This window comes from Bos taurus, chromosome 5 (genome assembly GCF_002263795.3).
Source record: "Bos taurus isolate L1 Dominette 01449 registration number 42190680 breed Hereford chromosome 5, ARS-UCD2.0, whole genome shotgun sequence".
Taxonomy (NCBI): Eukaryota; Metazoa; Chordata; class Mammalia; order Artiodactyla; family Bovidae; genus Bos; species Bos taurus.
Genome location: NC_037332.1, coordinates 99,779,212 through 99,917,587, shown reverse-complemented (window position 1 = coordinate 99,917,587; position 138,376 = coordinate 99,779,212). Strand labels below are relative to the sequence as shown.

At 38.6% G+C, this 138,376-nt stretch overlaps 6 protein-coding genes across 17 annotated transcripts; 3 read left to right on the top strand and 3 right to left on the bottom strand.

Moving 5' to 3' along the window:
* The first annotated feature begins 3,068 nt into the window (after positions 1-3,068).
* On the top strand, positions 3,069-12,333 carry CLEC1B (C-type lectin domain family 1 member B). 2 transcript variants are annotated; one of them, XM_059886789.1, is made up of 6 exons: positions 3,069-3,237; positions 4,066-4,164; positions 5,232-5,345; positions 5,512-5,663; positions 9,216-9,268; positions 12,109-12,333. In XM_059886789.1, exons 1-6 carry the CDS (start codon positions 3,174-3,176, stop codon positions 12,251-12,253), a joined length of 627 nt encoding a protein of 208 aa, XP_059742772.1. In that variant the 5' UTR covers positions 3,069-3,173; the 3' UTR covers positions 12,254-12,333. The 2 variants fall into 2 exon arrangements, with proteins under 2 accessions (XP_059742772.1, NP_001268843.1); NM_001281914.1 differs by having other exon boundaries at positions 3,174-3,237; positions 9,162-9,268; positions 12,109-12,253.
* A 5,914-nt stretch (positions 12,334-18,247) lies between these two features.
* On the top strand, positions 18,248-30,480 carry CLEC9A (C-type lectin domain containing 9A). Of its 2 annotated transcripts, XM_002687806.6 has the most exons (6): positions 18,248-18,373; positions 20,722-20,802; positions 24,716-24,862; positions 27,906-28,057; positions 29,161-29,282; positions 29,898-30,480. In XM_002687806.6, exons 1-6 carry the CDS (start codon positions 18,283-18,285, stop codon positions 30,028-30,030), a joined length of 726 nt encoding a protein of 241 aa, XP_002687852.3. In that variant the 5' UTR covers positions 18,248-18,282; the 3' UTR covers positions 30,031-30,480. The 2 variants fall into 2 exon arrangements, with proteins under 2 accessions (XP_002687852.3, XP_010803850.3); XM_010805548.4 differs by lacking the exon at positions 24,716-24,862.
* A 6,357-nt stretch (positions 30,481-36,837) lies between these two features.
* CLEC1A (C-type lectin domain family 1 member A) lies at positions 36,838-57,276 on the bottom strand. The gene is given in 6 exon segments (NM_001076081.1): positions 36,838-38,722; positions 40,731-40,849; positions 43,223-43,374; positions 44,562-44,738; positions 46,347-46,445; positions 56,969-57,276. Coding segments are annotated over 6 exon segments (837 nt in total). The 5' UTR covers positions 57,084-57,276; the 3' UTR covers positions 36,838-38,547.
* Positions 57,277-57,282: 6 nt separating this feature from the next.
* Positions 57,283-77,259, bottom strand: CLEC7A (C-type lectin domain containing 7A). 7 transcript variants are annotated; one of them, XM_059886520.1, is made up of 7 exons: positions 76,950-77,242; positions 74,742-74,840; positions 73,390-73,527; positions 72,026-72,177; positions 67,688-67,806; positions 63,266-63,400; positions 57,283-57,401 (listed from the first exon to the last, which is right to left on the bottom strand). In XM_059886520.1, exons 1-6 carry the CDS (start codon positions 77,050-77,052, stop codon positions 63,268-63,270), a joined length of 744 nt encoding a protein of 247 aa, XP_059742503.1. In that variant the 5' UTR covers positions 77,053-77,242; the 3' UTR covers positions 57,283-57,401; positions 63,266-63,267.
* A 23,745-nt stretch (positions 77,260-101,004) lies between these two features.
* Positions 101,005-113,826, bottom strand: OLR1 (oxidized low density lipoprotein receptor 1). 4 transcript variants are annotated; one of them, XM_005207046.5, is made up of 6 exons: positions 113,657-113,826; positions 111,753-111,848; positions 110,000-110,245; positions 104,682-104,821; positions 104,246-104,361; positions 101,005-103,640 (listed from the first exon to the last, which is right to left on the bottom strand). In XM_005207046.5, the coding sequence occupies exons 1-6, from the start codon at positions 113,733-113,735 to the stop codon at positions 103,496-103,498; spliced, it is 822 nt and encodes a 273-aa protein (XP_005207103.1). In that variant the 5' UTR covers positions 113,736-113,826; the 3' UTR covers positions 101,005-103,495.
* An 11,583-nt stretch (positions 113,827-125,409) lies between these two features.
* TMEM52B (transmembrane protein 52B) lies at positions 125,410-135,373 on the top strand. Its single transcript, NM_001102525.3, has 5 exons — positions 125,410-125,919; positions 128,180-128,223; positions 130,618-130,656; positions 131,212-131,378; positions 133,147-135,373. Exons 1-5 carry the CDS (start codon positions 125,866-125,868, stop codon positions 133,389-133,391), a joined length of 549 nt encoding a protein of 182 aa, NP_001095995.2. The 5' UTR covers positions 125,410-125,865; the 3' UTR covers positions 133,392-135,373.
* Positions 135,374-138,376: the final 3,003 nt, after the last annotated feature.

The following is a 138,376-nucleotide window of genomic DNA, read 5'->3' as shown; positions in this document are numbered from 1 at the left end:
CATAAGACTTTTTTCATAGTCCTCATGATATCTGAAATAGTCTAGCTCTTTCCTTTCTTTGCTTCTTTGCTATCTGCATTCACCACCCTCCCCTAGAACATAACCTGAATAAGAGCACAACTTTCGTATGTTTCTTTCACCATTTGATCCCCCAGAAAATAGAACAGTGCTTAAGACATACACACAGTGATCAGTGGATACACATTCAACTGACTGGTTAACTTTCCATGAAGTGTAAGTTTTGCAGTGATTTTAATAAGATGTCTTGTATCCCAGTATACCATGACATGAATTCTCATGCAAATAAGCTTAATCAGTTCACATCCCTCAATCACAGAACACAGCATACTCCTTCAAACTTAACTAGCTTTGTTTCAGGTGTGTGCCCCCTTGGATAAACTTTCCCCTTTCCTTCTCTTTTCTTATGCAATCTGTGCCTTTTCTTCAAATCTTGTCTATTCCATTTGATAAGATGTGGAGGAGGGCATGCCAACCCACTCCAGTATTCTTGCCTGGTGAAACCACAGACAGAGGAGCCGGATGAGCTACAGTCCATGGGGTCACAAAGAGTCGGACATGACTGAAGCGACTTAGCATGAACATTCCATTATCTAAACTTTTTACTTACAGGGATTTTGCACACACGTGCGTGATGAACATATCAGTCAGCGTTGTGAAGGTGATCTAATACATTTTCCCCCTTTCATTTTCTCTCTTGTGTGTTACCAAAAGCTCTGTTACAGTTGTCATCTGATAATTATGCATTACTTAGCTTACTCACTTCAGTTCAGTTCAGTCTCTCAGTCGTGTTCAACTCTTTGCGACCCCATGAATCACAGCACGCCAGGCCTCCCTGTCCATCACCAACTCCTGGAGTTCACTCAGACTCATGTCCATCGAGTCAGTGATGCCATCAATGCAATCTCATCCTCTGTCGTCCCCTTCTCCTCTTGCCCCCAATCCCTCCCAGCATCAGAGTATTTTCCAATGAGTCAACTCTTCACATGAGGTGGCCAAAGTACTGTAGTTTCAGCTTTAGCATCATTCCTTCCAAAGAACACCCAGGGCTGATCTCCTTTAGAATGGACTGATTGGCTCTCCTTGCAGTCCAAGGGACTCTCAAGAGTCTTCTCCAGCACCACAGTTCAAAAGCATCAATTCTTCGGTACTCAGCTTTCTTCACAGTCCCACTCTCACATCCATACATGACCACAGGAAAAACCATAGCCTTGACTAGACGCACCTTTGTTGGCAAAGTAATGTCTCTGCTTTTGAATATGCTATATAGGTTGGTCATAACTTTCCTTCCAAGGAGTAAGCGTCTTTTAATTTCATGGCTGCAGTCACCATCTGCAGTGATTTTGGAGCCCAAAAAAGTGAAGTCTGACACTGTTTCCACTGTTTCCCCATCTATTTTCCCATGAAGTGATGGGACCAGATGCCATGATCTTCGTTTTCTGAATGTTGAGCTTTAAGCCAACTTTTTCACTTTCCACTTTCACTTTCATGAAGAGGCTTTTTAGTACCTCTTCACTTTCTGCCATAAGGGATAATGCGTATTCCACTTTTCTGACTCCCTCTTCTCCTTCTGGCTTCTCTTTCTTTTTTACACATCCTCTATCCATCATTACCAAAACAAACCAGAAGCAATATTGTAACAAATTCAATAAAGGCTTTTTAAAAAGAGGTAATTTATGTAACAATCCATCTCTAAAATATTAAACAAAGGTTTTTATTCCAAATGAAAACTCATCAGGCTATTTGGAATAAAAACTTCAGCTGTGCTTTCCTAAGCCAAGAGAAGAAGGAACATTATTCAAGTAGAAAAGAATTTTAAAAAGATATGAAAAAGTTATGGAACATATATACACTACTATCATAAAATAGGTAAACAAGAGCCTACTGAAAAAAATATGCAAGTAGAAATAAAATGTCAGTGGCAGGCTTTGTGGGGTGACTGAGAAACATCTGCAAACCTCTGGATTTTGGAGAAGGGAAAAGAAAAGCATTTATCTACCACTTTTTCCTGCAGTTCTCTGCTTAATTTTTGCTGAGTAATTCAGCTTGCATTTATGGGGTATGTAGAGAGAGGAAGTAGAATTAAGACTAATGTTATCAGGCCTCCTTTGACCCTGAGAGTCTGTACTCACCCAGCATACTTCTAACACCACAAAACCACACTTGATAGATACAAATAAAGGCAAATATATTCTCATGGAACATAGATCCAAGCAAGAGACACTCAACCTGTGGTTAAAGTTATCATTACTGGCAATTTAAAGTGAAAGTGTGATAGTCTCTCAGTCGTGTCCGACTCTTTGAGACCCCATGGTCTGTCAGTGGGATTCTCTAGGCAGGAATACTGGAGTGGGCTGCCATTCCCTTCTCCCAGTATCTTCCCAACCCAGGGAATCAAACCTGGGTCTCCAGCATTGCAGGCAGATTTTTTTTTTCCCCCACCATCTGAGCTACCAGGGAATCCTGGTTTAAAGTGAAAACATTACTAAAAGACAATATATCAATTTTGTTTTATTTCACTGTATTAGATTTTTTTCCTTTGATGCATAAACCTAACCCATATAAATCCTGCCTCATGTGAATTTCCTGATTTTTTAAAAACTTTGACATGAAAAAGATGCAATAATTCAGAAGAATTCTAGGCCATAATTAGAAATTCTAACACAAGACCATGGAACATCGAATATAGCTCTTCTTAGATCAAATTATATCAGACTCATTTATCACAGAGAGATAAACTCTTTATCTGATGATATTTTATTTATGAATTTTCATCAGAAGCCAGTCTGCTTAAACAACATGATTTGCACTCTGCTGAGGTTAAGATGACACATGAACTTTTGTTCTTGGAAAGGATATACATGATGGAAGATTCAGAATGGAAGCTAAGGAAACAGGAAACAAATGCCATATCTACTCCTTTACCACAAGTTATTATTTTAGTGTTTTTGTGTTCAAGGTCCATGTATCTCTGAGAAGCTATCAAAGGGCTTCCTGGAAAGAAACAAAAAACAAAAAAACATGTGCCCCAACTCATGTGGCTCCAACTTAGCAAACAGAGGAGAATCACAGGCGGGTAGACATTGAAATGATCAGAGTGGACAAATTTTGTGAAGCCACTGAACACTGAACTCACTTGCAGCCCAAGGAAAGCCATGCAGGATGAAGATGGATATGTTACCTTAAATATTAAAACTCAAAAACCAGCTCTGACTTCAGGTAAGAACACCCAGAGCCAGCAACTTGCAAATGAACTATTGAAATTGTTCTACCCTAGAGTCCTTTTTTCTACTAGTGATAGCATGTATAGTTTTGTTTTCTTTTCCTGAATGACCTTTTTTTCCCAACAGCATTTAAGTGGTATCTGCATAAACTCAGATAGATTTACTTAGAATATAAACCACATAGGTCTTGCCTTGACTCAGTTGGTCAAGTCTGCCTTTAATGTGGGAGATCCAGGTTCAGTCCCTGGGTTGGGAAGATCCCCTGGAGGAGGGCCTGACAACCCACTCCAGTATTCTTGCCTGGAGAATTCCATGGACAGAAGAGCCTGGTGGGCTACCATCCTTAAAGTTGGACACAACTGAGTGACTAACACTACACACTTCACATAAACAACAAAGGATACAAGTAGGGCACATTATATTAAGGTTTACAGAGTTAAATGTGGAGGGAATAGAAATCTAGGGGATAAGAGAAGAGAACATTCAGAAATTCCATTTTATAAGATGTCAGCAAATGAGTGTGATTCTATAGTTGCTCCTTATCACCACAATTGTTTATACGGCTGGGCACAAAACAAAGACAAATACAAACACACAAGACCTTAACAACTAGTTACATTCTGACTCAGAGAGAAGCCCAGTGGGAGTGGGAATGGAGTGGGTTGTGTTTACCGTTGGTGATCACCATGGGAGCAAAGGCAAGATGGACGGAAGAAGCAGTTTATATCACTTGGAGAATCCTGACAGGGCAGGGATGGGGTGATGCTGTCCCATAGCTATGCCATGCTGCCCGCCCTCTGACATCTTTATTGTATGCCCACAGTGGAACCTGCTCCCTCCCCTTTGTGGCGTGTGATGGCTTTGACTCTGCTGGTCTTATGCGTGGGGATGGTTGTTGGGCTGGTGGCTCTGGGGCTTATGTGTAAGTATTGACTTTTTCCTAATGATGTGACATAACTAAGTGTCCTGGTGTATGTCACTAAGCCTAATTGTCATGATTTGTATATTTGTCACCACACCAGTCATCCTATGCTTAGGGGCCAGGATGCTCTCAGTAAGGGAGAATTCTGACCTTTACCTTCTGACTAAAATTAAATTTTAGATTAAATTAATTGGGCTTCTCTGATGGCTCAGATGGTAAAGAATCTGCCTACAATGTGGAAGACTCAGATTCAATCCTTGGGTCCGGAAGATCCCCTGGAGAAGAAAATAATAACCTGCTCCAGTATCCTTGCCTGGGAAATTCCATGGATAGAGGGGCCCAGTGGGCTGCCATCCATGATATCTCAAAAGAGTCGGACATAACTGAGCTAATAAACCATAACAAATCTGTATAAAATTGTTCATATACTGTTTATTTTTCCATAAGATATTTTAGAATGTTTCATTCACCACCTTTGATTGATTTCAATGTCACTGTATTTTGAGCAAAACAAGAATGAATATTCTGGTATTACATGGAAGCATAATAATAGAGGTCATTCACCTCTGTGAAACGCGCTTAGAAGTTTGTGTTCAAGGAAAAGTCAAAGCAGCCGCTTTGGGCATATGATTTGATCACGGCATGTTCTTACTTGTGATTATCTCCTTCAAGTATTGACAGTTCTCTTATTATTATTATTATTTTTTTGGAGAACCCTCAGCTGCCATTCTGCACAGTACTTAATGTGTTCTTTATACCCATTTTACCCTGATCCCTCTTCAGCACTCATCTACTCATATATCTCCTGGAGGAGGAAATGACAACCCACTCCAGTATTCTTGCCTAGAAAATTCTGTGGACAGAGGAACTGAGTGGGCTACCGTCCATTAGTTTGCAAAGAGTTGGACACAACTGAGTGACTGAGCACACACACACACTACTCATATGTATCTAGTAAATACTTCATAGATTGACAACTCTACTGAATTTAAAGTTCATAGAGAGGACATTTTTTGCAGCACCTTTTTAATCCTAATTACAAATGATTATCTAATGTTTCCATCTAGCTGTCATGCAGCAAAACTACCTACAAGCTGAGAATGAAAATCTCTCAGGAACTATGAAACTGTTAGTAAAGAAGGTCTGCCAAGATTTAATACAACTATCAGGACAAAAGCAAAGTAAGTATGGTTTGGTAACCTCTTCATCTCCCCTAATTCTGGAGTATTTTTTTTTTTTTTGATGCTATATGTAAAGAATCTTGAGATATGCAGGAAACAAGGAAGATGAGGAAAAAGTACACTAAATTCAGAATGAAAGGGATCCTATGCTTGGTTTCTCGTCAAGGCCATAAGTGTAACCCATGTGACACACACTGGCGATACTATGGAGACAGTTGCTATGGATTCTTCAGGCACAACCTGACATGGGAAGAGAGTAAGAAGTACTGTATTGACGTAAATGCTACTCTTGTGAAGATCTCCAGCAAGAGCATCCTGGTAAGGATATTTCTATGTCAAATATCTTGGGAGTCATAAGGAGATAAATTTCAAAGGAGACAAATCTTCAGCATTTTCCTTTTTTTCACATGTCTATGTTGTCCAGTTTTTTCTCATCTGAGAAGTTTATCAAGCTAGGTAAAAATTACAACCTTTGAGAGTAGAAAGTACTGAAATAGAACTAACGAAACTTTGAGTTCTGGTATTATAACAAAAGTTAAGATAATTTCTTAGTTTCCTTAACTCAATTCATGAATTCAAAAAAGAATCTGAAAGTATAAAGAAACTCAATATGATTGTGAAATATAAATATCAGTGTTATCCCAACATAACATGCCTTCTCAGTTTTTGCTAAGTTGTTGACTCTGAATGAACCATGGTGCAAACTCTCTTTTCACAGATTCTTCCAGACATAGTTTTATTAACTTAAATTAATAGTTTAAATTATTTTTATTGGAGTAGAGTTGGTTTACTTTACAATAGTGTGTTAGTTTCTACTGCACAGCAAAATGAATCAGCTCTATGTATACATGTATTCCCTCGCTTTTGGATTTCTTTCCCATTCAGGTCATTACAGTGCATTGAGTAGAGTTCCCTGTGCTATGTGGAATTTAGAAAAATGGTATAGCTGATCTTATCTGAAAAGTAGAAATAGAGACACAGATGTAACGTATGGATACCAAGTCTGGAAAGGAGGTGTTTTGGGAGGAATTGGGAGTTTGAGACTGACACAGTTGAAAACATTTTAAAACGTTTCTCCTCTTCTACATTTCCCTCTTTGACAGCTTTTAACAAAAGCTCTTTCCAAGCAAAACACATTCACATCCACTACTGCATTCTCCCTTTTTTTATTGAATGTAGCTTCTCTTTTTGTAAATCTTGGAAGCAAGCCAGGAGCCAAGAACTGAAGTTTCCCTTCTACCCAATAACAGTTTGTCAAAACATTGTTGTTCAATCACTCGGACAGTCCAACTCTTTGCGACCCCATGGACTGCAGCACGCCAGGCTTCCCTATCCTTCACCATCTCCCAGAGCTTTCTCAAATTCATGTCCATTGAGTCAGTGATAACATCCAACCATCTCATCCTCTATTGTACACCTTCTCTTCCTGCCTTCAATCTTTCCCAGCATCAGGGTCTTTTCCAATGAGTCAGCTCCTGGCATCAGGTGGCCAAAGTATTGGAGTTTCAGCTTCAGCATCAGTCCTTCCAATGAATATGCAGGGTTGATTTCCTTTAGGATTGACTAGTTTGATATCCTTGTAGAACGAACCCAAGAGTCTTCTCCAACACCACAGTTCAAAAGTGTCAGTTCTTCGGTACTCAGTTTTCTTTATGGTCCAACTCTCACAGCCATACACGACTACTGGAAAAACCATAGCTTTGACTAAATGGACCTTTGTCAGCAAATTAATGTTTGCTTACTAGCAAGCTGTCTAGGTTTGTCATAGCTTTCCTTCCAAGGAGCAAGTGTCTTTTAATTTCATGGCTGCAGTCACCATCCACAGTGATTTTAGAGCCCAAGAAAATAGTCTTTCACTGTTTCTATCATTTCCCCATCTTTATGCCATGAAGTGATGAGACTGGATGCCATGATATTCATTTTTTGAATGATGAGTTTTAAACCAGCTTTTTCACTCTCCTCTTTCACCTTAATCAAGAGACTCTTGCATATATATATATATATATGCATATTTTTAAACTTTTAATTTTGTATTGCGATATAACCCATAAACAATGTTGTGTAGTTTTAGATGAACAGTGAAGGGACTCAGCCATACATATACATGAAAGCACATATTCTTTAAAAGGAATAAATTGTTTATTGTATTTATCCCACAATTTGAATATAGTATTCATTCACATTTTTGCGTATTAAAATTAAATCAAATGTAAATTGGAATAGATCAGGATTTGGGTTCTATGCAGACAGAGATTCAATAGAATTCAAAGATTTAGGCAAGTCATTTTCTATAGAACTGCTATGACTAATCAGCAAAATTGACTTGTACCTTATTGAGAGCTGAAATAACCAGTAACTGACCAGAAAAGAGGAAATTAACCCAGTGACATTCATGCTCATTTGTATGTCCTGTTATTCTAACTTGCTGTACCACATATTTGCTCTTCTTGTGGGCTCAGGCTCATAGAGAAGATATTCAGATAAATTAATTTCTTTCAAATCAGACAAAATAAGAGAGTGCCTTAAAATCTCAATTCTATTACAAGGAGGTTAATTAGAGACTAAACATGTCTTCTCAAGTCTTATTACTATAGGCCAATATCATGTTGAAGATCTACAATTAAAAGAAGTAATGTGATTTTGGAGGAATATAGTTGAATTTTGGGCAGAATTTCAGGTAGAATCTATCTGTCAATTCTATAGTGAAGTATATAATGCGGATGTATTTTAAAGAAACAAAAGTTAATAGAAACATGACAAGTAGCTCACATTTAAGAAATAAGGGACTCTCACGAAATCCCCCTGATGGAATGCCATCTTGTGTTTCACGTTCCTGCCAAGATGCTCAGGCCATTTTTATTTGCCAAGAACATGTTCTCATCTATTTTTTTCTGGGAGGTATGCGAGCATGTGAACATTTGACTTTTTTCTAATTTTGCTACCCATAGATAGATTGATTGATTGACTGATCCTCCATTAATTCAACAAATTCCAGGACCTGAACCTGTGTGTTAATAAAACCTACAAAAATTCTTAGCTTCATGGAACTTTATTCCGGTTGGAGCAACAGGCAATGAACAAAATAAATAATTATTACTGTGTTTAGTCACTAAGTCATGTCCAACTCTTTGAGACCCCATGGACTGTAGCCTGCCAGGCTCCTGTCTATGGGATTTCCCAGGCAAGAACACTGGAGTGGGTTGTTGTTTCCTTCTCCAGGGGATCTTCCCAACCCAGGGATCAAACCCCTGTCTCCTGCATTACTGGTGGATTGTTTACTGCTGTGCCACCAGGGAAGCCCATATAGTATAGTAAATAGAGATAATTTCAAAGTAAAAAATTGTAGATGTATGTCTTTGTAAATCCTTTTGAGAAAGACATCTCTTTTATCCAGTCAACTAAAAGAAATTGATATTTCTATATGAAGATTTTGTAGACAAGCTAAGCAATGAAACCAAAGCAAGCAGAGCTTAATTCTAGGGAATATAAAATCTCATCAACAATGTATTTTTCATTTTCCTTCTCATATGTGGTACTTTATTTGGGATTCTAACCTTCAACTGATGGAAGATAAATATATAGGATTATTAGAATATTGTCTATCTTGTTTACAGTTTTTCCTGGTATCCTACAACTATTTTTATGCTAAAACAAGTAAACTTGGTATAATTCTAAATATCAAATATAATCAGTTAGCATTAATATAGACATATAATCCATTGTTTTTCCAGAGTCATATTATGAAGTTTTTCCTTTATGCCATTATAAGAACTGTAGAAACACTCTGACCATTATAATTATTTGCATTTGCAATAGCAATATTTCAATAGCAGGACTGGATTAATTCGTTGGATTGGATTGTCCCGCCAGAAATCCAGTGACGTCTGGAGATGGGAAGACGGCTCAGTTCTTTCCAAAACTATGTAAGTCATAGAACACTCAGAACACAAGGCACAACTAGGAATTTTCATTCCTGAGATCTTCTCTGCTCTTGAGTACAAGTTACTTAAAAGTTGGGAAGTGGCTCTATGTTGTACTGTGTGTTACAAAGGTGATGACTGAGTTACTTACTCCCTAATCCTAACAAGAGAGTGCTTGCAATTAGAATCTATTTTCCGACTCTCCCATTCTCTGCTCTTTATCTAAGTTGTAATCCACCCTTACTCCTGATACTTTTTTCCCACTTGTTTCTACCCTTAACTTTACCATTGAACATTTTAAACGTGTGTTTGGTTTGGTTTTGGTTTTTTAGTAGCATGATCTGATTCTCTTCACTTATTTTGAGAACAAAATTTTCATCCTTATAATTTATGGTTGGAACATCTTACTTTTAGTCTTTTTTTGACTTTTCAGTATCATTTTCCCTTGTCTTCTACCTTAGGGGGGCTTCCCTGATAGCTCAGTTGGTAAAGAATCCACCTGCAATGCAGGAGACCCTGGTTTGATTCTTGGGTTGGGAAGATCCTCTGGAGAAGGGATAGGCTACCCACTCCAGTATTCTTGGGCTTCCCTTGTGGCTCAGCTGGTAAAGAATCCACCTGTAATGTGGGAAACCTGGGTTCAATCCTTGGGTTGGGAAGACCCCCTGAAGAAGGGAAAGGCTACCCACTCCAGTATTCTGGCCTAAAGAATTCATGGACTATAGAGTCCATGAGGTCGCAAAGAGCCGGACATGACTGAACGACTTTCACTTTTTACCTCAGAGGTCTCCAAGAATCAGGCACATTATCAATTACAAGAGGATTCTAAAGTCCATGTCAAAAGGCTCTAACCTTCTACAGACAATCCAGGGAAAAGGATCAATTATGCTGAGTTACTCAAAATGATTTTCTAATCTCCAGTCACCTTTTGTTCACGTTGTGCAATGTCTCTACATTTAAAATGTAAATTGACAACCCAAACTTGCATAATTTGATCATTACTTAATTTTTAATTAATTCATTCAACAGATACTTATTAATTTTTATTATGGACAGAACTCAAGAGTACTAGGAGTACAAGCAAGCTTCTTCATAGATCTGGACCTTACATTTATCACTTGCTGACTTTTCACGGTAGTTCAGGTACACTGGTGACCCCTCTGTTCCTTCAATAAATTAAACATGCTTTGTGGTCTTAGGGTGGAGAAGGCAATGGCACCCCACTCCGGTACTCTTGCCTGGAAAATCCCATGGACAGAGAAGCCTGGAAGGCTGCAGTCCACGGGGTTGCTGAGGGTCAGACACGACTGAGTGACTTCACTTTCACTTTTCACTTGCATGCATTGGAAAAGAAAATGGCAACCCACTCCAGTGTTCTTGCCTGGAGAATCCCAGGGACGGGGGAGCCTGGTGACCTGCCATCTATGGGGTCGCACAGAGTCGGACACGACTAAAGCGACTTAGCAGCAGCAGTGGTCTTAGGGCTTTGTACTTGCTGTTTCCTTCTAGAATGCCCTCCTCCATGGCAGGCTCCCTCTTGTCACTCAAGTCCATTTAAACATCATTTTCTCAATGAAACCATCTTTAATTACCCAAACTAAACTAGCCTCCCTCCACCGCGTCCACTCAAGTCTATCACATCACACTGTTCCATTATTACTTTTACCAGTCTCTGAGATTTTCTATTTATTTGCTGGCTTCTTACCAACTCCCTCACTACAATGTAAGTTCCCCAGTGGAAAAGACCTTGTGTTTTGTTTATCGCTCTATTAGCAGCACACGAACAACTTTGGCAGGTAGTAGGTATCCCATGCTCGTGCTTGTGCTTGTACTAACTTAGTCATGTCCAACTCTTTGCGAACTTATGGACTGTAGCCCACTAGGCTCCTCTGTCCTTGGGATTCTCCAGGCAAGAATACTGGAGTGGATTGTTATTTCCTCCTGCCAGGGATCTTCCTGACCAAGGGATTGAACCTGAGTCTCCTGAGTCTTCTGCATTGGAAGGGGGGATTATTACCACTGAGCTACCTAGGTATCCCATAGATATTGGCAAATGAATTAATAAATATCCATTTTTTTCCTCTTGTTATAGTAGTGTAGCAGGAAATATAGACAAGTGAACAAGCAATTATAATGCAGTCTTATATCTGTTACCCTGTAACATAAATCCTCATTTCAGAAATAACTAATCGATTTAATTTTCCTTGAGCTCACTTCCACCCTGTGTAGGTACTTGTCTGACAGGGCTTCTCTCTATCTAAATCCTGCCCTTCTTTCAAAACAGAACTAAAGCATGATCTTCCATGAAAAGGTGAAAAAGTAAAGCCTTTCTCATCATTTCAGATCCCCATCCATCTTTTCCTCTGGATTCTTATTGTACCTATTGTTCACTTCTACTTAATCCTAAAGTATATTAAATTGCTATTGTGTTATTCACATGTACATACTTTATACTCCAAAGCAGGCTGGAAGTTCCTCAAAGATCTGAATGTTGCTTTTTATTTTTTTCTCTCATACTTCTTATCTTCACTTTGTTCAACAGACTACTTCACACAGAGTTTGACTGAGTGTTAGTCTCTCAGTTGTGTCTGACTCTTTGTGACCCCAAGAACCATAGTCTGCCAGGCTCCTCTGTTCATGGAATTCTCCAGGCAAGAATACTGGAATGGGTTGCCATTTCCTTCTCCGGGACATCTTCCCAACCCAGAGATCAAACCAGGGTCTCCTGCATTGCAAGCAGGTTCTTTACCATCTGAGCCATCCAAGAAGCCCAGACCCAGAGTTTGATTGCTGATTGTTTATTTAGCTTTCAAAGGAGCTCATTCTATCTTTTCCATTCACAGGTTGAAGCTTTCTGGAACTGGAACAGAAAATATGAACTGTGCTTATTTTCATAACGGAAACATTCACCCTACCTTCTGTGAGAATAGACATTACTTAATGTGTGAAAGGAAAGCAGGCGTAGTAAAGGTGGAACATCTACTTTAATGCAAAGACAGGGGCAGAATGTCACGGATAAGCGCTTGATTGGACAATAAAAGATCTGGGCGAAGGAACCACTAGCCACAGAATTGCCTGTTTTTCCCTTTTTTTCTGCTTGGAGTCATTATCCATGACTTTGCATTATCTATCCTACCAACAACACGTAGTTCCTTCTTTATATAGTCCTTTATACTGAGGAACAGGTTAGTGCCTTCTTTAAACATCCAGAAGCCAGTGTGTGAACCCATCATTTGTTTCCCACTTGTTCTGTTTCCATTAACTTTCATTCTCCTTGTCTTCCATTCCTAATTATCACAAGATATTAATACTATGATTCACTGCATCTTTAGACATAAATACATACATTTTACATTGAAACAAAAAAGTTAGGGCTTCAGTGACTTAAGCTATGCAAAATGTCTAAGTTTGAAGGACAATATAAGGTAAGAGAAAGTATACTAAACTTGGAATCAGTAGAATTATTTATTTTTATATTAATTTTTAATGGAGTATAGTTGCTTTACAATGTTGTGTTAGTTTCTGCTGTACAGCAAAGTGAGTCAGCTCTACATATAAATATATTCCCTCTTTTTTGGATTTCCTTCCCATTTAGGTAGCCACAGAGCACTGAGTAGAGTTCCCTGTGCTATACAGTAGGTTCTCATTAGTTATCTATTTTATACGTAATATCAATAGTGAAAATACATCAATTCCAATCTTCCAATTCATCCCACCCCCCATTTCCCCAATTAGTGTCCATATGTTTGTTCTCTACGTCTGTGTCTCTGCTTTGCAAATAACATCATCTATACTTTTTTTTTCTAGATTCCACATATGTGCATTAATATACAATATTTGTTTTTCTCTTTCTGACTTACTTTGATCTGTATGATAGTCTCTAGAGACATGGATGGAATCAGAATAATTTAGATGGCGTGATCACCCAAGTACAACCATGGACCAGTCATGTGGCCTCTTAACTTTCATTTTCTCACATTTAAAAATAAGATAACACCCATCATATACCTCACAGTCCTACAACCTAAAATAAAACCTCAGAGCATTAATTATATCAGAGATTCCATGAAAGCAAACGCAATGTTGCTCCTAATTTTTATTCTATGCCTTTAAGCACAGCTCCTGGCTCATAAAAAACAAAAATATTTGCTTCTCATTGTTTGAGACAGTTCCTAAAAGCACAGCAATCAGTAAAACACTATACAAATATATAATTTCTATTCAAAGTCTACCTCTGGTCAGACTCAATAGCAGTAATTTTCTGTCCAAGAGAAGAAAAAGTTTACAAGAAAACAAATGGGGCTTGAAAATGAGTAAATGCAAGGTTCACAGGCTAGTTGAGCAGCAAGCACAAATGCTTTATCTAGTTCTTTTCCTGACAGTCCTATGTTTGGTTTTTGCTGAATAACTCATGCAATATTTATAGATATGTGGAGACAGAGGCACCCTTTAACAGGATAACAGGCAAAATTTTCATTTCTTTTCACAGCTTCCCTAAAGGTACTCTTTCTTCTTAAATTTGTGGTATTAAAATTTATGAACATGATTCTCAAAATCCCAGCTAAGGTGCTTGTTAAAACATGCAGAAGTTCAAACACAAATAGTTATGGTACTCAGTGGGAAGGCCGAGAAGGAAAAGTCCTGTTTCTTGTTTTGTTTTATTGGAGTATAATTGCTTTACAATGTGGTATTAGTTTCTGCTGTACAATGAAGTGAATTAGCTATATATTGGGGGCAGTAGGAGACGGGGACGACAGAGGATGAGATGGCTGGATGGCATCACTGACTCGATGGACGTGAGTCTGAGTGAACTCCGGGAGTTGGTGATGGACAGGGAGGCCTGGCGTGCTGCGATTCATGGGGTTGCAAAGAGTCGGACATGACTGAGCGACTGAACTGAACTGATTCCCTCCCTTTTGAGCCTCCCTCCCATCCAGTTTCATTCATCTGTTATATGGAACAGAAAAGTCAGCTTGGTGCTTTGTGATAACCCAGAGTCCTATGTTTTTAGTAAGTGTTCCAACTTGATTCTGACACAAATATCCTTTAATACATCTTGAGAAACACTACTTTATAGCTTATTCCCTATCTGCCTTTTGATAAATTGGTTAGTCTTTTTAAAACTCAGTTTATTCATCTATGAAATGAGTTTAATATTATTACCCTACTTATAAAGTAATGTGAGGATCATTTAATACAGTGTGTAAAGCATTGAGCAGAGTACCAAGCATATAATTAATACTCAACACATACGTGTAACTTTTATAGCTCTGGACTCTGACATCCAAAGACACTTGATTGTTTTGCTGTAAACAATCAATAAACAAGCAGATTTGGCAGGGGGAGGGACACTGAGGAAAAACAGAAATACTAAGGATTCTGCTGCTACTTTAAATATCTTGAGATTTGGCTTTGGAGCATAATGTCATTATTTTCCTATTTTCACTTGTCCATTTAGAAAGTACAAATTGGAACTAATAACTGAGAAAACCAAATTATTAGTTCCAAAGATCAGCCATGTCTCTGCAATTTAGTGTTTTATCTCTCCCCAACGGAAAAGCACAGATTTTATATCACTATATATGACTGAATTGTAAAGAAAAATATTTTAGTGGATGGAAAAATTATAATTAAAAAATGTAAACCAATCAAGCCATACCTACAAAGATTCTTTTTATCTGATACTCATACCAAAAGTATCTTGTACAAGATGTCAGAATAGCTTGGATTTTAGTAGCACAGTTTCTGTGATCAGCTCACCTAGTTTACATACTAACTCTTCCACTTAATACATGAATGAATTTGGGTAAATACTTTAACTTGTCTATGCCTCTATTTGCAGTTTAGTTACAACATACTAATAATAGTAACTATTTCACAGAGCTGCTGTGAGTCAAAGTAATGCATGTAAAAGACCTTCAAAACAGTACTTGGAACAATAAATAAGACAGTATGATTAAAAACATTAAAAGTAATACAAGTAACATATTAATCTTTGGTTAAGAGGTCCCAGTGTTTTTCCCAAAGAGATTTATCAGAGAATATACCATATTGGGAAAAAACTAGATCTTTCTGAGCCTGATATTTAGTGAGGATAAAATTTGAGAGCCCCTGGAAATTAATGTCTGTCACTGAAGTTCCATTTCTTCATTCTTGACATGACTCTTAATGCATATTTTTATGTATATTGTTTCTTCCTCTTTGTCACCTCAAGATAGAAACTGCCCTATTGAAAAGATTGAAGGGAGTTAAGTCACATTATTTTTTATGTCAGAATCTCAGGTCACATAAATATCATATGAAATATTTGGAGAATTTTCTGAATATTCTTTGCTTCTGGAGATGCTCTTGGTCCCATCATACACCTTGGGAAGCAGAACTCAAATATACAGCAATATCTGGGCAAACTTGGCCTCTGATTTCCAGTTAATTCAGCTTTTGGGAGGTATTAGCAATGTTCATGGGGTGGAAGGGGAGAATGGTCCTGGTGTTTATTCCACTGGCTTTCTCCTATCATGCTGTGGTCTGGCAAAGGCTGCACATTCTATACCTTAGGCCATGACCTTATCAGATAGGTCACAAAGTTCCAACAAACACCCTTTTCTTAACCTTTCAGGCCCAGGGGTGATAATAACTCACCAATGCATATTTCACCACCCCTTTTTGGTTCCCTTGTTGCTGTGGTTTTTCAGCCACTAAATTGTGTCTGACTCTTTGTGACCCATGAACTGCAGCACTCCAGGCTTCCCTATCCTTCACTATCTCCCTGAGTTTGCTCAAACTCATGTCCATTGAGTCAGTGATGCCATCCAAGCATCTCATCCTCTGTTGCCCTCTTCTCTTCTTGCCCTCAATCTTTTCCAAGATCAGGGTCTTTTCCAATGAGTCCCTTAATCCTTGCCAAAACTGTATAAAAGTGTCCTTGTTAAATGCCCTCAGATGACCCCTGGAGTGTGCCCTTTGATTTCTTCTGTTACAGAGATCAATGATTGATCCAGTGAGACACTGAAACAAAAGAGACTTTTGCAGCTAGTTGGGATTTGCAGACTGTAAATTACTAAGATATGACTTTTGGCCACGAGGACAAATGGCCAATATACGAATGAGGATTAAAGTATCAAGTTTCTCAATACCAATACTGTAGTCACAGGATGTGGCAGAAACAACCCTCCATCCATTAAATAATTCATGCTTCCCTTCTACAGTGAAATTACTACCAGCCAGGCAAAAAATATTTTGATCTGGCCCAACCTTTAGAACCAAACACAGACATTATTAGTGGATGTGAATGTGATACCCAGTATTTCAAGGTCATGGCTTTTAAGAAATGGTTGTAGATTTTCCAGCTTCTCCTTTTCTATCCAATGGCTAGAAGTAGGACAGTTTAATCACTCACAAGACGGAAGGAGCAAGGCTACATTCAGAAGACAACTACCCATTAACTAGGATTTGTTGTTGTTCAATCACTAAGTCGTGTCCAACTCTTTGTGACCCCATGGACTATAGTAACCAGGCTCCTCTGTCCATTGGGTTTTTCAGGTAAGAATACTGGAGTAGGTTGCCATTTACTTCTGCAGGGGATCTTTCAGGATGAGGGATCAAATCCGCATTGGCAAGTGGGTTCTTTACCACTAAGTCACCTGGGAAGCCCATTAAATCAGGATTACTGGAGCTAAAATTGTTACAGGGGAGAATTTACTCCATGCGGATCTGTTATCTTTTACTTTAACCTTTGCTTCCTGTTGCTTTGTTCACTAAAAGGATACCTTTTTTTTTTTTTTTTTCAAGGATAATGTATTCTCTTTCTTTTTTTTTCCTTTGTTGAATTTTTTTTAATATTTTAAAAAATTTTACAATGTTGTGTTGGTTTCTGCCATACAACAATGCCAATCAGCCATAATTATACATACATCCCCTCCTTCCCTAGCCTCCCCCGCCTCTACAGGGAAACAACAGAAATAACACAATAATAAATGCATATGTTAGCATTATTGAGTCTAAGATTAAAATAGCAATGATCGAAGACAGTAACAACAAAAAAAAGGATACTGTTCACACATAATAACCTGCCTTGGGGAACCCTGCCCCTGTGCCTTAATGTTAAACAAAAATACCTTTGTTCGGGACCCTGTCCACCTGTGGATGGCTACAGAAAGGAAAAAATTAACACATCCCCCATGCTCATTCCACAGAGACTGGCCATTCCAGGAAATATTTGTGAGATTAATGGCCTTTTTTATTTTACCTCCTCATCCCCATCCCATCTGTTCTATAAAAGAATCTGGTATTACGTCCCCATAAGATGGTTATTTTGAGACATTTGTCTGCCATCTTCTCCTGTTCATTGCCTCAATACTTCATCTCTCATTTAATTGGCCTATTGAGTGGTGAGCAGAGTGAGCTTGGACTAGGTAACAAAATGTTACCTAGTAAGTGAGAAATAAACTCTGTGTTAAACAATAATTATTTTGAGGTTTATGTGTCACAACAACTGCATCACCAACTAATATATAATGTGTATATTTATTTTAGGGATTAAATCCCTTTCCAGCTTCCTTGTTTAAAGATATACAGTAATGTACAACTCTTTCCATACTGGTTTGCCCAATGTGAGTTATCCTCATTCTTTGCTATCAAGGTCATTCTCATCTTCATATTCTATCCAAAATATAAGCTCATTCTCTGTCCTTTTCATCTTGACAGTAATCCAGTACTATCACCTTCAACATCCGCTACATTGTAAAAACCAGAGCAATCATCTATTCTGTAACTGGCCATATTGGTTCAGTTTCTTTCTCATTTCCTTCTTTACCAAGTTATGCTTTGGCTAAAACCTCATAAACTTCTACTTTCTGGATGAAGGTGTATGTATCCTATTCCTTAAACTCAACATGTTTTCCCAGGGGTGTGAAAAGTTAACTAATTTCAGTTCTTGCATTAATCTGCTCCTGACTACAAAAGGAGAATTTGTCTCAGCCTTTCATGTGGACTGCCTTATCCATCAAAGCATCCCAGACATGCAAGAGGATGAAATATACACCTCTCTTCAGTGGGATACTCCAACATCAAACCCTTATCAGAAACATCTGTCTTCTACCAAAAATTCAGGTAACCAGTTCTAACTATTTACACTTAGACTTTGTGGTTTATGGGTTTTCTTTTCTCCTGTTCTATGATGAGCCCAAGGTGATATTTATAATCTGAGGTAACCCACTTAAAAGTATAATAATATGCATAGTATGCTAATATTAAAAATGAAATAAAGTGGAGGAGGAGTAAGTAGAGGTGAAAAAGGAAAAGAGAAATGGACTTGACATATGTAGTACATTGGGTTTCTCTCTCTCTCTCTCTTGCTGGAAAGACAATTCCTGGATTTGGAAAATAAGTGAAAGAACTCACATAGTTTGTGTAATTTTAGCTTCCACATAAAAAACATCCTGTAAATTATCTGATAAATACTAAGAAATAAAAGAGAAAACATAGGTTGAGAAAAGTGGCAAACACTCATCAGCCTGGGTCAGTTCTGTCTTTAATGTAAAATATTTATATCAGTTTCCTTTTGTTTAGGTAATAAATTACCACAGACTTAGGGGCATAATACAACATAGTTTTATTTTCTTTTAGTCCTAGAGATCAGAAGTCCAAAATGGATTCTGCTGGATTGAAACCAAGGTGTCGTGGGGTTACCTTCCATAAAGAGGCTCTAGGGGAGGAGTCCCCAAGTTCTAGGAACTAATGACTGGTGATTTGAACTGGGGCTGATACAATAATAATAGAAATAAAGTACACAACAAACTAATGCACTTGAATCATCCCCAAACCATCCCCACCTTCCTAATCCATGGAAAAACAATTTTCCATGAAACCACCCCCTGGTGCCAAAAGATTGGGGAACACTTCTCTAGGGGACAAACCATTCCCTGTCTTCTCCAGTTTCTAGAGTTGCATCCTTGCTTTCCTTAACCTGTGGCTCCTGTTCCATCTTCAACTACAGTGGCACATCTTCAGATGTGTCTTGGCTTCCTTTATTATATGGCAGTCTGTTCCTCTGATCTATGTCTCACTTATAAGGGCCAGATAAAACAGGATGATATCCCCATTCAAAGATCTTTTACCTAATTACACATTTAAAGTCTCCTTCTCCTCATAAGGAAATATTTATTGGTTCCAGAGATTAGAACATAGGCATTTTGGGAAGAGTCATTATTCAGTCTTCATCATTATCCAGAGATAAATTGTATGCTTTTTTCTCTCACTAGCATTAAGAATATAACAAATCACTCACTCATTTTTGCTCCCTGAATTGTTGCAAAATTGTCTTTAAAAATGTTCCTTACCCAAAATCATACGTTCAAAGGGAAATACCTTTGAATCAATCGTGCTCAAATGACACTGACCAGAGATGAGGAGATTGGAGACAGCTTTTTAAAATTAATTAATTTATTATTTAATTTGGGGGACTGCACTGGGTCTTCCTTGCTGCACGTGGACTTTGTCTAGTCATGACAAGTGGTAGCTACTTTCTACTTGCGGTGTGTGGGCTTCTCATTGCAGTGGTTTCTCTTGTTGTGGAGCATGGGCTATGGAGCACAAGCTCAGTAGTTGAGGTACAGGAGTTTAGTTGCTCCATGTTATTTGGGATCTTTCCAGACCAGGGATCGAACCTGTGTCCCCTTTATTGGCAAGAGGATTCTTAACCACTGAAAGTGAAAGTGTTAGTAGTTCAGTCATGTTTGACTCTTTGAAACCCCATAGATTGTAGCCCACCAGGCTCCTCTGTCCATGGAATTCTCCAGGAAAGAATACTGGAGGGTTTGCCCTTCCCTTCTCCAAGGGATCTTCCTGACCCAGCGATCGAACCTGGGCCTCCCACATTTCAGGCAGATTCTTTGTCTCTGAACCACCAGGGAAGACCTCTGAACCACTAGACTCCCAAGAAGTCCTGGAAACAGCCCTTTTGCTCTCAAAAATCAAAACTTACTGCCTAGTTTGCCATCATCTCTAAAAGACTGTTGGAAGAGAATACATCTAACAAGTTACTGAGCTGGTGGTGTCATACAAGGATAAAGGAAGTATATTGTGAAAGCTGTCCAAGCTGGCATTTTTCCAAGTTATATTATGTCTTGCATTTCAAAGAGTTTGAGTTCACCTTTTCCTGTTATACACAGTTACAACATTACCTCCTCATTTTACTCGGTTTAGTCTTTTCCTATAGATTGAGGGCAGGAAGAGAAGGGGACGACAGAGGATGAGATGGTTGGATGGCATCACCGACTCGATGGACATGGGTTTGGGTCGACTCTGGGAGTTGGTGATGAACAGGGAGGCCTGGCATGCTGCGGTTCATGGGGTCGCAAAGAGTCAGACATGACTGAGCAAGTGAACAGAACTGAACTGACCCACTTCTTTCCCCTACTTTCTCTAAATCAATTTCATTGCCTCTATTTCTTGTTTAGGAGTATGGTGTCTTGTGATGGTGATCTTATGTATTTTCTGCATTGGCTCATTAGCAACCTCTATTTTCTTGGGCATCAAATGTAAGTATAAAAAGATATCTTCAAAATAATCTATATAGATAGATAGGTTGCATACTACATGTAGCATTACATAGAAGTATGCATATCATTTTAACTGGAACTTCATAATTTATAAATTGATAAATAAATAAATTAGAAACACCTAAATGAATATAATTATATAAAATAATGACTTCCTTATTTAAGTTATGGGACATCCATTAGCTATAACTCTCTAAAGCACTCAGATGCCACTGATAACTTTTAATATTCAATGGTAAGCTGTTTAACTCAAATCTAATACCATAGGTCTCTTTGGGAAAAATGATGCAAATAATTGCTTATATTATGATCCAATTTATGAATTATGTTAATATGCCAAAGCATGAAATTTGAAGGTTTTCAGTAATATGCTCTTCCTTTTCTAATATACATTTATTCTAAATTATACATATTTTATGAACTTTTCAGTTTATATTAGACAAGGTACAATTTAGTATGTTTAAGGCAAATGTGAGGATTTTATTTGGGCCAATATTTTGCCATATTTCTTTTTTTCTTTCAGTTCAAAGTGAAGACATGCTTTTATATATAGCAAATGAATTTTTTATAAAGTGTAACAATTACAGAAGCACAGGTTCCAGAAAAAAGACCAAGAACCTTTATTGCCACTTATGCTAGCACAAAGAAATACGCTTAGAAAGACAGTGATGAAGAGTAATTACCTAGATAATTCTTATGTCTTGTATGCCTTGGCAAATCATTTCTCCATCTAGGAGGAATTAGCTGTTGTAGCAAATGAATAGAACCCAGGAGGAAGTCATGGAAACTTCTAATTTGTAGGCAAATCAAAAAGAAGTCATGCTAACCTGGGAATCTACTACTTGCATTGGCATCTGAGGTGGGGAGCAGTCTTTGGGGCTGAGCTCTTAACCTTTGGAAACTGACACTATTTCCAGGAAGATAGTGTCAGATTAAATTAAATTATAGGACACCCAATTGGTGTTGTAGAGCAGGGCAAGGGGGTGGGGTGGAATGGGGACAATACATTTGGTGAACAGAAGTGTCAGAAGTGTGAGTGTGGTAGTAGTGTAAAAGTCAAGGAGATTCAAACCTATGCAGTTTGCATCAGGATACATGGAAGGTAATTTGGAAATATCTAATGCAATGTAAATGCACAAAACTTTGACCTATTATGTGTGAAACTATGTATAACTATGGTTCCTCATGATAGTATTTCTTTCTACAATAAAAAAAGATTACAAATAGTGTAAAAGTCAATGAAGCATTATTAAAATAAATCATGATATATTCATACAATAGACTCCAATATAAAAAAGAATGAGAAAGCTCTTTATGTACTAACAGTATTATGTCAAAAATACATTTTAAGTGATCAAATGAAAAGTGAAAAACCATGTAAAAAGATTGTTATCATTTGTGTAAAGAAGATTGAGGGAAGTTTATATTCATTTGCATGTAAATTTCAAAACACCTCTGAAAGAATAAAAAATAAATTGATAAATCTGAGTGCATCAAAGAGCTGGAATTAAGTGGGTAAGGAATCAGGGATGGCAAAGGGCTTTTTTGCTGTACATCCTTTGCAGCTTTTTAAAAAAATTAATTGGAATATAGTTGCTTTACAATATTGTATTAGTGTCTGCTGTACTGTGAAGTGAATCAATTATATGTATCCATATTTCCCCCCTTTTTTAGATTTCCTTCCCTTTTAGGCCACCACAGAGCACTGAGTAGAGATCCCTGTGTTATACAACAGGTTCTAATTAGTTATTTATTTTATACATTGTAGTATATGTATGTCAAGCCTAATCTCCCAATCCATCCCACTTCCCCTTCCCCTTTAGTATCCATAAATTTGTTCTCTGTATCTGTGTCTCTATTTCCACTTTGTACATAAGTTCATCTGTATCATTTTTCTAGATTCCACATATAAGTAATATGATATGATACTTGTTTTTCTCTTTCTGACTTATTTCACTTTGTATGACAGTCTCTAGGTCTATCTATGTCTCTGCAAATGACACTATTTCATTCCTTTTTTTGGCTGAATAATATTCCATTGTATGTATCTTCTTGATCCATTCCTCTGTTGATGGAAATTTAGATTGCTTCCACATCCTGGCTATTGTAAATAGGGCTGCAATGAACATTTGGGTGCATGTGTCTTTTGGAATTGTGGTTTTCCCTGAGTATGTGCCAAGTAGTGGGATTGCTAGGTCATACTCTTTCTTCCCCCTTCTGATGCCTATGTCAGAAGCTTTCTCTATCTCCTTTATATTTTAATAAAACTTTATTACACAAAAGCTCTGAGTGATTAAGCCTCGTGTCTGGCCCCAGATTGAATTCTTCTCCTATGGGGGCCAAGAATCCCGGTGTCTTTGTGTGATTCAACAACAACCTTTCATCTTGGGGGCTCGTCCGGGATCCTTCAGGACAAGATGGGAGCTAACAATTCCAGCCTCACTCCTTTGAACTGTATCCTGAAAAACTGGGATAAATTTGATCCCCAGGGCTTAAAGAAGACACACCTGGTCTTCCTATGTGATACTGCATGGCCATGGTATCCATTGGAGGACGGCGAACGGTGGCCCTTTGGAGGGTCTCTTACGTATAATTCTGTTCTACAATTAGACTGGTTCTGTGAGGAACAAGGGAAATGGGTAGAAGTAGCATATGTGTTGGAGAAGGAAATGGCAACCCACTCCAGTGTTCTTGCCTGGAGAATCCCAGGGACGGGGGAGCCTGGTGGGCTGCTGTCTATGGGGTCGCACAGAGTTGGACATGACTGAAGCGACTTAGCAGTAGCAGTATGATACTTCTATTTTTAGTTTTTTAAGGAACGTCCACACTGTTCTCCATAGAAACTGTATCAATTTACATTTCCACAAACACTATAGGAGGGTTCCCATTTCTCCACATCTTCTCCAGCATTTATTGTTCGTAGATTTTTTAGTGATGGCAAAACTATAGAATACTGATGAAAGAAAGAAATCAAAGATGACACCAAGAGATAGAGAGATATACCATGTTCTTAGATTGGAAAAATCAATATTGTGAAATACTATTCAAAATAATTTACAGATTCAATGCAATTCTTATCAAATTAGCAAGGGCATTTTTCACATGATTAGAAAAAATTACAATTTGTATGGAAATACAAAAGACCCTAGGTAGCCAAAGCAAGCTTGAGAAAGTAAAACGGAGCTGGAGGAATCAGACTCCCTGACTTCAGACTATACTGCAAAGCTTCAGTCATCAATACAGTATGGTATGGGCACAAAAACAGAAATATAGGTCAATGGATAGAAAGCCCAGAGATAAACCCATGAACCTATGGTCAAAAATATACATTAGAAAAAAGACAGCCTCTTCAAAAAGTGGCACTGGGAAAACCAGACAACTATATGTAAAAGAATGAAATAAGAGCATTCTCTAACACCATACACAAAAATAAACTCAAAATGGATTAAAGACATAAATGTAAGGCTGGACAATGTAAAACTTAAAGGAAGACATAGGCAAGAACACTCTTTGACATAAATCACAAGATCTTTTTTAACCCACCTTCTAGAGTAATGAAAAAAAAAAATAAACAGAGGAGACTTAAAAGATTTTGCAAAGCAAAGAAATACATAAATGAGACTAAAAGACAACCCTAAGGATGGGAGAAAATATTTTCAAATCAAGCAACCAATAAGAGGATTGATCTTCAAAATATACTAATAGCTCATGTAGCTCAATATAAAAAAGCGAACAACACAATAAAAAAAAAGGGCAGAACACCTAGATAGATATCCTTTGTAGCTTTTAATCACAAATATAATGAGTAATATGTAGTTCTCTTCAGTCTAGATTGAAGGCTTATTTTGTTATGTGTCAGTATTTTATCAGGAATGGTTGTTATTGTTTGAAGTGTTTCAGATGTCCACTACTATAATGAAGCAGCAAGAAAAACTCATCCAACAGGAGAGAGCACTGCTCAACTTCACACAGTGGAAGAGAAACCCCAACCTACAGATGACATATTGCCAAACCTTAATGCAGAAGTCTCTCAGTTCAGGTAATTGATATAAAATCAATTTTCACTGTACAGATAACAATGTATACACCAGTTCCTCAAAACAACAACAGCAAAACAAAAAACCCACAGCAACGCATATTTCTCTGTAAATTATAGTCAGGATTTCATAAAAAATAGGATAGAGATACTCTTGATCTGCTCTTTAGTTCAATGTCATTTATACATACATCAATGCTAAGTCACTTTAGTGGTGTCCAACTCTTTGTGACTGTATGGACTGTAGCCCGCCAGACTCCTCTGTCCATGGGATTCTCCAGGCAAGAATACTGGAGTGGGTTGCCAATCCCTCCTCCAGGGGAATCTTCCTGATTCAGCGATGGAACTCACTTCTTCTGCATCTCTTGCATTGTAGGCTGATTCTTTACCACTAATGCCACCTGGTAAGCCCACATTACATTAATAGTATGTGGAAAATACTGAGGTTCCAAGAAATAGAAAAAAAGGAAAATATACAGTCAAATGTCAAAATGTAATGAGTGAGATGAGTAGGTAAGATTAAACAAAAAATGCGTTTTATGTTTTATCCAGTCATTCAAATTTTTGTGTGTCTCCAGTATTCTTGCCTGGAGAATTCTACAGACAGAGGAGCCTGGTGAGCTGCATGCAGTCCATGGGTTCACAAAGAGTCGGGTACAACTGAACACACACTCGTACACTTACACATAAAATTTAGAAAATTAACTTCTCTGTAGTGGCTATCATTTTAGTAATCGTCAATAAGTCAGGTAGTTAGTTCCTTCTAACTGAGATTTAGTCAAGTAAATATTTAAAAAAATAACGTTTTATGATCTGCTGAAAGCATGGCTTAGGCCTACCTCTGAATCATCAACCTTACTTAATCAGCGTTGTTGTTTAGTTGCTCAGTCACGTGATCACTTAAATCAGTGACAAAATCCATTTTGGAGATTAATTCAAATCCCGCATGTTCTCAGCCTTTCAACTGCCACTGTCAACACTGCTTATGCTATAACTTTAATAATATTCAGGATACTGATTAGAGTTGTTCTCAAAGGATATTGAAGAAGAGCCCTAAATAATTTGACATCTGAGCCACGGAAACTGATAATGAACTATCTGTGACCCTAAGTAGAAGGTTTTTCCCTGGAGACTACGGTTCTGGAAGTATCAGAGTCTTTTCTTCTATAAAATTGTGCTAGAAACACTTGGTCAAAGTCTTGATCTTTGGTTCCCCTTTTACACATCTGAGCATCCTTCTTTCATGAATACATTTTTTCTTAAGATAAGTTCTATAAAACTGGTGAAACATTAAGACTTACTTCTTAGTTATATCAAAGTCCTAAATTAAACATATTGGTCACTTGTTCAATTTTCCTCACCTACATATTTTATTTTATTTTTTTCTAATTTTATTTTATTTTTAAACTTTACATAATTGTATTAGTTTTGCCAAATATCAAAATGAATCCGCCACAGGTATACATGCGTTCCCCATCCCGAACCCCCCTCCCTCCTCCCTCCCCACACCATCCCCCTGGGCCGTCCCAGTGCACCAGCCCCAAGCATCCAGCATCGTGCATCGAACCTGGACTGGCAACTCGTTTCCTACATGATATTTTACATGTTTCAATGCCACTCTCCCAAATCTTCCCACCCTCTCCCTCTCCCACAGAGTCCATAAGACTGTTCTATACATCAGTGTCTCTTTTGCTGTCTCGTACACCGGGTTATTGTTACCATCTTTCTAAATTCCATATATATGCATTAGTATACTGTATTTATGTTTTTCCTTCTGGCTTACTTCACTCTGTATAATAGGCTCCAGTTTCATCCACCTCATTAGAACTGATTCAAATGTATTCTTTTTAATGGCTGAGTAATACTCCATTGTGTATATGTACCACTGCTTTCTTATCCAGTCATCTGCTGATGGACATCTAGGTTGCTTCCATGTCTTGGCTATTATAAACAGTGCTGCAATGAACATTGGGGTACACGTGTCTCTTTCCCTTCTGGTTTCCTCAGTGTGTATGCCCAGCAGTGGGATTGCTGGATCATAAGGCAGTTCTATTTCCAGTTTTTTAAGGAATCTCCACACTGTTCTCCATAGTGGCTGTACTAGTTTGCATTCCCACCAACAGTGTAAGAGGGTTCCCTTTTCTCCACACCCTCTCCAGCATTTATTATTTGTAGACTTTTGGATTGCAGCCATTCTGACTGGTGTGAAATGGTACCTCATAGTGGTTTTGATTTGCATTTCTCTGATAATGAGTGATGTTGAGCATCTTTTCATGTGTTTGTTAGCCATCTGTATGTCTTCTTTGGAGAAATGTCTATTTAGTTCTTTGGCCCATTTTTTTAATCACTCCTCAAGGTGCTCTGTTTGTTCTCTCCACTATATGAGAAACATTTTCATGCTTGACTCTCAGAATTTAAAAATCAACTTGAGGCTTACTACTCTACTCACCTAATGGCTCATTACATTCTCAATTAAATTGGGCCAATAATATTAATGGACACAAAACAATAAGCAAACAAGTGAAGATTATAAATGATGTAAAATTAAAAGGTGGAAAGATATCTAAAAATAGAATAATCAGATCAATTATTGTAGAAGAGAAACAATCTGGGGAAAATATTCCCAAATTAATTTTATCTTAAACTCTTAGAGACCTATTGCATTTGGAAGTAATTGTACAAACCTTACTGTATTCAGCTTCAAAGGAGCTTAAATTGCTGAGAACTGCATCATATGAGCCACTGGGTTAAAGCAGGGGTCCCCAACCTATGGGATCTAATGTCTGATGATCTGAGCTGCAGCTGATGTAATAATAATAAAAATAAAGTGCATAATAAATGTAATGTGCTTGAATCACCCTAAAACCACACCCCGCTCCCAGGTCCATGGAAAAATTGCCTTCCACAAAACTGACCCCTGGTGCAAAAAAAGTTGGGGATCATTGGAGAGAATTCAGCTTCCCTGGGAATAATACAAGGGGTTCTTTTGCAGAGGTGTGCTACCAATATTTTTACAATAACTTTAATGAAATGTTTATATTTGAAGCCTATAACTGCAGCCCTTGTCCAGACAACTGGATTCAGAATGGAGAAAGTTGTTATCATGTCTTTGAAAGCTGGACATTCTGGCACACTAGTAGAAAGGATTGTTGGAAGAAGGGCTCTGATCTTCTGCAAATAGAGAGCAAAGAAGAAATGGTAAACACTGCTTTATGATTTCATATCATTCTGAAAATACCTACGAAATGAAAAGACTGATTCTCATAGAATTCCTTAATACTCTGTAACAATGGTATATTTGTTGGGAAAAAAATGTTTTAATATTCAAAGTAGGAATTGGCATGGCTTGTTTTCCTTTTAATTGGAGAAACAAAATACAGGATGGTTATTCAGAAATCACGGAGAAAATGTTAGTTCTATGTTCTTTGTTACTCAAAAAAGGAGGGAGCAAGAGAAATTCCATTTTGTAACACGCTAATCCACTCCCAGATATGCACACATTATGATTGTATATATGTTTAATTTGTTTTAAATTTGAAGTTTCAACACTTTAGGGCGGTATACTAAACTATAACAATTATATAATTATCAAGAAAAGTAGGAGTACAAAAAGTGAGGTGACATCATGAAATGGAGAGATCTGTGAAAATAAACATTTGCTAAATGAACTGTTTAATTGACATTATACCTAGTTTACTAATATTTTAATGAGTAAGATGTTTCCTTGAAATAGTTATACCCATAAATTATGTGTGAAGTGGAAAGCACAGTTACACATTTCTGAATTTATTAAAAATGTACATATACCATATTCAGTAATTAGTCAAAGCTCATTTTTATAAGAATAATAGAACAATTTGTTAAGGATATGTAATAAACCAAAGCAAATTGGACTAGCTAATGACAGTTATGGGTTTGCACTATTTTTTCTGTGCAAATTAAGTGATAAAAGTTAGAAGTATTTATTCCTACAAAATATGCCTGCAGTTAATTGCTTCTGGAGTCTTCTAAACTATTTCTCACACTGACGTATCCTGGAAAAGACATATATATACTATCTGCCAAATTCTGAATCCATTAAAATTACTTTGACATCAGATGCCTATTTTTTTCATAGTTTTTAACACCACCTTGATCATTTAGCAATAAGGGGGAAAGTATACTTTCTTTAAGGTTTCTCTCTTTCCAGCCTTCAAGTTCCAATTGCATTTGTAGAGGCAAAATATCACACTTCTATTTCATGGTAGTTTATTAGCTTTTTGTTTGTTTTGGAGTACCTGTTCAAGTCTTGTTTCTTATAGGACTTTATCACGGGCAGCCTGAAGAAGATCAAGAGAAACTATGATTACTGGGTAGGACTGTCACAGAATGGGTCCAACCAACCTTGGCTTTGGCAGGATGGCTCCTCTCCTTCTGCTGACCTGTAAGTCTCTAAGGGAAATGTTCCAAGAATTAGACACAGGTGGGAAATCAGCCATTCATTTTATCTTATACTTTATATTTCCTCCAGGAGATATAATGAGCATGATAACTTCATAGGCTTGATTGGAATCCAAGCCAAGATAAAGAGTAGCTATGTGGCTTCTAAATCTTTCTCCTTCTCAGCCCCACGCGAGCACATTCACATCAAAATCTGAAAGTCTGAATGAATGATATTATGTAATTATTAAGTACATTTCCTTTGTATCATTGAATGGAGAGAGTGCTAAGTAAGTGAGTCCCATAGTAAGATTTCAGAAAGAACTGGAGAGACTGGTCAGCAGTGCCTTCATATTTTGAAAATTAAGAGTAAGAAAAGAGATTTGAAATTAGAGCCTACCTTTGTGTATTCAAGCATTTTTAAAAATATGCTGCCCATTGAAATAATATTTGCACATTTTATTTTGAGAAAATAGCTCTGTTATTGAAGAAGAAGGGAAAAACCACCACAAGAGGGGGACAGATTAAAACAAAAAGCTGTGCCTCTCTCATTTTATTGCCCAAAGAACATCTCCGTAAGCCCACACCTAACCTCAGATGCACTGACTTGCCGCTCCAGGTTGCCAAGACAGGGACCCCAGTCAACAAATCAGGTCTGTGGATACCTCAGAGACAACGACCTTTCTTCTGCTAACTGCAGCGTTTGGAAATATTTCATCTGTGAGAAGTACGCACTAAGATCTTCTACCTGAAAGAAATTTTGCTTAAAGTGATGACTCCATTATGACCATATTTGCAATAGATCCTTCAAAACCCTGTAATAATGAGCCTAAGAGCCAGCGCAAAACTAAACCAGTGCAAGAGCTGTAAAACCAGCTACCTGGAACACAAAACCTATCTTGCCTTTACACTTGGTAATATTCCTCAATGCTTTCCAGATGTTTCTTTGACACTGTTCAAATTAATTACCAAGAATAAAATTGGTTTAGAGCAACAGAGGACAAATCGGTAAAGAATGGAGAACAAGCTGAAGAAAAACCGTTTTCATTTGTCTTTTTTTTTTCTTTCTCTCTCTTTCTATTTTTTTTTAAATTTAGAGTGACTATAAACTCTACAGAAAAATCAATAAATCACTGATGAGATGATGCAATTTTAGCTAACTGATACCCTTTTTAATAAATGAATAAATGTGATCTTTCAAACTCTGTTTGCAAAATCTTTCTATGCATTTGCTAGGCTTGCCAGGCGTTATGTTATCAGACTGGTAGGATGGGGAGACAGTGACATGGATTTTCAAACTGGAAGGAAGATAGGCTGCTATCTGCTGCCTATAAGACAAAATCATTTTTAGGACTGTAGAATTTTACTGGAGAGAAGAACCAGAGCTACATGTATGTGGAAGGAATAGTCAGGCTGGCACAGCAGCGTGTATCCAGTAAAGAAGAGCTGTGACCCATATGTAAAATAGGCAGCTAGTGGTGGGAAGTTGCTGTATAACAGGGAGCTCAACCCGGTGCTTGGTGAAAACCTAGAGAGGCAGGATAGGATGAGGGGGTTGGGAAGAAGGTTCAGGTTCACGTATGCTTATGGCTGATTCACATTGTTGTTTGGCAGAAATTAACACAGCACTGTAAAACAATTATCCTTCAATTCAAAATAAATTTTAAAAAAAACTACAAAAATAGAAGAACTATGGTCTTCCTTTCTACCTCTTACTGACCATCCCCACTGCTCACATATCAAAAGACTCAAGACCTGTATGACAGACTCCAGGTTCACCCACACCACTACAAATGACTCAATTTCATTCCTTTTTATGGCTAAATAATATTCCTTGGTATGTATGTACCACATCTTTATCCATTCATCTGTTGATGGACATCTAGTTTGCTTCCTTGTCCTGGCTAAAATAGTTGCTGCAATGAACTGTTATACACAGTGAAGTAAGTCAGAAAGAGAAAATCAAATATCAGATATTAATGCATATATATGGAATCTAGAAAAATGGTACTGCTGAACCTATTTGCAGAGTAAGAAGGAATAGAGACACAGGTGTAGAAAACAAACTTGTGGACACAGGGTTGAAAAGGAGAGGGTGGGACGAACTGAGAGTGTAGCTACCATGTGTCGAATGGCATCTGGTGGGAAGCTACTGTATAACACAAGGAGCTCGGCTTGGTGCTCTGTAATGACCTAGTTGGGTGGAATGGAGGGTGGGGGTGGGAGGGAGGCTCAAGAGGGAGAGGATATATGTATACATATGGCTGATTCACCTCATTGTACAGCAGAAACTAACACAACATTGTAAAGCTATTACATTCCAATTTTAAGAGAGAAAAAAAAAAGACTCATGACCTGGATCCCTGAGACTAACACTCCAGCACTTTTAACTACATCTCTCAATGCCTCAATTTCCTCTTTGAAAATAAATATAGACTTTGCTTCAAATATTGTTTGAGGATGAGATTATCCATATATGTAAATTTGCTGAGAAGAGCATCTTACATGGAATTTTACACTCTACTTGTGCTTGCTGCTGTTGTCTGGGTAAATCCCCAGTCATCTCTAGACATCAACCGCTTTGTGTACTCCAGATTAAAATGATCCCTTTACTGCTCATGTTATAAGGATATCAAGAAGATAAAGTTTACAGGTAAATTGTCACCAAGTTTCCGGAGAGGATACCTGTCTTAAACCTAATGAATCTATAGACAATCTTTGTCCTAGGTCTGCAGGCTCCCCTAAGCATGGACTAGCTTGTTCCCTAGAGACAGTGGATGTGAAAGTGTCTTGAGACTTACAGGAAGGAAATTTCCACTAATTATTATTATTATACTAGTAATATTTCACTAATTATTGTTATTAGTATACTATTATATATAATTATTATATATTATATAATATATATAATATAATATATATAATATATATAAAATATATATAATAGTATACTATGATGCTTTTGAACTGTGGTGTTAGAGAAATATATATATATTATATATATTTATTATATATATAAAAAATATAATAATTTCCACTAATTATTATTATTATACTAGTAATATTTCACTAATTATTGTTATTAGTATACTATTATATATAATATAATTATTATATATTATATAATATATATAATATATATATACAATATATTATATATAATATAATAGTATACTATGATGCTTTTGAACTGTGGTGTTAGAGAAGACTCTTGAGAATCCCTTGGACTGCAAGGAGATCCAACCAGTCCACTCTGAAGGAGATCAGCCCTGGGCTTTCTTTGGAAGGAATGATGCTAAAGCTGAAACTCCAGTACTTTGGCCACCTCATGCGAAGAGTTGACTCATTGGAAAAGACTCTGATGCTGGGAGGGATTGGGGGCAGGAGGAGAAGGGGATGACAGAGGATGATATGGCTGGATGGCATCACTGACTTGATGAACTTGAGTGTGAGTGAACTTAGGGAGTTGGTGATGGACAGGGAGGCCTGGCGTGCTGCGATTCATGGGGTTGCTAAGAGTCAGACAAGACTGAGCGACTGAACTGAACTGAACTGATTATACTATTACTTTTCTACCACTTATCTACCATCCCTAGAACAACACCTTACCATAAAGCAGACTTTCATCAAATACATGCTAAATTAAAAATACTTTTACTTAATCTCTCATTTCTCACCAAAAGTAGCTGAGATATGTAAGATTCTTATCATTCTCTCCTTATAATAAAGACACCACTTAGAGTAAAATGAAATCTAATTTACTGCAGCAGTAGAAATCATTGGCCTCCTATACAATGTCAGGAACCTTTGTTCTTAGCTCTTCAGGCACTCTGTCTATCAGATCTAATCCCTTGAATCTATTTCTTTCTTCCACTGCATGAAAAAAGGCAAAATGGTTGTCTGAGGAGGCCTTACAAATAGCTGTGAAAAGAAGAGAAGCCAAAAGCAAGGGAGAAAAGGGAAGATATACCCATTTGAATGCAGAGTTCCAAAGAATAGCAAGGAGAGGTAAGAAAGCCTTCCTCAGTGATCAATGCAAAGAAATAGAGGAAAACAATAGAATGGGAAAGGCTAGAGATCTCTTCAAGAAAATTAGAGATACCAAGGGAATATTTTATGCAACGATGGGCACAATAAAGGTATGGACCTAACAGAAGCAGAAGATTTTAAGAAGAGGTGGCAAGAGTACACAGAAGAACTGTACAAAAAAGATCTTCATGACCCAGATAATCAAGATGATGTGATTACTCACCTAGAGCCAGACATCCTGGAATGCGAAGTTAAGCGGGCCTTAGAAAGGCCCTACAGACAAAGCTTGTGGAGGTGATGGAATTCCAGTGGAGCTATTTCAAATCCTAAAAGATGATGCTGTGTAAGTGTTTCACTCAACATGCCAGCAAATTTGGAAAACTCAGCAGTGGCCACAGGACTAGAAAAGACCAGTTTTCATTCCAATCCCAAAGAAAGGCAATGCCAAAGAATGCTCAAACTACTGCACAATTGCACTCATCTCACACGCTAGTAAAGTAATGCTCAAAATTCTCTAAGCCAAGCTTCAATTTTACATGAACCATGAACTTCTAGGTACTCAAGCTGGTTTTAGAAAAGGCAGAGGAACCAGAGATCAAATTGTCAACATTCTCTGGATCATGGAAAAATCAAGAGAGTTCCAGAAAAAGATTTATTTCTGCTTTACTGACTATGCCAAAGCCTTTGACTGTGTGGATCACAATATACTGAGGAAAATTCTGAAACAGATGGGAATACCAGACCACTTGACCTACCTTTTGAGAAACCTATATGCAGGTCAGGAAGCAACAGTTAGAACGGGACATGGAACAACAGACTGGTTCCTAATAGGGAAAGGAGTACATCAAGGCTGTATATTGTCACCCTGCTTATTTAACTTCTATGCAGAGTACATCATGAGAAACACTGGGCTAGATGAAGCACAAGCTAGAATCAAGACTGCCAGGAGAAATACCAATAACCTCAGATATTCAGATAATATCACCTTTATGCAGAAAGCAAAGAAGAACTAAAGAGCCTCTTAATGAAAGTGAAACAGGAGAGTGTTAAAACTCAGCATTCAGAAAACTAAGATCATGGCGTCTGGTCCCATCACTTCATGGCAAATAGATGGAGAAACAGTGGAAACAGTGAAAGACTTTATTTTCTTGGGCTCCAAAATCACTGCAGATAGTGACTGCAGCCATGAAATTAAAAGATGCTTGCTTCTTGGAACAAAAGTTGTAAACAACCTCAGTTCAGTTCAGTCACTCAGTCATGTCCAACTCTTTGTGACCCCATGAATTGCAACATGCCAGGCCTCCCTGTCCATCACCAATTCCTGGAGTTCACTCAAACTCATGTCCATCCAGTCAGTGATGCCATCCAGCCATCTCATCCTCTGGTGTCCCCTTCTCCTCCTGCCCCCAATCCCTCCCAGCATCAGAGTCTTTTCCAATGAGTCAACTGTTCGCATGAGGTGACCAAAGTATTGGAGTTTCAGCTTTAGCATCAGTCCTTCCAATGAACACCCAGGGCTGATCTCCTTTAGGATGGACTGGTTGGGTCTCCTTGCAGTCCAAGGGACTCTCAAGAGTCTTTTCCAACACCATAGTTCAAAAGCATCAATTCTTTGGCACTCAGCTTTCTTCACAGGCCAACTCTCACATCCATACATGACTACTGGAAAAACCATAGCCTTAACTAGACGGACCTTTGTTGGCAAAGTAATGTCTCTGCTTTTAAATATGCTATTTAGGTTGGTCATAACTTTCCTTCCAAGGAGTAAGCATCTTTTAATGGTGAACAACCTAGACAGCATATTAAAAAGCAGAGACATTACTTTGCCAACAAAGGTCCGTCTAGTCAAAGCTATTGTTTTTCTAGTAGTCATGTATGGATGTGAGAGTTGGACTATAAATAAAACTGAGTGCTGAAGAATTGATGCTTTTGAAGTGTGGTGTTGGAGAAGACACTTGAGACTCCCTTGTATTTGCAAGGAGATCAAACCAGTCCATCCTAAAGGAAATCAGTTCTGAATATTCATTGGAATGGTTGATGCTGAAGCTGAAACTCCAATACTTTGGCCACCTGATATAAAGAGCTGACTCATTTGAAAAGACCCTGATGCTGGGAAAGATTAAAGGTGGGAGGAGAAGGGGATGACAGAGGATGAGTTGGTTGGATGGCATCACCAACTCAATGGACATGAGTTTGAGAAAACTCTGGGAGTTGGTGATGGACAGGGAGGCCTGGCATGCTGCGGTTCATGGGGGTCACAAAGAGTTGGACACGACTGAGAGATGAACTGAACTGAGATATCATTTAAATGAATCTGGAAGTCTCTTGTAAAAGATGACCTCAGAAGGAGAAGTTCCTTTAAGAATGAGATGAGTGTGTTTTTGTATTTGTTTCTTTATTTACCCTTGACTTGGAGTTTAAATGGGAATTTCAATAAAAGGGATTTTTCTCTAGTTTTCTGCTGAACCCATAAAAGGAGAATAGCAAAGAAAACATAAGCTGTCTCTTCTGGTTTGCACAGCTGGCAGCTGGCAGTTCAATATAATAACCTGGAATAAAGGAGAAACAATGGCAAATTTTAGTAGGAAAGACTGTTTGTCTTCGAGACTCTTCAAAGTATTGTCATGGAGTTGTGTTTAGAGAAAGGATAGGAAGCATTTAATAACTCTTTTGAGAAGAAGTACAATGAAGCCAGAGGCAAACATCCTTCGGCTGACATCATCCGTCAGCATGTGATGCAGTATTTACAAGTCTGAGTTTTATCTACAGAGCAGCTGGCATAAACCTCTACAGATTTCCTCAGTAGCAATATTGCTTTCCACACAGATCGCAAGGGTGGAAGATTTTTCCTTGCATTTTTCTTTTGGCCCAGAACAACAAGGCTTTTTCAACACAATGGTAAGATACTGGACCTTAGCACCGGGATAATCAAGTTAATACCCTCAGTTCAGTTCAGTCGCTCAGTTGTGTCCGGCTCTTTGCGACCCCATGGACTGCAGCACGTCAGGCTTCCCTGTCCATCACCAACTCCTGGAGCCTTCTCAAAATCATGTCCATTGCGTCGCTGATGCCCAGCAAATAATGAACTGGGTATCTGATCCATCTCATTGAGTTTCAGACTAGTTTTTAGATTTATTTTTAATTAGAGGATTACTTTACAGTGTTAAGTTTCTGCTGTACAACAACATGAATCAGCTATAAGTATACATATATCCCCTCCCTTTTTAGTCTCCCTCCCACAATCCGCATCCCACTCTGCTGGGTCATCCCAGAGCACTGAGCTGAGCTTCCCGTGTTATACAGCAGCTTCCCACTAGCTATCTGTTTTACACACGGCAGTGTAGATATGTCAATGCTGCTGTCTCAGTTCATCTCACCCTCTTCTTCCCCAGCTATGCCCACAAGTCCGCCCTCTACATGTGCGTCTCTATGCCTGCCCTGCAAATATGTTCATCAGTACCATTTTTCAGATTAGTTTTTAAAAAGTAAAAGGATAGGAAAAATAAAACCCTATCCTGCAAATGTAAAGATGCTTTTTTTTAACATGCTTTATTCAAACGCCATTAAATGTATGAAAAGAAAAACTTTAGTAACATTGAAAGAATAATAATACATTAGATTCCAAAAATGTATTCATACAATGAAACTTGTACCAAAAGTTACATATATCTTAAATCAGATTATGCTGCTTTTTGTATTCTTCGAAAACTAGAAGAATTCCATTAGAAAGTATCTGACTTCCAAATATTGAGGCTAACTCTGAGACAGTCTTCTAGACCTTCCTACATATTTCACAATCAGCTACTATCTCTAAAGCAAAAGTTCCCAGCAGACTTCTCACATTTCCTGCTGCTACAGGGCTCCTGACCTGTTTCCTGTTGATAAGTTTTTAAGAGCGGTTCAATATCCTCAGGAAAAGAAATAGCTCACTGCGTACCCTGGGGAACTCAGATCTACCAGGAAAGGTCATGTTCCTCATTTGACTTTTCCCTGCAATTTCTTCAGAATTACCTAAAAGCACAAGAATCTAGAAAATAAAAAGTCTTCCCGTTTTAGAAAACCCATTCACAGGGAGCTATCCTCTCTGATTTTTGACAGAAAATTGTTCTCACAAGTCATATTTTCAAAGTCATGTTATGATGATTTCCTATTCTTAAAATTTAAAAAAAGAGCAAAGGGATTTGTCTGATAATAAATTACAATAAGGGGTCTTTAACTTTCATTTTATGGCCACAAATGTAGTTCTTTCTGCATGACACAATAAATTAATGCAAAATTTGTTCAACAATGAAGAAATTTCCTAGCTAATCAATGGAAAACTGAAGGGAAAATTCATAAGAAGGAAATCTACAAGCAACGATTGATAAGTGGCACAGTATGATGGGAGTAAATACAACCATCTTCTTTTATTGTGTATTTGCCAATTTTATGTCATTTCACCACGAGATGGATGTTTACGAAAAATAAAAGTGAAGAATCCCAGCTTCCACTGTTGAAAAACAAAGAATGATAACAGATTATCCCTTCTAGTGTTAAACTCCTAAAATTGACTTCTCTCTAAGCCAATGAAGTCAGTGTGTCGTGATGGTGTTATTTGGAATTTCTGCTAGGTGTGTGTATATTGTTATTCTGAGCAGGGGACACTGCGCAAGAAGCCAGCTGTGTCTGATGTCACAGTGTCCCTTTCATTTGCCACAATCTGATTAGATAACTTACCCTATCACAATTCAGTTGACTCATCCTTAGCCATATTCTGAAAACATACACATAACTAAAAAGATTTAAAATTTAGAATGTTAAAACTATCCTCCTGAAGAAAGCATGCCTCTCCCAGACCTCTTAGTTTCCTCGAATAATGAAATAATCAGTACTATTGCAAAAGCATCTACAAACTCTCAATAAGACACGTATAACCACAACACTGACTGCTATCATATTTTGTGGAAGAGCACCTTGAAGTTGAGTTTTTCCTTAAATCATAAGTCCATTCTAAAATCGCCAACACTTTCCATTATTTATATTTGTTATTATTAAATCTTCAGTACCTGGGGGAGTATACAATTTAGTGACTAAACCACAGCAACACCTGGAAGGTATAACAGGGACTAAATGGACAGAAATAGGAACTGGACCCACATTAGGCCAGGTGCACATAAAGAGTCAAGAGTTGTGATCTGCAGAGCAGAAGCTTCCAGCTCTCTGAAGGGGGCCTGCTGTTGCGGTTGTAGCTGGAGAACCGTTCACCTCCACCTCCGACTGAGAGGCTCATGGAGACTCTGCACCTTCACCATGGCTGCAGCTTTTTCACAGGCACATCGTCTCAGCTCTCTGCAGTCTTTGGAAAAAGCCTTCCCATTGAGGATGGTCACACAGTCCCTGCTTCTCAGGCTGGTCAAATCTATCATAACATCAAACCTCAAAAAAGAAAGAAAAAAGTTATTTTATCATAGTTTATTTCTAAAATAAGGAAAGTACATAGGGAGGGTCCTAAGCTAGATAAACTTATAGAATAGACACCCAGAATGAGTTTACTGAAAAGATGGGGTCACCAGCCTCTCTTCTCAGCCCCTCAACTTCCACATACATTCCAGGGGCATCAGGTCACTGAAAACAACAAAAGCTATTTATGACTAAAATTAAAATACACATTGTCATCCAGCTTATCATATGATTTTACTGCCATCCGAAAAATTATCTATCTTCTCTGTGACTCAGTTTATTTAACTATAGAATAAAAAATAATCACATTGAATATATACTTTCTCCTGGAAAAATAAATCTTATATACTTCTATAGGGGTTTTCCTGGCAGCTCAGATGGTAAGGAATCTGCATGCCATGCAGGGAACCCGGGTTTGATACCTAGGTTGGGAAGATCCCCTAAAGAAGGGAATAGCAGCCCACCCCAGTATTCCTGCCTGAAGAATTCCATGGACAGAGGAGCCTGGGGGGCTACAGTCCATGGGGTTGCAAAGAGTCAGATATGACTGAGCGACTAACACTTTTCACTATAGTTATACAGAAAGATGTCTGCTCAAACATGGCTTTAAATTGTTATATATTTTTAAATTAATTTTTATTGGAGTAAAGTTGCTTTACAATGTTGTGTTAGTTTCTACTGTACAACAAAGTGAATCAGCTATGCACGTGTGCATGCTAAGTCGCTTCAATCATGTCCGACTCATTGCAACCCCATGGACTGTGGCCTGCCAGGCTCTGCTGTCCATGGGGATTCTCTAGGCAAGAATACTGGAGTGGGTTGCCACGCCCTCCTCTAGGGGATCTTCCCAGCCCAGGGATCAAACCCACATGTCTTACATCTCCTGCATTGGCAGGCATGTTCTTTACCCACTGAGCCACCTGGGAAGCCCAAATCAGCTATATGCATGCATATATCCTTTTTTTTTTTTTTGGATTTCCTTCCCATTTAAGTCATCACAGAGCACTGAACAGAGTTCCCTGTACTATACAGTAGGTTCTCGTTAGTTATCTATTTTACACATTAGTATCAATAGTGTATATATGTCAATCTTAATCTCCCAATTCATCCCAATTCACCCCTCCCATTCCCCCTTGATATCCATATATTTGTTTTCTATGTCTGTGTTCTATTTCTGCTTTGCAAATAAAATCATCTATACCATTTTTTTAGATTCCACATATACGCATTAACATATGATATTTGTAATATATTTTGATGATATAGATATTACATTTACCAATCTCGAAGAATATACCATACTTATTCCTATCTAAATGCACATATAAGTTAAACTAATTTTTGATAATATAATTGTTTATATTGTAAATCCTCAGAGACTGTATTTTGAAAAACGTGCTCCCCATTTCATTGCACAGAAAACCAAGAGATCTAAGGTTTTACTTTATCTCTAGGTATTAACAAGTTGTAGAGTTGTGTGACCTTACACAGGTCACCATTACAACCTGGGCTTCAGTTTATTCTTCTATAGCAGAGCTTCCTCTCTCCCTCTCTCTTTTTTGCTCTCTGTCAATGAATCCCATTTAGTCTCTCTCACTGATTTACGAGCCAACCCACTCCAGTACTCTTTCCTGGAAAATCCCATGGACAGAGGAGCCTGGTGGGCTACAGTCCATGGGGTCGCTAAGAGTCAGACATGACTGAGCAATTTCACTTTCACTTTTCCTTTCATGCATTGGAGAAGGAAATGGCAACCCACTCCAGTGTTCTTGGTTGGAGAATCCCAGGGATGGGGAAGCCTGGTGGGCTGCCGTCTATGGGGTCGCACAGAGTCGGACACAACTGAAGCGACTTAGCAGCAGCAGCAGCAGCTGAGAGTAAGGACTATATTCTGTATATATCTTTGATGTCCTCCTACACAGTATCTTGTCACTCAAGAAAAATCTATTAAATGCTTTTCCCATGTAACATGCTAAAGGCTTACAGTTCGGAGGAGTAAGGGGTTCCATCCATCCACAGCCAGGCCTTGCCGCTGCTGTTGCGGGATAGCCCTGTCCAATAAGAGTAGAAAAACTCAGAGTAGCTCTGAGGCATGGCAAACTCCTGTGAAAGGCACACAAGAAAACCTTTAGCTTTAGAGATGTTATAATATATACATGGAAATGCGTATATATTGGCTGGCTTGCATTTTAATACAAGAACAACACGAGTCCTGCCCATGTAACTAATAGGACATTTACAAAAAATAGTGTCCATCCTGAAGTCAGCTAATTTGCCCAAGTTAAAGAATTATTTTGTCTTAGTAAGTATGGACTGAATACTGATGTGCTAAAACCAAGAAACACATCAGCCAAGATTTAGAAATGATCCACTATTTTCAAGTCACAGGATTAAATAAGATTGATATAAAAAAATGTGGGAGACAGATTTGGAGACATTTGGGAAATGGAAGAATCTGGAAGGAAAAGTACAGGAATGTGAAGAATCTTCACAAATATATGTGACAGGGACCAACCAGGAAGGAGAAAAGAATAATGCAAAAAAAAAAAAAAAAAAGGTAAAAGAGGAATTTATAAGGATGATTCATGTCTCAGATGAAGAAGGAAAATGTTTCATATATTTGTATATATAGAACTCCTTTTCTACTGTCCATATTGAAAAATGTTTGATTATTTCCCTCTATCTATTCTCATTCTTTAACGTGAAATTTATCTAAATCTGTTATACATTTTTATGTCTTTCTTTTCCACAATACTATGAATTCCTTAAGGACATACATTTCATTTTATTTATTTTCACATTCTTAACCCCTCAGATAATTAATGGCACATAATGGTTCAATAAAAGTTTATCGCAAATATAAATGAAGCTATTGCTAAGCAACAGTCATAAACAGGCATATCAAAGGAACTGTAGCTGAAAATATTATCACCAAATAAATCATGATCCCTTCATGTTAAAAGTTCTATAAATAAATCATATGAAAGTGATTTAAATATATATAAATATACAAAGTACATGAGAGAAAATTACTATATAACTTTCATAATAATATTTCCAACCACTGAATATAGTGTTCTTCAGTGGTATATCTGAATCCTCAGTATATGCTGGAGGTGGAGGAAAAGAAGAGAATAAGAAAAATTAACAGAGTTTATGCCAGGTTACACTGGCTTGGCCAAATAAATTACCTCATTTTCTGCCTAAACTAAGCCATCAAGAAAGGATGAAAAAGATTATTTTAGTAGATGAGAGAGACTGCAGAGTTTCATTCATCATAATCATAGATTTCAGGAAGTGGAAAGGAATTAAGATGCAACTAGAAAGATGTTCTTCCCCAGTGGCTCAGCGGGTAAAGAATCCACCTGCAATGCAGGAGGAGACCCGAGTTCAATCCCCGGGTCTGGAAGATCCCCTAGAGAAGGATATGGCAACCCACTCCAGTCTTCTTGCCTAGAAAATCCCATGGACAGAGGAGCCTGGCAGTCTAAAGTCCTTGGGGTCGCAAAGAGTCGGACACGACTGAGCATGATGCATAGAGACAAGTTTACAGAAAGATGTTAAGAGTTTGCAGACTTAGTTGAGTATTAATTTTAATTAAATAACTCTGTTGATAAACTACTCTGTGCCATGATCCCTGCTGAAACAATGATAGGTAAACAATGGTCATACTGCTTGAGGAATTTAATTCAAAGTCAATAACAAATGTAAGAGAAAAGGGAACAACCACAGCATTTTAATAGTGAATTTGAATTGTATGTACCTATCAATAAATGCCAATTTTATTTTCATATTTTTCTTGACCACTCTATGTTAGGGTTATAAACTTCCAGAAGGCAAGATATTTATTTGCAGATTATGGAAATGATTTAATTGCATGGTTTTCAATCAAAAGTTTTGTCACTTTCACAGAAAGGCAGGAAGTGCAATTTTCGTTCCTCTGGTATGGCACCAATATTGCTCCCTTCTTACATAAGCCAAAAGAGGTTAGGAAATTGAGACATTCTTTATTTGAGTCCTGACTGATGGTGAATTTGAAAGGCTTTCTTTCATGTTTCTAAGGAGTGGATATTTGTGGAGATCGTTCCACAAATGATGACCACAGGGGATCACTCAGAGCAATAAAAATAAGATTAAGCCTTGATTACAATAAATGAGAGAGTCTGTGGACCTTGATTGCTTAGAATCTTTTTATTAAATTAATTTTTATTGGAGTATAGTTGATTTACAATATTGCGTTAGTTTCAGGTATACAGCAAAGTGAATCAGTTATACATATACCCATTTTTTTTTTTAGATTCTTTTCCCATATAGGTCATTACAGAGTACTGAATAGAGTTCCCTGTGCTATAGAGGGATTTTTATATATAACACTGTGTATATGTCATTTATTTTATATATAACGGTATATATATGTCAATCCCAATACCTCTTTCTGAGAATACTTCAAACACTCACCAAGCCTCAGGACCTTACCAGCACTTCCTGTGTGTTTATCTTCAGCATAGTCGAGTTCTCAGCAATGCAGAAATATTCACAGCCCTGCCAACTCTTACTTTCTTTATAGAATTGGTAGCATTTGTCCCCATGCCATTTCCATTTTTCTGGGCAAGGGCTACATCTGTGTTCTTGAAAAGAAACCAAATTTAGTAAGTTATTTTCTACCCTGTCTTCCTTCTCTTAAAATCACATAATATTGATGACCCAAGAAACAATTGATTCTTTCTCTCTCTTAGATATTTAATTGCCCAGGCAATGATAATTACAAATGTTTACTGAATACCCACTGTACGCCAGGAATTATAGTTGGGTTTACAGCAGGAACAAAAACAACACAGTGGGAGTTAAAACAGACATGATCTGCTTTCATGGGCAATGGACTGTAGTTGTAAGTGGTTAGAACTTCAAATTTCTTGCCCTGTGTAATTCAGCACAAAAAAAGTATATTCAATTTCATAAAGAACCTTTTTACCTGTTCAGAAACTCAATATGCATTGGATTTGAGAAACCATTGAAGTTTCTATAATTTTCTTCCTCAATATCCTCTTATACAGTAGTACAAGGATTTTTTAATGAAATATATAGCAATAGGATATGGATTATTTTCTCACTCAAATAAGTGAAATTTTAGAAAAAGACCACATAAATACTAAGCCATGCATGAATTAAACCAGCAAATCTCCATGAGTCAGAAGTTAAGATGGACATCAAAGTCAGAGAAGTAAGTGCACAGACCAAGGGTGAGATGGACTGAGTGGGGAGTGACTATAAATATAAGAACTAGGCTCTCAGAGCCATGGTCTAACACCTATGTGGGCACATGGTCCTGGGCCTTTAAGAGTTGGGTATCTGAAACTAAGTCCCTTGTGGGTATGCAGTGAGATGAAAATCCCATCATTCCACAAAAATATCTTTACTTTAAAAGCAATACAGTGTCAAAATGTTGACATCTTAAAATCTGAGGTCAACACGCAAATGGTTATTATATTCTTGTTTGTATTTTTCTATTTGAAATATTTCATAAGGTAATCCTGTATTTTATTTACTTGTAGTGTTATTTTGGTTATTCAAAGTTAATTGTACTTATTATTTAAAAATGTCTGAACTTGATGAATCCCATCCTATACTGTAAAACAGACACAGTTGCACTACATGATCTCGATAACTGGGGATGACCTGGCTGTTCAAACCCTTTATTAAGTTTGCCAGATGACTTGCTGAATAATACATGGTTCCCAGGTACTCTGATGGGACAATCAGCTCTGTATGGACAGATGTGCTGAGAACAGAGAGAAGCTCAGTGATCAGCACTCACCTCCAGTTTTGTTATAGAGCTCACGACAGAGTTTCTCAGCCACGTGATGCAGAGTTTCTGCAAGTTTCCTGTTTTGGGTTCGGAGAGATTGCAGCTGTCGGGAGAGATTCCCCAGTTTTTCCTCCTTTTGCAAAATGCTGTCTTGCTGAGTGTTGGAGAGCTGGTAGAACTGAAAAACTAAATCAAATTACCAAGTGAGGCTGGACAGAGTATTTCTTCACTTTTATTTCTATTGTCTACACCTGGGGAAAACAAAACAGTATGCTGTTTGAGATCCCAGGCTCTGAGATCTCATATTGCCTACATTCAAGTTTGGACTCTAGCTATAATAAATTGTATTGCCCTGGGCAAATGAATTTCTCTATTTCCTTATCTGAAAATGTAGAGTTATAATAACTGTTCCCAGCTTCAGGGATAAACTCCTTAAATATATTTACTGTTCAATAAATCTTTCTGTGTATACTGTCAAACCATTACTCAACCTAAAAGTATACATCATTTATCTATTAATCATTATATTGAGTATTGACAATGTACCATATATTTTTATCACATTCATAGTAATATTATCATTTCTATATTTTATAGCTTTGTAAACTGGGCTCAGCGAGAACAAGTAATTTTCTCAATGTGACTAGGCTAGAAAATTTCAACTTAGCTTTAAATTCCAAGTTTCTAAATCTAAGTAGAAACATCCTCCATGAATCATGAGAGTCACTTTCTATCACTGAAAAGAATATTGCCTGCAAAACAACAGTTATATCAAAGTTGGGGAGCCAGGGTAGAAACATTAAGATACATTTTTAAAAAAAAATTTAATTTAAGATTACAAACAAGGTCTAAAATTTCCTATAAAAATGAAATTTTTGACATTAAAACCTGCTTTTACTGTTAACAACTTTCTTCAACTGTTCAGGACATATTGTTAAAGGGTCCCATCTGTTGAAATAAATTTATCCCCTTTTGTTTTTGAGTTTTAAACTTTATTCTTACTAGTTTGAAAATTAAAGACTTTTATACATGAATTCTTCTTTATTTGATTTCCACAAGTCTCTGCAAAATGATTATATAACTTCTTGGACTTCTTTATTACAATAGTTGTGTGTGAGTGTGAGTGTGTATTAGTCGCTCAGTCGTGTCTGACTCTTTGCAACTCCATGGACTGTAGCCCGCCAGGCTCCTCTGCCCATGGACTTTTTCAGGAAAGAATACTGAAATATTCTCGGAAATAGATTGCCATTCCCTTCTCCAGAGGATCTTCCAGACCCAGGGATCAAACCCAGGTCTCTGGCATTGCAGGCAGATTTTTTACCATCTGAGCCACAGGGAAGCCCCCCTTTTAAAAATAATATTTAATATTAGATATTATAGTGATTAAAGACTTGGTCTATTCTCTGTACCTTGAAGAGATTGGATATAAATTAAATCTTTCCCTCTGCATGGCCCACTGAGCCATAAATGACAGAAACAAAAATCACTGCAGCTGTAGTCTTTTGTGAAATGGAAAAGGGCTGATGTGTACATTCATTAAAAATTGCTGATGTTAAATATTGATATATTAACAGGCAAAAACCTTCTTATCGCAAACAGAATGTAAATGTTTAGCTGGAAAGTGATTGTTGTATTTTAATGCTTCTTCCACTATATTCATCATTTACAGGGTTTCATCCGAATAAGGACTTATTCACAGGCTCCAGAATCAAAGTTAAAAAAAATAATGAGTGTTTCTTATCCTAGACAAACCTTGAAACCAGGATCCTCCCCCAAGTCAGAGTGCGGACTTACACACAAGCCCCAGAGCTGCCAGGCCAATCAGCAGCACCAAACAGAGAGTCAGCAGGATCAGGGCCACTGGACGCCAAGCAGAAGAGGGACGCTGGTGCTCTGCGGGGAACAGAAGCAAAGACAGGGTTTCACTTTTTCTTCCTCTTGGATCTACATCAGTAGCAAGGAAGTAAGAGGAGTTCGTTCTAACAGGTTTCAGGGTCTAGTTACCATTCCCTTGGTCCTGGGAAATAGTAACAAAGCTCCAGGCCAGGCCTGACTTAATCTCTGCTAGATTCTTTCATAAACCCTGCTCACTTCTACCTTCCTCCTCTACTCAGTCCTACTTTGCATTGAATCAATTTATGCATTACTGTTAACCTTCTTTTTGTCAAAATTAAAGTTGCAGAAGACTCTCACGAAAATGCCTTAACAAAGAACAATTTTTCACATCATCAGAAAAGAAGTAATGTGTTGTTACTTTTTGCAAAACACTCCCTTTCCCAGTTTGAAAAAGCAAATTGCCTGTCAGTAATGAGGCACTATTGGTAAAGAACCTTCCTGCCAATGCAAGAAAAGTGGAAATGGCATCCTACTCCAATATTCTTGCTTGGAAAATGCCATGGGCTGAGAAGCCTGGCGGGCTACAGTCTGGGGCAGCAAAGAGTCAGACACAACTGAGCTACTGAACACGGGCACACACAATAAGAAGTTCTTGTTTTACTGTTTCGTTTTGGAATTTCTTTGTTGAAAGTCATTCTTATTTTGCTTGTTCATTCATTTGATTTTATAGCTCCAAAAATAGATGATAAATGCAACATGACCATCAGTTTTTCAATGACGGATTTAAGTAATCTCAACCTTGTACCCATTAAGGAATGGGAAAAACAAAACAAAACAAAACTCTAGCCAGCATCTTTTGCTTGCCCACAGCCCACAAGCTTGCCTTCTGGTGATTGCATAGATTCTGCTGAGTCAGAGATAAGCTCATCACCTTGTGAGGTCAGCTATCAATCTGAATAACTAGCAATATCTGACCAGGAAAACCCACAGTCAGATGCAAGTATCCTCTAGCATTCTGATAAAAATTAAAGGGCTGTTAAACTCTCAAACCCTGGTCTCTTCATGACCTATGAGTTTCACTTCATTGGGAATTCAAATTAAGTTCAAAAGCAGAAAGATTAAAGACATATAAATTCATTTCCTCCTTAGCAAAGTCCCCTGCATGATAAATTTCAGATACAGAGATTTGTACTATGCATTATTTCTAAATGGGGAATGGTAACTATTAATAGTAAAGATAATACAGAAGTAGAAAATATGATCAATATCCTCTGAAACTTACCACCAAAGAGGGAAAATAAGTAAAAATCAGGATCCAGATATTGATATATTTTAAAATGTGAATCTTATTTTAATTTTATGATCATATCTTTTCACAAAAACTTTCAATGGTGTGCATTATTTTTAGGATAAAATCCATTATCAGTTTTCCTAAAGATAGATGCCTCTTTTTAAAAAGTGGGCATTTTATTATTGTACTTCTCAACTTAAAAACTGCCAATAGGGGGAATTCCCTGGTGGTCCAGTGGTTGAGAATCTGTCTGCCAATGCAGAGGACACAGGTTTGATCCCTGGTCCAGGAAGATCCCACGTAAGTGGGACATCTAGGCCTGAGAGTGTGGCAACTACTGAAGCCTGGCATGCCCTGCCCTAGGGAGCCTGTGCTCTGCAACAAGAGAGGCTATCACAGTGGAAAGCCTATGCACCACAATTAGAGAGTAGCCCCTGTTCAGTTCAATCAGAGAAAGCCAACACCCAGCAATGAAGACCCAGCACAGCCAAAATAAATAAAAATTAAAAAAAAAAAAAAACACCTGCCAATAGCTTTATTGCACTTAGAATAAAATTCTACAAGCATCTTTTTCATCTGGAGCCTATCGAGGTCTCTCATCCATTTCTGAGCTATCCTCTTCTCACTCAAACAGTCTAGTCACAGTGACCTTCCGTTTATCCTTGATCCAAACCGCTGTGTCCCTGTCTTGAAAGTGAAAGTGAAGTCACTCAGTCGTGTCCGACTCTTTGAGACCCCATGGACTGTGGCCTATCAGGCTCCTCTGTCCATGGGTTTTTCCAGGCAAGAGTACTGAAGTGGGTTGCCATTTCCTTCTCCAGGGGATCTTCCGGACCCAGGGATCGAACCAGGGTCTCCCGCATTAGAGGCAGACGCTTTAACCTCTGAGCCACCAGGGAAGCCACAAGTGTCCCTGTCTTAGTACCTTTGTATTAGCTCTGTTTATACTCCTGCATTAATCAATCCTCAGGTGGGTTACTAGTAGCCTACTTGCAATCGAGGTTCCCATTTAAATGGTGCATCCTTGTAAGATGTCACTGGGAGTTCATCTCTAGCACATCATCCCATTATGTATGTATGTCAAAAAAAAAAGATTACTAAGTGATATTCCATCACCTTTCTGTGATTTTGTCTATTTCCTCTGCTTGAATGTACATTGCATTAAAACAGTGATCTTGTCAGAACTCCCCTGGTGGTCCAATGGTTAGGAATCCACCTTGCAGTACAGGACACACAGGTTTGATCCCTGGTCAGGGAACTAGGATCCCCCATGCTGCAGAGCAACTAAGCCTGGGGGCTGCACCTCCTGAGTCCGCATGCCACAACCGGATGGTCGGTGCACTGCAGTGTAAGATCCTACATGAGGCCTGGGTGCCACAGCGAATACTTGAAGCATCCAAATAAATAAGATAATACAAATAATAAAAACAATGATCTTGTCTATCTTGTTCACCAGTGTATTTCCACCACTGAAAATAGTGCCTGGCCACATAAAGGCTGAATACATATTTGAGGGCTTCCCTCACAGCTCAGTCTGTAGAGAATCTGCCTGCAGTACAGGAGATCCAGGTTCAATCTCTGGGTCAGAAAGATCCCCTGGAGAAGGAAATGGTAACCCACTCCAGTATTCTTGCCTGGAGAATCCCCTGGATAGAGGAGCCTAGCACGCTACAGTCCATGAGGTCACAAGAGTTGGATACGACTTAGCGATGAAACCATCACCACCACATATTTGAAGGAGCAAATGCATGAAGGATGAAATTATGAAAAACTAATATTATCTAAAATTATGTAATTTTTACAGAGGCACAGAGCATTGTCTAACATTAAGCTTTACAGGTTGATTTTTTATTTTTTCAATCTATTGACTTTTCAACAAGATTTCTGTCAGCAGAGGGCAGACTCAGCTAAATTCATCTCCTGGCCAAACTGGTTTCTAGACACTGACTTAAGTGACATTCTGAAGCATAAGCAGATATAGCAGAGACTTGCTTTCTTCTCTGTTTCTTTCAAGTGGCTGGTCTATCCGGTTTGGTCTAAATTTTTCTGGAAATTGCTAGCTACTCATGACAGCATCCTTAAGCATATCTCAAATCAGCAGAACATGAAAGAGTAAGATCAGAGATACAGCTTAAGCTAAACATCCTCCTGCAAACTCTATGTCTCTTTAAAGTTCTATAAGCCTATGTAGCTCAAGAAAATTAACTGGATGCATGTTTCTAGATTCCAGAGGAAAGTGTATATGTAGACCCACCACCATGGTAACTTTATTTTTCTCTCTTATCTATTCAGTTTAGTCATGTCCAACTTTTTGTGACCCCATGGTCTGCAGCACGCCAGGCTTTCCTACCATCAAATATATTATATATCCTATTTACTTGGGGTAGCGGGGAAGAACTGTGGGAGAACTGACCCAGCACTAGGAAACCAGACTTCCATGATGGTGAGACTATAGTATTGAAAGTTTTACTTATTCCTTTTCTTTGAAGTTATTTTTCCTCTAGGTATGTTTTTTTCTAACTGTGAATTTAATTTTCCCGAGTTTTGTTCCAAGTACCCTGATCATAATTAAGTCTCTCTCTGGGGACCACTCCCACCTTAAAATAAGAAAAATAAGCTGCCTGGAGGTGCTTCGGTTTAGCTTGGCTTTATTTTTTGGAAGACAACGCCGATGCTGTCTCCTGAGGCTTGTTTAGAAAAAGGTGTGGTCAGGCCAAGGAATGATACCAAACATCCCTAGGAATAATAAGATATATATAGAAAAAAACACCTCTTTCCTGTAACCTCTCACTATAATATGCCATAAAAGGCTGTAGTGCTAAGGTCAAGTTTTGAATAAAAATCCCTTTGTAGTTACAAGAAATGTCATTGGTGAAAACAGTTGTCTTACTTGAACAACTGCCCTTCATCAGCCACCAAGGAAGAGTTTGTACACCTCCTCTCCCAGGGCCTCCAAGAAATAAAACAGCATTGCTGAATGTAGACTTTTTAAATGCCTCTGAAATAAGAAGGGTCCTAAAAGCTTGAAAAGACACAAAGAATTTAAATAATTTGCATAAAATCACATTGCAAACTGGGCTTCCCAGGTAAACTGGGCTCAGTGTGAAAGAACCCGCCTGACAATGCACAAGATGCAGGTTCGATCCCTGGGTCGGGAAGATCCCCTGGAGAAGGAAATGTCAACCCATTCCAGTATTCTTGCCTGGGAAATGCCATGGACAGAGGAGCTTGATGGGCTACAGTCCACAGGGTCCCAAAAGTCAGACATGACTTAAACACTAAACAACAATTTATATGTCCAATCGAGTTTGGTTTCTGAAATATATTTCAAAAATAACATTACTATTAATGATAATTGCTAACATTTCTTGAGTTACTGAGGTAAATACTGTATAGGAATTAATATCATCCATCCTTACAACTACTTTATGAGGTAGATACTATTATCATCTCAGTGTTACAGATAAGCAGCTGAGTCCTAGAGAAGTTAGTAAGGCAATTAATTAGTTAGAGGTTAGTAAGGCAAGGATACACAGCTACTGATAATAGTACTTATTGTGTTATATATGTTTTAGCATTTCATTTGAATCTCCCAATAATTATTCAAGAGGGCACTACTTTAAACTTTTATTTGGATAAGAAATCTGCAGTGCCCAAGAGCTGCTTAATTTTCTTATGGTTGCACAGCTAGTAAATGATGGAACCAGATATGCTATCCAAGCATTCATTCTAGAGCTGAATATTTTTAAGGGTGATTTTATTTTGTTATTTATTTATTGGCTGAGCAGCATGTGCGATCCTAGTTCCCTGATCAGGGGTTGAACCTGTGTCCCCTAAAACTGGAAGCACAGAGTCCTAACCACTGGATCACCAGGGAAGTCCTGGACCTGAATATTTTAAATCATTTCCCAATCCTCTCAACAAATCCCACATTAATATTTGCCTATATAAGGGAGCTCCATATGGAATTACAGAAACACTAGCATTTCACCACTTGCAACTTTTCACATCTGTGTTGTGAATATCTTAATAAGAGTCACCTTAAATTCATATATTCTCTACTCTACCAGCAAGGTGAGCTTACTAAATTTAAGTCTCCCTTAAGGTTAAGATGGGCTTCCCTGGTGGCTCAGAGGTTAAAGTGTCAGCCTGCAATGCAGGAGACCTGGGTTCGATCCCTGGGTCAGGAAGATCCTCTGGCGAAGGAAATGGCAACCCACTCCAGTATTCTTGCCTGGAGAATCCCATGGATGGAGGAGCTTGGTGGGCTATAGTCCACAGGTCGCAAAGAGTCGGACACGACTGAGCGACTTCACTTTCACTTTCACTAATGTTAAAATGTTCCTCCAGCTATAAAAGGTCCTGCATAGAAGCATCCCCTCCTACTCTTCAGCCTCAGTTGCCCCAACCTCTACCCCATCACTCCTTCCCTTTGAGGACCACACATTCTTCAGACCAACAGTCTACCTTGCCATCCTGTTTGACTTTGCTGATGATTCCCAAAATTGTCTGGATCTAAATCCCAATCTGACATCAACACCTCATCTCCTCTCTTTGTAGTTTTGTCTTCCTTCTTTTATCCATGAATATACCGCACCAAGCCAGCTCTTATCTCTGTGCTTTTGTCTTTCCACATGTGGTCGTCACTCTGGAAAGGCCACCCAGGGCCAGAGTTGCTCTTCCTGGAAAACCTGAACTTAGACTTACAGACTAGATCAAATGTCACCTCGTTCAAAGATACCCACATGTGTAAACACTGTCAGTAACTTATGCATTCCTCTTCGCTTCTGTGACTTCCTACATATGTTCAATAGCAGTACATGACATGCTCTTCTAATCAGCAATTAAGATCACTCCTTCCACTTCTCCAAGCACCTAAAAATAGAGCCTCCCCTGTGCCTACCATAATGTTTGACTTTTAGTAGGCATGAATTAAAGATGTGTTGGAACAATTAGAAATGGTTTATGCCATGACTCTTTTTCTATACAGTTTTTTCTTTTATTTACTTCGTCATGGAGCCCTTTGCTTTTTGCGGGGGAGGGAGGCTGCAGAGCATATGGGATCTTAGTTCCTCAACCAGGGACAGAACCCAAGCACCCTGCATTGGAAGAGCGGAGTCTTAACCACTGGACTGCCAGAGAGGTGCCTCTGCCATGTCTCTTGAATGAAGGGTTTGTGCTGTGGTTCAGGAAATGAAGCTAAAAATCTTGGAAAAATTCAAAAATATTATAATTAATATGAGTAAGGAAAAAATGGAACTTGAATTTAATAAAGGTTCTCTTCTTACTATTATTTTCCCCTTAAACACAAATACGTTTTCATATTTTTTGATAAGGCTATATTTAGACAGGAAATCTGACCCATAATTATTTCATTCTCTCTCTCTGATACATTATTACTGGGAAGTGCTGTAATTGCACCTCTTTCCAATCTACAATTGAGTTAGAATCTCCTACACTGTAAAAACTAATTTTAGACAGCACTCATACAAACGCACAACACATTAGCTCTAACTTTTTACCTTTCCTCTTTACAGCCAGGCTCCTCAAAAAAGAAGACAGAAAGGGGGAAAAAAAGGAATGAAGACAAAATTACTTAAATTATGTATTTTCCTTCTTAACTACTAGTTCCTTTCAAACCCCTGCTATGAAAAATGACCAATAATCCATTTTGCTTCCTATTTCTAATAAATTGTTTTTAACCTTCTTCTTGCTTGGAACTCTCTGCCATATTGTTTATTGTTTTTAAAATTTGCTATTTATTACCACTGGCTTGTCTGTTTCTCTCAAAGTCAGTGTCTCTTGGCTCTCTAGAAGCCTCTCTCTCCTGCTCCACATCCATTACTGTCTGTCACTCATGTTAGTGGGTCCTACTGGGTCCCTGTCTCAGCCTGCCCTCCAGTTATATTCCCCAAGATTCTCTCTCCTTGGCACTCTTCTCCTGTGTTTTGTCTTACTTTGTTTTCATTTTACATTCCTCAGTGATCTCACTCAGAAAGTTTAATCCCTACCTAAAAGCCATCAATTCTCACGTGTGTTGGGTTGGCCAAAATGTTTGAGTTTTTCTGTAACATCTTATGGAAGAACTCAAATGAACTTTTTGGCCAAGCCTATGGGCTTCCCTTGTGGCTCAGCTGGGAAAGAATCCAAAAGCCCCTGGAGAAGGGAAAGGCTACCCACTCCAGTGTTCTGGCCTGGAGAATTCCATGGACTGTATAGCCCATGGGGTCACAAAGAGTCAGATATGACTGAGCGACTTTCACTTCACTTCATACGTTTAGCTCAGACCCACATGCGATACACACAAGTGCCTTTAGGCAACTCCAACTCCTTGTGCCTTCTCTTACAAGCATGTCACATTCACACTGAATCCATCCTCTTTCTTAGTCCTCCTGTAGCTTTCTTAGTTGATGGAAGCGTCATCTACATAACGTCAGATGAAACCCAGTCAACCTACGCTCTGCTCCTCCTTGCCTTCCCCCTTTGTAACCAGTCACCAATACTTTAAACTCTCACTTCTCAGTATCCTTCATATCTAATTCCTCCTCCTCATTCCCACACTACTTTAGCTCAGGTTCTTCTCACCTCATGCTCAGACTAAAGAAAAAGCTGGGTATTAGCTTATCCAGCTTCATATTCCTTCAAAACATCCCCCTCCAACTCTACCCTTCAGCCATAATATATTTCGTTCTCTGTAATACAGTTACATAAGACTGCCATGGCTTTCCTCTTATGTGTATGGCTGCCTGTAGTAACCTCAGCCCCTTAAACCTTCCCATTTCTGTTCCCATATCACAAGAAACACCTTAAAGTTAAGTCCACTCAATGGTCATCCCTCTTTCAAATCTTTCCTGATCTCTACCCTTACCAGACAGAAATGACCAATTCCTCTAGGAGAGCATGCTCCATCACAGCACTGCATCACACATGCTGTTCACTTAAAAACTTTCTTATTCTTTAAATTTCCTCATAAGCAGGGATCATATCATATTTGAAATTATATCCTCAGTACTTTGCAACATGCCTGGCATGACACAGACCTCAAGCATAAGTTTAGGGAAAGGAGGTCTGAGAGTGTTGTCTTTCATTTTTATTTTGTATCCTTTGAATTATTTCACATGTTTTAAACACAAATGTGAATTTTATATCAAAAATTGAAAACTAGAAAATAAAGTGAATATGTAGACTTTATTTTATTCATTCTATAGAAAATATTAAATTTTCCCAGGCATAATTGTGTCACAATCTTAAATTGAATCTGAATCTTCTGCATTGCTGAAAAACTTCCAAAGTAGTAGTTGTTATTATTTTTAGCAGCAAAATGATATCAGGTCTATTTTAATAAATAATGAGGCTTCTATTGTGACATTCCTCTAAATACTTGCATTATCATGAGATGGAAACAAAATATCAGACATGTAGGGTAAGACAACTATTATCAGATGTTTGCCTTCAAGACACTTTGACCTCCACTCCTCCTGCTTCAATTGCCATTCTTACAAAAAGGTTGTCAGATGTTTCAGCTGGTGTTTTATCCTGCTCCACCCCTCTCTCCACCCTCTAACCTCAGCAGAACTTACTGGTACACCCTGTTCCTGATCATGCTGATGACCAAGCCTTGTGCTAGTTCCCAGCTCTAGTCAAAGGTTAAACTGAAGCTGTATACAAGCTACTTGAAACCACAGTCCTAAGAGCTGACTCTTCACAGGATTTGTTGGAGGAACATACAATATCCTATTACACATATCCAGTGGCTACAGAAACTGACATCTCAAAGTTATCGGTTTGTTTCATATCAAGGAGGCTGAAAATTTCCAAGATCTAGTACCAGAAACTAGATACATTAGTATAAATAAATCAATGAATAAAATCTAAAAAGCTGCCACAAGAATCCCAGGTGGCACAGGGGTAAAGAAACCACCTACCAAGGCAGGAGACATGGGTTCAAACCCTCAGTCAGGAAGATCCCCTGGAGAAGGAAATGGCAAACCACTCCAGTATTCCTGCCTGGAAAATCCCATAGTCAGAGGATCCTCGCAGGCTAGAGTCCAAGGGGATGGCAAAGGAGTCGGATTCAACTGAGCGACTGAATAACACCTTGTGGTTTTAGAACCTAGTCCCGTCTCTACTACAGTTTTGAGATCTTTTTACCAGAACGTAGGTTGCATTTCTGCCTTGGGTTGTCTGAGTTTTCTAGGAAATAGAATCCTTCTTCTCTGGACTGAGAAAAATACATATGTATAAATGTGTGCCTGCTAAGCCGCTTCAGTTGTGTCTGACTTTGTGTAACTGCATGGACTGTAGCCTGCCAGGCTCCTCTGTCCATGGGAATCTCCAGGCAAGGACCCTGGAGTGGGTTGCCATTTCCTTCTCCAAGTGATCTTCCTGACCCAGGGGATCAAACCCACATCTTATGTCTCCTGCTTTGGTAGGCAGGTTCTTTACCACTAGATCCACTTGGGAAGCCCGTATGTATATATAGTTACGTATAAATGCAAATATAAATATATATATATATTATGCAAAAAGGTGAACTATCGGAAATAGCATAAGATAGGACAAAAATTACTTTCACAATTTAATCCAATCATTTCAATAACATTCTAGGAGTCAAGAGAATAAAAGGGAACGAGATGGGATGTCATTGCAACTGCAGCCATTATTTATACCACCAAATCATGGAATTTCAGAGGTGAAGGGATGTTAGAAAGCATTTGTTTTGATCCCCTCTCATTTCACAGATAATAAAACCAAACCCCTGATGTTGGCATGACTGTCCCTAGGCCTCACAACTTCAAGAAGCAGAATTACTACAACAAATTATCAGGGTTGGCGTATCTGCTTGGAAACGCCTCTCTAAAGCCATGAGTTCAAAACTAGCAGAAAGGTAGCCTTTATCAATCTAAATTTCCAGATCAGATCACAGATGGTAACTAAAACAGCATTGGATCTGAACACAGGAAGGAGAAAAGACATTGCTCTAACTGTCCATTCAGTCTCATGTTTGCCTGTGTGCTACACAAAACGGTAAAAGTAACACACTTTCAAATGCAAACCACTCTGCCAGAGACAGACTCTTAGAAAAACCTCTGTGCATATACTGAGTTTAATTTTCTCACGTGTTCATATATGTGGCATACAAGTTGTAGTTAAGTGCACAGATATGCGTCATTGTAAATCACAGAAACATTTTCTCTCTTTCCTCCACTTCGTACCCTCCTAGGCTAGGAAGCTGGTACCCTAGCTCATTTCATTTCTCAAGGGTCTGACCAACTTGGACTACGGGTACCTGTATGGCCAAGCTCTGGCCGTTGGGATGTAGCAGAGGCTTGAGAATGCAGGCTCATCGTGGTGTCTCCATCAGCATCCAGCATGTCCCGCGTGCTGCTGTATTTGGCCAGCATCTGGATTCCTGCACGGATGACCGTGGTCTGTGGCTGGATTTCCCCAAGTGAGACGGTTCAGAGACCGAGGCACTGAAAGGCATGCCTGAGGTTCTCCTCCCTGAGCAAGTAGTAGGGGAAGCCTCCGACTCCAGTTCCTGCCACCAGAGGTCCGGCCCCTGTCCTGTGAACTTGAGCTCTGATTGCCAAATCTGTCAGGCCAAGGGGAAACAGCGTGTGTTTTCTATTTGGGCGGTCTCCGTCTGAACAATCATCCGAGGGGTTGCCCTTCTCGGTTCTCTTTTGTTTATTTGTTAGTACTTCCTGTGCAACTACAACCTAAAAAAATGGCAAGAATTTACAATCGCCAGAAGGAAGGTTCCCAGCAATAATCGCAGAAGGACCTCACAGGGCTCTTATCCACCACACACTCCCTGAGTTACTCAGATCTAGTTTAGTCTGCCTGTGCCTTTGTGAAAAGAAATTATTGGACTGGCCTCTTCCTTTCTCCGAGGGCATAAGGTAAAGCAGGGTCCCCAACCTGTGGGCATGGACTGGTACCTGCTGTCAGATCAGCCTTGGCATTAGGTTAGAAATAAAGTACACACCTGGTCTTAGATCTCTGGATATGTTCCAGTATCTCCCAGTTTATTGTCTATGGGAACTTGAATAGAATTTGTATCCTACCGTTGTGTAAAAATTATATAAATCTTAATTATGCTGAATTGGTTCATAGTGTTTTTCAGGTTTATTGTATCCTTCTACTTCTCTGTATATTCATGCTATTAATTTTTGAGAGTTTGATATTGAAACTCCAACTAAAAATCTTAATTTATCTACTTAAAAATAATTGCGATATATGACCTTGTTTTATATTTTCCAAGTCTCCTGTAAATCTGTTATCATATTTTCACAATTTAGAAAAGAAAAAAGAAAGAAAATAGTAAAATGATTAAAAAAAATAAATAAAGTGTACAATAAATGTAATGCACTTGAATCATGCTAAAACTACTCCTTGCACCCCTGGTTCATGGAAAAATTATCTTCCACAAAATCGGTCTCTGGTGTCAAAAAGGTTAGTGTGGGAACCAGTGTGTACATGGAAAGTGGGGAGACTTCACCCTATAGGCTTTACATGGTAAAGCATCAAGTACAACAAATGTCAGCCTAGGAGGGTCCTTTCATTGTTGCTGTTTTAGTCACTGTTGCAACCCCATGGACTGTAGCCCACCAGCTCCTCTGTCCATGGGATTTCCCAGGGAAGAATACTGGAGTAGGTTGCCATTTCCTTCTCCAGAGGATCTTCTTGGCTCAGAGATCAAATGTGTGTCTCGCGCATTGGCAGGCAGATTCTTTACCATCTGAGCCACCAGAGAAGTCCTATGAATTTAATGTGGCACTAATCTCAAAACTCCTCCTTCCAATTCTGCTTTGCAGGGTTAGCGTTAGAGAAAAAAGATGGAGATTGACTTCCACTTAAATTGGGAAGTGGAAGTCTTCCACTTTCATTTTACAAAAAGGGAGATTTGAGTCCAGTCAGATGAAGCGATTACTCTAAAGACACATCGCTGGTGAGCTTTAAAAATACTCTGTTGTAGTAGTTAATTCAATGATCTTTCTTCATAGCATACAATGAAAGTGAAAGTTGCTCAGTCCTGTCCGACTCTTTGCAACCCAATGGACTATACAGTCCGTGAAATTCTCTAGGTCATAATACTGAAGTGGGTAGCCTTTCCCTTCTCCAAGGGATCTTCCCAACCCAGGGATCAAACCCAGGTGGATTCTTTACCAGCTGAGCCACAAGGGAAGCCCTTATGTACAGTATATGGACTCAATTAAAGATTTTATTATATAATTACACATTTGGTACCTGATGATCTTGAACATTCACATATTATACTGCAAGTCAGAAATTTTAGGTCTATTACTACCTATGACTTTAGAAAGCCAGGTAACCTTTTTTTTTGGGGGCCTAAATTTACTAAGCTGAGAAGGAAACAAGAAGATTGGTTTAGATAATATCCAAATTGTTTTCCCAAATAAGTACAATAGAATTACATTACTCTACCAATGCTTTTCTGTATTTGGGGGAAATAACTTGGTTAAATCAAACATACTAAATGCAGAGGAGAGTGGAAGACAATTGGGCTGGGGCAGCCAGGAAACATATCTCCTGAATTCATTATGTGTCTCCAGCTGTGTATTATTCATCAAGTTATTTTAAATTAAACAAATATGAAGAGACCTTTCCCTTGCATAATGCCCTGTAAGAAGCAGAAGATCAAAAAGTATTTGGCCATTTGCATTGGACTGATGTAAATATTAGAAAATGTTACAAGAGAAAAGACAGTAAAAAAAAAAAAAATGGAAGGGAGAGGTAAGTGAAGCTACATATGAAAATGAAGCAAGACGACAGAATATCAGAAATAGTCACAGTTGAGATGTTACAATTTAGGAGATGCTGATAATTATGATTCTAATGAAATAGTCATTCGAATTATTTCTCGAACTTCAGTTATTCAAGGGCTTCACTGGTGACTCAGACAGTAAAGAATCTGCCTGCAATGCAGGAGGCCCAGGTTCAGTTCTTGGGCCAGGAAGATCCCCCTGAAGAAGGGAATGGCAATCCACTCCAGTAGTCTTGCCTGGAGAATTCTGTTGACAGAGGAGCCTAGTGGGCTACAGTCCACGGGGTTGCAAAGAGTCAGATATGACTGAGCGACTAACACGAATTAGTTATTCAAGGAGATCCTTAATAATTTTTACCAAAGAATCTACATTAAGATTTTTACTATTTGTCCTTAAATGCTTAATTTTTTTCAACCATGACAAAGATTCTTACTTCATTGTAGGTTCTATTCTCAGATTCTGAGGCACATCAGTGGAAAACAAAACTCTCTGTACTTGTACAGCCTACATGATATGGAGGAAGTCAGATGCTATACAAGAAAGATAGTAAGTAAGTAAACTGTAGAATATATTACACTATGATTAGAGTTACGGAAAAATACAGAAAATGAGGAAGATGAAGAACATACAGGGACTTCCCTGGTGTTCCAGTGGCTGAAACCCTGTGCTTCCAATGCAGGGGATCTGGATCCCATTCCTGGTCAGTTTCCCACATGCCTCAATGAAGACCTGAGAGCCACCACTAACACCCAGCGTAGCCAAAATAAACAAATGTTAAAAAGAATATAGAATGTACCGGAAAGGAGTTGGACATTTTCAATAAGGTAGTGAGAGTCAGCTTCATTAAGGACTTGCACACGGACTTGAAAGAGTCTGCAGAAATCTAGGGTAAGAATACTTCAGGTAAAGGGACCAGGAATCTCAAAGGCCCCGAGAGGCAAGCATGCTGGCTGTGACGGAGAAACTGCAAGGAAACCATTGTCATAAATCTAATGAGTGATGAGAAGAGACCCTCAGCTTGAAAGAGTAAAAATTTTTAGAGTAATACTCGGTTATTTTTATTTAATATTTCTGATGCATTAAATATTCAGTTTCTGGGCAAAAATAAAATCTATATATAAGACAAAAGACATAAGAAGACATGGCCACCTAAGCTCACTAAAGATTTAATAGCAAAGAACATCAGATTATTCTTGCCAGGAGAATTCCATGGACAGAGGAGTCTGTCAGACTACAGCCCATGGGGTTGCAAAAAATCAGATATTACTGGGAGACTAACACCCTTCTTTCAATCAAGACTATGGCATGCTATACTGGCCAGCAATTGTCTTGGTCAATATATAATTGTAAAGGTCTTTAGTTTTTTGGTTAGATTTTTTTTTTTTTTTTTTTAACTCAGATACATGGGAAGTCAAGGAGAGTTTTAGTAGAAGGCTGGTATGACTTGTTTAAACTGAAACTCCAATACTTTGGCCACCTGATGCGAAAAGCCCACTCATTAGAAAACACCCTTGCCGGGAAAGATTGTAGGCAGAAGACGATGACTGGATGGCATCACTAACTCAATGGACATGAGTTTGAGCAAATTCTGGGAGATGGGGAAGGACAGGGAGGCCAGGCGTGCTGCAGTCTATGGGATCGTGAAGAGTCAGACATGACTTAGCGACTGGACAGCTGCTTTGTAGGTGCTAGAAGACTCCTTTGAAATTACTGCAATAACTCAAGCAAGAGGAGATGGTGATCCTTGAAGACGCAAGTGTTTTCCGTAACATGATCATTCCTGATCTTGAATTACCCTTGAGACATAAGGTCTACTAGCTGCTCTTTTCATTTTTCTGTCACTTGGAAAAGCGTGGATGTTTTCTGTTCATTATCAGGCACGATTCCACATTGGCTGTAATAGTAACAAAGAATGTATGGCATATTTTAGACAGCCTAGCTCTTGTTAAAATCATGCTTTCAATTTTCACTTATAGGTTATTGTTGCCTAGCCCATCTGTTCTAGATAAGTACAGCTGAACATTCAGCATCCAGAACTATTTTCTTTGATTATCATGATTTCTTCAACTCATGCATTCCATTTTAAGGATACAGGAGAAAAAAATTAAACCAAAAACAAAATTAAAAATACATGGCATCTTTTCAAAATCCCACCTTATGCCTTAATTTAACTCAGCTTTAATAACATTTTCATTTTCACATGTCTTTCCAGATAGTGACAACCCCAGTTAGTGTATTAGAAAAGTCATAGTCACTTCACGAAAATTTTTTCTCCTTCTCTTAGATTTTTAAATATTTAAAATCTACAATTTGTTCTTCAGCACAAAACTACCTACTATACTACTTTGTCTCCAGTGCCAAATTTATCGTCATTTTGGGGGAAAAGGCAAACAGTAATAGTGTTAATTACACATGGCACATAATTTAAATGCCAAAGATTCTTTAATTAACATTTTTATTAAAGTGAAATCGCATAACAGTAACGATTTTAAAGTGAAAAATTCAGTGAACTTGACACAGTTTCTGTTCACATATTAATAAACACTAGAATATCTCTCCAGTAATTATGGAAATCCCCACTGGAAATATAAATAACACCAATGGGAAAGTTTAAAAAAAAATAAGAAAGAGACAAATCATCATACAAGGAAACTTATTTATGTTCCAATAATACATTTTATAGTAATTTCTGAAAAATTGCTGAAAACTGCAAAACAGTCATCATAAAAATAATAAAACGTTTTGCATTACAAAGGAGAAGGCAATGGCACCCCACTCCAGTACTGTTGCCTGGAAAATCCCATGGATGGAAGAGCCTGGAAGGCTGCAGTCCATGGGGTCACTAAGAGTCGGACACGACTGAGCGACTTCACTTTCACTTTCTACTTTCATGCATTGGAGAAGGAAATGGCAACCCACTCCAGTGTTCTTGCCTGGAAAATCCCATGGATGGGGGAGCCTGGTAGGCTGCAGTCCATGGGGTCACACAGAGTCACAACTGAAGCGACTTAGCAACAGCAGCAGCAGCAGCATTACAAAATGTTAATACCTTAGTCAATAGGACAGGTTACTTTTTTATATTTATTAATCAGATCTTTTTTTTGATTGATAGTATTTAAAAAGATAAATCTTTCTTACCAAAGCAGATTCCCTACAATTTCACATTATACAAGATTCTCTTAGAGATATGGCAGACATATTATCTCGGTTATTTAATTAAGGAAAAAAAGATGCAACTAATGGTTTTTATGATGCTTTTGATCATAATCATGATGTTTAAAATAATAAAATGGCTCTGATTTTAGTAAAGCATGTTTTTTTCTTTTTTTCATTTAGCTATTCAAAATATATTTCTATCTGTGTCTGATTCATTGCTAAAAGTGCAAGAATAAGTAGTGGAAACACAGCACATGTACTCCAGTGGCACTTTTTAGGACAAAATACAACTCTGGTATAGTCAGAAATTAAGATCTCCTGAAACACCAAGAATCCACAGCTAATCCAGGTAAATAGAATGGCAGAATGAAAATTCTACCATTGATAGAATGAAAATTCAAGGTCAGGTGTTCTGACTCCATTTCTAGGACTCTAATAATTAGAACACAATACTGATTACCGGATAGACTTGGGGAGTATGGAAATCGAAGTCTTCCATCCTGTTTCTCAGTTAAGATTGAAGTTGGCTGAGCTCTCTTGATATTTTTTTCAGCAATTATTTTGACCTCAAATATGTCTCTTTTCTGTTTGGGTTTATACCCTCCTTAGTATCTTACATACATCTCTCTGCTCCTCACCATTATACTGACAACTTCTTCTCACAAATACTGTATGAATGCACACTACAAAGTTGGTCGTAAATGTCTGACACATGGATCCATGCACAGTTGTGAGATGAGTCTTTTTCGGTAACTGTACTTCTGATTTGGAACCTGTTAAAATAAAATGCAATATGATAATTAGTACAAGCATAGGGAATACTGTTAATATCTACTGTCTCCACAATACTGGCATAGTTGGTAAAGATATGGGTTAAAAAGAGTTTCCGAAGTGCATATTATTGAAAAAAAACCTTGAGTTTAAATTCAAATTTTCCAAATAGTAGCATAACAACTTTCACTATTAAGGCATAAAAAGGACTCAAAAATTTTTTAAGAAATACTACTAGTTGAAAATAAAATTAAATACTACTACTCTGACAAAAAAGAAAAATCATTTAATACTTTATAATATTAAATTATAATACATACTAATTCTTTACTTATCTTTAAACCTTTTACCTAGAGGTATACTTATGACTTACTCCTTGGAAGGAAAGTTATCACCAACCTAGATAGCATATTCAAAAGCAGAGACATTACTTTGCCAACAAGGTCTGTCTAGACAAGGCTATGGTTTTTTCAATAGTCATGTATGGATGTGAGAGTTGGACTGTGAAGAAGGCTGAGCGCCAAAGAATTGATTCTTTTGAACTGTGGTGTTGGAGAAGACTCTTGAGAGTCCCTTGGACTGCAAGGAGATCCAACCAGTCCATTCTGAAGATCAGTCCCAGGTGTTCTTTGGAAGGAATGATGCTAAAGTTGAAACTCCAGTACTTTGGCCACCTCATGCGAAGAGTTGACTCATTGGAAAAGACTCTGATGCTGGGAGGGATTGGGGGCAGGAGGAGAAGGGGACGACAGAGGATGAGATGGCTGGATGGCATCACCGACTCGATGGACGTGAGTTTGAGTGAACTCCGGGAGTTGGTGATGGACAGGGAGGCCTGGTGTGCTGCGATTCATGGGGTTGCAAAGAGTCAGACAGGACTGAGCGACTGAACTGAACTGATACTTATTAAATAAAGTAGCAGTTTAGTAAAATTATTATTGGGTATATTTAGTGAGTAGACCAAGTAGAAGAGTTCTTGCTCATGGTGACTGAGAATTAAGTGAAGAATCACAGATATCAAGACCATTGAAAAGCAATTCAAACAACTTTCTATATTAAAAAAAAAATACTTATTATTTTATTTATTTGGCTTCTCTGAGTCTTAGTTGTGGCATACAGTATTTTTGGTTGCAAGATGTGAAGTCTTAGTTGAGACATATCTAGTTCTCTGACCCGGAATTGAACCCGGGCCTCCTGCACTGGGAATGTAGAGTCTTAGCTACTGGACCACCAGAGAAGTCCCAAACAACCCTATATTTTTTAATACATCCTGAAGGTTGTATTGTTTTGCAATATAATGATAGACAATGAGAATTGGCCTTCCCCGGTGGCTGAGAGGGTAAGGTGTCTGCCCACAATGCAGGAGACCAGGGTTTGATCCCTGGGTTGGGAAGATCCCTTGGAGATGGAAATGTCAACCCACTTCCGTACTCTAGCCTGGAAAATGCCATGGACGGAGGAACCTGGTAGGCTACAGTTCATGGGATTGCAGAGTCCTGAACGACTGAGCAACTTCACTTATGAGAATTACCATGAGTAAATAGAAGCATGGCTCTGTTCTATTTGCCCTTAGTTTCATAAGGGAGAAGTGTTAGTTATTTAGTCAAGCTCAAAGGGCATTACTGAGCCTCAGTGTAAAAGCTAAGGTCTGTACATCTTCATCCTGTACATCTTGTACATTCTGTACATCCTGTACATATATCTCTTCTTGGTACTGAGGATGGAGGATTGAGAGAATTCTTCTGTTGAAATAATTAGGCCAAGGTCATGAAACAACTTTGATCCAGCCTCAGGGAGAATTCTGGCCAGTGTTCTTCTCCAAAATATCTTTTTGACATCTAAGAGATTTTGGAGAATGTACAGAGCCAGATTAAAATGACTGTCACTGATGAATAGTTACACATCAAGATGTTAATTTGGACCTACTCTTACGACTTTAGGGAGTCCACTAGTCAGTTTTTAAAATAACAAACGAAAACTCAACACAAACAAGTGCTATAGAAAAATAAGACATATATTTTGTCAAGGTCGTTCGTTAATAAATTCAATGTGCTTGGCCAAAGCGAGATAGTTCAGTGGTATAAAATCAAAGTGTGATCATACTCAACAGTTTGTACTATTCACACCCAATAGTGCTTGCCAGAAGCAAATGAAAAGCCACTCTGTAAAATTCAAATTAATTCTACAAAAGTTTAACGTATGTTAAGTGCATTAAAAACAACAACAACAACAAAAACAATTCAGGCATAGACGAAAACAAATAAATAAATGAATAAAAATAAGAAGAAAAATGCGACTTCCCCAGTGGTCCACTGGCTAAGCCTCCACGCTCTCAATACAAGGAGCCCAGGTTCGATTCCTGTTTGAGAAACTAGACTCCACATGCTGCAACTAAGTGTTCGCATGCATACTGTAACCAAAAAGAACCCGCATGTTACAACGAAGACCCCACCCAATCAGATAAATACATGTTTTTAATTAGAAGAAAAAGATAACAGAAATAGATACACATGAGTAAAAAACACTAGGTTATCAAACACAAATAGTAAAGCAACTATACAGTGTATTCTGGGAGTGAAAAGACAATATTGAGAATGTTTTGGAAAAGCTAAGAATTATAAATTGCAACTGGATAGATTTGAGAAATTATAAAACTTAAAAATTCATTAAACAAAGTTAAAAGCTTAATCAAGGCTTTTAACAGCAGTTTAACTGAAGAAGAGGAAAAATAACGAAACTGAAAGATGTACGACAGGTAAATAGGTTAAAGAAAAAAGACAAAACTATAGGAAAACGTAAATGAGACATATAGGATATTGTGAATGGGTCTATAATACATTTAATTGGAATTATGGAAGGGTAGAAAGTCAGGAAAGAGCAACATTTGAAGCAAGTATGGCTGAAAACGTCAAAACTGAAAAAAGACATAAAACTTATATTGCTTTCAAATAATTGACCTTTCAAAAACAACAATAAAAATAGAATACATTATAATAATATCTTTGAATGCCTAAGAGAAAAAAGCTACAGATTTCTAATTTTATACTCAAAATATTTTTTAGAAAAGTTGAAATAAAGAGTTTTAGACAAGCACAGAGAATTCAACCATAAAACTTCAACTCTAAAGGAAATACAAATGTATTCTTCAGATTTTAAAAATGATTCAAAATGGAAGGTAGGAGAGGCAGAGAGGAATAAGAAGCAGTGAAAACCATGAATCTGTGGGGAAAATCTAATAAACCGCATAGATCTCTATTGTTTTCTAGGGCTATATTTTTATTGACTCCGAGATGACATCAATTGTTGGTTGGTTCCCATTTATTTAATTTAATACTGTGAAATAAATGCATCCGAAATGAGAATGTAGCAGAAAACCCAGCAGAAGCTGGAAAACAAATGACTATTTTGGTGCAGGGGTAAATGAAAAAAAAAAAACCTGCCCAACAGAAAAGACTAACAAAAAATGTGCATTTCTCAATCTTGCCACCAGGTGGAGTGTTATTGCCAGTGTTAGTCACTCAGTCGTGTCTAACTGCCACACCATGGACTGTAGCCCACTAGGATCCTCTGTCCGTGGAATTTCCCAAGCAAGAATACTGGAGTGAGTTGCCACTTCCTTCTGCAGGGGATCTTCCACACCCAGGGATCTAAACCGGGTCTCCTGCACTGCAGGTAGATTCTTTACCATCTGAGCCACCAGGCAAGGTGGAAGGTGGGAGGAAAAAATTATATCCCCAGGATGATGAGCCCCAAGCTGCTTACTCATACAATTTCTCTATCTGAACCCATGGTAAAAAGTATGTGCCAGACACTGTGCCAAGTGATCTTACTTTTATCTCAAAATCTATAGAGGTAGGAATTATTTTTATTCTCCTTTACAGATTTGGAAAGGGGGGCACAGATAAGATTCAGCAACTTGTCCGGTTCCACACAGTGAGAGGACCAGAATTAGGCTGAAAACTGACTTCAAAGCCCTGCTCTTAACCACATCTTTACACTGAGTGATTGCTCCTTCCTGGGAAGCTTCGAACACACGCCCTCCTGGTAAGAAGGCTGAGGAACCACTTGTGTTGATATCTTGAAGTGACCACTCAACACTTTTTGACCTGTAAGTCCTCCTCTATTCTCTTGTTTTACTTTTTTTTCCCCTGGCTCGGTGTCTCTTCCCATCACTATGTTTCTTTTTCTCTCTCTTCCTTATTATGGCCAACAGATTGGATCCTTAACTGTGTGACATGCTCTTACCTCTCTGAGAGAAGGTATGAAGCTTTGTCTCTCTGGATACTTACAGGTTAGACAACAAGGTGGAGCTATCCTCCCAGAGCCATGGTTCTTCTGTCTGACGGCGAGAAAGCCCTATCCAAAATGAATGATCAGGCTGGGAAGACACTTGCCTTGATATAAACTCCTGTAAGGAAACATAAATACAAGTCAAGGAGAAAGAAGGAGAGACAGTGAAGGACAGAGATGATAGAGACAGGTAAGATACAGAGAAAGACTGTTAGGAGATTTTGAGAGACAGAGATTGAATCACCTTGATGGAGGATGCATGCGTATACTGGCATCAGCCTAGATAGATGTGCCAATTCTTGAATGCCACTCACTGTCTCAAAAAGCATATCTCATTTTTTCAGAGTCCTTATCATTTAATTTTCCAACAAAGAATAGATCCTTCTTTTACGTATAGCTGTCCAGCTTTCCCAGAACAACTTATTGAAAAGATTGTCTTTTCTGCATTGTATATTTCTGGCTCTTTTGTCATAGATTAAGTGACCAAAGGTGCATGGGTTTAATTCTGGGCTTTCCATCCTATTCCATTGATCTATATTTCTGCTTTGGTGCCAGCACCATACTATCTTGATGACTGTATAGTCTGAAGTCAGGGAGCCTGATTCCTCCCTCTCTGTTTTTTCTCCTCAAGATGGCTTTGGCTATTTGGGGTCTTTTGTGTTTCCATACAAATTGCAAAAATCTTCTAATTTTGTGAAAAATGCCTTTTGTAATTTAATAGGAAAATTTCATTGAATCTGTAGATTTTGGGGGGTAGTATAGTTATGTTCACAGTACTAGTCTTCCAATTCAAGAACATGGTGTGTCTTTCCATCTGTTTGTGTCATCTTTGATTTCTTTCATCAGTATCTTATAGTTTTCTGAGTACGGGTTTTTTGCCTCCATCAGTTCAGTTCAGTCGCTCAGTCGTGTCCGACTCTTTGTGACCCCATGGACTGCAGCACGCCAGGCCTTCCTGTCCATTACCAACTCCCAGAGTTTACCCAAACTCATGTCCATAGAGTCAGTGATGCCATCCAACCATCTCATCCTCTGTCGTCCTATTCTCCTCCCGTCTTCAATCTTTCCCAGCATCAGGGTCTTTTCAAATGAGTCAGCTCTTCGTATCTGGTGGCCAAAATATTGGAGTTTCAGCTTCAACGTCAGTCCTTCCAATGAACACCCAGGACTGATTTCCTTTAGGATGGACTGGCTGAATCTCCTTGTAGTCCAAGGGACTCTCAAGAGTCTTCTCCAACACCACAGTTCAAAAGCATCAATTCTTCTGCACTTTCTTTGCCTCCATAAGTTAGGTTTATTCTGAGGTATTATCCTTTCTATTGCAATGGTAAGTTAAATTAGAACACTCCCTAACTCTATATATAAAAATAAACTCAAAATGAATTAAAAACCTAAATGTAAGGCTGAACACTGTAAGTCTTAGAGAAAAGCATAGGCAGAACACTCTTTGACATAAATAGCAGTAAGATCTTTTTTGACCCACCTTCTAGAATAATGAAAATAAAAACATATGAAAATAGATAACAAATGAGACCTAATTAAACTTAAAGCTTTTGTACCACAAAGGAAATCATAAGCAAGACAAAAAGACAGTCTTTAGAATGGCAGAAAATATTTGCAAACAAAACAACTGACAAGGGGTTGATCTCCAAAATACACAAACAGCTCATGCAACTCAGTATCAGCACAACAGACAACAGAATAAAATGGGCATAAGACCTAAAGAGACAGTTCTCCAAAGAAGACATACAAATGGCCAAAAAATCCGTATAAAGATGTTCAACATCACTAACTATGCTAAGTCGCTTCAGTCGTGTCCGACTCTGTGTGACCCCATAGACGGCAGCCCACCAGGCTCCGCCATCCCTGGGATTCACCAGGCAAGAACACTGGAGTGGGTTGCCATTTCCTTCTCCAATGCTTGAAAGTGAAAAGTGAAAGTGAAGTCGCTCAGTCGTGTCCAACTCTTAGCGACCCCATGGACTGCAGCCCACCAGGCTCCTCCATCCATGGGATTTTCCAGGCAAGAGTACTGGAGTGGGGTGCCATTGCCTTAGAGAAATGCAATTCAAAACTACGATGAAGTATCACCAGTCAGAGGTGACACCAGTCAGAAGGGCCATCATCAAAAAACTACAAACAATAAATTCTAGAGAGGTTGTGGAGAGAATGGAACCCTCCTACACTGTTGGTAGGAATGTAAATTGGTACAGCCACTATGGAGAACAGTATGGAAGTTTCTCAAAAAACTAGAAGTAGAACTTCCATATGACCCAGCAATACCAATGCTGGACATATACCCAGAAAAAACAGTAATTCGAAATGTCACATGCACCTCAATGTTCATTGCAGCACTATTTGGAATAGCCAGGACATTATAGCAACCTAAATTTCCATCAACAGAGAAATGGATAAAGAAGATGTAGTACGTAAAAACAACGGAATATCACTCAGGTATAAAAATGAATGAAATAGTGCCATTGGCAGAGACATGGATGGACTTAGAGATGGACTGCCATACACCATGAAGTAAGTCAGAAAGAGAAAAATAAATACCATATAATGTTGCTGATATGGGGAATCTGGAAAAAGTGATACAGATGAACTTATGTGCAAAGAAGAAATAGAGACACAAACATAGAGAACAAATTTAAGAATACCAAGGGGGAAAGGAGAGAGGGATGACTTGAGAGATTGGGATTGATATATAAATATATACTTGTGCTCAATGCTCGTGCTCAGTCACTCAGTCGTGTCTGACTCTTTGCCACCCTATGGACTGTGGCTTGCTGAGCTCCTTTGTCCATGGGATTCTCCAGGCAAGAATACTGGAGTGGGTTGCCATGCCCTTCTCCAGGGGAATCTTCCTGACCCAAGGAACCCAGGTCTCCTGCATCTTCGGCATCACAGGCAGATTCTTTACCACTGAGCCACCAGGGGAGTACCATACATACATGCCTATGTATAAAAGAGATTACTAATGAGAGCCTACCATATAGCACAGGGAACTCTACTCAATGGTCTGTGGTGATCTAAATGGAAAGGAAATCTTAAAAAAAGGGGACTCTGTTTTATAGCAGAAACTAACACAGCATCCTAAAGCAACTATACTCCAATAAAATTTAATATAAATAAATAAATAAATAAATAAATCCTTGATGTCAAAATTGTGCTTCCTGCATTCAATCTACCAGAATAAATCCAAGAACGACAGAGTCTGTAGGCCATGTTCATGGATGACAGGCTACTATCATCGCCACAATTTTAATTGAAAATATAAGTTCATATAGCCTTTGTCAAGAAATGCTTCGCAGAGTTAAATGACTATCTTAAAACAGTTTAGTTCTACTACACTTTTTATGAATAAGTAATCTAGGGGTTAATGATCATATTTGAATTGTTGACAAATATAACTCAACAAAGTGGCAATTATAGGAAGGTCTAAAAGCCAGACAGACTTCCAGTCCCATGCCCCCTTTTTTTTGCCATACATTTACTTCCATTAATTTTTATGTCAACTACAACTGTGGGGAAAACAAAACAGAAACACAAAAATTGAGAGTAGTAAAAGTAAGTATAGAAGTTGTAGGTTGTTCAGATTTATAAGGTAGAATATTCCCTGACTATTAACTCCTCCTTGTATCTCATCTGAGTTCTATCCTTCAGGCAAGATGCATTGTAAGTTGCTCTTTTTCTGTGCAATTTTTATGTCTACAGGAATTTCTCTCTCTGAATTTCTATGGCATTTGGTGCCAATACAAGATATTTAACTTTTAACAGCTGTTGAGTCGTTTCTATTTTCTTAAAAATTAGTTGAGCATGGCTAGAAGTTTAAACCTCTTTGCCTTTCCCAGTATCTTGCAAGGAATAAATTATTTATAAGTATATATTATCATAGCTTGATAATTATGGTGATAAGGGGAAGAACCTTCTATTTTACTGTACCACATTTAAAACCTAAAGTCCAAACCCACAAAAATGAGTGTGGCTTGATTATTAGAGTCAACTTGGAGTTGTGTTTAAAGGATTAATTTTAAAGTGTAACGTACTGGAGTGGGTTGTCATTTCCTTCCCAACCCAGAGATCGAATCTGGGTCTCCTGCATTGCAGGTGAATTCTTTGCCAACTGAGCTAGCAGGGAAATCCAAAATGTATTCATATTTTAATTAATTAAAAAGAAAAGCGTGTATTATATACTTTACTCAATATATGCTATTATTATAATTATGGAGAATACGTAAAGTTACTTTCTCTTAGGGAAAATAGTTATCTGGAAACTACCTCTACTTTTCTGCTCAGTATAGACCACAGATATTATAACCAAAATCTACACTTACCAACTCTTTTGAGCTGTCTATCTTCAGGAGATGGGAGCCCAGTTGAAAGCATTGTCTTTTACTTCCATCCCAGGAATCTAATAGTGTGCTAAATAGATAACAGCTATCCTCATGTGTGATCCAGTTAGGGGGACAAGAGCTAGAGAAAACTCCTGGAAATAAAAGATAAATACAATGAGTTTCATACTATGAATGGTACTTCAGTACAGGTACCATTAATCCTAAGGACATAATAATCAATAAATTGCCATGAATATATTTCATTTTCAATTCAAACTATACAGATATAACTTTACAGAAGGGATCATATTAAAACCCCTTATTCATTTACAGCTAAAAAATAACTGAGTGGCTACAGTGTTGTAGACTATCAACTCTCCTTTCTTTCTTGTCTTGTCTTGCATGCCTTTACAGTCAGCTCAGAACTCCTTTTCTCCATGATAACCCTCAAAATAAACCAATGCAATGTCAGTCATTGAGATACACAATAATTTCATGTTGACTTATTTTACAAGTGTGACATCTATTTCAGAACGCAATTCACCAAATAAGAAAAGTATAAGAGCACTCATTCACATTACAGAGTAATGTGATAAAGACAGTGAAGAGGTATGTGTCCAGAGATGGAAAATTAAAGTCCAAATATTGTCATACTCAATAACAGTGCAATTAGGAATTAAAGTCTACTGTATACAAAATGGTAATTAAATCAATTAACTTGCATAATTAAAGAAAAACAAACTTAACTGGTTTTGTATGGCAAAACCAATACAATATTGTAAAGTAATTAGCCTCCAATTAAAATAAATAAATTTATATAAAAAAGAAACATTTTTTAGGTTTATAGATATTAAACATATCTATGAACCTTTAAATTCTTAGCAACACTTTACCTTCTTTCCTTTTTCTATTCTGTTTTTTTTTTTTTTAACCTTTTCTGGTGTCCTATTTCTTATTTTAACTATATCACTTTAAAATGTCTTTTCCCTATGGTGTGAGAACACATTATGTTTCTTCAAATCAAATTACACAAACCTCTAAAAGCTTAAATATGTGAAAAATCAGTGACGTGAAAAAAATCCAACTAAGTTGGAGATTCAGCTAAGTTCATAAGGTATTTATGCTATCACTTTGTAATCTGGATCTCCTGCATTGCAGGCAGATTCTTTATTATCTGAGCCTCTAGAGAAGCCCTTGTATATTACAGAAGACTTATTTTACTGAGATAATATTGCTGTGGGCTTTATTAGAATGCAGAATCACCACATGTAAAAGTACTTTCTTCATCCCCTGCTCCAAGCCTTAGTACCAAAAATTAAGCCTTCTGAATCAAGGATTTTATTAATCCTTAATTCTGCCCTTGCCTGTGGTCGTGAGAGCCTTGGTAGGTATCACACTATCTTCTAAAGATGATTGTGTGGGTTGACTCTGGTTGTCTTTATTTCTTGATGGAAAGCTGTCACTCTTCAACAGGTTGTTCCCTGAACTGGATCTCCAAATACCTTCATATACCAACAACAATAGTAATGACAGAAAAAAAAAAAAAGTCATTTTTACTATGTTTGAGAATTAAAATTCAAAAACCTATATTTTTGTTGGAATATAAAGGGACACATTCTTGATTAGTGATAAATAATGGAGAGGATGATGGAGAGGTAGAGACAGATGGTAGATAGATAGGTGATAGCTTGAATAGATGGAAAAAAGAAATAACTTCCATAAAGAAGATTTAATACAAAAGATAAAAATGAAGTAGATAGGAGGATGGGGGAAAGTAAGAGGCAAATGGAATATAGTCCTTTGGTACCACGATGGATTTGAAATAGTAATAAATCTTCTTTATTATAATATTTTAAAAATGAGAGTTCCTTGAGAATCTGCCAGGTGACTATAACATAGAATGTATTCAATAAACACATGACTAGTTAAGAAATCTTTCATGTTTTCATATACCCTTTTCAAAGGCACAATAATACTTTATCCAAAATGGAATTCATGAATGATAAAATCTAAGGAAATGTATTCATCTATTACAAAATAACTACCTAGAATTTCATAAGTGCTTTGAATATTTCCTGATATTATCCAAAGGAGTTTAAAGACAGGTGTAAAACAATTTCCTTAATTCATGAGATGTAAAAAATAGCTTAAATTCTTTAGGGAATTAATCTCTTAGGAAGATAAGCACCAATTGCACTTCCTTCACCTCCACTGGTTTCCTTTCATTAATTTATCCTAGGAATTTCACAGCTTTGAAACCAGCTATTCAAGCAGATCTTGTAGATAAGAGTATGAGTTATCAAGACAGATCACCTGCATTTCTAATCATGGTCCTAATGTTAACTAGTTTATGACCCTAGAAATAAAGTTAGAACTCATAACATCAATTCAAAGGGTCGGTGTTCAGATCCAGGTAGATTATGTTATACTCTTAAGAGAGTACCTGAGGGACTTCCCTTGTAGTCCAGTGGTTAAGACTTGACTGTACAGTGTAGGGGGTATGAGTTCTTCTATCCCTGCTCTGGGAACTAAGATCCCACATGCCTTAGGGCCAAAAAAACAAAACATAAAACAGAAGTAACATTGTAACAAATTGAATAAAGACCTTAAAAATGGCCCACATTAAAAAAAAAAAAGTTTCCTTAAAAGCGCGCCTGAAACATCATAAATGCTTATTAAATGTCTATTGCTGTTCATCTTCCCCACCAATACTTACCCGAGGTACTCAGGACCACAGTTATCACCAGCATCACTGAGCATAAAATGCCCAGAGTCACAGCAATCAGACGCCAATGAGAGGATGCAGCACAAAGCCCTAGAAAGCCAAAGGGAGCAGAAACTGAATCAAGAAACAGGATGACTAATCACTGAGCACTTCAGTTCTGCAGTTCATCAAAATCTGATACCCAGATAACCTACTCATCTAGGGTTAGTCTGAATTTTTCTCCCTCTTTAGTGTACCTCTTCAGGGTCAGCAACTGTAATTTGAGCACAGTGCCTTGAGAGCTGTACACTCCTAATTTCAGCTCCACATTGATATCTATAGGTTTTGACACTACCAGGATTCCCATCCATTCTTAGAAGAGACAGCTTAATGCAACAGAAATAACACTGGTTAGGAAGGGTAATCTTCCTCTTTCACTTATTTCTTGCCTGTCACTGGGCAAATTACTTCTTCCATTTTTCCATTTCTCTTTGTGAAAAATTAGGGTAATGATGCATCAAAGAATGACTGTGAGAATCAACACAAGTAAAAGCACCTAGTTTAGAGACTACTAGCACATTATAGGCAACCCACAGTTTGTCCACACACACCTATAAACACACACATGCCTTCCTATCTCTTGCTTCACCATGTTTTTCCATTCTTCCCCAGTAGGTTGCCCAAGAAAACAAAACTGTGTGACAAGAGGAAAATAATTGTGCAATGGGAATGACCAGAAAGCAGAAGAAAGCAAATGCTGATGTCAAAACCTGTGAATAATCTCTTTCTTGATAACAGGAAATTCACTTTATATTAATATCACCACATCAAGACTGAGAATAAGCAATAAGAGCATTTCAGAGAACTGTCAAATAGAAGACTCGTAGAGGAGATTAAATTGCTCACTCAGTGAAGAGAGAAATATTTTAACTCCCTTCTCCAGATTTCACTTTTTTTACATAATGTCTAAGATTCATGTCCTGATAATGGAATCTTTTATCTAACTCATATATATTTCTTCACTGTTACACAAATAACATTTTTTTTTTTTAGAACTTTTTGTTTAAATTTTTTTTTTCCAAATCAATCTCATGATACACATAAAAAAATCAGATTTGGGATTCTAAACCATTTGACTTCTTTTATTTTTAATTAAACTTTTTATTTTGTATTGGAGTACGCCTTCTCTGGTGGCTCAGTGGTAAATAATCTGCCTGCAATGCAGGAGCCATGGGAGACATGAGTTCGATCTCTGGGTGAGGGTTATTCTTGTCTGGGAAATCCCATGAGGTTGCAAAGAATCAAATACCACTGAGCGACTAAGCACAAAAAAATGAAGTATATTGAAGTATAGTTGATTAACAATGTTGTGATATTTCAGGTGGACAGCAAAGAGACTCAGCAATATCTACACATGTATCCATTCTCCCTTGAACTCCCTCCAGTCCAGGCTTTCACATAACATTGAACAGAGTTCCCTGTGCTATACAGTAGGTTCTTATTATCTAAACCCTGACCTCTGACCACCCTTTGGCCTTTTCCACAAAATCCTGTTGTTTTTCCTGTCTTCTTTCTTTTCTTTTCTAACTCCAATATCCTGATGTTGTTCATATGCACTTCTTTACATTCCCTTAACCTTCATTCTACAATTTACTATTTTCTGTCAAACAAGTCACTCTTATTGAAATTCCTTCATCTTTGCATTTCATCACATTTATCATCAACTCCTTACTTTTGAAGCATCTGTCTCTATAGAACAGAAAAAGTGTGAGTATTTTCTATCATCATAATAATTAACTTCAATGCAGTTGATCCTTGAACAACACAGGGTTTAGGGGCACTGGTCCTCCCCACACTCTACCTTATAGTTGGCCCTCTATATCTGCAGTTTCTCCATATTCACAGTTTGGCATCCATGGATTTAACCAACTACATATCATCTAGTAGTGTGCTATTTACTTTTGAAAAACATTCATGTATAAGCGGATCTGTGCAGTTCAAACCCGTGTTATCCAAAGATCAACTGTGCTAATGATTAGCCATTGAATGGTTGCCCAGAGAACAGTCTTAGTGCTCATTCAAATTATCTTCAGTGACTTCTGAAAACCTTTTAAAATACATTAATAAAAGCCTGGAAAATCAGAAGTCTGTCCAATTTTTTCCACTTCTAGTTTTAGTTATAAGAATGCGAATGTTGAAGTCAGAAACAAAAATATATACCTTTCTCTGAGACTACAGATCTCCTGGTGATGTTGCGAGAGCTGAAGTCTAATTGAGTATATCCATCTTCATCCAAATTTTCTACTGAAGATTGATATTCCATTGTTCTACTGAGTTCCTGAATTGACACAGCATCTGAGAGCTTTCTTCTCTCTCCTAAGACAACTGCCTGTGGACAAAAGAGGATCTGTGAGTCAGATCATGTGGGAGATGCATTTATTAGGCTTAAACAAGTTGAGCTAAATTAGTCCAACCAGATACCCAAAAGCAGGAAATGAAAAATTATACTGTGGTAATTTCCCATTGGTACCTTTAGATCCTGTTTCAGAGACTGATGACTCCTCAGAAAATTATAAGGTAGGACTTCCCTAGTGGCTCAGTGGTAAAGAATCCACCTGCCAATGCAGGAGACATGGATTTGATCCCTGATCCAGGAAGATTCCACATGCTGAGGAGCAACCAAGCCCACCTATCATAACTGTTGAACCTGAGCTCTAGAGCCCGTGCTCTGCAACAAGAGAAGCCACTGCAATGAGAAGCCCGCACACAGCAACCAGAGAGTAGTCTATGCTCTCTGCAACTAGAGAAAAGCCTGTGCAGCCATGAAGACCCAGTGTAGCTAAAAATAAATAAAATAAAATAAAATTTTAATTATTTAAAAAATTATAATGCAGCACAATAGATAGATCTTTGTTTCAGACCAAACGTAAGAAAAATAAACCAATTAATATTTTATGCTGCTTTCACTATTCTCACATCTGAATTGGACATCATTAAAGGATTTGACCTATGTAAACCTAAAACAATTTTAGTTCGTTGAGTTCACCAATACAGTGTTATAACCATTCATTCATTCATGTACTGGCTCTATCAATAAACATTTATCAAATGCCCATATTTTAAATTGACAGTAGCTGGGGGACAAAGGGATCAATGATACCTGTGAAGAAGCTCACTGAGTAATAGAGCAAACCCACAGATGGGTGTATGGAGGATGCCATAAGGAGATACATTGTTGTAACAACAGAGAGAGGAAGCAAATCTCTTCAGTGCTGGTCAGAGGTTAATGATACAAGGTAGAAAATTACTTATTCAATAATAAGCTTGATACTATCTATTGCACATTTTCTTATACAATCTCAGTTTTCCAATAAGTCTAGGAGGTAGGCACCTATAAATTAGAACTATTTTTTTTTTTAAAAGCATAGTTGATTTACAATGTTGAGCTAGTTTATCATTTACAACAACTCATTTATATATGCATATATAAGATATTCATATAATATATATTATTTTTCATAATATTTTCCATTACGGTTTATTACAAGATATTGAATGTACTTCCCTGATCTATACTGTCAGACCTTGTTGTTTAGTCTTCTTTTCAAAACTGAGACATAGAAATTTTAGTTCCTTGTATAATTTTAAGAAGCTAATAAAAATATTGATGCAAGGAATCAAACCAAACTTTACTCTTACTGTAAAACTCATGATCTTTCCTGTTATGCTACACTGCCTCCTTCACCATTCTGTACACTTAAATTACAAGTGACAGCTTATGGAGAATTCAGGAAATGAAATATTGTGTTACATGCTTAATGTTTCCTCTTTTCCAATTTCCACAGAAATGCCCAAGTTAATGAGATACGGAAAACACTTGTCATTGCTAGAAACTAGAGAGGTACCATCTGTTCACAAGAATTGGAGGCAGGCAGAAAGAAGCAGACATCTGGTTGCTATCAAAGATAAAGCCAGACTTCATTAAAGCAGTTAGGACAGTAATTGTTTCAGTAGCACGGTTACAACAGAAAAGCGGCCAGAATAAACTGAACTCAACTTCCCCAAAAAAGAAGACAAGAGACTTTTTAAAGGCTGGAGTGTGCTAAGGAACAGGCTCTGAGGGTTAATCCATGTGACTAGACCATTCAGATTTGTTAATTGCTGCTTCTTCAGAAGAGAAACAAACTTCCCTTTTTGACAGGAGACAGTGGTTGGTGTTGAAGCAGGGTGGTGTTCCTACCCAAGTTAGACACTTTCCTCCCTCCCATGGGGACTGGGCATGTTGTCTCCCTAGGTTCCTACATGTTTGCTTTCAGAGATGGCTGTCAGGACCCTGAAGAACGTTTTAGATGGTAGATTTACATGTCAAAGGGCAGAGAGAGGACTTTAATTGCAGGATTTCTGAAGTAACTGCTCTACGAGGGGTCTCAGAAGTCTATCTGTTTATTACCAAGTTTTGACTGGAGCAAGCGGTAAATTCTCCTGGAAACATTAAGTTTTCTCAGGCAGGCATTTTAAGGGACCTGGGATCATTGCAGGACACAGCCTTAAACTGCTGGAAACCAAGTTACAGTCTGTCAAATCCCTTAGTGCAGAGGTTTGGATAGAATGGTTCTATTCTAAGAGTTCTACAGTTCTCATCAATACATAGCAAAATGGAAGAGAGGTCAATGGAAAAAGAAAAAAGAGAGAGACATTTCTCCCTCGTACCTACTTGCCATAAAAGTTTACTAACTTTTCAAGACACATTGCAAAGTAGTGGGATGGAGCTAATCTCAACCTCCATCAGATGTCCAGCTCTATGATGCAGCCCTTGAGAAAACATAGGATTTTTCTGAATGAATAAATTGGTTCAAAGAAGAAAGTTCAGTTAACTAAATAGAGCTAGAGCATAGAAATGAGGAGAGAATATTCTAGACAGTAACAAAAAGATTTTACTATTGATTCCAACACCCACGCCCCATGCCACACACGCACACTCAGTGGGAGAATCTTTACAGATTAGCTTTTAGGTTCTATAACTGCTACCCTCTGTTCAATCACAATCCTACAGAAACAATTGGCTTTCTAAGTTATCAAAGAAAATTTTCCATAAATGTAAACATTAGTCTTTTCGTTTGTCTGGGACTGAAACAATTAAACAGTGAATACACAAATCATTGACAATTAGGAAAAAATAATCCCTCAGCATTTTAAAAGGCAGAAGGGGAAATTCCCTGGCAGTTCAGTGGTTAGTATTCAGAGCTTTCACTGCCATGGCCCGGGTTCAGTCCCTGACAGCTTAGCTAAGATCCTGCAGGCTGCAAGTCATGGCCAAATTAAAAAAAAAAAGAGCAGGAGAGAGTAAGAGTTTGCATGTGCTGTGTTTTAGTGACTCAGTCGAGTCCTACTCTCAGCCATGCACTCCTCCAGGGATTTTCCCAAATAACGAGGGATCAAACACAGGCCTCACACATTGCAGGCAGATTCATCACTATCTGAGCCAGCGGGAAGCCCGAGAGTTTGCATATTCAGAGAAAAATACCCCTGGTCCCCTGGTTAAACTTTAATGTAAGGAACAGGTTAAACATTAATGCAACAAAGCACCTAACCAATAAACAAACAAAACCCAGTAAATAGCAACAATCCTAGTGAGAGTTAATGAAAAACTGTGTTTATACAGCAAGTTTTTTCTTCGAGAAAAATGAAAAATCTGAGAAAATTTATTAGAAGTGAAAATATATTTTATAAAATAAAAAGACAATTAATTGAACCGAGTCAAATTGAATACTGCACCAAGAAAACATACATTCAGTACAGTTGAGTTAGCCTGGGAATGGCAACCCACTCCAGTATTCTTGCCTGGAGAAGCCCATGGACAGAGGAGCCTGGCTGACTACAGTCCATGGGGTCGCACAGAGTTGGACACAACTGAATCGACTTAGTGTGCATGAGAGTTCTCTCATTTCTACATATGTTAAACTGTTGTTAACCCTAGTGTTTGCTTTCAGAACTAAATCTTGAAAATAACCTTCCTAAATAAGTACCTATTTTGATAGGTTTACCAGAATGAGTGTTATATCAGGAAAAGGAAACATAGGAGATTCTGAGACATAAGTCCAATGTGACTTTTTGGAAACTTATTGACTATGCCAAAGCCTTTGACTGTGTGGATCACAATAAACTGTGGAAAATTCTGAAAGAGATGGGAATACCAGACCACCTGATCTGCCTCTTGAGAAATTTGTATGCAGGTCAGGAAGCAACAGTTAGAACTGGACATGGAACAACAGACTGGTTCCAAATAGGAAAAGGAGTATGTCAAGGCTGTATATTGTCACCCTGCTTATTTAACTTTTATGCAGAGTACATCATGATAAACGCTGGACTGGAAGAAACACAAGCTAGAATCAAGATTGCTGGGAGAAATATCAATAACCTCAGATATGCAGATGACACCACCCTTATGGCAGAAAGTGAAGAGGAACTGAAAAGCCTCTTGATGAAGGTGAAAGTAGAGAGTGAAAAAGTTGGCTTAAAGCTCAACATTCAGAAAACGAAGATCATGGCATCCAGTCTCCATGGGACCGGAAATAGATGGGGAAACAGTGTCAGACTTTATTTTTCTGTACTCCAAAATCACTGCAGATGGTGATTGTAGCCATGAAATTAAAAGATGCTTGCTCCTTGGAAGGAAAGTTTTGACCAACCTAGATAGCATATTCAAAAGCAGAGACATTACTTTGCCAACAAAGGTTCATCTAGTCAAGGCTATGGTTTTTCCAGTGGTCATGTATGGATGTGAGAGTTGGACTGTGAAGAAGACTAAGCGCCGAAGAATTGATGTTTTTGAACTGTGGTGTTGGAGAAGACTCTTAAGAGTCCCTTGGACTGCAAGGAGATCCAACCAGTCCATTCTGAAGGAGATCAGCCCTGGGATTTCTCTGGAAGGAATGATGCTAAAGCTGAAACTCCAGTACTTTGGCCATCTCATGCGAAGAGTTGACTCATTGGAAAAGACTCTGATGCTGGGAGGGATTGGAGGCAAGAGGAGAAGGGGACGACAGAGGATGAGATGGCTGGATGGCATCACTGACTCAATGGACATGAGTCTGAGTGAACTCCAGGAGTTGGTGATGGACAGGGAGGCCTGGTGTGCTGCGATTCATGGGGTCACAAAGAGTCGGACACAACTGAGTGACTGATCTGATCTGATCTGATATAAAAAAATGAGTGAAGAGAAATAAATATATAAATATGTAGAAATAAATGAGTTATATAGAAAACAAGATTATTCAAAATAAACTAGGCATTCACTTAAGAACCATTGTAGAAGAAGAAAACATGTCTTCAGGACACATTTCAAATAACTTACCTATCACAAATTAAAAAAAAAAATCCTCAAATTTCACCTCTAGTTTGAATGCAAACTTGGGTCTCCTTCTTCCCTTCCTTCCTCCCTTCATCCACTAAACAATTAAACATGAACTGAGCATTTACTATATTCTCAGTAGCCAGGATACAAAGAAGCATAAGGCCCAATCTCCATCCTAACTGGTTTCAGATTATATCTGGAGGGTGAAGACCTAAAAAGTTACTTAAATTAGTTAAGAATGCCCTGGTTTGGGCAGACCACAAAAATCACTTAACTTTATTCACAACACTCTTTCCAGTGTTAAATTTATGCTTACTTCAAATAACATAGAACGCTTTCTAGATTCCTTAAATTTTTTAATTGAGGCAAAACTCTTTTTTTTTTAATTGGTATACAATTGCTTTACAATGTTGTGTTAGTTTCTGCTGTACAACACAGTGAATCTGCTATACGTAAACATATATCTCCTCCCTGAAACAGAACAAGACCCTGTGGTCCTTGTTCCACATGTCTTCAGCCTCCCTTTGTCTGTGGAAAACTTTAGACAAAGAATAAGTTTAATCAGAGAAGTGAAAACAAGCAGAAACAAAGGAAAACAATCAAAGAGACCTAACAATAATTGTTCAGTCCGTGAGCAAAGTCAAGGACTTTTAGTTCCTTTTCAAGGACTATAGATAATATTCTGGGCCATATCCTGTGAGCTGTCTTAGATAATAAATCCTGAAACTCCCACCACGTGAAGAAGTTAACTACATAATGGCGAGACTGTAACCATGACATAAGCTTCCACAATTCCTAGAACTGACCTCAAGGAAATGGGACCAAACCTAAAACAACCTGGTGTTGGTTGCTGGTCAGACTACCAGTTACAAGTTTCAGGATTGGTCTGTCTGAGCTGACTGTGCCGTTTCTGCATGTAGCCCCTTCCCTCAGCCTATAAAAGCTCTTGCTCACTGGTTGTGGGTTGGGGGAAGACTTTTGGACAGACGTCTGTCTCACCACCCCCACCCCCACTCCTCCACCCACACTTGTTGGCATCCAAAATTAAGCAAACTTCCCTTTCCCCCAAACTGACCTCTTTATTAGCTTTTGGCCAGCAAGCAACCAGACTCTACTTTCAGTTACAAATTTGTTGATTAAAATGTTATGAATAAGACACTCAGAGGAAACTAATTTTGTGTTTCCCCTGGAAACAATGGTTGTTCAGTATTCTCTGTGGCTCTATACAACATAACAACCATGAATAATAACTACTGTGTAGATAAATAGATAAATGGAAAGCTAAAATTCAACTGTTATCACCATAATTGTTTAAAACTTTGGGCGACAAAAGACATTTTCAGGGAATATTTTATCACTGATGTTGTTTAGTATTGCTAACACATGATAATTATAAAAAGCAAAGTGACTTCTAGATAATGTTATTATTTTAATTCTCCTAAGACAATTGACCACCTCCTTATTGCCTGCTGAACACTCATTGGCTTTATCTTCTCTATTCTATATGGGTCTAAATAATCTGATGTCTGACTAGCTTTTTAACTTCATGCCTTAGCTGTCTCCCCCCTATTAACCATGGTATTGAAATACTGGCTTTTTTATAAAAAAATAAGTATAGTTGATTTACAATGCTGTGTTAATTTCAGATGTATAGCAAAATGATTCAGATATATATGTGTATATATATATATGTATGTATGTATATATTTGGTTTTTAAATTCTTTTCCATTACAGATTATTACAATATATTGAATATAGTTCCCTGTGCTTTACAGTAAGTCCTTGTTGTTTATCTATTTTATATATGATAGTATGGATCTTTTAATCCCATATTCCCAATTTGTCCTTCCCCTATTCCTTCCCCTTTGGAAACCATAAGTTTTTTTTTTTCTATGTCCAGGAGTCTGTTTCTCTTTTGTAAATGAATTCATTTGTGGTATTTTTTAGATTCTACATGTAAGTGATCACACAAACACATCAAGGTCAGGGACTTCGCACATACATGTTGGCTGATATGCTTTGCCTTGAGAACATTGCATGGTGAGATTTTTCTTGATAATGAAGCAGAATATAGCCAGAGCACTTTCCTTTCACTCTTAATCACAACATATAGCTTTTCTTTTTCTCTTCAAAGTACTTACCAATGTTGAATATATCTCATCTGTTTATACTTAGACTCTCCATGTCCAGATGTTTGTAAGTCCCATGACTTAGAATTTTGTTTGTTTTGTTTTGGCCACACCACACAGCATGTGATCTTAGTTCCCTGACCAGGGATTAAAACCTCATTCCCTGCATTGGAAGGCAGAGGGAGTCTTAACCACCAGACCACTGGAGAAGTCCCCATAAATTAGGGGGACAAATGCTTGTCTCATTCATACATATATCCCAAGAAACTAGACTCGTTTCTGAGTCACTGTAGGTTATCAATAAATATATGTATAAAAGATTACAAAGGGGAGGGTAGGACAAATTGGAAACGTAGCACTGACATATATATATATATATATTACCACGTGTAAGATAGATAGCTAATGGGAGGCTGCTGTATATACAGGGATCTCAGCTCAGTGCTCTGTTATGACCTTAAAGGGGGTGGAGTTCCAAGAGGGAGGGGATATATGTATACATATAGCTGATTCACTTCATTGTACAGCAAAAACTAACACAACATTGTAAAGCAATTATACTCCAATAAAAAAGATTATAAGTAAACAAATACTTAAAAAATAATAAAACATTTACAAATATATATAAGTGCCTTCATATACTATAGTCTAAAACTACCTATGCTGCTGCTGCTGCTGCTAAGTCGTTTCAGTCGTGTCCAACTCTGTGCGACCCCATAGACGGCAGCCCACCACGTTCCCCCGTCCCTGGGATTCTCCAGGCAAGAACACCGGAGTGGGTTGCCATTTCCTTCTCCAGTGCATGAAAGTGAAAAGTGAAAGTGAAGTTGCTCAGTCGAGTCCGAAAACTACCTATATAAACCCCAAAAAGATAAGCATTCTGTCTTTATCTGTGTTCTGTGTCCATTTTCTAAGTCAGCATCTTAACAGTCCTGTTTATTGGGGGAAATAGATAAGAAGGCTAGCAGTTATGCTTCTTATGAACTAAGAGCTAAGCTATTGGTGATTGCAATTTTTAATCCCAAATCACAATCAAGTTGTCCTTAAATTGCCTTTGGAGAGCAAGGAAAAAACAAAGTATGACAGGTATTATTTTCAAATGGGAGGTTTTTCTTGTATGTACGTTTGCTTGTGCATTTTAGGTTACATGTGGCACTGTCTCTCTTTTTTTATACCCACTGTGGCTCTTCTTTCTCCATTGTATTTGCTTTTGTTGCTGTATGGGCCATTAATGTCTTGGTTAGCTATGTTTACTATATTTTCTTTTTTTTCCTATACCCTTAAACTCAGTATCATCTTTAAAAGGAAGAGAAATATAGCAAAATGTGATGTAGTACAAGTCAAATAGGAAAGTGTCTAGACTGCCCCAGTACTGCTACAAACAGAGCATCTCTGATTTTATTGTTTTATATTTGGAAAGTTAATATATAATTTTATCTAGAAAAAAAAAAAAAACAATTGAACTCATCAAATATTTGGAAGTTCTTCATCTGTTATATGGGCTTTCCAGGTGGCTCAGTGGTAAAAAATGCAGGGGGTACAGGAGACGCAGGTTCAATTCCTGGGTCGGGAATTTCCCCTGGAAGAGAAAATGGCAACCTATGCCAGTATTCTCGCTTGGGAAACCCCCATGGACAAAGGACAAACTGTGGCAGGCTATAGTGTGTGGAATCGCAAGAGTTAGACAGGACTGAGCGACTGAGCACACACACACCCCCAGTGTATTCCACTCTTTTTTTTTTTTTTTAAGAGGGGAGGCCACCTGAGATAGGGCAACTGAATTTCAGAGAGGGGAAAACAATCTCCAAGTTTGGGCAGAACTACCAGATTCAAAGTCTGCATTCCATCTAATGAATCAATCATCTTACCTTGTTGCTTTTTAGGTACCCTTAGTTACAGGGTAACTAAAAAATGAAAATAGATTCCATGTGGTGTGTGATCTGAACTGAGTCAATATGAATTGATCAAAAAATTTAGCAAAATCGGGCAGGGTGCATGAGGTGATGGTGCCCTCTGCTGCTTTATATTATGAATTTCAAGGCAAGTTAGAGGAAGTTAACGTTTTACTCATTTGTGAGTGAAATTGAATTTTTGCAGGCTGCATCGGACTCCTAATAAAAAAGTAACTTTTCAAAAAAAATGTGGTTTTCAGTCTGCTTAAAGTCATCTATGTTTCTTTATTCCTAATAAGTTATGGCTTTGGGAGTTATTCTATTGTGAGCAGTCACCCCATGGACTATAGAGTCCATGAAATTCACCAGTCCAGAATACTCGAGTGGGTAACCTTTCCCTTCTTTGGGATCTTCCCAACCCAGGGATCGAACTCAGGTCTTCCTCATTGCAGGTGGATTCTTTACCAGCTGAGCCACAAGGAAAGCCCCAGTAATTACCAGATATGTTTATTGTACATTTAATTTTCAATGCCTGACAATGTGTTAGTTCCTGGAGGGCAGGAAGCTTGTCTTGTTCACTACAAATTCCCAGCATGTAAAGTAGTGCTTCATACATTAAGAGGATAAAACTGTATATATGTAGCTATTTTTATTTTCTTCCTACACACTAGATTATAAGCATCCTGGGAATAAGCTCTCTGTATATTAATTACTACCTACTCTGTTAGCACTAAAGAAAGAAGACATATGAATGAGACTTGTTAAATGAATAAATTCTCACCCAAAAGTGAGAATAATTTCTAATCGACATCTCTTTGTAACAGTAAATTAGAATAACTTGGGGAAAACAAAACAGCCTGAAACTATTATTCAGATGTTTAGGTCACTTAGGTATATAAGCAAGTATTTTGAAATTCTATATTAGGCATCCTACTTCATTTCCAATATATAACCCGCATGCTTAATAAGATAGGCATAATATTAAATCTGTTCACTTAATTTTTTTAATGTTTGGGGTTTGTTATAAATAAATAAAAGACAGTGCTGTAGAAGAGTATCCCAGAAAAGAATTTAATAAACACAAATAGTTTGATGCTTATGAATATATTCAGGTAGTTTCCTGCTGTCAGCCTTATAGGATGCTTTAGTAAACTTAAATTATTTATGTTCTCTAAAAGGAAAATTATAAATTATCTATCAGTTGTGCTCTTTCTTAATGGAGTAAAAAACTAGGGAAGAGCTGAGTTATGTTCACTGGAGTATAACTTGGACCATTAAGTTTAAATGGGTTCTACAAATGTCCAGTTTAATAATTGTCAAAGTCCCTGAGATTTTCTTATGGTCCATGTAAGTCAAATGCCTAATACCCTTACTTAAAATTCTGAGTTTTCCCAACTGTGTATATGCTTAGGACCATGTTCTTCTGTCTCATTTAAAAAATTTGCTTCCAGGAAATGAGTGGTTCATTAATTTTCTGGTTTATGGCATCCTTCACAGATTAATACCTTGCACACCACTGGAATGAGTCTGACTGATCATGGGGGCCGAGGTTGAGGGGATTTTGGAAGTAAATAGAGGTGCAAAGAAGGTACATTTGGAGACATAAGGTATAAAGATTAGATGTTTTATTTTAATTATGTATTTTAAAAATATTTGTTTATTTATTTGGCTCTGCCCTGGTCTTAAGTATAGCATGTGGGATCTAATTCCCTGATTAGGGATCAAACCTGAGCCCCCTGCATTGAAAGTGTGGAGTCTTAGCGACACCAGGGAAGTCCCAGGATTAGATACTTTAAATTTGCTCATTGTACTTGTTAAAATTTAAAAACTTGAACAACAGAGCTAGGACAGCATATATATTCTGCTCATCTCTCCAAACCAGAACAGTCTAACTCTGTGAAATACTCTAAAGTAATTCTATATTTGAAATAATATTCATTTATATGCCATCTATTCCCATTAACCCAAATGCCCTGCAAGCCCTAATAACTCAGAAAATCTCTACAAATAAGAAATTGAAGAACTGTGGAACAATACTCTTTATGGTTCAAGAAACAAATGCCAAGTCAGGAGAAGATCCACAGGACACTATTTCAACAACAACAAATAATTCTAAGCAATTTTTATAAACACAGTTAAACCTAAGTTAAGAAGTTATTTGGTCAATTTACTGTATGAGATTAAGAACCTCTACCAAAAACAGAAACACTTGTACGAGCCTATTAAAACAGCAACAACTAATAGTATACATAGTTAACATTTCTTGAACTCTAACCAAATCCTAGGCACTGTGTGAGCTATTATACAAACATTATTTCATTAAATCCTCACATATCTATGAACTACTAGATATAACATGAGAATTTATGAGCTATTAGAGTTATTCCTATTTTTCAGTTAAGGAAGTCAAGTTAATAAAGATGCTAAGTAACTTTCCTTTTATAGCAAAGATATATTAAAAAGGGATTTCAAATCAGGTAGTCCAAATTTAGAGTGCATTCCTTTAATGAAAAATAAACATGGAATAAACATGAAGTTATTTACATCAGGAATCAGCAAACTTTTCCAACAAAGGATGAGAGAATAAATATTTCAGACTCTGTGGATCACTTACAGTCTACTGTATATTTATTTTGCTTTTTTTTTTTTAAACTTTGTATTTTGTATTAGGGTATAACTGATTAACAAACAATGATGTGATAATCTCAGGTGAACAGTGAAGAGACTCAGCTATATATACATATATCCATTTTCTGCCAAACACCCTTCCCATCCAGGCTGCCACAAAACATATTTGTTTTAATAAAACTTTAAAAATGTAGAAACCAGTCTTTTTTTTTTTTTCCTCTAATTTATTTTATTTTTAAACTTTACATAATTGTATTAGTTTTGCCAAATATCAAAATGAATCCGCCACAGGTATACATGTGTTCCCCATCCCGAACCCTCCTCCCTCCTCCCTCCCCATACCATCCCTCTGGGCCGTCCCAGTGCACCAGCCCCAAGCATCCAGCATCATGCATCGAACCTGGACTGGCAACTCGTTTCCTACATGATATTTTACATGTTTCATTGCCATTCTCCCAAATCTTCCCACCCTCTCCCACAGAGTCCATAAGACTGTTCTATACATCAGTGTCTCTTTTGCTGTCTCGTACACCGGGTTATTGTTACCATCTTTCTAAATTCCATATATATGCATTAGTATACTGTATTTATGTTTTTCCTTCTGGCTTACTTCACTCTGTATAATAGGCTCCAGTTTCATCCACCTCATCAGAACTGATTCAAATGTATTCTTTTTAATGGCTGAGTAATACTCCATTGTGTATATGTACCACAGCTTTCTTATCCATTCATCTGCTGATGGACATCTAGGTTGCTTCCATGTCTTGGCTATTATAAACAGTGCTGCGATGAACATTGGGGTACACGTGTCTCTTTCCCTTCTGGTTTCCTCAGTGTGTATGCCCAACAGTGGGGTTGCTGGATCATAAGGCAGTTCTATTTCCAGTTTTTTAAGGAATCTCCACACTGTTCTCCATAGTGGCTGTACTAGTTTGCATTCCCACCAACAGTGTAAAAGGGTTCCCTTTTCTCCACACCCTCTCCAGCATTTATTATTTGTAGACTTTTGGATCGCAGCCATTCCGACTGGTGTGAAATGGTACCTCATAGTGGTTTTGATTTGCATTTCTCTGATAATGAGTGATGTTGAGCATCTTTTCATGTGTTTGTTAGCCATCTGTATGTCTTTTTTGGAGAAATGTCTATTTAGTTCTTTGGCCCATTTTTTGATTGGGTCGTTTATTTTTCTGGAGTTGAGCTGTAGGAGTTGCTTGTATATTTTTGAGATTAGTTGTTTGTCGGTTGCTTCATTTGCTATTATTTTCTCCCATTCTGAAGGCTGTCTTTTCACCTTGCTAATAGTTTCCTTTGATGTGCAGAAGCTTTTAAGGTTAATTAGGTCCCATTTGTTTATTTTTGCTTTTATTTCCAATATTCTGGGAGGTGGGTCATAGAGGATCCTGCTGTGATGTATGTCGGAGAGTGTTTTGCCTATGTTCTCCTCTAGGAGTTTTATAGTTTCTGGTCTTACGTTTAGATCTTTAATCCATTTTGAGTTTATTTTTGTGTATGGTGTTAGAAAGTGGTCCAGTTTCATTCTTTTACAAGTGGTTGACCAGATTTCCCAGCACCACTTGTTAAAGAGATTGTCTTTAATCCATTGTATATTCTTGCCTCCTTTGTCGAAGATAAGGTGTCCATATGTGCGTGGATTTATCTCTGGGCTTTCTATTTTATTCCATTGATCAATATTTCTGTCTTTGTGCCAGTACCATACTGTTTTGATAACTGTGGCTTTGTAGTAGAGCCTGAAGTCAGGTAGGTTGATTCCTCCAGTTCCATTCTTCTTTCTCAAGATCACTTTGGCTATTCGAGGTTTTTTGTATTTCCATACAAATTGTGAAATTATTTGTTCTAGCTCTGTGAAGAATACTGTTGGTAGCTTGATAGGGATTGCGTTGAATCTATAAATTGCTTTGGGTAGTATACTCATTTTCACTATATTGATTCTTCCAATCCATGAACATGGTATATTTCTCCATCTATTAGTGTCCTCTTTGATTTCTTTCACCAGTGTTTTATAGTTTTCTATATAGAGGTCTTTAGTTTCTTTAGGTAGATATATTCCTAAGTATTTTATTCTTTCCGTTGCAATGGTGAATGGAATTGTTTCCTTAATTTCTCTTTCTGTTTTCTCATTATTAGTGTATAGGAATGCAAGGGATTTAACTACAGGCCAATATCACTGATGAACATAGATGCAAAAATCCTTAACAAAATTCTAGCAATCAGAATCCAACAACACATTAAAAAGATCATACACCATGATCAAGTGGGCTTTATCCCAGGGATGCAAGGATTCTTCAATATCCGCAAATCAATCAATGTAATACACCACATTAACAAATTGAAAAATAAAAACCATATGATTATCTCAATAGATGCAGAGAAAGCCTTTGACAAAATTCAACATCCATTTATGATAAAAACTCTCCAGAAAGCAGGAATAGAAGGAACATACCTCAACATAATAAAAGCTATATATGACAAACCCACTGCAAACATTATCCTCAATGGTGAAAAATTGAAAGCATTTCCTCTAAAGTCAGGAACAAGAAAAGGGTGCCCACTTTCACCATTACTATTCAACATAGTTTTGGAAGTTTTGGCCACAGCAATCAGAGCAGAAAAAGAAATAAAAGGAATCCAAATTGGAAAAGAAGAAGTAAAACTCTCACTATTTGCAGATGACATGATCCTCTACATAGAAAACCCTAAAGAATCCACCAGAAAATTACTAGAAATAATCAATGACTACAGTAAAGTTGCAGGATATAAAATCAACACACAGAAATCCCTTGCATTCCTAGAAACCAGTCTTAACCCTCAGGGCATACCTAAATAAACTGCAGGCCAAGGCTGTGGTTGTAGCCCTAATTTAAATAATAACAAAGATGCTGCTGCTGCTGCTGCTAAGTCGCTTCAGTCATGTCTGACTCTTAGCGACCCCATGGTCTGTAGCCTACCAGGCTCCTCCGTCCCTGGGATTTTCCAGGCAAGAGTACTGGAATGGGGTGCCACTGCCTTCTATGTTTGGGATTAAGAAGCAGTACATAAACTGAGAGACATATCCCCAAAATAGATCAGATTAGGGCAATTTCCTCCAAATCTAAAGTTTAGGAAGACAAGTTGCCAACGTCTGGAAGAATTAGAGACAGAAATAGTAGAAGTGACTGAACAATGACTCATAGGCCCTGTCAGCTTGGCTAAACAAGATAGCTCTGTCATCAACTTTGAAATTTCTATACCAGACACAGAGGCAAGAAATTCATCTTCCAATCTTGACCAGATTTTTCCCCCCGCCCCGAAGATCCTTTCAGGTAAACATGTTTTTGTTCAGAGATACCAGTAGTTCCAACAGAAAGAGAAACTAAAGTCCCTACTTAGAAAATCCTTCTCTTGGACATTTGCCTAGAGCCAAATGGAATAACAAATGCTGTGCCAACTATAAATTGACACTTGCCATCTACCTCAACAAGGTTTAAATCATGAGCCACTGCAGCTGCTGACCTTCAACACCCCCTGGAAGGAATTCAGGGTGGAGATCCAGAAAAAGGCACTCTGTGTTCTGGGTGAAACTGGCAGAACAGGTCAGGAGAAGATTTTATGACCCCCATTCTTGCATCTCCTTGTATTTAGAAAGACACTAAAATCATTAATGGTGACATCTGTTCTTCGTGACTAGCAGCAAGCATCTGCCATAATGTGTGCTTGACTGCACACACTCCTCTTCTCTAAAATCATACATAACACTGATCTTCACCCCCTACCTCTTTGAAGCAGTTTCTCAGAGCTACCTGAACTGCTGCCTCCTAGGCTATAGTCCTCATTTTGCCCCAAATAGAACTTAAGTCACAACTCTCATGTTGCGTAATTTTTTTCAGTTGACAACAGGATTTACCTTCCAACCTGATAGATACAAACAAAACAGACAAAATGCACGAATCAGCAGTTTTTAAAACATTGGCTATCAAATGATAAAGAAGGACAGTGATCCATGAGAGTTGGAAACAAACAAGGTGAGTACCGGGACTGCCCAGCTTATCATGTTTATAGAGTTTGCAGGCCACACACAAGGGAAAGGGGAACTGAGGCATTTGCTGGAAAACCCCTGAATTGAGAAAGACTAAAAGGCAGCAAGAGTTCAAAGGAAAGTACAAGAGAAGGGAGAGCTGCACAGAAAGAATCCTATACACTTGCAGAGAATCTCCTACACATAAGAGCATAATGTGAGAGAATTACCAGAGGGATTGGAGAAGTGAAGTGAAAGTCGCTCGGTCATGGCTGACTCTTTGCAACCCCATGGACTATACAGTCCATGGAATTCTCCAGGCCAGAATACTGGAGATTAGCCTTTCCCTTCTCCAGGGGATCTTCCCAACTCAGGGATCGAACCCAGGTCTCCCATATTGCAGGTGGATTCTTTACCAGCTGAGCCATATGAAAGAACCATCAAAAATAAACAAAAGAGGACTTCCCTGGTGGTATAGTAGATTGGAATTCACCTGCCAATGCGGGGACTCAGGTTTGATCCATAGTTTTGGAAGATTCCACATGCCGAGGAGAAGCTGGGCCTGTATACCACAACTGCTGAAACCCTGGTGCCTTGAGTCTATGCTCTGTAACAAGAGTAGCCACACAATGAGAAGCCCATGAATTGCAAGGAAGAGTAGCCCCTGCTCACTACAACTAGAGAGAGCCCAGGTGCATCAGTGAAGACCTAGTGAAACCAAAAATAAATAATCATTAAAAAAAAAAAAATAAAGGAGATAATGCCAAAGTTCACATGGGGCAGGAAACACTGCCCTTTCCCAACAACAAGACTAGACAGGATCACAGCTCATGGATTGTTGGGTAGGATACTCAGAAAATTCTTCCTTCACAATGGAGAATAATTAACCCCAGACTGAGAACTTCTTTGGTACTGCCTGATAATCAGAAAAGCAATAGCCATAAGCATCTCACCGTTTCTATGCAACTTAAATTGCTCCACAATAAAACTCAGGAAGATTTATAAGAACAAAAAAATATCTAGCTTTGACCTGATATAACATCATAAGTCAATTATGCAGTAGCCCCTTGAATGACACAGATTTGAAATGCATGAATCCACAAATGCATGCATTTTTTTTTTCCACTAAATCCATACTACCATACTACTCAATCTGCATTTGGAATGGAGGATGCAGAAGGCTGACTATAAAGTTATACAAGGATACAGGGAACCCAAAGCCAGTGCTCTGTGACAATGTAGAGAGGCAGGATGGGGAGGGAGGTGGGGAAGAGGCTTAAGAAGGAAGGGACATATGTATACCTATGGCTGATTCATGTTGATGTATAGCATAAATCAGCACAATATTGTACAGTAACTATCCTCCAACTAAAAATAAAATAAAATAAAAATAAAGTTATATGAGGATTTTCCACCACATGAAGGGCTGGTACCCCTAGATTAAAAGTGCTCCATGGAGACATGGAAGATTCTGGTTTTTTTTTTTTGCTTTGTAAATGCAGGGTTTTGAAAATTGTTTTTTTATCAGAATATAGTCACTATACAATGTTTTACCAGTTTCTGCAGTACAGCAAGGTGAATCAACTATATGTTTATGTATATCCCTTCTTTTTGGGACTTCCTTACCAATTAGGTCACTACAGAGTGTTGAATAGACAGTATGTGCTATTAGTATGTTCTCATTAGTTATCTATTTTAGGCATAGTATTAGTAGTATATATATGTCAATCCCAATCTCCCAATTCCTCTGTCCCACCTTCCCCCTTGGTATCCTTATATTTATCCTGTACATTTGTGGACAAGGAAGATTTTTTTAAAGCATACTTCTAGAGATGAGAACTACGAAGTGCGAGATGGGAAATATGTGTGTATTAATGAGAGACACTCAATACAAGAGATTCATGGACCTGATGATATAACAATAGAAACAATCAAAACTGAAATACTGAGAGAAAATAATTTTAAAAAGGAAAGGAAGTTTTGAGGACAGAGAGGGAGGGAGGGAAGAAAGTAAGCAAGCAAGAAAGAAGAATGTAAGCAAGAAGAAAGTAAGCAGGAAAGCAAGGTTTGAGGACAGGGAGGGAGGGAGGGAGGGAAGAAAGTAAGCAAGCAAGAAAGAAGAAAGTACACCATTGTTGTTGTTCAGTCTCTTTGCCACCCTGTGAACTGCAGTACGCCAGGCTTCCCTGTCTTTCACTAGCTCCCGGAGTTTGCCCAAACTCATGTCCATTGAGTTGATGATGCCATCCTACCATCTCATTCTCTGTTGCCCCCTTCTCCTCCCACCCTCAGTCTTTCCAGGCATCAGGGTCTTTTCCAATGAGTTGGCTCTTTGCATCAGATGGCACTGTGGCAGCCCAATATTCATATATTTGGAGTCCCTGAACAGTGTGTGTGTGCATAGGGGCAGGGAGAGGGGAAGAGAGAGAGGTGGAGTGGAGGCAGGGGTGTTTGGGGAGGCAGGGCAGAAAAAAATATTTGAAATGCCAAGCAACTTAAAAATGCCAAGCAACTTAAAAATTTTCAAACTTGATGGAAAAGAATAAAGATTGCCTCACAAGCAGACCTTCACTACAGGAAATGATAAAAGTCCTTTAAGAAAAATAAAAATAACACATGATGTAATATGGATCTAAAAAAAAAGGGGGGGGGATGAAGAGCACCCAAAATGTTTACTCCATGGGTAAATATTTAAGATTTTTTTGCTTATTGTTTAGATGTCATTAAAAGATGATTTACTATTTAAGCAAAAATGATAACAGATATAAAAATAAAATGTATGGCGATGTTAAGGTGAAGGCTGGGAGAAAAGACATGGAAGAATAATATTTTAAGGTTCCATTCCTAGATGATTCCTATACATGAAGATGTATAATATCTCTTCAACTGCATGCATGCATGCTGAATTGCTTGTCTTGTCTGATTCTTTGAGACCTGTAGCTGGCAAGGCTCCTCTGTCCATGGAATTTCCCAGGCAAGATTACTGGAGCCATTTCCTCCTCCTGGGGATCTTCCCAATCCAGGGATCCAACTCACTATCTCCTGCATTTCCTGGCATTGGCAGGAAGATTCTTTTACCACTGAGAAACCTGGAAGCCCCATCACTTCAAAGTAGATTGCAGTAAGTCACAATCGATATATAAATCTTGAAACAACTACTAAAATAACAACAACAAAAAAAGAGTAATGTTAATAAGCCACCAGGAAGATAAAACAGGATAGTAAGCAATATTTCAGTTCAGCCCACTTCAGTTGCTCAGTTGTGTCCGACTCTTTGCGACCCCAGGGACTGCAGCATGCAGGCCTCCCTGTCCATCACCAACTCTCAGAGTTTACCCAAACCCATGTTCATCGAGTTGGTGATGCCATCCAACCATTTCATCCTCTGTCATCCCCTTTTCCTCCTGCCCTCAATCTTACCCAGTATCAGGGTCTTTTCAAATGAGTCAGCTCTCTTCACATCAGGTGGCCAAAGTATTGGAGTTTCAGCTTCAACATCAGTCTTTCCAATGATCTTTTCAGGACTGATTTTCTTTAGGATAGACTGGTTGGATCTCCTTGCAGTCCACGGGACTCTCAAGAATCTTCTCCAACACCACAATTCAAAAGCATCAATTCTTCAGTGCTCAGCTTTCTTCATAGTCAAACTCTCACATCCATACATGACTACTGAAAAAACCATAGCCTTGACTAGACGGACCTCTGTTGGCAAAGTAATGTCTCTGCTTTTTAATATGCTGTCTAGGTTGGTCATAACTTTCCTTCCAAGGAGTAAGCGTCTTTTAATTTCATGGCTGCAGTCACCATCTGCAGTGATTTTGGAGCCCCCAAAGTAAAGTCAGCCACTGTTACCACTGTTTCCCCATCTATTTGCCATGAAGGGATGGGACCGGATGCTATGATCTTAGTATTCTGAATGTTGAGCTTTAACAACTTTTTCACTGTCCTCTTTCACTTTCATCAAGAGGCTCTTTAGTTCTTCTTCACTTTCTGCCATAACAGTGGTGTCATCTGTATATCTGAGGTTATTGATATTTCTCCCGGCAATCTTGATTCCACCTTGTGTTTCTTCCAGTCCAGCGTTTCTCATGATGTACTCTGCATATAAGTTAAATAAGCAGGGTGACAATATACAGCCTTGTCATACTCCTTTTCCTATTTGGAATCAGTCTGTTGTTCCATGTCCAGTTCTAACTGTTGCTTCCTGACCTGCATATAGATTTCTCAAGAGGCAGGTTAGGTGCTCTGTTATTCCCATCTCTTTCAGAATTTTCTACAGTTTATTGTGATCTACACAGTCAAAGGCCTTGGCATAGTCAATAAAGCAGAAATAGATGTTTTTCTGGAACTTTCTCACTTTTCTGATGATCCAGTGGATGGTGGCAATTTGATCTCTGGTTCCTCTTCCTTTTCTAAAACCAGCTTGAACATTTGGAAGTTCACAGTTCACATATTGCTGAAACCTGGCTTGGAGAATTGGAGCAGTACTTTGCTAGCATGTGAGATGAATGCAATTGTGCAGTAGTTTGAGCATTCTTTGGCATTGCCTTTCTTTGGGATTGAAATGAAAACTGACCCTTTCCAGTCCTGTGGCCACTGAAGAGTTTTCCAAATTTGCTAACATAATTACTGCAGCACTTTCACAGCATCATCTTTTAGGATTTGAAATAGCTCAGCTGGAATTCCATCATCTCCACTAGCTTTGTTCTTAGTGATGCTTCCTAAGGCCCACTTGACTTCGCATTCCAGGCTGTCTGGCTCTAGGTGACTAATCACAGCATCATGATTATCTGGGTCGTGAAGATCTTTTTTGTACAGTTCTGTGTATTCTTGCCACCTCTTTTTAATATCTTCTGCTTTTGTTAGGTCTAATAGAGGCAGAAGATATTAAGAAGAGATGGCAAGAATACACAGAAGAACTGTCCAAAAAAGATCTTCACGACCCAGATAATCGTGATGGTGTGATCACTGACCTAGAGCCAGACATCCTGGAACGTGAAGTCAAGTGGGCCTTAGAAAGCATCACTATGAACAAAGCTAGTGGAGATGATGGAATTCCAGTTGAGCTATTCCAAATCCTGAAAGATGATGCTGTGAAAATGCTGCACTCAATATGCCAGCAAATTTGGAAAACTCAGCAGTGGCCACAGGACTGGAAAATGTCAGTTTTCATTCCAATCCCAAAGAAAGGCAATGCCAAAGATTGCTCAAATTACTGCACAATTGCACTCATCTCCCTGGTGGCTCAGATGGTAAAGCATCTGCCTGCAATGCGAGAGACCCGGGTTCGATCCCTGGGTCCAGAAGATCCCCTGGAGAAGGAAATGCCAATCTACTCCAGTACTCTTGCCTGGAAAATGCCATGGACAAAGGAGCCTGGTAGGTAGGCTACAGCCCATCGGGTCACAAAGAGTTGGACACGACTGAGAGACTTCCCTTTCACACGCTAGTAAAGTAATGCTCAAAATTCTCCAAACCAGGCTTCAGCAATATGTGAACCGTGAACTTCCTGATGTTCAAGCTGGTTTTAGAAAAGGCAGAGGAACGAGAGATCAAATTGCCAACATCCTCTGGATCATGGAAAAAGCAAGAGAGTTCCAGAAAAACATCTATTTCTGCTTTATTGACTATGCCAAAGCCATTTACTGTGTGGATCACAATAAACTGTAGAAAATTCTGAAAGAGATGGGAATACCAGACCACCTGCTCCGCCTCTTGAGAAATTTGTATGCAGATCAGGAAGCAACAGTTAGAACTGGACATGGAACAACAGACTGGCTCCAAATAGGAAAAGGAGTACGTTAAGGCTGTATATTGTCACCCTGCTTATTTAACTTCTATGCAGAGTACATCATGAGAAACGCTGGACTAGAGGAAACACAAGCTGGAATCAAGATTGCTAGGAGAAATATCAATAACCTCAGATATGCAGATGACACCACCCTTATGGCAGAAAGTGAAGAGGAACTCAAAAGCCTCTTGATGAAAGTGAAAGTGGAGAGCAAAAACGTTACAAAGATCGTGGCATCTGGTCCCATCACCTCATGGGAAATAGATGGGGAAACAGTGGAAACAGTGGCTGACTTTATTTTGGGGGTTCCAAAATCACTGCAGATGGTGACTGCAGCCATGAAATTAAAAGATGCTTACTCCTTGGAAGGAAAGTTATGACCAACCTAGATAGCTTATTCAAAAGCATTACTTTGCAAACAAAGGTTTGTCTAGTCAAGGCTAGACATCTTGAACTGTGGTGTTGAAGAAGACTCTTGAGAGTCCCTTGGACTGCAAGGAGATCCAACCAGTCCATTCGGAAGGAGATCAGTCCTGGGTGTTCTTTGGAAGGAATGATGCTAAAGCTGAAACTGCAGTACTTTGGCCACCTCATGCGAAGAGTTGACTCATTGGAAAAGACTCTGATGCTGGGAGGGGTTGGGTGCAGGAGGAGAAGGGGACGACAGAGGATGAGATGGCTGGATGGCCTCACTGACTTGATGGGTGTGAGTCTGAGTGAACTCCGGGAGTTGGTGATGGACATCGAGGCCTGGCGTGCTGCGATTCATGGGGTCGCAAAGAATCGGACACGACTGATTGACTGATCTGATCTTATCTGATACCATTTCTGTCCTTCACTGAGCTCATCTTTGCATGAAATGTTCCCTTGGTATCTCTAATTTTCTTAAAGAGATCTCTAGTCTTTCCCATTCTATTATTTTCCTCTATTTCTTTGCACTGATCACTGAAGAAGGCTTTCTGATCTCTCCTTGCTATTCTTTGGAATTCTGCATTCAGATGCTTATATCTTTCCTTTTCTCCTTTGCTTTTGGCTTCTCTTCTTTTCACAGCTATTTGTAAGGCCTCCTTAGATAGCCATTTTGCTTTTTTGCATTTTTTTTTCTTGGAGATGGTCTTGATCCCTGTCTCCTGTACAATGTCATGAACCTCCATCCATAATTCATCAGGGACTCTGTCTATCAGATCTAGTCCCTTAAATCTATTTCTCACTTCCACTGTATAATCATAAAGAATTTGATTTAGGTCATACCTGAATGGTGTAGTAGTTTCCCACACTTTCTTCAATTTAAGTCTGAATTTGGCAATAAGGAGCTCATGATCTGAGCCACAGTCAGCTCCCGGTCTTTTTTTTGTTGACTGTATAGAGCTTCTCCATCTTTGGCTGCAAAGAATATAATCAATCTGATTTCGGTGTTGGCCATCTGGTGATGTCCACGTGTAGAGCCTTCTCTTGTGTTGTTGGAAGAGGGTGTTTGCTATGACCAGTGTGTTCTCTTGGCAAAATGCTGTTAGCCTTTGCCCTGTTTCATTCTGTACTCCAAGGCCAAATTTGCCTGTTACTCCAGGTGTTTCTTGACTTCCTACTTTTGCATTCCAGTCCCCTATAATGAAAAGGACATCTTTTTTGGGTGTTAGTTTTAAAAGGTCTTCTAGGTCTTCATAGAACCTTTCAGCTTCAGCTTCTTCAGCGTTACTGGTCAGGGCATAGACTTGGACTACCGTAATATTGAATGGTTTGCCTTGGAAACAAACAGAGATCATTCTGTCATTTTTGAGATTGCATCCAAGTACTGCATTTTGGATCCTTTTGTTGACTATGATGGCTACTCCATTTCTTCTAAGGGATTCTCACCCACAGTAGTAGATATAATGGCCATCTGAGTCAAATTCACCCATTCCAGTCCATTTTAGTTCACTGATTCCTAGAATGTTGACATTCACTCTTGCCATCTCCTGTTTGACTACTTCCAATTTGCCTTGATTCATGGACCTAACATTCCAGGTTCCTATGCAATATTGCTCTTTACAGCATCGGACCTTGCTTCTATCACCAGTCACATCCACAACTAGGTGTTGTTTTTGCTTTGGCTCCATCCCTTCATTATTTCTGGAGCAATATTTAATTAACATCAAAGTAGACAAGGCAAGCGAGAAAGGCAACAAAGATGAGTTGAAAAAAGTGAAGATGATATCAAGATGAGAGACAAATCTAACTGCACCAATGTCACAATAAATATAATGGTTTAAACACACAAACACAGGCAGAAATTGTCAAAGTATATAAAATAGCAAGACTCAACTGTCTGTCACCTGAAAGAAACACACTCAAAGTACAAAGACAAAAAATGATTAAAAGTAAAAGAATAGGGACTTTTCTGGTGGTAGAGTGGATCAGAATCTGCCTGCCAATGCAGGGGACACAGATTGGATCCCTGGTCCAGGAAGACCCATATGCCCAGCTAAGCCCACGTGCCACAACTACTGAGCCCATATGCTGCAACCACTAAAGCTTATGTTGCGCAGTAAGAGACGTCTCTGCAATGAGAAGCCCAGGCACCGCACAGAGGAGTAGCCTCTGCTTGCTGCAGCTAGTGAAAGCCCACATGCAGCAGTGACAATCCAGTGCAACCAAAAATAAATTAAAAAGTCAAAGAATGGAAAAAGATGCACAAGGTTTACATTAATCATAGAAAAACAGAACTGCCTGTATTCATTTCATTCAAATAGATTTCAAAACAAACATTATACAGCCAAACTGATTTTTTTTTTTTTTTAAGGTGGGGGGAGGCACAAGTAAACAATGTCAGGAATGAGAGAGGTAGCATCACTACCGACTCTAGAAATATTAAAATATAAGAAAATATAAAGAAAAATGTTAGGCCAAAAACAGAAAAAAAAAAAAATAGAAAGATGAAATGGACAAATTCCTTGAAAGACAGAGCCACCAAAGCTCATTCAAGAATAAATAATTCGAATAGCATTGCACCTATTAAATAAACAGACTGTTTAACTGTAAGTAGTTAAAAACCTTATAAAACAAAGAAAAATTTTTGCCCAGATGACTTTAATGGTAAATTGCTTCAAACACTAAATAAACAAATAGTACCAATTTTACGTAAAATCTTTCCAAAAATTGACATGAAGAAGTACTTCTCTGAAACCTAAACCTGACGAAGCCTTTACACGAAAAAAAATTACATATCAGTATCCTTCATAAACATAGTTGCAGAAATCCTAAACCAAACTTTAGTGAATTTAAATTTGGTGATATATTAAAGTGATAATTTTAACCCCAAGAATAATTTTAATCCCAAGAATCCAAAGATGGCTTAGCCTTCTCTAATTATACAGTGTAATTTACCTTGTTAGAAAAAAAATAAAACTATATAATCGTTGTCAATAGATGTAGGAAAAATATTAGACAAATCAATGTGTTAGTCTCTCAGTCATGTCCAACTCTTTGTGATTCCTTGGATAGGAATCCCCACCAGGCTTCTCTGTCCATGGAATTCTCCAGGCAAGAATTCTAGAGTAGGTTGCCATTTTCTTCTCAAGACAAATCAATACCCATTCCTAATAAAACCTCTCAGTATTATAGGAATAAAAGGAAAATTCCTCAAACTGGTTAATTTCATTTGTGGAAAATACACAGCACCATATTTAATAGTATAACATTGAATGACTTATTCCAAAATCAAGAACAAAATAAAGATATGTACTCTCACCATTCTTATTCAATATTTGACTAGAGATTCTAGTCCATGAAATCAGGCAAGGGAAAGAAAAATAAAACATCCAGAAAGGAAAAAAAAAAAAGTATTTTTTTTTTCAGATAACATGATTATATATATAGAAAATCCAATGAAATACACACAGAAAAAACTTACCAGAAGAAATAAGTGAGTTTATCAAGGTTTCAGGGTATAATATTAATATCAAACTTTATTATAATTCTACATACTAGCAGAAGACTTTGAAAATAAGAACAACAAATGATAACAATACTATCTACAGTAGCATAAATAATGTGAAATACATGATGATAATCTAACAATATCTACACAAAGAACATTAAAAAGCATTGCTTAAAGAAAATAAGGAATACCTAAATAGAGCAATACACCTTTTTCATGAGTTGAACAAATCAGTATTTTTAAGAATTCAATTTTCCCTAAATTTATGTATGGATTCAGTGCAATTCAAAATTTCAAGTTTTTTTAGAAATGGACAAGCCAATTTAAGACAGAAATACAAAAGCATAGATTAACCAAACAACTCTAAAAAAGAACAACAATGAATAACTACTACCATGTGATTCCAAGATATATTAAAGAACCATAGAATTCAAAATATCATGGTGATGTTGTAAGCCAAGAATAATAAATAAATAAATGGAAAGGAATAGAAAATCCAGAAATAGAGCCAGGCATGTATGGATAATTGTTGACAACAGTGCAAAGGCAATGTAGTGAAGGAAGAATAGTCTTTTCAGCAAATGTTGCAAAAACAATTGAATACTCACAAGCAAAAAACAAACAGAAAACTTCCATACATCCATATATCACTTAGAAATTAATCTAAAATAAGTTCTAGATTTCCATGTAAAATCTAAAACTCTACAATGCCTAGAAGAAAGCATAGGACAAAAGTGAGAAAAATGCTGTGACCTTGAGTTAGGCAACAAGTTCTTAGAAACAATGGAAACAGAAAAATTGACTTCTCTGAAGTCCTGCAGGGGAGGACTTGGAACAAGTTAGGGAAAAATATACAGAGGGAATTGCAACTTTTGCTATCAAGGTGCCAGGCAGCTGGGCCAGTCTCTGCTAAGGAGTTCTGCACTCAACCAGTAGCAGGCATTTCCCTGGGCTCTAATGGTTTACATCTAAGTGATGAAGTATAGCTTAAATTCCAGAAGAGAATTCAAAGGTTTCCTTCTTTTCCTCCAGATCCTTCAAATTCACTGTGCTCTCAATAGATTCGCCTTCTTTTGACATATACTGAATGCAGTTAAAATGCAGTTTTCAGCAAAAACAGTTCCCCTTTGAATATATGCACAGGTCCCTGAAGGATACATACGGGAAACAGCTCCCTGAATTCTAAACCTGCAGGCAGGGAGAAAAAAAAAAAACAGAAAAATTAGATTTACTGCCACCTTGTCTTAAAGCTTCAAGTCATTAATAAATGTGAGCAGGAAAAGGTAAGAGAAGATCTGAATGGGTAAATGGGCAGGTCCTTGTGTGAGAGAGTTGGAGAGAGAGATTCAGAAATTCCCCAGGCTTTTTTCCAGCAAGAGTAGGACACTGCATGGAATGCAGCAGTAACTTCACTAGTAGGTTCAGTGAAGAATAAGAAACTTACGGACTTCCCTGGTTGTTCAGTGGATAAGAATCTGCCTGCCAATGCAGGAGACATGTGTTCGATCCCTGGTCTGGCAAGATCCCATATGCCTTGGAGGAACTAAGCCCATATGCCACAGCTACTGAGCCTGTGCTCTACAGCCCAAGAGCCACAACTACTGAAGCCCATCCGCTAGAACCCATGCCTGGCAATAAGAGAAGCCACTGCAGTGAGAAGCCCACACATCATATGAGGGAGCAGCCCATGCGCGTGACAACTAGGGAAAGCCTACACAAAGCAAAAAAGACCCGGTGCAGTCAAAGATAGAAATAAATAAATAAACAAAACTAAAAAAGAGCATCAAACTTACAAGTGGGGCGTCAAAGGAGTACCATCTTCCCAAAGCCACGAGTAATTGGGTTTCCTCATTGACAACCCCATCCAGAAGGGGAAACTGGAATGGGCAATTGTTTGCTGGATGAATTCCTGTGGGGAGTAACATTTCTGTGTCGATGAATGAGTGGATGTGGACTTTTTAGATTAGAGTCACAAAACTAAAGAACTCAAAAAGAACTTTGACATCTTCTCCATGGCTTTACAGCGATGTCTAGTGGAGCCTAGAAATGCTTAGTAACCTGTCCATCCAAGGTCATGCACATATCCAGTGGCCACACAAGGCTAGAAATCATGTACATGTTCTGATTCTTAAGCAAGCACTCCTCTACTGAGGGTCTAAACAAGATCTACTTACCTATGACCCAATATTCCAGCCCGACACACATCCCATACATCTGTTGAACACTCACCAGTTCATCTGTGCTATTAATCTTCAGCAAGTGGGCATCCAAAGACAAGCAGTTCTCCTGGCTTTTTTCCCAATTAAAAGAGCCAGAGGAAAATTGGTAACAGTTTTCTTCATGCCAGAGCCAGTCTTGGGGACAAGGACCTAGGAAATATAGTATATCTAATCAGTGAGTTATGCCTGAGAAAAGATATTAATATTTCTACAATTCTTAACTCAGTTCACCTCTCAGGACTCCCACATGCATACCATCTCTTCTTAGTCAGAATTACACCCAGACTCTGCAAATCTCTAAATAGCCTAGAGTCTTTATTTCTCCATTTTTTTTTTTTTTTTGGAGAAAAAGAAATGCATTCTGATTTTAGAAAACTAAATTAAAAAGCAAGGCTATTAAAAAGCAAGGCTTGAGCTGGGATGTAATATTAGAAACTGATCTATTTTTTTAAAAATTATGTTTGGAACTATGGAAATGAGAGTTAGGGGATGAATATTTAGTAGCTATTCTGTAACTAAAAGATGTGCTTATATATTTTAAAACTTCATCTCTTTGAATAACAAATTTAGGCTTAGATCCTGTAACTCTTACTTCTGAATAGGTAGCCCTGTGAGGCTTTTGAGTACTTGAGTCATGGCTCATCTGCAGTGAGATTTGCAGTATGTATAAAATATACCTAATTTTGAAAACTTAGTATGAAAAAAAGAATGTAAAATAATGCATGAATAATATTTATACTGATTAGTGTTGCAATAATATTTCAAGTATATTGGATGAAATAAAATACGTCACTAAAATTAATTTCATCTCTTTAATTTTTCATGTGGCTCCTATTGGGGTGGCCAAAAAGTTTGTTCAAGTTTTTTCTGTAATATTTTATAGAATAATAGAAGCTTTAACATTCCATATGTGGTATACCCTGTATTTTCTTTTGGACAGAGCTGCTTTAGGGAGAACAGTATATGGAGGCAAAGTGGGCATCTCCATTTCAACAAGATTTCAGTAGGTAGAGAGTTTTCAGCAGCAAAATTCCCAGGAAGTCCAAAAACCTCAGGGCTTAGGCAACAGGCAAAAACGTGATGGTGTCTGTGTGTCTGTGTGTGTTAGTTGCTCAGTCATGTCTGACTCTTTGTGACCGCGTGGGCTGTAGCTTGCCAGGCTCGTCTGTCCATGGGATTTCTTAAGCAAAAATACTAGAGTGGGCTGCCATGTCCTTCTCCAGGGGAACTTCCCGACCCAGGGATTGAACCCAGGTATCCTGCATTGCAAGCAGACTCTTTCCTGTCTGGGCCACCAGGGAAACCTGTCTATGTGTTTACAGATATTTTAAACACTCCCCGATTCCTTCTCTTCTGCTCCCTCTTCCTCTCACTTCACCTCACCTTTTTCTCCCTCTCATCCTTCCCCTTTCTTCCTTTCTTCATTACCATCATCACCATCTCTCCTGTGTGTTAGTAATACTTGAAACCTCTCTACTAGGGAACAAAGCCCTTTGTGCTACTCTGTGACCAAAAATATAAAAATCAAATCCTCGAGAAAGGCAACATTTCAATTTCACTTTATGGCATAAAATCATGAGATAATTTTGTAAGAACAGGCTTTATCAGAGAGGTCAAAATAGAAGGCAGTGAACTACAAAAGGAGAAAGTGAATGAAAGAGGACATACAGAACACCAGGCTGAAAGCAAAGAATGCAAGATTCTTCTCAATTTGCATAGTCCTGTCTTACTATGTTGAAGGAAAGAGAATATTGGCTTTCTTGAACTAAAAGAAAAGTCTAGGTAGGTTTTCCAAGTCATGAAAAAGTGAAAAAGATGAATCTCATAATGTATTCAAACCACCTGTATTTCTTTAATCATTTTTTATTTAACAAACCCAAAAACTGCTAGGTGCCATTAATGGTTGGCAATAATTTTATGTATTAGCTCATTTAATCCTCATAACAACAGTATGTATAAGTTCATTCATTTTCTTCATTTGGAAGAGAAAATGAGAATTTGAACTTAGGCAGTCTAAATCCAGCATCTGTGTGTTTTATCAGTATATCCCATGTGTGTGTGTGCTCAGTCACTTCAGTAGTGTCTGACGCTTTGTGACCCTCCAGGCTCCTCTGTCCATGGGATTCTCCAGGCAGGAATACTGGAGTGGGTTGCCATATCCTCTTCCAGGGGATCTTCCCAACCCAGGGATTGAACTGTGGCTCCAGCTACTACTACATTGCAGGCGGATTATTTACACACTGAGCCACTTGGGAAGCCCCCATTATATCACATTACCTCTCAAGCTCCTGAGTTTGAATGAATTGAGGAAATACTTCTTGGTGCCCATCAAGACATGTTGACACAGTGTTTTGAGGTAAATCTGGAACTTGCCACTTTTAACAAACTACTTGGGTGACAATTACGTACACTAAAAGTTGAGAACCACCGCTAATTTCAGTGCTAAAATATCTGTTACTTGGAAGGCACTGCATCTTTCTAGCTGGCTGACCTCAAGCAAACTACATATGCAAATTCCCCAGCATCTACCCTCTTCATACTTTTATGGAGAATCACAGACTTGTCAGTAAGAAAGATAAAACTTATCTCAAACTTGGGAAAACTGGCATATTTTTCTGCATAGTATTTTATTGCTGCTTTTGAGAATCTTCTCAAAGCTGCTTGATGAAAGGCATGTCTGCCAGCAGAAGACACAACATCTAGTATTTTTGATTAGTTGTCTAAACTTGGCACCTCTAGAAGATGGTTCTGAACAGTCCTGACATAGTTTTACTCCCATACGACTGATAAAAACAAGACTAGTTTATGGCCCCACCTGTGAAATAAACTATTTTTGATATGTAGCTATGTCTGCTTATATAAACATCCCTGTCCTTGATATATTAGGATCCTTCCTTTAAGCCTTATTTGAGATGGTTTTATTTCCTCAGCTGTTCTTTCCTTAAAGAGATTAATTGACACTTGCTTTAAAAAATCAGCTTGTCTAAAAATTTCTGCTTATTTTGGAAATTTAAATAACCCTGGCTGGAAGAAGCACAAGCTGGAATCAAGATTGCCAGAAGAAATATCAATAATCTCAGATATGCAGACGACACCACCCTTATGGCAGAAAGTGAAGAGGAACTAAAAAGCCTCTTGATGAAAGTGAAAGAGGAGAGTAAAAAAGTTGGCTTAAAGCTTAACATTCAGAAAACTAAGATCATGGCATCTGGTCCCATCACTTCACAGGAAATAGATGGGGAAACAGTGGAAACAGTGTCAGACTATTTTTTTTGGGCTCCAAAATCACTGAGATGGTGACTGCAGCCATGAAATTAAAAGACACTCCTTGGAAGGGAAGTTATGACCAACCTAGACAGGATATTAAAAAGCAGAGACTTTTGCCAAGAAAGGTGCTTTTAGTCAAGGCTATGGTTTTTCCGGTGGTCATGTATGGATGTGAGAGTTGGACTGTGAAGAAAGCTGTGCCGATGAATTGATGCTTTTGAACTGTGGTGTTAGAGAAGACTCTTGAGAGTCCCTTAGACTGCAAGGAGATCCAACCAGTCCATCATAAAGGAGATCAGTCCTGTGTGTTCACTGGAAGGATTGATGTTGAAGCTTAAACTCCAATACTTTGGCCATCTCATGTGAAAAGTTGACTCATTGGAAAAGACCCTAATGCTGGGAAGGATTGAGGGCAGGAGGAGAAGGGGACGACAGAGGATGAGATAGCTGGATGGCGTCACTGACTCGATGGACATGGGTTTGGGTGGACTCGGGGAGTTGGTGATGGACAGGGAGGCCTGGAGTGCTGTGATTCATGGGTTCGCAAAGAGTCGGACACTACTGAGCCACTGAACTGAACTGAACTGTACATACTGAGGGCCTCCCAGGTAGCTCAGTGGTAAAGTATCTGCCTGCCAATGCAGGAGACGTGGGTTTAATTCCTGGGTTGAGAAGATCTCCTGGAGTAGGAAATGGCTACCCACTCCAGTGTTTTTGCCCAGAGAAATCCATGGACAGAGGACCCTGGTGGGTTACAGCCCAAGGAGTCACAGAGTCGGGCATAACTGAGCACATACGTACTGAAGGTATTTGTAAACTGCAAAAGTTTATACGAACCTACTTATCATTAAACTTACCTGGGTTTCAACTTTTTGATCTATAAAATAAATGCATGGGTATCTGTAAACTCTTACTATGTAATCTTTAGTCAACAAAATTACATGGTTGAGGCCATGAGCGATATAAGCAAGAAGCTGGAGAAATCTGTTTATTAGTGGCAGTTAGGTGCTAGTGTCCAGAATAAGATTCTCAGGCACCCCACCAAGAAAGCAAGGTATTACCAAAAGTGACTACATTTCACACTTTCTAATGCTCCCCATGAATAAAACACATACCTGATTTAATTATACACTGTTGAAAAACGGAATAGTACATATGGATCACTTCTGTAATATTATCAGAGTTCGCATTATCCTCTCCTGGTTACAGATGCTACTATTTCTACCACCTCCTAGATTCTGAGTTCACTTCGTTGACTGAGATCAATCAGTTTTTCTCATATGCACTGACTTCCTGTGTCCCTCACATTTTTGTCTGATTTGAAGTATCTACTTAACACTTAAAAGCCAGCTCACCTCTATTGACTCAATTTATGTTGATGTAGTTGTATACTTTAAGAAACAGTCCCATAGAATAAAGCTAATGAAGAGGTGGGAATCCTCAGGACAAAGGAGACCACTTGGGAAAAGAAATCAGTGATTATGATACATTGGAATGGAAAAAGATGAGAATCTGTACAAAGAAGTGGGAGGATTCTGCCAGAAAATCTCAAAACTAAAGTCTTAAAAAGAAAGAGAAAACTCTTGTGAGGAAGGAAATCTTAAACCCACCAGAAAGTGTGGTTGATTGAATCAGATAATCTCAAGAATTTGACATGTGATAGAGTGAGGATGACATGGAATAGGGGCTTCCTTGGTGGCTCAGAGGGTAAAGCATCTGCCTGCAGTGCAGGAGACCTAGGTTCGATTCCTGGGTCTGGAAGATCCCCTGGAGAAGGAAATGGCAACTTTCCTTTTCTGGTATTCTTGCCTGAAAAATTCCATGGACGGAGGAGCCTGGTGGGCTACAGTCCATGGGATCACAAAAAGTCAGACACGACTGAGCAACTTCACTCTCCAGAGCTAGGATGACAAAAATAGAGGACCTCTAATGTAGAACCTGATGAATGAAAAATGATACAGACATCTATACACCAATATTGTCCTTGGGACATTTCAAAAGAAAGGTTAAGATTTACAGATAAACTTCTATTGTCTCTCTGGACCCCTCTCTCCCTCATACCTGAATAGTTTGCTGCCTCTTTCAGAACTTCTTGGAGATTCAGGTTCTGGCGGTGAAGTTCCATTAGTTTCTTGGATTTCTCATCCAGCTTGTGGGCAAGGGTTTCTATCATTTCTTTGAGTTCCTTCTGTGACTCCTGGGCAGATTTTTCTGATCGGCGCTGGGCTAAAATCTGTCCCTCCAGGATATCTTCCTGGTGAGTAATATTTGCTTGCTGTTTCTTTATGAGATCAGAGACCTGGGATACTAAATTAGAAATAAATTTAGATTCCAATTCCAATTCCCAATAAAAAAATTCCTCCACTGGATTTTGAAGAAATCAAAGAGCAGAATCAAGCCATCTGTTTTGACAACAAATCAACCCAACTTTACTCAAATTATGGATTTGGAAGTTATTTTATATTTCTGCAATATACATACATATATATATATATTAATGTTGAAAAATGTCTCAGATACTTGTGATAAAAAACAAACAAACAGGAATTTACTTGTTACTGAGAGTTACACACAAGTTAAAAGAAATCACAAGTTAAATCATTCATCAGTGGCATAAGTAAAATGTAGATAATATAAAATAGGCAGACACCAATCATACTCAGTGACTATTAGTAGCACTTGTCATTAATGATTTACTCTACTGTGTATTAATTCTGTGTCTTAATTGCCCTCTCCCCACCTTCCACACTTCCTGATTTTACATAAAAACTGTGACACTCACCCTGTTTTTGAGAAACTCTCCCATGGGACTATTTTAAGCTGCTTTCGCAAGAATATGAAAACAATTTTTCAATTTTAGCTTGTTTTTTTTTTTTTTTTTGTCTTTAGAAAGAGTGGAGATGAAAGGAAGGTTGTGAAATCAAGCAGGCAACAAATGTTAAGGGTCCAGTGTCTCGATTCTATAAGTTTTATGGTTCAGTACGAAGTAGACCCTTTGGCTTGAAACCCATACTTGACCCTGTTAAAAAGTGATCAGAACCTCAAAGGAAGACTCTTCCAATGACCACCACTGAGTCAAGGGCTCTTCTCCCACATCATTAGGAAAGGATTTATAGGTACAAAGTGTTTATAGATTGAAAAAATAAGTGATTTTTGACCTTAAACACCATTGAGGAACAAATTAGCACTTCAAAGGCGTTCATAAATTGGATTCTAGGATTCTAGAGAGCCAAAATAGCTCAAAGCTATAACCTAAATATATAGGTGGATTAGATGTATGATCATCGCCATTTTTTTCCCTTCTTGGTCACTTTCACCTTTTCATTTCTTTTCCTTTGACATCCCCTCTTTCCTAAATGGCCATATTGTAAATCCAAAGACTGTTTTATTTTAAATATTGTATTTATGAAGACTGTGTTTCTGAGTTAACTTTAAATTGGTATTTAATCATTTGTATTAAAACTCAATGTGAACTAAATGAAGTGTCTTTTTATGGGTCCCTCCGGTGGTCTTATGGGTTAGTAACTTCAAATTATTTCCTTCCTCATTATTCTGGGATTTAAATGGACTCTATCCATGAAGTTCCGGAAACAAAATCAAACAAAAACCTAATATCCGTAATCTTCATCCATGCCTCAATCTATTTGAGGGAAGAACACAATAAACTCATTCATCTTCCCATTCACTCCTAAAAACAGTCTGCCTCAAATGTATCTAAATCAAGGTGGCTTATAGTTACTATGAAACCAACTAATAAACCCTGTTTATAAGCCCTCATTTTTTTTTCTCCCTTCTTTCCTGCTTCAGCACTTACATTGCAGTATCAACAATATAACAGTCACCAGTAATCCCAGACAAAGGACCCCTAGAGTCACAGCAGCAGGGTACCACCTCCAAGAGGAAACAAAACCTAGAGTGATTCAGAAAGACAAAAATGATGGAGGTAAGTGGTCAAACAATTCTTTGGATCCAGCCTGTACCTGGCACTTTGCATTACTTACTTCTAGTCTTTCCAATGACTCTGCAAATAATTCACTATCCACATTTACAGGCAAAAAATATGAGCAGTTAAAAACTTTAAGTAATTTACCCGTGGTCACACAACTGATGAAATTTAGGAGCTGGGATTCAATATCAGATATTTGACTCCAAGGATCTGATTCTAGTTAAGTTCATTTTTTTTTTTCTTTTTTCTTTTTGGCCTTGCCACTCTAAACTTCCCTGCCCAGGGACCAAAGTCATGCCCATGACATTGGAAGCATGGAATCCTAACCACTGGATCACCTGGGAATTCTCCAAGTATCTGATTCTAAAGCATATACTTTGTCTCAAGAAACTCTCAGTGCAGCTTGGTTGGATCAACTTCCACCACAAGGCAGAGAGTCTGATATTTTCAGTATAGACCATGTGTATGTATGCATATGTGTGCACACACACCCACACTCCCTACACACATAACCACCGTTATAAGTAACATATAATAAATGAATACTAGACATCAAACAAGTAAAGTCTTTAGTCAGTTAACCAACTGAGAAAGTCTCAAAGAACTAACATATAATTCTATGCTATTTAGTTTTTATTTCATTAAAAATAAATACATCTTGGACCTGGGGTTATTGACCAAAGAAAAAATATAAATGAAACTCTATTCACTCGATTCATATTAATATCATGTCCTACACTCATATCAGCTATAGCACTCTTGTTACGAGAAAAAAATGCCCTATTATTATAAAAGCAAATCATGTAGCTCACTAGCGTATGAATATCTTATTATTCATCACCAAAAAAGCACAGATACTACCGGTTCAGAAAGAAAACATTTCAAATAAAGGATTTGGACTCCTCACCTTGTAAGATAAACAAATAAGGCACTGAAAATGTTAACTCTATATGCAAATAAGGAAACTGACAATTCAGTGAGTTGCCTAAGATCACACAGATGTTAAGATCCAAACAGAGATCTTTAATCCAATTGCGAGTAGCTACATGGCTTGGACCATCACATCATAAAAGCTCCAGTGTGAATGTATAATGATTCAAATCAATCAGTGATCAAATATTACTATTTTCACTGAGTTCTCAAGTGTTAAATGCACTCTACAGATGAATCAAACCAAATAGAAATTTTGACAGGAAGGAATATGGTTGATTCAAGAGTGATTAAGCTTCTACAATATGTCTGGCAAATTAGTAGAAAGGAAGTTGAAGATAATTATGTGTCTTGCAAATAATTGCTCAATCCTAGCATTAGGAGAAAATATCTGGGTAAATCTTTCAGTCGACATTTCCCTCTGGTCAATATTCCTCCCATATTATAGCTCAGTCTTAACTCTACCACTTAATAGCCACATAAAACTGGGTAATTTAGTTAATCCTCCTGATTACCAGTTAGTCCTCTGTAAAAGGGATATGATAGTAGTCCCAACCTCAAGGTGTAAAGCTTTAATGCATATAAAATGAATATCATAGAAACTAGCCTATAGCAAATGATCAATAAGAGTTGGTTATCAGCACCCTCTACTACATCATCATTCATACCAAGTTGGCTTATCATTATCTTCTTTAATAACCATTATATCTGACTTGTTTTCCTTTTAAGTAAATGTTATTAACTCTAATACTTTCCCACACCCAGGCATTGTAGTTTTCTACTCCTATATTTAGTTAGTTTACATGTCTAAATTAACTCTGTCCTTGTATTCATTTACCCACCTGTAGTACCTTTTGCTGTCTTGCCATTTGGCTTCTGATCAAGTTGATCTTTCATACCCTTGGGGTCATCAACAGTCATTTTCAAATGTATTCCAAGAATGAGAGAGTGAAGCTGTTGAGGACTTCTACAAAGTAAAAGTTTGTGAGTTCCTGCTGGAGTGTTTAAATAGCTACTGATATCTGGTGGAATGACTCAATCATTGGTAGGAGGAAGGAGCAGCTTTGCTTCATATTGGGAAGTTGGCTGACGCAAATTCTTGAGATATGTCTATTGCAGGAAGGGAAAGTGGTGAATCTGAGAGTGTTTCAGGATATTTCACCAAGTAATTTATGAAAGGGAAAATTGTATTTTCCATGAGCCTTAGAGGAGTGGATTTTTACCCATGCTTCAGATAAGAAAACTGAAATTTAAAAGGCTAAGTCCCACAAAATTTGTAGAAGAGTGTGCATTTAGCCCAGATTTTTATTCCAATATCCATAAATGTTTATTTCACTATAACAGACTATCTCTACACTGGTGTCTTTCATAAGTCTCACATTTTCTTTTTTAATTTTGATATATTTTTGGTCAGCAATAGGCTTAGGAATTTGGCAGTTAATCACATATGACTCATCTCTCTAGCCATGACAACCTTGGTAATCTTAGAACTTAGGAATGCTATTTCATATAGTGGCAGTATAGAGAAATTTGCAGCAGATGGAGCTAGTTTGTTTTTTTCCTTTACTATTCCCTTGTTCTATAATCCAGGGGAATGTCTTTGGCTATAAATTGGGATACTACAATGTCTACTTGATAATGTAGACAAAGTTGCTGTAGGGATGCAAATAAGATACTGAGTGAAAGTGCTAAGCTTTGTACTTCAAACACAGTAACAACTCAATAAATGATAGCTATTATTATTAGCAGTAGTGACACGGCAGATGGTGATTGCAGCCATGAAATTAAAAGATGCTTGCTCCTTGGAAGGAAAGTTATGACTAACCTAGATAGCATATTCAAAAGCAGAGGCATTACTTTGCCAACAAAGGTCTGTCTAGTGAAGGTTATGGTTTTTCCTGTGGTCATGTATGGATGTGAGAGTTGGACTGTGAAGAAGGCTGAGCGCCGAAGAATTGGTGCTTTTGAACTGTGGTGTTAGAGAAGACTCTTGAGAGTCCCTTGGACTGCAAGGAGATCCAACCAGTCCATTCTGAAGGAGATCAGCCCTGGGATTTCTTTGGAAGGAATGATGCTAAAGCTGAAACTCCAGTACTTTGGCCACCTCATGCGAAGAGTTGACTCATTGGAAAAGACTCTGATGCTGGGAGGGATTGGGGGCAGGAGGAGAAGGGGACGACAGAGGATGATATGGCTGGATGGCATCACTGACTCGATGGACTTGAGTCTGAGTGAACTCTGGGAGTTGGTGATGGACAGGGAGGCCTGGAGTGCTGTGATTCATGGGGTCGCGAAGAGTCGGACACGACTGAGCGACAGAACAAACTGAACTGAACTGAACTGAACACTCAGTTCAGTTCAGTCACTCAGTCGTGTCCTACTCTTTGTGACCCCATGAATCGCAGCACACCAGGCCTCCCTGTCCATCACCAACTCCCAGAGTTTATCCAAGTCCATGTCCATCGAGTCAGTGATGCCATCCAGCCATCTCATCCTCTGTCGTCCCCTTCTCCTCCTGCCTTCAATCTCTCCCAGCATCAGGGTCTTTTCAAATGAGTCAGCTCTTTGCATCAGGTGGCCAAAGTACTGGAATTTCAGTTTCAACATCAGTCCTTCCAGTGAACACTCAGGATTGATCTCCTTTAGGATGGACTGGTTGGATCTCCTTGCAGTCCAAGGGACTCTCAAGAGTCTTCTCCAACACCACAGTTCAAAAGCATCAATTCTTCGGTGCTCAACTTTCTTTATAGTCCCACTCTGACATCCATATGTGACCACAGGAAAAACCATAGCCTTGACTAGACGGACCTTTGTTGACACAGTAATATCTCTGCTTTTTAATATGCTGTCTAGGTTGGTCATAACTTTCCTTCCAAGGAGTGAGTGTCTTTTAATTTCATGGCTGCAATCACCATCTCAGTGATTTTGGAACTCCCTAAATAAAGTCAGCCACTGTTTCCACTGTTTCCCCATCTATTTCCCATGAAGTGATGGGACTGGATGCCATGATCTAGTTTTCTGAATGTTGAGCTTTAAGTCAACTTTTTCACTCTCCTCTTTCACTTTCATCAAGAGGCTCTTTAGTTCTTCTTCACTTTCTGCCATAAGGGTGGTGTCATCTGCATATCTGAGGTTATTGATATTTCTCCTGGCAATCTTGATTCCAGCCTGTGCTTCCTCCAGCCCAGCGTTTCTCATGATGTATTCTGCATATAAGTTAAACAAGCAGGGTGACAATATACAGCCTTGACGTACTCCTTTTCCTATTTGGAACCAGTCTGTTGTTCCATGTCCAGTTCTAAATGTTGCTTCCTGACCTGCATACAGGTTTACACTCAACAGAGTTGAATTTTTCATCAAAGAATACATTTTATATGTGTTTGCCTTAAGTCACAAAGATTTCTATGGAATCTCAACAAAGATACTATATGTGTTGCTGCTGAGTCACTTCAGTCGTGTCTGACCCTGTGCGACCCCATAGACAGCAGCCCACCAGGCTTCTCTGTCCCTGGGATTCTCCAGGCAAGAATACATTCTCCAGTGCATGAGAATGAAAAGTGAAGTTGCTCAGTCATGTCCGACTCTTTGCGACCCCATGGACTGTAGCCTACCAGGCTCCTCTGTCCATGGGATTTTCCAGATAAGAGTACTGGAGTGGGTTGCCATTTATTCACTGATAAAATTCTCACCTATCCCCCCTCCACCCCCGACAACTTCCTAACCAGAAAAGAAATCTCTCCTTGCAATTATCCTTGCTTAAAAAAAAAAAAAAATCCTTATCTATGAGAGATATTTTTTGAATTATTTATGGGCAAAAATGGTGTGATAGCTAATATATGCTTTAAAATATATAAAGAAGGGACTACATAGGGAGGCTTCCCTGGTGGTCCAGTGGCTAAGACTCCGTGCTGCTAAGGCAGGGGCCCCGAGTTCAATCCCTGGGAAGGGAACTAGATCCCACATGCTGCAACTAAGACCTGGTGTAGCCAAATAAATAAATACTTTTTAAAAAGCAGAGACTACATAAAAGAAGATTGGGGAAAAGTAAATAAATAAAATATTTAGGAAACCATTAGGAAAACTCACCAATATGATAGTTTAATTAGGATTTCATTTCTGTCCCTAAGTTTTTTGCCCTCCCTTTTTCTGTACAGGGTACCGGAGACCAAATTGAAAATAGTTTGTCTATCACTTAAAGTGCTACTCTGTGAAACAGTTCACAAAGGAAAACTCAGCATGTAGCCGATATGTCCTCCTCCAATCAGCTTGTAACAAATCAGTGTTACTTTCCTTTTAACTAAAGACCCATTCCATCTCCCTTGATTGTGAATGCCAGGAAGCAAGATTAAATACATTACTGCATTTGCCACAGTAACTGTTCACATAAATAGAATCTCAGGAAATTATTTTAATGATGATTAATAAATACTGAAATGACACCACAATGAAGTAGAAACCTTTTCATTTCTCACAGTGACAGCTATTTTGGAGGCCATCAATATTCTAGTGGATTAAGATGAGCCATTATGGGCTTCCCCCATGGCTCAGCAGTAAAGAATCTGCCTGTGACGCAGGAGACACAGGAGATATGGGTTCAGTCCTGGGCTGGGAAGATCCAGGGGATTTCCTGGAGGAAGAAATGGCAACCCATTCCAGTATTCTTGCTGGGAATATCCCATGGACAGAGGAACCCAGCAAGCTACCATCCATATGGTCCCAAAGAGTCAGACACGACTGAGCACACATACACTAGAAGATGAGACATATAGGTAATTTTGTTGAGGGAAGGGACATGACACATGCTTCTTAGAGCATATCCCATCCTCCTAGCCTTTACGAGTTGTCCTGGGAAGTAGTGTATCAGAAGGATGCATGTGAGTACATAGTTAAAATACCCAAAGAAAATCACATGACCAGAAAGAACTATAGAAGCCCTAAGATTGAGCTAGATCTCTAAGAATTCTGATATTCACCTCCACACTTCACTTATGAGACCCAGAAAAGCATAATCATCCATTGTCCTTTGGGCCAACACTCACAGGAATCTCCCTAAGCAGTCTGGGACTTGGTGCCGAGCTCTACAAATCCTGTACTTCCTTTAGAAACAATTCTTTTTTGTTTTAATAAATCCTCTCAACTTAACATTTAGAGGTTGGACTGTCATCGTCAATTTCTTTTTCCACCTTCATTTTCTATATTCTAACATGCACTGTCAGTTCAGTTCAGTTCAGTTGCTCAGTCATGTCCAACTCTTTGCGACCCCATGAACTGCAGCATGCCAAGCCTCCCTGTCCATCACCAACTCCTGGAGTTTACTCAAACTCATGTCTGTTGAGTCGGTGATGCCATCCAACCATCTCATCCTCTGTTGTCCCCTTTTCCTCCTGCCTTCAGTCTTTCCCAGCATCAGGGGCTTTTCAAATGAGTCAGTTCTTCCTATCAGGTGGCCAAAGTATTGGAGTTTCAACTTCAACATCAGTCCTTCCAATGAATATTCAGGACTGATTTCCTTTAGGATGGACTGGTTGAATCTCTTTGCAGTCCAAGGGACTCTCAAGAGTCTTCTCTAACACCACAGTTCAGAAGCATCAATGCTTCAGCACTCAGTTCTCTTTATAGGACAACTCTCACATCCACATATGACTACTGGAAAAACCATAGCTTTGACTACATGGACTTTTGTTGGCAAAGTAATGTCTCTGCTTTTAATATGCTGTCTAGGTTAGTCTTAACTTTCCTTCCAAGGAGCAAGCATCTTTTAGTTTCATGGCTGAAGTCACCATCTGCAGTGACTTTGGAGCCCCCCAAAATATAGTGTCAGTGTTTCCCCATCTATTTCCCATGAAGTGATGGGACCAGATGCAATGATCTTAGTTTTCTTTTTTTTTTTTTTTTTAAATTTTTTTATTTTTTTTATTTTTTTGATCTTAGTTTTCTAAATGTTGAGTTTTTGACTTTCCTCTTTCACTTTCATCAAGAGGCTCTTTAGTTCTTCTTCACTTTCTGCCATAAGGGTGGTATCATCTGCATATTTGAGGTTATTGATATTTCTCCCAGCAATCTTGATTCCAGCTTCTGCTTTATCTAGTCCAGTGTTTCTCATGATATACTCTGCATATAGGTTATATAAGCAGGGTGACAATATACAGCCTTGACGTACACCCTTCCCAATTTGGAACCAGTCTATTGTTCCATCTCCAGTTCTAACATGCACTGTGTTGATTCTCAATTACTTTGGTGTTATTCCAGCTCTCCATTTAAACTATAAACTCTTGAAAAGTAAGGATTTATTGCCTTCTGTTAAGGAAATCTCATTCTTTTCTACACCAGGCATACCATGTAAATTGTGTTATATTCTACAAACAGTTAACAGTTAGCACATGAGGTTCTCAACTATCAAGACATCACCAGCATGAACTAGATTTTTAAACTACAAAGAAATTTAAGGAAAATCTATCTCAATTGTATTATTTTGAGAAAGTAGAACTAAAGCCGTCCCCCAACACCACAACTCTATTAAGTGGTTTACTATCTTTTTTCTGTCTGATGCTACACAAAAACTCAGTTCACTGTTCTTTCAGTTATATCAGATCATAAAAGACATAGGTGATTTCTTCTGAGTGGTATTATAAATGCAGTATGCTGCTGCTGCTGCTGCTAAGTCATTTCAGTCATGCACAACTCTGTGCGACCCCAGAGACAGCAGCCCACCAGGCTCCTCTGTCCCTGGGATTCTTCAGGCAAGAATACTGGAGTGGGTTGCCATTTCCTTCTCCAATGCATAAAAGTGAAAAGTGGAAGTGTAGTTGCTCAGTCATGTCCGATTCTTCAAGACCCCATGGACTGTACCCTACCAGGCTCCTCCATTCGTGGGATTTTCCAAGCAAGAGTACTGGAGTGGATTACCATTGCCTTCTAATGCAGTATGAAACTCTCTCAAAGGATTCAGTGAGAGAGTTTTCATATCACCAAGACAGAGAATATCAATTTCACACAAGACTTTAAACATGTTGTCTGGTAGAGGATACCTGCATTCACTCTCAAACCTTTTCTTTTCATTTGTTTTTATTTTTTGTCACACCCTACCCCTTGCAGGATCTCAGTGTCCCCAAACAGGTGCCTAGAGTCTTAACCACAGGACTGCCAGAGAAGTCCTGCAAACTTTTTCTTGATGTCTCTTGAAGAAGGGACTCAGAGCTCACATGGAGGTGCCGTCATGTGGACAGTGTGAAAAACTAGATCAGTCACTGTCTTCCACGTGATCTAGTTCCTCAGCACGGCCATGTTGAGAGCCATGTTTTGCCTTCTGCTATTCAAGCCCATTAGAAATAAGTGATTTTTTTAAATTGTGACAAATGTTATATACCATTTTAACCATTTTTAGGTGTACAGTTTCACGGCATTAAACACATTCACATTGCTGCTTAACCTTTCACACTATCCATCTCCATAACATGCTCATCTTCTCTAACTGAAACTGTATCCTTTAAACAATAACTCCTGTGATGGTTGATTTTATGCATCAACATGACTGGGTCACAGCCTGCCCAGATATTTGGTCCAACATTCTTCTGAGTGTTTCTGCATGGGTGTTTTTGGATGAGATTACCATTTCAATTACCATTTCAATATGGGCTTCCCTGGTGGCTCAGATGGAAAAAATCTGCCTGCCATGCAGGAAACCCGGGTTCGATTCCTGGGTTGATAAGACCTCCTGGAGAAGGAGTATTCTTCAACCCACACCAGTATTCTTGCCTGGAGAATCCCATGGACAGAGAAGTCTGGTGGGCTACTGTCCATGGGGTAGCCATGAGTCAGACACGACTAACCAGCTAACACTTAATCAGTAGAGTAAAGCAGATTTCTCTCCATGTGAGTGGGTTTCATCCGATCAGTTAAAAGCCTGAATAGACCAAAGGACTAGCCTTCCTCCAAAAAAGGGAAAAAAAAAAAAAAATTCTCCAAGAGATAGCCTTTGGACTTGGACAGGAACTCACCGCTGACTAGCCTAGGTCTAGACCCTGCCAGCTCACACTACAAATTTAGACTTGCAGCCTCCATAATTGAATGAGTCAATTTCTTATAATAAATCTCTTTAGGTATATAAACAAATTCTATTGGTTTCATTTCCCTGGAAAACCCTGACTCATACAACACCCCACTTCTTCTTCCCCCCAGTTTCTGAAACCACCATCCTATTTTTTGCCTTTATGAATCTGACTACTCTAGGAACCTCATACAAGTGGAAGTTTATGATATTTGTCCTTTTATATCTGTCTTATTTCATTTAGCATAATGTCTTTAAGATTCATCCAATGTTTTAGTATATGGGCTTTACCCATATATACCCAGGTGACTCAGTGGTAAAGACCTCGCCTGCAGTGCAGGAGATGCAAAAGATGTGGGTTCAATCTTTGAGTCAGGAAGATCTCCTGGAGAAGGAAATGGCAACCCACTCCAATATTCTTGCCTGGAGGATCCCATGGTCAGAGGAACCTGGCAGGTTACAGTCCATGCAGTTACAGAGTCAGGCATGACTAGAGCATGAACACAACAGCAGTAACATTGTAGCAACTGTCAGAATTTCCTTCCTTTTTAAGGCTGAATAATATTTCACTGCATAAGTATGTCACGTCTTGTTTATCCGTTGATTCATTGAGGAATTTTTGGCTTTTTCCTGTTTTGGAAAGATCCTTGGGGATAATTTCTGCAATCTTTATGTGGCAGATAGGTGGACAGACTTGATAGACTGTAAGTGGTTCTCATTATTCCTGTGTCATCTCTTCCTCTTAAACGTGGGTGGAATCTGTGGCTTGGGATGAAGTAAAGGTGATGTAATGTACGTGATCATGTATATGTGTTTACATAAGGTATTGTGCCTATCTCAAAAGACAAATGTGCATGAATTCTGCCTAGGGGAGCTTAGAAATGAATCCTTTCCCAGTTAAGCCTTTCAGTGAAAATGCAAGCCAGAAAACACCTTGAGCACAGCCTCATGAGACCCTAAGGAGAGACTCTAACTAAACTGTGCCCACATTTCTGAGCCACAGGTATTGTGAAATAATAAATGTATATCATTTTATATCACTACTTACATAATTTGTAGTAATGTGTTACATGGCATATAAAACCAGTAATTCTATGATAGTCTTAATCCTCCTATTTTGTTAAACTTCCTTGAGTCTAGTCCTATCACTGACTTTTAGTACCTCTCAAGTTGCCACTCAATACTTAAACTGGAATATTGGTTTGTAAAATAGAGACGCTATATTTTGTCTTCCTGGTGGAGCTTCCAGTAGTTGTAAGATAGAACTGGTTTCTCCTGTTATAGTATATATTTTTGAAGATCCACCGTTGAACACTTCATAGCTCACCCTAGATGCCTCAGAGTAGTAATAGTCTTAGTCTCTGTTTTGCTGAATGCTTCCCTAGTGGTTCAGCAGTAAAGAATCCACCTGCCAATGCAGAAGATGCGGGTTCAATCCCTGTGTGGGGAAGATCCCCTGGAGCAGGAAAGGGCAAACCGCTCATGTATTCTTGCCTGAGAAATCACATGGACAGAAGAATCTGGCGGGCTACAGCCCATGGGGTTGCAACTTAGCAACTAAACAACAACAGCAACAGCAACCCTGACCTGACCTAGGCAAGGACCAAAGGAGAATAATCAAAGGAACCAGACATAAAAAATTCCTTAGCCCCACTTATTACAGGTATTGTATAACAATTCCCTGAAGCATAGGTGAAAAGACCTGTGTACAGTCCCCTCCATTGGTTCCACACCACGTCCTTAACAACCTGGGTACAAGCTAATGATTCACGAGCATAATGGAACCGCAAAATTGTGTAGGGTTGTAATGAGATCATTCCCTTCTGGCTCAGCCACCTGCCCTTCCAATGCAGATTGTCTTCAGTCTTCTCACTTGCCTTCTCTTTCCTCTCTCATCAGTCCCTACATGGATGCTTTGATAGAGACTGAGCTCAGAGTTAAAACTGCCACAAGGCATAATCACTTCCATTTGAATAAACAAGAAGTTCTCTTTCACTAACCCAGTGGTGGAGAGAGGGGTGGGGGAGGGGAAGCAGCAGCAGTAATTCTAAGAAAAATAACAAGAAGGTCATTAACAGAATTCCATTTGTTCTAACTTGTTAGGAAGCTGGAGGGCAAAGAGATGATGGCAATCACAAGGCAGGAAAGTGCAATGGGGGTGAAAAATGTCATGTTAATAGGAAAACCTGTTCATGCAGGTGACGGCTGGCATGATTGGGAGAGAAGAGGGCCAGGGTAGCAAGGGGAAATATTCAAGAACAGGAATCCCAAGAAAGCTAAAACAAGGTCATGGTGACAATACATGAAGCAGGAGGACATGTTTTGCAGTCTATTGATGGTAAAAGTCATTGCTGAAACTGAGTGGAAATCAAAATAATCCTGGCTAACACTCACAAAATATTTTTTTCATATCAGGGTTGTATATGTAGCCTGGTGGAATACAGTCCATGGGGTCACAAAGAGTCAGACATGACTAAGCCGTTTTTCACTACATTCACGGTATATGTATTTCATACACATTAACATATTTAATCTAAATGTATAAAAGTTAGTGTTAGTCATTCAGTCATGTCCAACTCTTTGCAAACCCATGGACGGTAGCCCACCAGGTTCCTCTGTCCATGGGATTTCTCATGCAAGAATACTGGAGTGGGTAGCCATTCCCTTCCCCAGGGGATCTTCCCAACCCAGAGATTGAATCCATGTCTCCTGCATTGCAGGCAGATTCTTTAGCATCTGAGCCGCCATAAGTGTATGAAGTAACTTGATGCTTTTGAATTACGGTTCTGGAGAAGACTCTTGAGAGTCCCTTGGACTTCAAGGAGATCAAACCAGTCAATACAAAAGGAAATCAACCCTGCATATTCACTGGAAGGACTGATGCTGGAGCTGAAGCTCCAATACTTTGGCTACCTGATGCAAAGAGCTGACTCATTGGCAAAAATCCTGATGCTGAGAAAGATTGAGGGCAGAGGAGAAGAGGGCAGCAGAGGATGAGATGGTTGGATGGCATCACCAACTCAATGGACATGAGTTGGAGCAAACTCCGAGAGACAGTGAAGGGTAGGGAAGCCTGGTGTGCTGCAGTTCATGGGGTCACAAAGAGTTAGACACAACTCAGTAACTAAACAATGAACAATAACAGCAATTATTATTATTACTATTATCCATTTTATATAGGATGAAACTGAGCCAACAGAGAGATGTAATATCTTGCTCAAGATCCCACAGCTAATAAGTGACCAAGTAAGTATTTCACTCCACAGACAATGTAGCTGGAGTCTTAGCCATGATGGCCCACTGTCTCTGACATGAGTAAGAGAAGAGCAAGTTTAATGATGCTACATCACACTCTGAATAGAAATACTCTAATCAAAATTCCTTCATGTCTCTGATTGTATTTTTTCTATGGAACAACATCTAGGGCAGGTCTCACGGGCATTCCATTCCTAGTTCATGAATCGGAAAATTGAGGACTGAGAAATTATATGATAATTTAGTGAAGGGCCAAGATTCTGCCACCTTTGTCCTGTAAAATGCCTCCTACCTGGCCCCTCTTCTGCTGAAATTTGGAACATACTGTTATATTTATACCTGTGATGGATTCATTTTGATATTTGGCAAAACTAATACAATTATGTAAAGTTTAAAAATAAAATTAAAAAAAAAGAAAAAAAACCCAAAACAAACAAAAAATGACGTAGTGCTCATTTATTTCTGAAAATGAATGATTTTGGATCATCAGTATTGTACCAACTTTTTCTCTCACTGTTTGAATTCCTTGGCTAAGAAAAAAAAAATTGAGTTTATATTCTCCATTCTTGTATCACATTGTTATGCTGTGTGAGGGTTTTTAGAACCAACTGCCCCCAATGGTCTTCCTTCAATAACTCAGTAAAATCAGATTTTCAGAGTTAGGAAGGATACAAAAGTTGCTTTTTTTTTTTTCTCTCAATTTTTATGAGATAGATCCCTGTAAACAAATGCCCAATTTTCCTATGAAATAATTTCTTTTAAAAAAATTCTTAATATTTTGTATTAAAAGATTATTGGCTTAACCACACATCATTTATGCAGCATTCATTTGTCCCTAGAGAGGTGTATCTCTATAAATATTCTATGTCCTTTCCATGGGTACTTATTTTGGCTCTGACTTTAGATTAAATGAGAGAGACAGAGAGACATATAGATCTTGAGTCTTGTTTTAGAAATGTCTGTTTGATTTTTCACTATTTCAATAAGAATTGAAGTCAGTGTGGAGGGCAACTTCAAGGACAGCATCCAGAAATTCTAATTTCCAAACTTGCTTTTCCAAAGATGCTATAGCTTTCCAGTTCATTTGGCAACCTCTCAGCCCTACTCCAGTGTCTAGAAATAAATGACCCAGAACCAGGAGAGTTGATTATCAACATAGTAAAGGGGGGTGGTTTCCAAGAGCAAGAGAGGAGGGCTAATCACATGGAGAGCCAGTGTGAATGGAAGTTGGCAGGGTGACTTTCAACCAGCAACAGTCATCCTGGAGTGCTTGGGTGAAGGGCCAAGAATATTACTCCTTTTCTGATGGAAAAGAGACTTTATTTGGTCTCCCTTTGATCCCCCTTCAAGTCCAGTTTCTTACCACTGCCTAGAAAAATACCTAATTCACAGGACTTACGTGTCCTTCCTGAGAGTTGTCCTTTTGGAGGCAGTGTGGACAAGGCATCTAGAAAGGACTAAAAGTAGAATGGAAGAAAAGGAGGGGCAGGGAAGCAAATGTAGAGACCTTGAGCCCAGGGGCAGAAGTAGAGAAAGAAGCTAGGATGAAAGGGGAGAGAAAAATTACAGAAAACAACAACTACAGAGAGTGAGAGGAGAGAAAGAGACAGAGGAGGAAAAACCAGAGTATTGCTGAGAGAAGTTTCTGTCCTTAAGTCCTCTAGGTCAAGAAGTCAGACATGGCCCAGAGCACAGAAGGGAGACGACGGATGCCCAGTGCCTGATCTGGAGAAGTAAGAGTCCAGCCAGATGGGACTGCAGTCCCCAGCTCTGATGGCCTCCGCCCTGGTGTATTTCACCCAGGTGAGTCGTGAAAATGCAGGAAGGAGACTTTTGTTTGTTTCTCAGATAAGCCAACTGTCAAAAGAACCTGGGCGAAAACTGAATGAGGGGGAAAGACATATACTTTCGAACCAAAGGGGTGGGAGGGGAAAAGAATTAACTAGAATGTTCCCTTAGTATTATAGGGTTACATAGTGACCTGTGACGAATGACATCAATGAAAAGAAGGACATATATACAAGTAGGATAGCGAAGGCAATTTAGAAGTGTCTGTTATGTATATTTCTCTCTTTTAGTGTCTTATCACCTAGCCCTCAAAATCTCAAGTAAATTATTGAGACTTCCCTGGTGGTCTGGTGGTTAGGACACCATGCTTCCACTGCAGGGGGCACAGGTTCAATCCCTAGTGGGGGAATTAAGGTCCAAAAAGTAAGCCACTCATGTGGCCAAAAAAAGAAAAAGGTTCTCAAGTAAATTATTAAAACCAAGAACATAATTCTCCTAAACGGTATGTCCCACATCAGCCTTAATACCACTCTAGCAGTTTAGGTGCCTCCCGGTCAGAGATAAGTTAAGAGACAGAAAACTCTTTAAAGGTAATTTGGACCTTTTATTTCTCTCCATTGAGAAGCAGGAGATTCTAAGTAACTCAATTGAGAAAGGGTCATTGGACTGAGGGATTCCAGACCATTGTCAGAGAGAAGTTTATTCAGTTATGAAATCTACTAAGAAGAAAAGCAAATGATGAAATGGGTTGGCTTCCAATTTCTGTACAGCTCCTAACAGGAAGGTTGCTGTCTGTTTGCTTCCTATACACCAGTTAATTGAGGGCCTGAACCCATATCTTTTCCTTGTATTTTCTTTTTGCTTCCTCTTCTCTTCCTGTTCTTCCCTTCCAAATTTCTTTTCTCATTTCTTCTCTTTTTGTAACAGGCTTGAAAAGGGATGTTTTATCTACTAACCACCTTAGGCTTTTTTATTTTCCTTTAGTAAAGAAAGCAAAACGAAGTCCTGTGGATGGATGGAGGAAACCCATACTTTGTCATCTTTAGTGAAACCAGGAGTTTCTCAAGTGTTTTTTGCAGAAGTCAGCTGTTAGTTCTTTTATAAGTCCTTTTCACCCAAAGTCATGAGTCTGAGTGTCCCCCTGCTCCCAATTCTCAATAAGTACAAATTTCCATCTCCTTAGAGAAATTTTGGGGCATTTATTGTTGATTTCCTATAATATCAAATCATCCAAGTTACTGGAAGAGTGAAACAGTTTTTAGAACAAAAATTTACCTAGAGAGTCTTAGAAGGAGAAAGTCAACTGAAACATACCTAGAAGAGGCGGTGGAAGATTTCTTTCCTGGGAGTAGAAGGGATCTGACAGCAATGTCAAGGAGTTAGAGCAGTCTGTCTCTGGTTCCAGTAATTCATTCAACATGAACACATGATAGAATTTGGTTTGGAATTCTGGCCAAATCTATAGGTATGTGCAGTTGTCATGTTACTTAAATGTCTATGCCTTAGACCCTTAACATTTCAAAGTAAAGTACCCACTGGCATGGTTACTGTGCTGAAATGTTATGAAATCTTAAAAATTCTTAGCAATCTGGCTGGCAGAGAGTAGCTATTCAATAAATAGTTCTTCCACTCCCTTCCCCCCTTCTTCTCTTGTATGGTGAGTTTTTGCTTTTGTTTTAATATTTGCCCTCTGAACAAGCTGAATGACATATCTAGCTTAATCTTAAGTCATGTTTTCAAAATGTTTTACTCAGATAGTAAATAGTACTACACAGAATTAAATACAGAATTACCACCACTAAGGCACTGAGTTGCTTTTTTTTTAACTCTTAATTTTAGATTGAAGTATTGCCAGTGAGTTATTGATGTACAGAGGAAATAAAAAAAGAACACTGGGGTTGAATTCAACTTGTAAATGAGAGAGAATTTGAAGGATCTGTCTGGGGGACAGATGAGAAAGTTTCTAAGATGAACAAATTGGTATAAACACTGCATCTCATTCATAAAAGATGCTCCCTCCCCACCACGGAAAAAAAGAAGAACCAAATCAGAGTAGACATTTGCTCTTGCAGGCTTTCCCACTTTGAATTTAATAAAGATCAGGCATAGGAGAGATGAAAACAGTCCTAACCATGATTGACCCTATGACCTTGTCCTTGTATTTACTACGCTCTCACCCGCTAACCTGACGGCACAGTCATGAGGGTGACACATAGGCTGCTGAGCAGAGCAAATGAGACCATTTCCCTGTCTGAGATTATTTCCCTTCCTACAGCTTCCTCGGGCAAGATGTGAGGAGAACTGTGTCAGTCCTGAACAGTAAGTATCTGAGAATGCTCAGTGGAAGGAAGGCGAGACAGACAAAAACATCAACACCCCAAACAGGGTCAAATGTCATCAGATAGCTGTGATTTCCCTATTTCTACTTAAATGGGCCTCCACCCACTGATCTCACAGACGGGTTCTCCAAAAACAAGTAAGCATTCCAGTCATCCTAAACACTCAAAATAATACTGCTGACAGCACTTTTTTCCAAAGCCAATCTTCCTATCAAAACTTTTTTGATAGGAAGTAATCTCAGTTTATACAGTCACAGAGATTTGGGAAAGATTTTCTTTCCCATGCTTCTCAGTGACTCACTGGGGCAGACAGAATTCACTAGACTCAGACAGATAAACCTGGGTGATTGCTAGAGTAGAACCACCATTTCAGATATGCAGAGCATTTCCTATTTTTTAGGGCACGTTAATATTTATTGGACTTTCCTGGTGGCTCAATAGTAAGGAATCCGCCTGCCAACACAGAAGATGCAAGAGATGTGCAAGTTTGATCCCTGAGCCAGGAAAATTCCCTGGAGAAAGAAATGGCAACCCACTCCAGTATTCTTGCCTGGGAAATCCCATGGACAGAGGAGCCTGGTGGGCTACAGTCCATGCAGTGTCAACTGAGTCAGACAAAACTTAGAGACTACACAACAATCACAGTAACAACAGTATTTATTGCAGGTGTCACTTAGCTCTCACTTTGAGGTGATTATCCCTCCATCTAAATCTGTCACAATTAGGTCTCGTGTAGACACAGGACACCAAGATGAAAAAGGGAAGAGATTCACTCCTCTTGGAGGTAAACTGTTTTAAGGAAGCAGGGACAGTTTGAGTAAAAGACTTACTTAGCTTGAAGAAAAATACATATTTAGCCACGGAAAGAGTTTCCCAACAGCCAAGTCTGTTAAACCCAGGGGGAATGGCAATGGCCTTCATTACTTGTCACATGCTCTTTGAGGTTTTACACGCCTACCACTGTAGGAGTGTTACTTTTAATAGAATCAGAATCATAACGCTGTAGAACTGGAAGAGGCTTTGAACGAATGAGAAATATGAGGACACTTAGAGACACTGTTTATTGATGAAACAAACTGTATGGTCTACAACTGTGCAGAGAGGATAGAGAAGTAGATTTCAATAGATTTCAACAGATCACTATATCAGAAAGGATTATTAAATGCATTAATAATTATCTTCAGTAACAAATGTTTTCCTTCCCCTTCTCTTCCTACTTACAAACTTATTCCACTTCTTGTCCCATGCAATCCATATTTTCTTCATTCTGTAGAGAAAATTGATAATTGCCCTAGTTCATTCAGAGTATTGAATTAGCTTTCATCATGATGGAGTTGGTTTTTACATTCCACCCCCCCACCCCTGCTTCTTGTTTGGCCTCAGGGGATATGCTTATCAGTTTTGATCCTGGATGTGAAAATTTAAAGCCCTTTTTATAGTGGGTGTTTTTATGGTTTTATTGTGACCCCCCTCTTTTTCTTTTTTTCCCCTTTGTTTCTGCTTTTTATTTTTTATCAAAATATAGTTGATTTATAATATTGTGTTAGTTTCTAGGGTACAGCAAAAGGATTAAGTTATATATATACATATTCTTTTTCATATTCTTTTCCATTATAGATTATTACAGGTCACTGAATATAGTTCCATGTGCTATATAGTAGGGCTCTATTGTTTACCTATATAGTCGCCCTTTTTGCAACAGCTTGTAAAACAAATTATAAATGTTCATGCTTATAATTGAAATATTCTTTATATTTAAGCTATTGACTTCAAATATATACAAACCTTAACTGTCACATTCATTTTTACTCTTTGTAAGCTTATTCTGCAAGTTCTTTCTTGATAATCGTCATCAAAACTGTTTACAATGATTGTGGTTACATGTTCTATTAACATTACTTTAATGATAACTAGTTTAGTCTGTCTTATAGTGATTTACCTGATGGTATAAACCGCTTCTGGCCTTCCCAGGTGGCACTAGTGGTAAAGAACCTGCCTGCTAATGCAGGAGATGTAAGAGACTCAGGTTCGATCCCTGGGTCAGGAAGATCCCCTGGGGGAGGGCATGGCAACCCACTTCAGTGTTCTTGCTTGGAGAATCCCATGGACAGGGGAGCCTGGCGGGTTACAGTCCATAGGGTTGCAAAAAAGTCGGACACAACTGAAGCAACAGCATGCACGATGAATAAACCACTACTAAAGGCATCCCATTTCATGATAGATTTAGCTGGTTACATTGAAGTTAACATAACCTGTAACGCTTTTATTATAAAGGTATCATACATTTTTGTAACTCATATTTCTGATTCTGAAAGTATAACAGGCATTGATTATATTTTTATTGCAAAATAAAATTATTATTCTTTCTCCATAGCTGCCTGACCACAGACTGGGTACATCTCTGGTATATATGGTAAGTTTCAGCTATGTTACCCAAAAAGACATTTAAAAGGAAGCGTTTCTCAGGGGTATTAGTTTTTAAGTGGTTTTTTTTTTTTTCATTTTTAAATATATTGACAACAGAGGGGAAAAAATCTGAGATATTGAGCCTACTTACCTAACATCTCACGGAGTAAAGCCTCTTTTCCTCATCACTAACCTATGTGACAATATAGCAGGATTTCCTATTTCAATACCATCTCCTGGGCTAACATCAACAGATTGTTGTGTATTTTCTCAGGGTCAACTCTAGAAATAGCCACAGAAAGGAGACTACTTCAGTAAAAATTTGCCCCTCCAAAATGCATTTAAATCTCTCATGAATTGTTCAAGTGAACTGACTTAGTCTTGCTGACAAAATAAGGAAGTATATATATGACAGGAAAGCCTGGAACTGAAATCTTAAAAGCATTCTAAAAAATATTCAAGCAAGAATTAAAATGCAGACATTGAAGGCTGATTATGCAAATTGGTTTAAAAAACAAAACAAGGAGCACAGAGCTCTCAGTACTCCGTGGGGTCCTTGCAGGCTGCTGGTGGTCATCGGGGCACTGCTTCTCCTGTGCGGCCTGACTTCTGTGTGCTTCCGCTGCTGTCTGGATCGCCAGCAAAATGGGGGAGAGGAGGGCCAGCCACCCTATGAAGTGACGGTCATCGCTTTTGACCATGACAGCACTCTCCAGAGTACGGTCACTTGTGAGTATATGGACATGTAACACGGGAAGTGAAGCCGGGTTTAAAAGAACACCTGGTGCGAAGGTTTAAAAACATTGATCAAACAGTATTAGATTTATTTATTTATTCACGTATTATTTTTGCTTGCACTGGGTCTTCGTTGCTGCATTCGGGCTTTCTCTAGTTGCCCCGGGGAAGGGGCTACTTTCTGGTTTCGGTATGAGGGCTTCACATGGTGATGGCTTCTCTGGTTGGGGAGCATGGGCTCTAGAGCAAGCAGGGTTCGGCAGTTGTGATACAGGGGTTTAGTTGCTCCGTGACATGTGAAATCTTCGGGGACCAGGAATGGAACCCTTGTTCCCTGCATTGTCAGGTTGATTCTTATCCATTGTACCAAGAAATAAAAAGTCATTCAGTTGTATCTGACTCTGCGATCCCATGGACTATACAGTCCATGGAATTCTCCAGGCAAGAATACTGGCGGGGGTAGCCTTTCCCTTCTCCAGGGAATCTTCCCAACCCAGGGATCAAACCCAGGTCTTCCGCATTGCAGGTGGATTCTTTACCAGCTGAGCTACCAGGGAAGCCCACTGTACCAAGAGGGAATAGTGTTAAAGATTCTAAATCTTGGGGCAGCTTTAATTTCCAGATGCCTGATGGTGTGGTGACCTTGCCCCTCACGGATGCTGTACTTATGGTCTGATGATGGAATGAAGGAAGAAATGAAATGTTAGAGACGATATTGGAAACGTCTTATAGGAAAAATTTACAAGTTGATAAACAATTACTTTGATAAAACTATTTTAAGCACTGCACATATCCCTTTTTTGAAAACATCTTAGATTTTGTGAAAGCCAAACTTATATTTTCTCTTTACTATATTTTTTATCTTTAGAAAAATTAGTCATGGGATACTTTAAATTCTTTATTCACCAGGTCTTACTCTGTTAAATATTAGGCCCAACACCTGATAGTTATAAGACACTTTCCTTTATCTCCCTCTGTTCTCTTCTTTGGATTATATTCTTTCCTAAAATTGGAGAGTGACCTACTGGGCAGAACAGCAGGTGGAAATATGCTGTAATATTTATTTTGAAAAAAGAGAGAGCTATAGCACATTGTTCACCTTTTCCTGCTTCTTTTCTCACTGTCAGTCTACGGGGAAACATAAATAGGCAGAAACAATTACTTCTAAGGGATCTGCAACTTCAGTGGGTTGGCATAAAGGGTTTTAAATTAGTAAAGGGGAAAGAAAGGGGTTATGACATGTGGGGACACATTTTAGATTATTTGAGAAAGCAAAGAGGGAAGTTGGTTTCTACACAAGCTTCACAGGACTTTTATAACATCTGTTGCCAAGAGTGACAATGAGTTTTGACACTTGTTGAAAATGAAGGGGGATTTGGCTTCCCTGGGGACTCAGTGGTAAAGAATCTGCCTGCCAATGCAGGAGGCACGGGTTCAGTTCCTGGTCCAGGAGGATCCTACATGCTGTGGGACAACTAATCCTATCTTCCTCAGCTACTGAGCCTGTGCTCTGAAATAAGGGAATCCACTGCAATGAGAAACCCACGCACCAACTAGAGAGTAGCCCCTCTTCACCACAACTGGAGAAAACCTGTGGGCAACAGCGAAGACCCAGTGCAGCCAATGAGTAAATAAAGAAAAGGGACAGAGGCTAGACACCCTTTTCATAAAATAATATAAATCAAGGGGAACTGCATGTGCTGTAAGTCTCTGGTTTCTGAAGATGCCACATGTACTTGAACTCCGGTTCTTTCCTGCCTAGCCCTGCAGTCAGTGTTCGGCCCTGCGGCTCGAAGGATCCTGGCTGTGGCTCACTCCCCCAGCTCCCTGGGCCAGCTGCCCTCCTCTCTGGACACCCTCCCAGGGTATGAGGAAGCACTTCGCATGACTCGCTTCACTGTTTCAAGGTGCGGGCAGAAAGCACCTGATCTACCATCAGTGCCAGAAGAAAAGCAGCTGCCCCCGATGGAGAAAGAGTCTCCCGGAGTACAACACTCTTCTGATTGATGGGGACCTTTTTTGTTTTTTTTAACCGTTGTATTTTATTTAGCTGTAACAAATCAAATTGCTAAAACTTTTGTTTATGTTAAATTTGAGATAAGCCTATAGACCCAGCAAGAGAAATGTAATTATAAACAGACATGGCCACTAGTTGCTAGTAGTAACAGTTACTATATTACACATATTTTCTCTTATAATATGTCATTGCAACACAACTTAAAATTAGCACACTAATTTGCATTTATAAGTAATTCACATTACATTTATAAGTGATTTATAGGGAAAACATTACATTTATAAGTGATTTAAATTCTCTGTAATTTAATGTCTCATCTGCTGAAGTATAGTAGTCATAGTACCTTAGAAGTTCCTTTTTAATTTATTTTTAATTGGAGGATAATTGCTTTATAATGTGTTGGCTTCTGCTGTAAAACTACATGAATCAGCCATATATATATACACACACACACATATATATATATATATCCCCTACTTCTTGAACATCCCTCCCACCCCCCAAAATCTGGTTTTATTAATGGAGTGGAGGTGTCCTCAGGGTTGGTAAATATGCCCAGACAAATGGAAAAATTTTTCCTAACTTTCAGAAGGGTTAGGATGGCATCTAAACATCATTCTGTGGGAAAGATAGATTCTAACTCTTCATTTCCAGGTGCATCTATTTTCTGCTATGGGATGCTCTTGTTGAGAACTCTTCTTTATCCAGGGGTAAAAAATTTGCAATTAACCTGTAGTGATGCTGATTACTACTAAACTGGAAAGCACCAGAGGCAGCTTGGATTCCTTCACCTATCAAGTTCTTTTCCCTAGAGGACGCTGCAAGTTTCCCTAGCAGCAAACAGGTTGTGTACACTTGTGGAGAAAGACACTCGTATAGGCACAGCCAGAGCTGTTAATGCACTGAATTCACACAGCCTTCCTCTCATGAGAACATTCACTTTTATGCTAAATCACAGTGATAATTTGGGACATCATGTAGTACCTCACTGGACATCCAAAATCCAGGGGTGGGATTGCGGGCATGGGCTAAGAGGGCACAGTAAAGTACTGAAGTGCAAATATTGAGGTCTTTCATTCTTCTACCCACTAACAGAACGGGAAACTGAATAGAATGCAGTAACAGTTCCATTCATTTTTTAGTTCCTCTGCCCTGCAAACACATGCACGCACATGGAGGCATGCACACATATGCACACGTATGCTTTTGTAACTCTAAAAGATAGCATTGTTTTGCCTCTTTCCTCCTTCCTGCTTTGACTGCTTTCAAGTCCTGTCTCTATAGTGACAACACTTGTTTCTTGTGGTGACCTTCACTGCCACCTGGTGGAGCGATGGTAGAAATGCATTCTCCTATTGGCACCTAAAGCTTCCCTGGTGGCTCAGTGGTCAAGAATCCACCTGCCAATGCAAGAGACGTGGGTTCGATCCCTGGGTCAGGAAGATCCCCTGCAGGAGGAAATGGCAACCCACTCCAGTGTTCTAGCCTGGCAAATGCGTACTTCTCCAATCTTTGGAGCACTAACTGCTTGGAGTCCTTCCCAGGGCACCATCCTGCTGTTGCATTGCTAACCTGTCCACATAACACACTACCTCCAAAATTTCCTGTTATTGGAAAATTTAGGAAATGAAGTACATTTGGGGAAAAACTACTTGCCAGTGACCTTAGGAAAGTTACCGAACTCTTTCAAGAACAGTCTCTCATTTGTAAAAGAAAGGATAATAACACCACTGATGATAGTTGTGAAAATCAAATAAACTGTCTAGAAATGACAAGATTTGTAAATTATTATACACATGCATTTGTTACTATTACTTTTGACAGTTTATTTTCATTTGCCTCCTATGATGTTGCTGAGAATTATATTCTGATTTGTCCTTTTGCCAGTCAGCTTGCTGAATTATTGCTAAGTCACCCCTCACGTAGCTTTATTTCATCAATAAATATTTGTTGGTTGAGGTAAACAGCTGGAGACATGTGATCCGTCTTAATATATCCTGTGTAGAGGTAAGGAATATTTTAGAAAATTTGTTTATTAGTCAATTAGCTCCATTTCAGGGAGCAATACAGACCCAGGGGTGGCTGATTAATGCACCACCTCATTAAACCCCTTCTTGGAACGCTCACTGAGCCAGGAGGGAAAATGTTCTAAGTGAGTATAATCTGCTGGTGATCTACTTTATTCTGAGTCATTTAAGACACTGCCTCTGGAAATTGTTAAATGCATGAATTGTTAATAACACCCAAGGGGGCCTTGTTTTGCACTGCCAAATGAATCTCTTCAGTGTCACATATTCCATAAAGTACTCTAGATCCTTTCAACCTTCAGGATGCTACAGCCTTAAAGAAGTTAAAATGTCCTCAGGTACAAGGAGATCTGGAAAGAAACCCTGCCTGTAAGGATCTTGTTCTAAAGAGATCTATCTGCCTCACTTTGCCTCCCCCCTTGCCCTGTCCTTAGCCACATGGAGTCTCCCGCCCCTGTCCCCACTCCCATTTTGTCAGAAGCCATTAGCAGCTATTTGGCTTCACTTCTTTACTCAGTCTAAGACATCTGCTCATCAGCTCAATCACTTTCACCACTGGTTTAATTTTGTTTCACTCCTTTTAACTATCCTCATGGGTTTCTCTGCTGGCATAGATGGTAAAGAATCTGCCTGCAGTGCAGGAGACCCTGGTAACATCCTGCAGCCTGCCTATGAAGCTTCATTATCCAAACTCTATAGCTTAATCTGTATATATAGAGAGAGCTTAATTTGGGTTTTCTAAGGTGTTTCCCAAACCAGTCAATCCTAAAGGAAATCAGTCTTGAATATTCATTGGAAGGAGTGATACTGAAGCTGAAACTCCAATACTGTGCCCACCTGATACGAAGGACTGACTCACTTGAAAAGACCCTGATGCTGGGAAAGATTGAGGGCAGGAGGAGAAGGGGACGACAGAGGATGATATGGTTGGATGGCATCACTGACTCGATGGACATGAGTTTGAGTAAGCTCCGGGAGTTGGTGATTTACAGGGAAGCCTGGCGTGCTGCAGTCCATGGGGTTGCAAAGATTCAGACACGACTGAGTGACTGAACTGAACTGAGGGTGATTACACTAAGTGGGGGAAAAAAAACCCCACACTTTAAAAAAATCATTTTTTATTTGCCAAAACTGAAACATGTCCAGTGGGGCATGGATATCTGAAAGGAAGTGTCAGTATCTATATGAATGGAGAGAGTAGCATGGAAGCATATACACTACCATATATAAAACAGATAGCCCATGGACATTTGCTGTATGCCTCAGGAAATCCAAACTGGGGTTCTATCACAACCTAGAGGAGTAGGAAGGGATGGGAGGTGGGAGTAAGATTCAAGAGGGAGGAGACATACGTATACCCATGGCTAATTCATGTTGATGTATGGCATAAACCAATGCAGTAAAGCAATTGTCCTTCAGTTAAAAATAAGTAAATTAAAAAAAAATGAGTCAACAATTAAAAAACAAGGTTCATTATAAAAAAAAAAAAAATCTACATAGCAGAAGGAGAAGACACTGAGAGCATGAAGCTCCCAGTCTGAGAGAAATGGACCAGATGTGGACTAGTTTACACAAGAATAATACAGGAGCTCCTTTCTGCGGGAAGATGAGTCTGAGAGAAGATTGACTGGGTTGTGATGACTGGTTTCCTCTGTGGTTTAGAGGCAAATAGAACAGCACAAGAAACCTTGTAGTGGTTTGTTTCTGGTCCAAGTCTAAGTCGGGATTTATAGGGTCTGGCTGAGAAGACTATCAAAGGGTCTGATTAGTTAAACATTAGGAGTTTACATGTATATGAGAGCATGGAACTAAAGCAAAAATGAAATTTATGTAACAAATTTAAGAGGCAGGGGAGAAAAACTGCAAAGTCTGGGAACAGCAGAGTTTTGTTTTCTTTTCATCAGCTGAGCAGATTGGCTGGAAGGTAATAAAGAAGACAGGATGGGAAGTCCGCCCTTGAACAGACTGACAGGGAAAACAATTTCAGTGATTTATGGATTGTCCAAGATACATTTGTAGAAGATAATTTACAAGCTGTGTCTGAATAATGTTGGCCAATACCCATCTGTTGGAACCTTCACCTCTGTTAAGCCAGAATTGCACTATTTTCCACCTGAGAATTGCTCAGAACTTTAGAACTTGGAAAGGGTGTCATGAAGCAGTCATGTCTGAGTTGAAACCTGAAAGATTATAGAATGTAAACATCAAATATGCATGATAAGTCCATTTTCTGTCTATGAGCAAAGATGGGAAAGATGGGAATGCGAATCATGGAGAGTGTTAAAAATCCCAAGAGTAATAGAAAAAGAAAGATTCTGAAAAGATAGGCTGGGATCTTTTGATGACAAGTAAGTATTACATAGTATGAGGCTTTCCCAATGGTTCAGCGGTAAGATGCAGGTTCAATCCCTGGGTTGGGAAGATCCCTTGGAGGAAGAAATGGCAATCCACTGCAGTACACTTGCCTGGGAAACTCCACGAACAGAGGAACCTAGTGGGCTATAGTCCAGGGGGTCGCAAAGAGTCAGACACAACTGAACAACTAAACAAACACCAAATTACATATTTTAACTGTGTGCAGGCTTGGCTGCTTGCTGCTCAATAGCCAATAAATTGAAGGGCAAGCTTTGATAAAGAAGAAAAGTCAGCAATCTGAGGAGATGGTGGACTTATGTCCAGACACCAACTCTGATGATCCTGCTTCGTCATGCCAATTTTTAAATGGAACAAGGAGAAACAATCTTAGTTAGTCATTAAGGCAGGAGGTCAGATTCTTCATCATCTTTCCACTGCATGCAAACCTGCTGATGTCTCTTCCTCGGGACACTGTCTTGCTCCCATGGTCCACCTGTGCTTGGACGTTCTCTTGCCTGTGTCATCCACTTGTGCTTGAAAGATCCACCTGCAAATTTACTAAAGAGGAAGCTAGGGAGAGAGGGTCAGTTATT

Bases quoted from the DNA above. Each gene is read 5' to 3' on its own strand.
- OLR1 (XM_005207046.5), bottom strand. From the start codon at position 113,735: ATGACTGTTGATGACCCCAAGGGTATGAAAGATCAACTTGATCAGAAG. The intron at 111,849-113,656 runs GTGGGTAAATGA...GAATCACTCTAG, and splicing joins GACAGCAAAAGGTACTACAG to GTTTTGTTTCCTCTTGGAGG. The intron at 110,246-111,752 runs GTAAGTGCTGAA...TTTCTAATTTAG, and splicing joins TATATTGTTGATACTGCAAT to TATCCCAGGTCTCTGATCTC.
- CLEC9A (XM_002687806.6), top strand. From the start codon at position 18,283: ATGCAAGAGGATGAAATATACACCTCTCTTCAGTGGGATACTCCAACA. The intron at 20,803-24,715 runs GTAAGTATAAAA...TATTGTTTGAAG, and splicing joins TATTTTCTTGGGCATCAAAT to TGTTTCAGATGTCCACTACT. The intron at 24,863-27,905 runs GTAATTGATATA...TTATATTTGAAG, and splicing joins GCAGAAGTCTCTCAGTTCAG to CCTATAACTGCAGCCCTTGT.
- CLEC7A (XM_059886520.1), bottom strand. From the start codon at position 77,052: ATGGAATATCAATCTTCAGTAGAAAATTTGGATGAAGATGGATATACT. The intron at 67,807-72,025 runs GTAAGTGTAGAT...GTTTCCTTACAG, and splicing joins TAGACAGCTCAAAAGAGTTG to GAGTTTATATCAAGGCAAGT. The intron at 63,401-67,687 runs GTAAGTATCCAG...TTATTTTAACAG, and splicing joins TCCACCTTGTTGTCTAACCT to GTTCCAAATCAGAAGTACAG.
- TMEM52B (NM_001102525.3), top strand. From the start codon at position 125,866: ATGGGACTGCAGTCCCCAGCTCTGATGGCCTCCGCCCTGGTGTATTTC. The intron at 125,920-128,179 runs GTGAGTCGTGAA...CCCTTCCTACAG, and splicing joins CCCTGGTGTATTTCACCCAG to CTTCCTCGGGCAAGATGTGA. The intron at 128,224-130,617 runs GTAAGTATCTGA...CTTTCTCCATAG, and splicing joins AACTGTGTCAGTCCTGAACA to CTGCCTGACCACAGACTGGG.
- CLEC1B (NM_001281914.1), top strand. From the start codon at position 3,174: ATGCAGGATGAAGATGGATATGTTACCTTAAATATTAAAACTCAAAAA. The intron at 5,346-5,511 runs GTAAGTATGGTT...TTTCTCGTCAAG, and splicing joins ACTATCAGGACAAAAGCAAA to GCCATAAGTGTAACCCATGT. The intron at 9,269-12,108 runs GTAAGTCATAGA...TTCCATTCACAG, and splicing joins TCAGTTCTTTCCAAAACTAT to GTTGAAGCTTTCTGGAACTG.